This window comes from Chanodichthys erythropterus, chromosome 8, assembly GCF_024489055.1.
Source record: "Chanodichthys erythropterus isolate Z2021 chromosome 8, ASM2448905v1, whole genome shotgun sequence".
NCBI classification, from domain to species: domain Eukaryota; kingdom Metazoa; phylum Chordata; class Actinopteri; order Cypriniformes; family Xenocyprididae; genus Chanodichthys; species Chanodichthys erythropterus.
In genome coordinates this window covers 25,209,718-25,353,896 of record NC_090228.1, presented here as the reverse complement: position 1 = coordinate 25,353,896, position 144,179 = coordinate 25,209,718, and the positions used below count along the sequence as shown (strand labels likewise).

General features: G+C 37.0%; 1 protein-coding gene and 1 long non-coding RNA gene across 7 annotated transcripts in view; both read right to left on the bottom strand.

The window, feature by feature from the left end:
- Window positions 1–2,027, bottom strand: part of LOC137024652 (uncharacterized) — a 13,635-nt gene extending 11,608 nt beyond the window's left edge. The window contains exon 1 of the long non-coding RNA XR_010895728.1: window positions 1,797–2,027. This is a non-coding gene — a long non-coding RNA (uncharacterized lncRNA). The remainder of the gene's footprint in view (window positions 1–1,796) is intronic.
- Window positions 2,028–64,018: 61,991 nt separating this feature from the next.
- Window positions 64,019–129,954, bottom strand: phf21b (PHD finger protein 21B). 6 transcript variants are annotated; one of them, XM_067392414.1, is made up of 14 exons: window positions 129,489–129,954; window positions 98,684–98,905; window positions 81,538–81,630; window positions 79,171–79,515; window positions 78,898–79,023; window positions 77,069–77,120; window positions 76,544–76,620; window positions 76,409–76,463; window positions 76,087–76,109; window positions 73,381–73,539; window positions 73,085–73,151; window positions 72,902–73,005; window positions 71,748–71,781; window positions 67,791–67,918 (listed from the first exon to the last, which is right to left on the bottom strand). In XM_067392414.1, exons 1-14 carry the CDS (start codon window positions 129,540–129,542, stop codon window positions 67,908–67,910), a joined length of 1,422 nt encoding a protein of 473 aa, XP_067248515.1. In that variant the 5' UTR covers window positions 129,543–129,954; the 3' UTR covers window positions 67,791–67,907. The 6 variants fall into 6 exon arrangements, with proteins under 6 accessions (XP_067248510.1, XP_067248512.1, XP_067248514.1 ...); XM_067392409.1 differs by lacking the exon at window positions 71,748–71,781 and having other exon boundaries at window positions 64,019–67,918; window positions 129,489–129,951; XM_067392411.1 differs by lacking the exons at window positions 71,748–71,781; window positions 129,489–129,954 and adding an exon at window positions 129,066–129,461 and having other exon boundaries at window positions 64,019–67,918.
- Window positions 129,955–144,179: the final 14,225 nt, after the last annotated feature.

Here is a 144,179-nt window from a genome sequence, read left to right as displayed (position 1 = left end):
GTTTAATCAGATCTTGAGAGATTTAATATCTTTTATCTTCAGTTGATTTCATCTAAGGCTGTGGCTGGAAGTTTTGTAGTAAGAACTTTGTAGTTATTGTGTTTCTCTTCAGTGATTGTGCTTGTTGACAGCAGGTGTTCATCACTAATGCTCAAATCAAAACTTAATCACTTAACTATCTCATTAACTGTAACTCTGCTTCAGTTTTACTTTAACACTATATAGAGAGGGACCATATGTAATCTGAGCAGAGTTGTCTATGTAGTCTGTGTAGTCTAGTTATCAAACAAATGACTCATATGAACTGGCTCTTTTAGTTCATCAAAAATACTTAAGAACATCTATTCATTCTTTTATTTATAAAAATATTTATTATTAAAATAATAAATCAAATTAAAATATACATTGATACATATTAAAGCTATTAAAGTTATTCAGTCAAAAACATTGAGTAATTTCTCTTTTTCTTTTGTTGTTTGATTAACTTTAATGACGGACAGCAGCAGGTTTATTTGGCTGCTGTCACTTTAAGGCAGAATGCATGGATCCAATACACTGATATGCATCCGATATTCTCATGTTTGTGAATACTGATGTTCTCAGACTTAAGACATTACCAACTGTGTTGTTTACACAAATAAACCAAACAAAAATGGACATTTTGACATAATTGTGTGTATATTTGTGCGTTCAAGTGCAAAAACACTCAAAAGAGAGCTCAGTTCAATACTTGTGCCTTGACGTCTGAGAATGTCATTGACTTTCTGGTGTCATTAACAAATCTGGATTGAATTCGCGCTTTTTCATATTTATTCGTATGTCTTCTCTTTCTCTCAGTCATTTAAATTTTTGAACATTTCATGAGACATGCAGCAAGTGTATGCCAAATTAGAGACTCTCCTCAAAACAAAAACGACCCAAGCACCTTATTACGACCTGTATTTATGTTTTAAAGTCATGCGCCCTCTAGCTGGCGTAAAAATGATGACAATGTCGTGTTACGTCTGTCGTCATGAAATGACGTATGACTGTCATTACCAATCAAAATGCGTGTTCAATTAAATGCAGTGTGTGGATTTGTACACATTTTATCCTATTTCCATTTAGCAAAACTCATTTTTTATTAACGACTACACACACCCCAACCCTAAACCAACCCTTAGTGATTTATAGTGCATATACACTTTATGAGCACATGCGTTCCCTGGGATCGAACCCACGATCGCATGATCACATGATTGCATATTTGTTATTGCAATGCTCTGCCAATTGAGCTACGCGAAACCAGTAATATGACCCAGATGAAAGGGAACAATGCATTAAAATGAAAGTGTCCTTTTATCGATAGGGGTGCAACTTTAGCAAACACTCTTATGGGTCGTATTTCAGGGAAGTGACAAACAACCTATATGGTCGTATTGGTTGGAGGATATGTTGGAGAATGATGTCCCACCGGGAAGATCACTTAGCATGTTACAATTCAAATGTGCGCATCTACCAGAAGTCAGGACATCAGTTCTGTCTGTATCTCTTCCCAAATTGTCTCTCTCTAACATTTTTATCTTTATTCGATTTGATTTTTATTCAAATGATGAAAGTGCTGACAGATTTTTTTTTAGTTATGCATTTTCATTAAAAATGCATTAAAATGCATTTTCATTTTAATGCATTGTTCCCGTCTCATTTTTGACAGTAAAAAAATGTTGTTGATGAAAATTATTTGTCAATGAAATTAGGCTGTTTACATAAACCATCTGCTAAAAATTAATATTTGTGTAAACTCTCAATATACCTACTTGTTTTGCTGCTTCAGAAGTCCTACCGTAATTTTAACATCCCCTGTAACTGCTTTTCCACGTTTCTTTGTTGTAACCGATGCATTATCAATTATCAGTGATTATCATTCTACATTTCCTTGCCTCTGACAACCTACTACAGTCATCAACTGAGGAAGACATGGAGTGGAGACACTCTCAATTCCTTACAATTCTATCTCTATTAGTTTCATTATGTTGTTTCTTCCCTGGTGTCCATGATCCCAACAGAACAGATCAGAAGACAGAAGTCTCCACAAAGACTCTTCGTTAACTAAGTCAAATGAACTGGTGATCATTAACCCAAGGAACACAGATGTTTTGCTAATGCAAACTTTGTGGGATTGCTTCAAAAGACTGTCATTGTTTTATGGCTTAGTTTGACTTCCTGGACGGCACCGCTAGGGTCTTTGATCTTCACAAATATTTCCACACCTCTTTTAATTTATGGTGGAAATGGAAATCATCACATTGGCCTTTGAATCTTTGACAGCAGATGTGAAGGACTTTGCAAGTCAGACTGAGGTGAACATTAACAAGTCTTGATTACAGAATATCGACTGAAGCTCTGCGTGGGCAAGAGATAATGCGATAATTTGATTCTGTCTCTGCTAAACACAGGTGCCTGTAGAGGAGACATCTCCTTTGGCTTTTATCTCTCACTTTGGTTCTCCTCGGTTTTCGCTTGTCCTTGATTTGTCATCTCCATCAGGATGCTGGCTGAAACTTAAACCCACTTTCCTAGCCACAGAGAGAGAAAGTTTGTCACTGGATATTTAATATTTGTTTGTTGGCAGGTCGATAAATGGGTCTTTATTGATATTATTACTTGTGTTTCTGTATAAAGTTGATTATGACAATATTGTTAATAAGCAGTACTTACATTGCAAGACACTAGTATTGGGTGATATTGTGATACTTTCTTTGGTTCTTTGGTACAAGTGTTAACATATTTAATGTATCAATTGGACAAACCAACAATAATGGCCAGCAGTGGTCAATCTGTGAATTTGTGAAAGTCACTGTCTGTGCAGCGAGACCTGGCCAAAAGATTGTGTTGTAGTGAAGGAATTTACCCTTTTGCTTATATTATATATATTATATATATTATATTATATATATATATATATATATATATATATATATATATATATATATATATATATATATATATATATATATATATATATATAAATATAATTTTTTTATGAAATTACACATCCCAAGAGTATTTATGCATCAAAAATAAAATTGATGTAGAGTGTGATGAAATAAGAGGGAAGCGTCTCGACGAAATCCAAACACAAGTGGTCACAGGAGATGCATTTAAAACGCATGTTAATACCCGGTGTGAATTGTAATGCGTCTTGTCTGACCACTTGTGATCGGATCACCGAAAACACATCTCCATTTCTGGGTTATTGTTTATAATTTGAGGACATCAGGGAGCCGCTATCAGTAATGAGGGAGACTCCTGGAACTTACGGGAGAGGTGGAATATCTGTGAGATTGTTTTGGCTGTTGCTAACTCCAACATAGTGATGGTTGTTTGTCTGATTTGGATAAAATTTGAAATATCATTAACAGATTAAAAGATATTCCGTATTTTCTGAGGGCACTTGGATGGAAAATAAACAAAACAAAACAATTGTATCAATTTCCAATGCAATAGGGAGCTGTAACTCAAGAAATAACTGTTTTTTGTTTTTTTTTATGTGAAAAACGGTGTGGAAAACATGCCTTGATTACAATTTTACTGTATTTTATTTTTGGCTTTAATTGTTTTGAATCTCCTTGGCAAAATGGCTGTTTGGTGGATTCTCATGTTAAAACTAAAATCACAAGCCATTTCAGAGCAAATACACATTTCTCATTTTGGATGGCAGCTAATTTAAGTGAATTTTGGACTGTCTAATGGCTGATGTCTCTTGCCTTTGCCTCAGAGTTTGTCACTGGTTGCCCTTCACTTCTCTCTTTTAGGCAAGCTGCCATTCCCCTCATTAGCTTGAGTAACCCAGTCGCACTGCTGAAGTCTCTATACATACCAATTTAACCTTGATGCCTATTACAAACAAATATCTGCAAGTTTAAACATGATTGTGTCCATGAGGCCAGTTACTATAATCTATAGGTCCTTCTGCCATAATCATATTTAACATCCATGAGCATTGAGCCATTTTACCTTAACTTCAAACAGAGTGAAAATGATGGCTATGAGGGAAAACTGATGAGTGAGTAAAGCCTAAGAGTCTTTTCTCATTAGTAGTTACTCAATGTCTGTGTTTGGAATGCCACACTAACTTTCTGCTTACTGCAAGTGAGGTTTGTAAGGTTTTATTTTGATTACTTTTTTGTATTTTTGTTGATAGTATGTTTTATTTCAAATCTTTCTATTATTGCCACAGCGTGTCTTTTTTGTCTCATCTTTGGTTTTCTTTGACAAAATCAGCAAAACTCTTCCTCAACAAACATTTTCATCAGTAATTTTGTACACTTTAGAATACACTTTAGAAAAACATTTTAAAGATTTTTATTGTGCTTCGTGTGATTTCCTTAAAAGATTAGTTCATAATTTACTCACCCCATGTCATCCAAGATGTTTATGTCTTTCTTTCTTCAGTTGAAAAGAATGGTTTTTGAGGAGAACATTCCAGGATTATACTCCATTTAGTGGACTTCAACAGCTATCAACGGGTTGAAGGTCAAAATTGCACTTTCAATGCAGCTTCAAAGGGCTCTACACGATCCCATTTTTCTAAAAAAAATTAACCACAAATGCTCATCTGGAACTGCTCTGCACCACACATTACATAATCACATTGGAAAGGTCTTTTTTATAGAAAATGACAAATCATTTTGCTAGAGCGCTTTGAGGCTGCATTGAAACTACAGTTTGGACCTTCAACTCTTTGAACCCTGTTGAAGTCCACTATATGGATAAAATTCCTGGAATGTTTTCCTCAAAAACCTTATTTTCTTTTCGACTGAAGAAAGAAAGACATGAACATCTTGGATGACATGGGGGTGAGGAAATTATCAGGAACTTTTAATTCTGAAGTGAACTAATCCTTTAAAAGACCCCCTGTGGTGAAAATCAAGTTCCCTTTCGTGGGAACTATCGACGCTACGTCGTATGACGTGATGGGAACCCTCTGTATTTTGTGTTCGTGAAGCACCTCTGTATCCAACCAATGAAAAGACGTGACGTCAGAGATGGGTGACGTCACGGATCAGGAAGCTAGAAAGCACACCTGAACACAAAGCACGCCAGCTTCTGTTGTCTTCAGCAAGCGCTCTCAGTATCTTGTGTGTCTTATTTGGTGTTGTTTGTCTTATTACATATAAACAAGTCAAGACCTCTTCGTCTGAGGACAAGAGTATCTCACACCAATCCATATATTTATATATAAAAAAAGACACGTATTATGGCGAGAAACAGCAGTGAAATGGGAGTGAGCACAAGCAGCTCTCGAGGGAGCCGTCTGTGTGCACTGTAAAAACTCACTCTCAGGACACTGCTCCAGTGTTCCCCGCGGATCGGGTCCCGCTTCTGCTGAGGCAGGGCGGAGGCTCCGTTCGTGGGGTTCACAAATGGATCTGACAGAGGGATTAGAGACGGGCGCGCCTTTTCTCTGCCCTCACCAGCCAGGTTCAGCGCCGTCTCCCAGGTGGAAGCACGCTCTGCGGTTTCTTCCCCCGGGTTGAGGCACCGATACTCACATGTCCAGCTCTGAGGAGGTGGATATTGTGATATCGATCTGAGGATCGCCACCTCACAGTCACACACACATATCGTGTTTCAAAATCACACGTTTATAACAAATCAATCGTGAACAGCAGTTTGATTTTCCCCCTGTGCTACACTACAAAGCGAGTTGGGATACACACGATTTATGTTTTGTTTGCTGGGAGAGGAGCGTGCACGTCAGCTCACAACTGACAGTGACAGTGTTCATTCATAAAAATGTCCCGAAGAAAAGTATGCACTAGCGGGAGTTTTGTAGCTCCACTCCTGTTGGCTTTATTCTCGAGGGAATAAAAGTCTATTGCAAAGCTCGAATCTCGCGCTTGCCGAGGCAGCGCGTGGATTGAGTTTTCATTAAAGTATATAGCTCAGATCTCGCGCTTGCCGAGGCAGCGCGTAGACTGAGTTTTCATTAAAGAATATATGGCTCGGATCTCGCGTTGCCGAGGCAGCGCGTAGATTAAGTCTGCAAGAATGAAAATACGGCTCGGGTCTTGCGTTTGCCGAGGCTAAGCATATATCACGTGTCCGTAATTATGCATGTGTGTGTATGTGTATGTATTAAGGGATCTGAGTAGACGGGAGTTCCCTTTCTCTCTTTCCCTAAAACACCTTGCGAATTATTACGAGCTATAATTCTTTTTTGTATTCTAAATATATTCAGTCTGTTCAAAAAATATATATTTATATAAGAACTGGCTGCATTTAATTTGAGGATTAAATGAAATATTGAATACATTAAATTCTGAGGAATTTAAAAGTCCGGAGGTAGGACGGATCTGAGGACTGTCATTATCTCTCGGAAGGCTTCAAAGAAGAGGTCCTGACATTTAAATTGCAGGATCTCTTGAGGGCAGCCCCCTCCGGGGGGATTCGGATATCGGGTCCTCCTCGGTGCCCTCAGGGGACCGTTCTGTCAACCCTGCCACCAAGCGTGAGTCAGGGCACAGCAGTTTCCACCGATCCTCCGAGGAGGGTCGGCCAGCACGTGATTCGTCTGTCTGCCGGTGCGCCGCGTCAGATAGACGAGCCAAGTGCTCAAAAAACACCAGAGACCAGTCTCGAGAGACTGGTTCCCTTAGTAGAATATTTGGAAGAGTGGAAAAATCTCCCGAATGTTTCGAAGTGGGTGCTGCTCATGATAGAACAGGGCTACAGAATTCAGTTCGGTTCACGACCGCCCAAGTTCAATGGGGTGCTTCCTACGGTGGTAACCCCAGAGCAGTCTCTGGTGATGGAGCAAGAAGTAACGACGCTTTTGCAAAAAGGGGCTATAGAAAGGGTTTCCCCTCCCAGCAAAATGTCGGGCTTTTACAGCCGCTACTTCATTGTTCCGAAGAAGGATGGAGGGTTGCGTCCGATCATAGATTTACGTGTGCTAAATCGATCCGTAAAGAAGCTGAAATTCAAAATGCTTACACTCAGACAGATCATTCCTCAGATCAGGTCCAAGGACTGGTTTGTAGCGATAGATCTGAAAGACGCATACTTTCATGTATCCATCCATCCTTCACACAGGAAGTTCCTCAGGTTTGCTTTCGGGGGCGAAGCTTACCAATACAGGGTTCTTCCGTTCGGCCTATCCCTCTCACCCCGCATGTTCACGAAGTGCGTGGATGCAGCGCTGGCTCCGCTGAGACTCCAGGGCATCTGCGTGCTGAACTATGTCGACGATTGGTTGATATTAGCTCAAACAGAAAAATTGGCAGGTCAAAATCGAGATGTTGTTCTGTCGCACATGAAGAGGCTTGGGCTGAGGCTCAACGCCAAAAAGAGTGTGCTGGTCCCGAGTCAGGTTGCAAACTACTTAGGTGTAATCTGGGATTCCACCACGATGCAGGCGCAGTTGTCCCCTGCTCGTGTGAGTTCCATTCTCGGGGCTGTGAAAGGGGTGAAGTTAGGCCAGTCACTCACTGTAAAACAGTTTCAGAGACTGGTGGGTCTGATGGCAGCTGCGTCCAACGTTATTACTTTTGGCCTTCTGCACATGAGACCCCTACAGTGGTGGCTCAGGACCAAGGGGTTTTCCCCGAGGGGAAATCCTTTTCGCATGATCAAAGTCACGCGCTGATGCCTTCGTGCTCTGGTCATGTGGAAGAAGCCTTGGTTCCTATCCCAGGGACCCGTGCTGGGGACTTCTGGTCGTCGTGTAATGCTTACGACAGATGCTTCCCTCACGGGCTGGGGGGGCGATCATGAGTGGTCGCTCGGCTCAGGGTTTCTGGGAGGACCATCAGCGCTCCTGGCACATAAATCGGCTGGAGATGATGGCGGTGTTTCTTGCATTAAAACACTTCCTCCCAGACCTGAGAGATCACCATGTGTTGGTCCGCACAGACAACACTGCGGTGGTCTCATACATCAACCATCAGGGGGGCTTGCGGCCTCGCCTGTTATTCAAGCTGGCCAGTCGCATCCTCCTCTGGTCTCAGGGGAAGCTGCTTTCGCTGAGAGCAGCTTACATCCCCGGGCGGTTGAATGTGGGAGCGGACGCCCTGTCGAGGCAGGGCGCGAGACCGGGGGAATGGAAACTCCACACCGAGGTGGTGGAGTTGATATGGAAAACTTTCGGTCGAGCTCAAGTCGCTCTATTTTGCCACAGAGGAGTCAGCTCAGTGCCCTCTGTGGTACTCACTTCAGCACCCAGCACCTCTAGGGCTGGATGCCATGCTACAGACGTGGCTGAGGCTACGTCTGTATGCGTTCCCCCCAGTCTCAATGCTCCCGAGAGTTCTGGAGAAGGTTCGCCAGGAGAAGGTCGACCTAATATTGGTGGCCCCTTACTGGCCGACCACAATATGGTTTTCGGACATAATGTCTCTACTTCACGGCTCTGCCTTAGAGCTTCCTCTCAGGCAGGATCTCATGTCTCAAGCGGGCGGCATGATTCTCAATCCCCGCCCAGAAATGTGGAAACTGTGGGCCTGGCCCCTGAGGGGGCAAGGCTCATAGGAACTGGTCTCTCAACCGAGGTTGTGGAGACCATCCTTCACTCCAGAGCTCCCTCCACGAGGAAGTTGTACTTATATAAATGGAAATTGTTCTCTGTGTGGTGTGAACAGCATAATTTGGACCCGGTCCATTCTTCTTTGACGTGCTTCAGTTCCTTCAGGAAAAGTTCTCGGAAGGTTTAACCCCTTCCACGCTGAAAGTTTATGTGGCCGCTATTTCGGCTCATTATATCCCTGTAGGGGGCTCCTCGCTGGGTCGAGACCCCCTAGTAGTACGCTTCCTCCGTGGTGCACTCAGGTTGAGACCTGTGGTGTGCACAAAGACCCCGACCTGGGACCCCACTATTGTGCTCCAAGGGCTGGCTGAGGCTCCCTTCTAGCCAATAGAGGAGGTGTCAGACAAGTTCTTGACACTTAAAACTATCTGTCTCTTGGCCGTCTCTTCTTTGAAGAGAATTGGTGATTTACAAGCGCTGTCAGTCGCTCCATCTTGTCTTGAGTTTGCACCTGGTATGGTGAAAGCCTTTCTGCATACCAGGCCGGGCTATGTTCCAAAGGTCCGACGAGGGTCCCAGGCCCCATTGTACTTGAGGCTTTCTGCCTGCCTCCTTTCGCAAACTTGGATCAGGAAAGGAAGAATCTGCTTTGCCCTGTAAGAGCATTAGATGCGTATGTTCACAGAGCTGCCCTGTGGAGAAAAACAGAACAATTGTTTGTATGTTATGGGTCCCCTAAGAAGGGGGGCCCAGCATCTAAACAGCGGATGAGCAAGTGGGTGGTCGAGGCCATCTCACTTGCGTATGAGACGGTGGGGCGCCCGTGTCCTTTGATGGTGCGGGCTCACTCCACGAGAGGTATGGCCGCGTTCAGAGCTCTCCTATCTGGTGTCTCTATGGACGACATTTGTGGTGTGGCTGGATGGTCATCCCAGCACACCTTTATCAGATTTTACAATCTTCACCTTAACATCACTCCGGGGGCCAGGATGCTACAAGATAGCAGCCAGGCACTCGGGAGAGACGGCGTAGTTGGGATTGCGTTCCCATCACGTCATACGACGTAGCGTCGATAGTTCCCACGAAAGGGAACGTCTCGGGTTACGAGTGTAACCCTTGTTCCCTGAGTAAGGGAACGAGACGCTACGTCACGTGGCCGTATCTCCTGCATACCTGGTGCGCTTGCTTCAGACATTTTACAGAAACTGGCGTGCTTTGTGTTCAGGTGTGCTTTATAGCTTCCTGATCCGTGACGTCACCCATCTCTGACGTCACGTCTTTTCATTGGTTGGATACAGAGGTGCTTCACGAACACAAAATACAGAGGGTTCCCATCACGTCATACGACGTAGCGTCTCGTTCCCTTACTCAGGGAACAAGGGTTACACTCGTAACCCGAGACGTTTTTAATGTTGTTTATATGTCTATGTAGTGTTTTTATGCTTTAAGACAAACCATGTGCAAATTCATAAGTCAGCACCATTGCTGAGTATTTTATGTTTGAAACCGCAGTAAACCCACAGTTTGAAATCGTTGGTGTTTGTGACATCACAGACTACCATGTAACCAATCACAACAACGTGCCGGCAGGCTTTAGCATATCATTAACTATGACTGCTCTGAAGGAGGAAAGTCTCGAGAGAAGCAAGGTTACCCCGGTAAATTTTCTGTTGATATGAAAAATTGTGTAGATTTGGCAATATAGCAAGTCTATTATGATGTTATGATGAACTATAAGTCTTTCTCCACTGACGTTCTAAGGTTTTCAAAGCGTTTGTAAGGATACCGACTGCTAGAAGGCAGCTGTCTGACTCGCGAACAGGAACATGGTTTGTGTAACATTAGCAACACATTATTAGCTGTTTGATAACATAGTCAAGCAAAAGGCTATCTATATTTTTATTCATATTAATTAATAACAGAACCGTCGCAAGTGCTGTGCCAAGTGTGCGAGCGCAAACACAAACAAAGGTTCACACGAATCTCCCGCGAGAACATCATGAAAGCTTCACGTTGCTCATTATATGCTTCGTCGAACACAAAGTCGACTCTCATGCAGGTGCTGGTGACAGTTAGTTGGAAGCGAAAAGATGAATAGCCTAAACCATGGGAAAATTTCTGGGTGTACTGTATTGTCTTTTATTGGAATTCCTTCTTAAGATTCATCAGTTGAGAAACAAGAGGAGGAGGAAGTCAAGCAAGAGAAACAACAACAACAACAACAACGACAACAAAAAAGGGACAAAACGTGTTATTTTCTGTCAGGACTTTAGAATTTGAAATGAAAAGTTGATTTAAAAAAAAAAAAAGAAAAAAAAAAAGAATACTAAGTGTTGTTGACCTGTTTTTAATTAAGTTGTTTTAACTTGTCTTACTTTATAGGTACACTATAATAATCGAAAGTTACACTGTAAATTTGTTGTAATTATGCAGTACTTTCCAGGCTGTAATCTAAAGTGTTACCCTCTTTACTTTATTTCTCCACACTAAGCAAGAGGGACATGCTATGTACACTGTACATACTTATGTATAGGGGTGCCATTATCCATTACAGTCTCACTTTAAACAAGATTTGTTGCCCCATGAATCAACAGAAAGCTCCGGCAGCCGCCTCAGAGGTTTGCAGTTGCAGCTTAGCTGGAGAGATGCATGTGTTGACAGTGCAGTGACAGGTGCACATGCAGTCACTCTTCTAAGTATAGCTGATGGCGTACTAGCATTCTGCATACGCCTTCTTCTGTGTGGGATTAAAATACAAAGCCGTTTGAGTGACTGACTCTCATGAGCTGTTGCATGCTGTGGTGCCCAATTCTCAGACAACAAAAACAAAAGCACTGGAAGGACTGAAACTTATATATGTGGCATAAACTACTGAAATGTTTAAAATGAAATGAAGATACCACAGTTCTCTGAGGTACACCAGAACCTCACAACCATCTTCAGCAGTTTTGTAGTACCGCAACTGACTAAGGAAGTCCATGATACAGGAGGATGTAATGTTGCTGCAAAGGAAAACATGAATGGGGATAGTTTTTAGGGCACTTAAGAAAAAAAGTTTCTACCAGAAAGACTTGGGAAGCAAAGAAACATTTGAATACGATTTATTTAAACAGTTTGAATGTAAATATCAAAGATAAATGATAAAGTTCTTTGGCGTAAACCCCGTCCATAGTACAGTCCGGAGGGTAGCAGACATTTGCAGATCCTGCCTTAAGATGAAGGCAAGGGTGGAGCCTACCCCCGGTGTATGGACAGGGACCGACCTGGTGGTGGTGGGGAGGATGGGGGTGAATGCCAGCGATGGTATCTGCAAACACAGTAGTGGGTGGGAACATAACTTATATACTCAGGTAACATGTAATGATTGATTAGATAATGAGCATTGACGTGCATTAGAGTCTTCCGGGTAGAATCTTTCTTGTAGCTCAAGAGCATTCCAATTTCACTGGATCATGTTTCTACACTTAGATTGGAGTTAACCTGTGCAAATTCAATTCAATGGACATTATTTGGGAGAGCACACCTCTCAATAAAATGTCAAAGCAAAAACCAGCCATGAGGTCAAAAGAACTGCCTGTAGAGCTCAGAGACATGATTGTGTCAAGACAAAGTTCTGGGGACAAACAGGAATGATGAACCTCAGTTCCAAGCATCATGTATTGAGGATAACAGGCACTGCTCATCACCTGCACTATACCATCCCAACAGTAAAGTGTGGTGGTAGAAGCATCATGCCGTGGGAGTGTTTTTCAGTGACAGGGACTGGTGGACTGGTCAGGGTAGAAGAAAAGCTCAATGCAGCAAAATATAGTAGTCAACGAAAATTCAGAGCATTCAGAACCTCGGATTGGGCAGAAGGTTCACTTTCCAATAGGACAATGACCCTAAGCACACAGCTACAATGCAAGAGTGGCTTATGGACAACTCTGTGAATGTCCTTGAGTGGCCCAGCCAGAGCCTAGGCTCGAACCTAATCCAACATCTCTGGAGAAACCTGAAAATGTCTGTCCACCGACGGTCCCCATCCAACCTGACAGAGCTTGAGAGGATCTAAGGCCCGCATTATACCCCAAGAAGGTTCTAAAGATGCTTCAACTAAGTACTGAGTTAAATACAATTACAATGTAATTATTTCAGTGTTTCCATTTTAATAAATTTGCAGATATAAATTTGTCATATCTGTTTTTGCTTTGTCATCATGGGGTGAGTAGTGAAGATTGATTTGAAAAAGAAAAAAAAAAAGTCATTTAAAGCCTCTTAGAATAAGGCTGCAACAAAACAAAATGTGAAAAAAATCAGGGGTACAAATCCTTTCGCAAGGCACTGTAAATACAAGCTTTAGAATATAAATATATTCATTTGTTGATCCTTATACGACTTTCTAGTGTCATATGGCTAATAGGGATGGGCTATCCCAGTTTCTTAGGCAAGAGGCAGGGGAAAGCACCCTGGACAGATGGCCAATCCATCACAGTGCTCTCCCACACACACCAAACCTGCATGTCTTTGGACTGTAGGGGAAGCCCGTGTTAAAATGCAAACTCCACATAGAAAGGACTCCTGGCTCAGCCGGGGCTTGAATCGGGTAGCTTCTTGCTATAAGGCAACAGCGATAACCACTGAGCCACCATGCACTCTCATATTAGCTTGATCCAGCCTGAAAAATACAGTTTTTTGTCATGGTTCAAGCATTTGGAAGCAAAGTTTTTGAGACAGTTGTTGTCAGATTTCATTGGTTATTTCAAATTTGAAATTTAATCGAAAGCTGGCAAACGGCTTTGGAGAATTTGAGGTTTCCCCATTCAAAGAGATAGGAGCTGCACTTGAATGCCCGAGAGGCATTTCAAAGATGGCTGCCGAGTGGAATTACTTGTCTTAAAGGGACTTTGGTTATACTTAGGGAAATGACAGTTAAGGGTCTTTATGCAACACTTACTGTTTTTTTTAAGGGATTACTTAAGTGAAAAATATATACTTAAGGGAAATTCTTAGGGTTTATGACATTTCACCTAAAGAAACCCTTAAGTAACACTTAACGGATATTTTCTGCAACACCCTTGAGTTTAAGGGAAAAATAAGGGCGATCTTAAGGTAAAATTACACTTAAGGTGCTTTATACAAATGGGCACTGGTCCTCTCTCGTCCTTCACTGTCGTCACTCCTACATTTGACCATTCTGAGCTCCTCTGTGAGAGATACGAGACCGGTGTGGTGCACAGGTGACGCTCTCACGCCACCGGTTGATGGTAGCTATTGAATTCCTTAGTATTTTTTTCCTATTATGTTAGTCAGTGGCTACCGTCAACTGTTTGATTACCAACGTTCTTCAAAATATCATCTTTTGTGTTCAACAGAAGAAAGAAATTCATATAGGTTTGGAACAACTTGAGGATAAGTGATGACAAAATTTTAATTTTTCAGTGAACTATCCCTTTAATCGTCACTTTATTTGACACTGCAGCAGTCACATTGCCAAACTATAGGTTGAATGAATGTGTAGCTATATACTACTCTTAGTATACTACTCTTACTATTTTTAGCATATCATTCTATAGCAGAAATAGTACTAGTAGTATGCTAGTTTGCGGTTCCGAATCCAGTAATAGTGTTGTGATTTTGCCAGCTGTTGTGAGGAACACTACACTGACAAGCCCTCAGATATGAGACTACATAGTTCCAGCCCTACCACTCAACCCAGTAGCTCATAACAGTGACTATCCTACACCTCTGTTTGTTCACAGCCATGGCAACCTGCAGCTATAGCCCATAGTATATACTTCCACAGCTGTCCCTTCAACATTCAATACCTCCACTGCTGTACAATAGAGCAGTGCTTAGAGAGATTAGTCAAGCATTTCATCTGGTCTCTGGATCCATTTTCCCAAACGATCCACAGAAGACACCACTAACCATGGTTTGTACACCCTTACAAAAATAAGTATACTTCAATTTAATTTTATTAAGTATACTTAAGTAAAGTTCAAGTATATTTTAAAGTACACTTGTAAGTCTACTGTTTCAGTACTACTTAGGGCTAAATCGGCCCACTTTTTAGTGTATAAAAGTATACTTTTAAGTATACTTTAAGAGTAACACTTTGAGTACACAACTAGTTAACTACGTTTTTCATTTGTACTGCAACTATACTACAAATGAACTTGTGATAGTTTACTAGTTAAATACTTGTAGCACAGTTTTTGTTTATAAAAGTACACAAGTATACTCTCAGAAAACTAATAAGTTTACTTTAAGTGAACATATTAATTTTTATGCTTGAAATATACCTTCAACTGTACTTTAAGTCTGAAGTAAATTCCTATGTACACTACCAGTAGACTGCACAAAAATTCACATACTTAGAATTAGAAACATTAGTGTTTTCATTATAAATCTATATTTTTGCTTCAGTATCTGTAACTCACTGGGTTTTTGAGCCAGAGAGCTTAAACTTTTATACAAAGTAACCACATTTGTTTACTACAAAAGGCACCAATTCAAATCTCTGTAAGAATAACACAGCCCATATGAGTTGACGTCACATACATGGTGTGCATTTGCTACAATCAAAAAAAGGTTTATTGAAACAATCTAAAAGTGCAATCCAAAACTGCAGGTTAAAAATGCTTCACTTTTTGCCTTAGAAACTACACTTTTAGTCTAATATAAGTTAAATGATTTTATCAGCAACAGTTTAATTACTAAACAAAATGTATTTTTGGTCAAAAAAATAGTAAAATATGCATGTGTCTATCACCAGCCTTGACAACCATTTATATGGGATCTGAGATGAAGTGAGTAAAAACTGAAATGATCTTATGACTCCTAGCCCCTGATTGGTGGAGTTGGTGGTGTTACAACTCTCCCCATGTTACAACCATACCCAGTCCCACATTTCTGAATATGTTCCGTCAAGTCAAATAAACTGTATCACTCAACAATGCATGGAACAAATGCATGTTAAGAATTAAATGTCTTGATCTGACATATAAGGCAAACAATGGAAAGATGGAAAGTTGAAAAATGACAAATGCTTTAAGAAGTAACACCAAGGAGTCCTGACAAGCATCTATTTGTGACTAGTTGGGAGTTAGAATGTACTTTGTTCAATATTAGAACTTTGCAGGTATGCATTTAATTATAGTGAAGTTCAGTCCTAGAACTGGTGTGGTATTGACACTTGGCAGGTTTGTCTTGAGTTCAGGCATGTTGCTGATGGGATATTGGCTCTGGAACACTCCCTCCACCATAAGTCTCTGATCTATCATCAGACTCAAACTCAACTGAACTATTAATAAAGATTTAGTTCTTGTTGTTGTGGTTGAGAGTCTTTAGCATTAGCGGCATGTCACAGGATGCCAGCTGCCTGGATGTTGGCTTCCTCACCTCATTCATTTCTTAACGCTAGTCACACTACAAAACCCTTATTGTCAATTAAATACTGGTTGATAACCCAGATTTAATTGCCCAGAGGTTGCTCTTTTGTCGCATAGAAGACTTCATGGAGATCCAATCTGATCTAATTTTTCATTCAACTACAGTATCAACAATGTTTTGGACCAAGTTTCTCCTAAAATTCCCTGAAAAACAGACACAAATGAGTCAATAGTTGACATATAGTAAGAGTATAGAGCAGAGGTGGCGAACGTCAGTCGTGAAAAGCCACAGTCCTGCAGAGTTTTGCTCCAACCCTGATTAAAACTGGTCTGCACGTAGCTTTCTAGCAATCCTTCAGACCTTGATTGGCTTGTTCAGGTGTGTTTGATGAGGGTTAGAGCAAAACTCTTCAGGACTGTGGCTCTCCAGGACCGAAGTTCATCACCCCGCTATAGAGCTTTAAAGGTGCCCTAGATTTTAAAATTTTAGAATTTTAGAATTAATAGAATTTACCTCGGCATAGTTAAATAATTAGAGTTCTGTACATGGAAATGACATACAGTGAGTCTCAAACACCGTTGATTTCCCCTTCTTATGTAAATTTGATTTGTGCAAAAGACCACTGAAAAATAGGCGAATCTCAACATAACACCGACTGTGACGCAACAGTCAGATCATTAATATGTACGCCCCCAGTCTTTTACATATGCCAGCTCATGTTCAAGGCAGTATTAACATCTGAAGCTGCACAGCTGAATCAACAGACGTTCTGCAGGTATTGTGAAGCAAGCAAGGACAATAGTGAAAATGGAAGATGGATCGATAATAACTGACATGATCCATGATAACATGATATTTTTAGTGATATTTGTAAATTGTTTCTAAATGTTTCGTTAGCATGTTGCTAATGTACTGTTAAATGTGGTTAAAGTTACCATTGTTTCTTACTGTATTCACGGAGACCAGAGCCATGTCCTTATTTTCATTTTTTCAATGCTTGCAGTCTGTGTAATTCATAAACGCATCTTCATTCTTTATAAATCTCTTCAAGAGTGTGTAATGTTAGCTTTAGCCCTCCACAGCATACTATCAAACTCATTCAGAATCAAATGTAAACATCCAAATAAATACCATACTTACATGATCTGATATGCTGCATGACGAACTGTTTGTAAAAATCCATTTTGAGGGTTATATTAGCTGTGTGAACTTTGTTTATGCAATGTATTATAGAGTTGCGAGCTTGGGGGCGGGGATCACGAGCATTTAAAGGGGACACACACTGAATCGGCGCATTTATACTTACACCCCAAAATAGACAATTAAAACATTGTATAATAAAAAAGTTTTTGAGCTGAAACTTCACAGACACATTCTGGGGACACCTTAGACTTATATTACACCTTGTGAAATAGGGTTCTAGGGCACCTTTAAAATGAATGTGGATAATAACTCGGACCATTTGAGCTTACAAGAAACAAGGATTTGATGAAAAATGTTTAAGTTCATATTGAAATAACTTTCCATTACAAACTTTGGTATCTCAGTGGGTCTGGGCACAAGTTTGAGACTGTCAGCAAGTGATTGCAAATTAAACAAAATAAAGAACTGGTAACCAAATGCATACAGTAAATGATTACATAATGTTCATTTTTGAGGGCGCTATCCATTTAACGTGTGAGGTGCCATAAAACCTTGAAGTTGAGTTAATGGACAACTTCACTTTGCTTTATATCACATTGTGAACTGCACTATGTTTGAGACACCTTTGATCTTCATGACTCAAAATTTTAACTTCGATATAAACTAGCTGTAAAGAGTTTTATCCCTTTTCTCAATCTTTATTATGGTCATTTTCCACATGTTAGAATAATAGTAAAGACACAAATAACACAATGATGAAGTGACGAAAACATAAGAAAATAAAAACTTAATCAATGTCATGAGGTCAAGTGTGCGGGACACCTGATGATGCTTTTCCTTCACTATCCGCTCCAACTCAAACATCAAAAAAATCAAAAAACAAAATGGTAACACTTTAGTATGGGGAACACATATTCACAATTAATTATGACTCAATAAACTCCTTATTTACTGCTACTGCTGATGTTTTAATGTTTTTAACATAATGAGAAAAATAAATTCAGTCAAGTGTGCACAAATCTTTGAATGGTAGTGTATATCTTTTTTATTATTATTTGCTCAGTGTACCCAAACACACAGATGAACTTGATGAAATAACTAGCAGTATGGGCACTATCTTCTCTAGTACATTAGAAACGGTTGAACCCATCAGATTAAAAAAGGTTAGAGAGAAAAATACTCTGCCATGGTACAACAGTATTACTCATGCTCTCAAGAGAGAAACTCATAACCTAGTGCGCAAATGGAAACAAACTCATTTAGAGGTCTTTAGAATCACGTGGAAAGACTTTGGAAGTTTGTCCCGCTATAAAAAGGCTCTAAAAGCAGGGGGGCGAACATCTCCGCAAACTGCAAAACAATCCAAGGATTTTATTTAGTACAGTGGCTAGATTAACAAATAAACAGACATCACCTGAACTGAATATTCCCTTACAGTTTAGTAGTAATGACTTTATGAATTTCTTCACTGAGATCGAAATCGAAAGCATCAGAAATACAAATATAAATGTACAACCTTTGACAGTATTTTATGATCTTCAATTATCAAGAACAACTTCAGTACAAACATGTTTATTAGATTCAATAACCATTAAATTACCGAAAGAGTTGTTACCTGTTACTCTTCTCAATATTATTAACTCATCCCTATCTCTAGGTCACAAGACCGTTCAAGTTGGCAGTTATTAAGCCTCTCATTAAGAAACCACAACTAGATCCAAATGAATTGGCAAATTACAGATCTATTTTAAAGGTGCCCTAGAACTAGTTTTAACAAGATGTAATATAAGTCTAAGATGTCCCCTGAATGTGTCTGTGAAGTTCCAGCTCAAAATACCCCATAGATTTTTTTAATTAATTTTTTTAACTGCCTATTTTCAGCCATAACTACATATGCACCGATTTAGCGCCTGTTAGGCTTGTTGCGATAGTCTGTGTTACCGGTGATACACATTGTTTAACCCACCTACCGGTCATAGCACTTGAACACCGGCACCGTCCCCATCGTGTTGAAGTTTTAGCCTATAAAGCACTTAATTCTGTTAGTGACTACGTGCCTTCGTAATTTAGCATAAGCGGAACGAGCGCCGCAGTAAAGCAGCAGCCGGTGTCCGATTTCATTTATCATTTGAGGAGAGTGAGGCGAGCTAACTGGCAAAGGATGGCGTAAAATCTGGTTTCAAAGTGAAATGCAAAAGCACATATTTGGAAATATTTTGAATTCAAACCAAATGCCAACAGGGAACGAAGTTTTTGATGTTCGTTCGTTTCATATTCGATGGTTGTGCTGTGTTTTTGTTTTGTTTTGTTTTGTGCTGAAAAAGGCAGGCACTTATTTAACGAATAGTGATTTTTTTAATATAATTTCTTGTTTGATACTTGCACGATGTGTGCAGTGGTTCGTTTTGTTAATAAATGCACTTTAAAGGTGTTTCATAAGTGCTTTTGTTTAGTTTTTGCATGGTGTGTTAAGTTATTATTCATTTTGCAATAAAGATGTGTGCAATACAAGCGAGTGTCTTATTGTTTTGTGTATTTTTATTAAGAATAAAATAAATTAACCCATGATTAATTCAAACAAATGCTACTGAATTGCCGCTAATTAAAGTGAAAGTAAATTGAGACGTGTGCACGTCTGCACGACCGCATTTTCGGCCACCCGAAATCCCCGACACGCGACGCCGGTGACACCGGGATTACAGTTTTTTTTACACGTCGATTAACCAGTGGAAAAAATCCGTCACCGCAACATCCCTATGCGCGGCCCCTTTAAATCTGGCGCTTCCCCACCCATGAGCTCGTGACTGCCTTAAACAGCATTTAAACAAAGTTCACACAGCTAATACAACACTCAAAATGGATCTTTACAAAGTGTTCGTCATTCATGCTGCATGCATGCATCGATTCCTGTGAGTATAGTATTTATTTGGATGCTTACATTTGATTCTAAAGGAGTTTGAGGCTGTGCTCTGTGGCTAAAGCTAACATTACACACTGTTGGAGAGATTTATAAAGAATGAAGTTGTGTTTATGAATTATACAGACTGCAAGTGTTTTAAAAAATGAAAATAACGACGGCTCTTGTCTCTGTGAATACAGTAAGAAACAATGGTATCTTTAACCACATTTAACAGTACATTATGAACATGCTAACGAAACATTTAGAAAGACAATTTACAAATATCACTAAAAATATCATAATATCATGGATCATGTCAGTTATTATTGCTCCATCTGCCATTTTTCGCTATTGTTCTTGCTTGCTTACCTAGTCTGATGATTCAGCTGTGCACATCCAGACGTTCTGCCCTTGTCTAATGCCTTGAACATGGGCTGGCATATGCAAATATTGGGGGCGTACATATTAATGATCCCGACTGTTACGTAACAGTCGGTGTTATGTTGAGATTCGCCTGTTTTTCAGAGGTCTTTTAAACAAATAAGATTTATATAAGAATGAGGAAACAATGGTGTTCGAGACTCACTGTATGTCATTTCCATGTACTGAACTCTTGTTATTCAACTATGCCGAGGTAAATTAAATTTCTCATTCGATGGCACCTTTAAATCCATACGTGAAAAGGTTGTTTTCTCTCAATTGTGCTCCTTCCTACAAAAAATTATATCTATGAAAAATTTTTAAAATTTTAAAATATTAACATTGATAATTTATCATTGATATTTATAATGACCTAAAAGGCCCTAAATGGTTTAGCTCCTGTGTATTTAACCAATCTTAAATCTCAACAATCCATCATGCTCTTTACGGTCAAAACTCTTTTGGACTTCTGGTTGTACCTAGGATATCAAAGTCCACTAAAGAAGGGAGAGCATTTTTCACATTTGGCTCCTAAACTCTCAAATGCCCTTCCTGATAATGTTCAGGACTCAAGACACACTGTTTAACTCTAGATAAAAAGCATATTATTTTAGCCAAGCATTCATATAATCCATCTCATAACTTTGTATTTCCGTTATATCAGATGAAATGCACATAATTGTCTTTTCCTACAGCAGCCATCTAATTATTTTCCATTTGCTTTTCTGTTTTCTAGCTCAGGATGCCCATTCCAAGGTAACTAGAGAATACGCCAGCTCCAATTTGGATCCAGCCTCTTACGAAGACTTCAGATGCTACAACACCTGTGATGACTCCTAATTCCTGCCAGGACTTCAGATGATGCAAAATCTAAGTCAACATGCACCACTACCAAAATTTCTATATATTGTAATCATTATGATCACAACTTGTAATAAATGCTTTAAAGAGATCATTGTTTCTGCCTAAATTAATACATAATACATAAAAGTGAGAAAGATACATGTTGCAACCATAATGCATTTTATTAGAGTTGAGATGCTTAGGAAAGAATATAGCGTTCTAATTCATCTCATTTCCATGTGATCAAAGTAAAAAAGGAAGAAATGACCAATAGTTATCTAATGCCAGAAACTGAACTGTCAGGTGAATGATTGATTATTTCCTACTTAAAGGTCCCGTTTTTCGTGTTTTTTTGAAGCTTTGATTGTGTTTATAGTGTGCAATATAACATGTGTTTATGTTTCGCGTGTAAAAAAACACAGTATTTTTCACATAATTTAATTATCTGTATACCGATGTTTCCACTGTCATAAAAAAAGGCTGATGACTTCCTTGTTCTATGAAATCCCTCCTTCAGAAATACGTAACGAGTTCTGATTGTGCCAGAGTTTCCTGTGTTGTGATTCGACAGCAGTTTAGCGCACCCAGAGCCATAGAGAGCACACCTTGCCCGGAAAGGTCACGCCTCTTACCATAACGTGTGCTGCACATAGTTTTACATGTGGATTATTGTGGTGTTGTGCCGAATGAACACAAAAGACAATAATTCCCGAGAGACTGAACTCTTTAATCTCCACAAGCAGCGACAGAAATTGTACAACGTTTGCACTCACTCAGAAGAGTACCTCATACGGAAAACAGCCATATACATAAACATAGTCCCCTCTTGTGGCCATTATGTGCACTGCAGTCCAACATTAACTATTGCAGTAAGGATACCACAATTATAATTTTCGGGAACCGAGTTAAACATAAATTGTAACCATTGATTTCTAAGCACAGCGTCCATGGGAAGGCCAAACAAAGGTGATTGGACTGCGGGATGGAAATAACACCGTTTCGACGACATGGCGACAAACAATTTTTTACAGATTTTATTTATACACTAACAACAACATTACACACTAACTAAAGTTTGAAACATGGGATCAAAAAGAACGGGACCTTTGACCTTTAACATGTCAATAGCCATAAACATTGTTGCAATGATGGGGCCATGCCACATTTTGCTTAAGGTTGTAAAAAATGTATTGAGGAAGTAAGCCTTTATCCTGCTGCCAAGTCAATTGAGTAAAAGCAATCTAATCAACATAGTGGTGCAGGTCATGGCTGTAAAAACAGTGAGGTCAGAGACCATCAGTCAAGGTCAGAGACCAACAACGCATTAATGAAGCCTCAAAAAACAAAGATACCACTCAAAAGTAACAAAGTAAATCCTGATTTTTAAAAAAAAAAACTTTAAATTACTTGACAATGCTTTATGATTTTGTTAAGGAGGCCTCTGTGAGCTTGACCCATGGAAATTTCCATGAGACTGAGACCAAAATATATTGCGTCTCTGTATCTGGAGTCTACACAGAAATCTAGACCTCTGAGACAGTCTGTCTTGAAATGTTCCAGTCCGTATGTACATTTAACACCACATGCAGTGACATATCCTGTTTTGTGTCCAGACAGCCACCAGGGATGTTGGTAGATATCTGGATGTGTACTACTTTCTAATCTTTCACTTATGTGGCCTTACAGCATGTTGATTTTTCATCACATCCTCTTGAGCTATTGCATTTCCAAATCACTTTATTTAGCCTGCATAGATGGTGATGATATGAACCTTCCCATCTGAAGATCAACATGGGTGACATCTGAGGCTAAACCTATTCAGAGTGTAATAGGGGGGTTGTGGAGAAGAGGCGAAGAGCCAGTGGCACATGGGAAGAGCAATATTACCAGACAGCTGAACTGGCAACATTTGAAAATGCTAAATGTCAGAGGCAGACTCATTTGAGATGAGGAGGGTGGGGGTGGACAGAGGGAATATTTTGATTAATATGTCTTGTTCACTTAGATTCATGATCATCCTGGTTCAGAAACACGAGGAAAGCAGTAATGGCTACTGACCAAAACAAACAGGGCTGGATTGCTGTCTAAAATGATTCTTAACCTCTCTGAAAGACATCCCTGTGGACTCTCTTTGTCTGTGGGTTGACCATTAATGGACCAACTATGTTTACCAGCAGTTTTATGTTTTTGATTTTATTTGTAAACAAAATTATTCAGCTCTCTGTCAGTTTCTTTATCATAAACCCACTTCTACACTATGAAGCAGTCACGTGAGCATTTAAATGAAAGATATGTGTTTTGAAATTCTGGAAAGAGCAATTTTAATTGGTCAATAGATGCCTAGATCAGATAGTATGGCAAGTTAAAATTTTATATTAAGTAACATGACAACGCATGGTCTTTAGTCTGTAGGAACTTTAAAGGGATAGTTCACCCAAATATGAAAATTCTGTAATTTATTACTCACCCTCATGCCGTTGCACACCTGTAAGACCTTTGTTAATCTTTGGAACGCAAATTAAGATATTTTAGTTGAAATCCGATGGCTCAGTGAGGCCTGCAGAGCCAGCAATGACATTTCCTCTCTCAAAATCCATAAAGGTACTAAAAACATATTTAAATCAGTTCATGTGAGTACAGTGGTTCAATATCAATATTATAAAGCGACGAGAATATTTTTGGTGCGCCAAAAAAACAAATAACGACTTATTTAGTGATGGGCGATTTCAAAACAATGTTTCATGAAGCTTCGGAGCGTTATGAATCTTTTGTGTCGAATCCCGCTCTAAGCGGGACTTGAACTCTGGTACGCTGGCATTGGAGTCGGGCGCTCTAACAAGGAGGCTAAAGACTGAAGTCTCTGGCATCAGTCGCTAGAGAGCCTCTTGAGATCAGGGGAGTGAGGTTTACACATACCAGCTTGGTCTCATTGAAAGTTACATATTAATACCTACTTACTAACAAAGACACAAAACGTACATTTTTGTATGTTTAGAAAGGTGCTGAAACAAACAATATTGATGTATTTATAGCACTAAAATGTAAAATTACTTACGTTTTTTTCAGCGAAAAAGCATAAAATATTTAAGAATCTTTCATGTCATAAAGATATATGTATAATTTCCCTTTTATTGTTTTGTAGAGAAATGTAAGATCCCTAAACCCCAACCTAAACATACCCATTTTATACAGAATATTAAAAGAATAAGTAATTTAGTTTAAATTATTAAAAGAATAAGTAATTTAGTAAAAATATGACATTTAAACGATATTTGAGCCGCTAATCCTACACCTACCCCTAAACCTACCCAATTACGTACTGTTATAAACAAAAGAATAACAGATAAACAAGCATAATCACAATAATTGATTTATTTTGAAAATGTCAAAAGTGGTACCAAAAGTAGTTCAAATGATGATTAGTTGCGTTTTTATAGGGTACAGAGCACAATTTAAGCTATTAATCCATGAAAATATGAAGGCATTTTAAATGTCAACTGTACGTGTAGCGAATTAGCTCAAAAGAAATATGAATAAGTAATCATGACTATATTTAATTTTAAATGTTTGAATCAGTTAATCAAATTAACTCAATGTAGCTGAATTAATATTATAATCAATTAATCAGTATTGATCATCTACCAACTTTTCAAAAAATATTGATTTCTTAGCATGTAGCTGTGATTGTAATCGTTATCAGGGACACTGGTTTTATAAGCAGATCAGAATCAAATTGCAAATGTGCACACAAGTTTTATTTAACTAAATCACATTACTAAACTAACAAACACAAACATACAATTCACGCATACATAGGAAATGAGAGAGTGAAGTGAATTTGAACCGTATCATAACAGGGGAATGAAGCAATGGAAAGGTGAAAAATAACAAGCTGGAAGAACCATCAGTTTAAATACTATAAAGCACCTTTTTTAACAAAAGGGGTTCACAATCTTAATACTAAATCGCTGTTTAGTGTTCAAATGATACTTGCAAATGCCTTAACTGTTGAGCGTCCGGATCTGCAGGTACAGGAGAAATCCTTGATGGTTCATTCCGATGGTGCTGAAGTTGTAATCAATATCTTCTGCGGTGAATGAAGAAATTCATACAAACATGCGCTGTTAATTTGACTCTTTTGTAGTCGAGGCAGTTGTTCATGGCTTGAAAGGAAGTGAGGCCTACCAGCCCGGCTCAGGGGCCGGGTGGGGTCTCACGTGACACAATCCGTAGTATCAGCAGGAAAAAAGAGAAGAACCAGAGGCACGAACTCCTGAGTGTGATCTGCACGGGGGCTTTTTGAACTCTTCAAACAGTCGACACCTTCAAATCTTGGCTTGACCAATGAGAAAGGTGCAATTCTCTGGCAGGCAATTTTCTTTGTTTGAAAGTGAGTTAATTTGCATGGGGGAAGTTAACTAGTAGGTTTGTGTCCATTTATACTCCGATAAATAAAACAAACATGCAATGCATTCTATTATATTGTGATGTCCACCAAAATATAAGTCATTAAACAAGGAGTAATTTGATATTAAACACCACCTAGATGGGCTACAATATCAAGAAGTATCATCACATGCATTTATAACACGTTATAATATACAAAAGAACAATATACAAACCGATATAATGCACAAAATGTACTGGGGAGATGCATGCTCATTCGTTTAGACATAGTTGTCAATGAACTAATGGCAAAGAATTAATTTTTATAGACGATGTATGATTCTAGTGGCCTGTCTCCTAAGTGTCTTTGAAGTGTATGTGGAGAGCAAATGGTGCAGAAGGGGTGATAGCGCTCAGTGGAGAACCCAGACATTACAGGGTGCAGGGTTGGAAGAGTCACTGTTTTGTTAAGCAATTGTGTGGTTGAGACACAATTCGTGATTCAGAGCGCCAAAGCCATGTGATTTCAGCAGTTTGGCGGTTTGACACGCGATCCGAATCATGATTCGATACGCTGATTCATAACACTCCGAAGTTTCATGAAGCAGTGTTTTGAAATCGGCCATCACTATATAAGTTTTGTTTTGTTTTTTTTGTTTGTACTCACATGAACTGATTTAAATATGTTTTTAGTACCTTTATGGATCTTGAGAGAGGAAATGTCATTGCTGGCTATGGAGGCCTCATGGAGCCATCGGATTTCAACAAAAATATCTTAATTTGTGTTCCGAAGATTAACGAAGGTCTTACGGGTGTGGAACGACATGAGGGTGAGTAATTAATGACAGAATTTTAATTTTTTGGTGAACTAACCCTTTAATGCTGAGAATTTGATCCTAATCTAAAGTGACTTAGATTTCAACATTGATAATAATGAGATGTTTCTTAATCAACAAATCAGCATATTAGAATAATTTCTAAAAGATCATTTGACAGCAAAGATTGGAGTAATGGCAAATTTCTGAACTGTAGTGTACCCTCAATATATTTTTCTTCTGCAGTCTAACATCCATTTTATTTCTGTGGCCAATCTTAGCCTCACTGACTCTCAGCGACATTCAGCATTCACTGCATTTGCTTCAGCTCCTCTTGAATGCTTATCTTATTGACATTTTGAATGCTAAGGCCCAAAATTGATGATGAAAACGATTCAGACAAGCACCTGCCTTATTCAAAGTCTTATCTCTACAGTTTGGTTCTGGTTCCTGGTAACTGGTTCCGTTTCTTATCACTGTAGTTCCATATACATTATCATTTAATCATGTGATTTACACTAAAAGAGCCACTCCTTAAGCCAACATATCTGCACCCATCTCTGGATGTCAGCCTGGTAATAAGATTACTGTTCATGAACCAAAAACCAATAAAATCAACATAAGGATAATGAGCTACTTACTAATTATCTAATCACAGCATATTTTTAGTTAAAGTGCCTCTATTATGGCATTTGAAAGGTTCCTATTTTTGCTTTGGCTTTCCCCCAATAACAGATTTACTATATGCGTTTATTTTTACCTTATTTGCGCTCAATGATTCATTTTTCCAAACCCCTCCTTTGCGTGACGCTAATCTGATTGATCAGATGACTTCTGCTGGTTAACACGGAATACAGTATACAGTGCTTGCATCATTTACATTGTATTATAATAATGATGGTGCTCTGCTCTGTTCTACAAATAAAGACTCAGAGAGGAAATAAGTTGTTTTGTGTTTCTGTTAGTGAACCTAGCCCACAGCTTGGTGGTAAACACCCAAACAGTCATGGTATATGCGTTAGCCCAATGCAGAAATGTATTGATAAACCACTGCAGTTGTACACCCACGTATTGCTCTATTCTTTATCATAACCTCAAGTAATAACAAGGACAAACATTTGACACATTTCTAGAACACGCTGTTAGCTGGTTAGCCGGAGACCCACAAGCTGCGCGGAGAGAACACAACACACACAACTAAATACGTATTGTTCATGCTACAGAGAACATAACAGCAACAATTATTAAGCATAATTACAGAGGAATTACGGAGGAGGAATAAGCTGGTCCAAATAAACTGGGTACTGACCCATCCTTCAATAACAACTGGTTTGCGAATCCCTCGTTGAACGCATTTAGGTTGAAGAAGCAGTCGTCAGTAAAATGACGGGAACACAGCACAAGGTTCAGGCTATATTGCTGGTGTATCGTTGTAGAGATGAACTTTAACCACTGATTCTTCTCGTATTGGCAGTGTTTGAGAGGTTTCAAGTTTTCCCTGGCATCTGCACACGCAATAAGTGGGCGGGCAATATGCTAATGTTTCATTTTGACGTCACAGCGAAACGGCTTAAGGCAGGAACACACCAAGCCAACGCTGATGCCGGCGAACTAGTGGCGACGAAAGCAGACTGTGGGGTTGGCTCACGTCTGCAGCGTCTGGGTCCAAAGTTGGCCTGACACACCAAACCGACGCTCGACAGCTGACGGACAAGTAGCACGTCCGTTCTGCGTAAGAGGAAATGCCTTTCCGTACCAGCAGGTGGCAGTAACTGAACAGCCAATCAGAATGATCAGATGGCCGACGGACCGCTGAGCTCCGACGCTGATTCAACATGTCAAATCGGCCGGAAAAAAGCAGACGAGTACCAACTTCGGCCAACGGTGCGAAACACTGAGAAAACGTAGTCGGTTTTTAGTCAGAACAAAAACTGCCCGACGGCCGACCATCGGCTTGGTGTGTTCCTGCCTTTTAGATTCGTTTTACAATCAACTAATTTAATTGACTCAGAGTCGACTCTTACCGTGCGTTCACACCGCTGGCGGCGAGAGCGCCAACATTCGCCTTGGCCGCCCTGCCAACAACGCTGTACCGTTCGTTCAAACCGCCGCCGACGGGAGGGTCAAAGCAGAGCCAAAGTAAGTGACAAGTCGCGTCAACCAATCGGAAGCCTCTCAAGCGAGGACCTCTACATTCTAATTGGTTGCCGCCGAACCGCGTCATAGCTCATTACCATAAAGTTAACCTGATTTCAACTCTCCTCGCCGCTCTCACCGTCCAAGATGGCTCGCCGCCGGCTCTCATTAAAAATGAATGACTAGCGTCACTTTGACGCTCTCGCCGCCGGCGGTGTGAACACACAGTTACTTTCAGATGTCAAACTTTGCAGGATTTTTCCATTTACTTAAAGCTATGTTAGACACTAACTTACATGAAAGGTAATTTTCTAAAATCCATAATAGGGGCAATTTAATAGTAGTTGCTCTAATGTTAATATTGCTTTACTCATTTGTTCATGTTGGTTATTCATTAATGACGGCAGAAACACATTTTGGTAGGCTTTGAATTGTTGCCTTGTGAAAGTGAACCAAACCCAGAAGAAAATGCAATATTGTAACAAATTAAATCCCTGTTTCGGCACAAAACAAACGATCCAATCGGTGTGAAAATGCCTCATCAGTGTTTTTGTAGTCTTCATAATTTGCTTTATTGCCACTTAGCCTCCTTTTTCTAGGGTACTGCCTCAATGTTTTTAAAAAAATAGTATAATAAAAGTACATTACATTCTCAGAAATAAATTGTATAAAAATTGTACCTTTAGTGGTACAGCAGTTTATCACTGCATGGGGTTGTACTATTTGGGACATCTTCGTACCTTATTTAGCTATAAAAGCTCATAACAGTACCTTAAAGGAACACTCCACTTCTTTTTAATATAGACTGATTTTCCAACTCCCCTAGAGTTAAACAGTTGAGTTTTACCGTTTTCGAATCCATTCAGCCGATCTCCGGTTCTGGCGGTACCACTTTTAGCATAGCTTAGCATAGTTCATTGAATCTGATTAGACCGTTAGCATCTCGCTCAAAAATAACCAAAAAGTTTCAATATTTTTCCTACTCAAAACTTGACGCTTCTGTAGTTAAATCGTGTACTAAGACCGACGGAAAATGAAAAATTGCGATTTTCTAAATGGCTAGGAACTATACTCTCATTCCAACGTTCGTAGCCATATCGGCCTAGAAAATCACAACTTTTCATTTTCCCTCGGTTTTTGGTTATTTTTGAGTAAGATGCTAACGGTCTAATCAGATTCAATGAACTATGCTAAGCTATGCTAAAAGTGGTACCGCCAGACCCGGAGATCGGCTGAATGGATTCGAAAACAGTAAAACTCAACTGTTTAACTCTAGGGGAGTTGGAAAATGAGCCTATTTTCAAAAAAAGTGGAGTGTTCCTTTAAGGCCACTACTAAAATAATAATAATAATAATAATCCTTACATTTATATAGTGCTTTTCTGGGCACTCAAAGCGCTTTACATATTGAAGGGGGAATCTCCTCAACCACCACCAATGTGCAGCATCCACCTGGATGATGCGACGGCAGCCATATTGCGCCAGTACGCCCACCACACACCAGCTTATTGGTAGAGAGGAGACAGAGTGAGGAAGCCAATCAGTGTATAGGGATGATTAGGAGGCCATGATGGACAGAGGCCAATGGGCAAGTTTGGCCAGGATGTCGGGGTTACACCCCTACTCTTTTCGAAGGACATCCTGGGATTTTTAATGACCACAGAGAGTCAGGACCTCGGTTTAACGTCTCATCCGAAGGACGGAATGAACCTTTTAGGTGTAGATAAAGTACAAAGTTGTCTTTTTAGGGTGCTTCCCCAGTTACAAAGTGTTGTACCACTAACAGTAATTTTTTTGCTATTTTTTCTGACAGTGTGTAACACATTTTAGATATTTTTCAAAGTGATTATATTTCAAAATATGAGGGCCTCTCTTACTTAGAATTTTTTTTTTTTTTTTGTCATGGACATTTTTTTCTTAGTGAAAGCTCTAAGTTAATCTCGAGTAAAATATATTTCATTATATCCTTTCATGCTGTTTGACAATAAGGATCTAATGAGCTTGGGTCCGTCCACCGCCTAAACTGTACTGAGATATATAGCTCTCATCCACCTTCATGAAACAAACAGTATAAAGGAACACATGGTTAATGTATAGGCTACACACAATATAGGCTACAGATCTGTTTTATTGATTGTTTTGGTTATCAGTGCTGGCCATACAGGAATTCCTGAATGTGATGTCACCCATGAATGACCTTGCAGTTTTATTCCTGTCCCACGGCGATCAGTTTTATTGAATGTGTTGTCCCGCGTGCACTGGCGATGGTGTAAGCGTTCGGTTTCCCAGCACACATCACTGTCAGTACAGCATAGCTGAGGGGTGGCATTAGAAATGGATTCACTTGTGCAAAGGAACCTATTTATATCATGGAATCTCTCATGAGCAGTAAAACTGCTGTGTGGGAAACACACATTAAGCAGAGCACCCACACAACTTAAAACTCATTTTGATGGTTCCCGCTTCCAATGCCATCATATTTCAGGTGTTTAATGGGCACTATTATCCTGCAAAAAGACAAAATGCATTAGTCTCTGTAGCTGAAGTAATTTGTGTTAATTAATTTTATAAAAGAGTTTATCAGACTCTCAAAAATCATATTTTTATATATATTTTGAAATAAGGATATGGTAAAACCTGATAATTTGATCAAACAGGATGCATGCTTTAGATAAAAAAAAATCATCAAAATACATCAAAAAATCATCAAATTCATTTAGAATACTTCTCTGCTGTTGATTTCCCTTCAAAATTATGTCATTTTCTTAGTAGATTGAATCAGTGACATTTCAAAAAGGAAAAAAAAAATAGGGTTTCCAGAATTTATTGCTTGATAACTGTATTTAGCTGGCCAACTTCTTCAATCTCAGATCTGACCTGCATTTAGCTCGGATGTCATTTGAGGTGGGTGGAACGTTCATTAGCATGAAAGAGTAACTCAAGCCTTCTGGTTTCCGGAAAACACGTCTCCCAAGTAATATATAGAATGCCTGTCCAGCCTGCACTCCTTTTTTATGTCTCAAGACTAACAAGCATTTAATGACCGTTACAGATTGACTCATACACATTCAAAGTGCACATGTGCTTCTCTTTAAAATTTCAGAGGAATATTTATTTATTTGAAAGGAAATCAAATAAGAACGGTGTAGTTACAGTTTGGTAACTGGGCCATGCTGGGCCATCCAACCACAACAACCAGGAAGTCAGTGAGCACAGTTGATAGTAATTTAAATTTCACTTTTAACCATGATCAAATATATATAATATGTGATGTCTAGGCTCGCACAGCAGAGACTTTAACGATGAAGTCTGGTCAACTTTGTATTTGTTTTTGGCCAGCTTAGACAAGAAAAATGTTAAATGACTGGCCCTATTTAATTTTATTTGTATGTGATGTTTAGGGGTGGGTTTATCTTGAATACTTGGGTCACCTTGATTTTGCCAAGACAGACATCGAACATTATGTACTTTGTGAAATCACGTTCACCGAAATACCTCCATATCGGTGAACGTGATTTCACCAAGTACAACATGTTCCTGGATCAACATCTTTGTTGATCCTGGAACAACTTTCCATTCAACTCATTAGATTTGAGGGACAAGTTTACCGTTTATGTCAAGTTGACAGCTATAGACAGGGTTTTATAATCATAGAGGTCCCAAAAAGAGCTAGTTATAGGTTTTTGAGGACATGCTCCCCCGAGAATATTTAGATTTCTATGATAGATATGGGCATTTTAAAGGTGGTTCACTGTTTTGTTTTCTAGGCTTGATTGTGTTAATAGGGCACAGTTTAACAAGTCTTAATGCTTCGTTTAAAAAAAAAAAAAAAACGCTGTATTTTTCATATATTTTACCTTTAGCCTACACCTCTGTTTCCATTGTCATTTGAGCGGCTGGTTTGGCTTCCTGGTTCTATGATACCCCTCCGAAATACACAATGTGTTCAGACTGGTTAGCTGGCCCAGTGTATCGTGATTTGCTGAAGCGTCCGGAAACGCCACTCCCCATACCATTAGCTGTTACATGTGCTTCAGTGGAAATGCAAATAATGGCGTGTATTTTGCCGTAACAAATTGAGCCCGAATCAGACCCAGATAGCAGTAATGATGAAGAGGGTCAAGCAGAATCTCTACAAGCACGGTTTTTAAAGGACGTTTCTGAAAGGTAACTATTTCCGTTTGTATTTGTGTCAAAGTGTTTAAATATGCTATCACATGTAAATGTTACTGCTGTTTATGTTAGCTTTCAATATACGGTTTTATCCTGATTAAAGCTTTACTGTAGCCGAATACATGACTGAGGGGTAGCATTTTTGTCTATGAACATAGAAGTTTGTTGGTGTTTGTTGGTGAAGTATGCAAAAGCAAAAATGTGTTGGTCTTTGTTTACGTCCTTGATGCAACCAAAAAAATAGCAAAATAAGACATTTAAAAGACATGTACAGACAATAAAACATACTTACAGTTAGGGGCCCATAAACAGCAGCTTCTGCTTTTAAAGTAGGAACTGCTTCATCTTTCAGTAATAGCCTCTGTGCAAATCCAGCATTGAACTCGTGTAGATTCTGGAAGCTGTCTTCCGTGCCGCAATCAGTGTAGACAATAACATTGATTATAATGGGTTCTATTATCTATTGACGCGTCGCATTGCGCTGCACACATATCCGGGGTAGACAACTCTTCCGCTTCCATAATGCCGCGCGACATGGCCTCGCCCACTTTGTTGCTTGTTCCCGTGGGCAGGATTTATGTTAATTGCAGGGTTTATGATGTCACCAACCCGGAAAAAAGCTTGTTGTAGTCCAAACCGGTCATAATTGTAGGCATTAAACTGCCATAACTTTAAAAGAAAATATCTCCCTTTGCATTGAAATTTCAGCTGTAGCTTTGCAGATACTGTTTATGCTCAAGCAGCAACATTACTCATTAACTAAAGTAAAAAAAAAGTGAAATCACAATGAATTTGTAAGTGTTAGTAAGTGTTTAATGTTGCTGTTAGAGCATAAACAACAGCTAGGGACTACAACAAGCTTCTTCCCGGGTTAGTGACATCACTAACCCTAAAATTTACATAAACTCTGCACCTAGGAACACGCAACAAATGAGGTGAGGCCATGTTGGGCTGCTTTACAGAAGAGGAAGAGTTGTTGTAGTAGAGTGTTGTTGCCATTCCGTCATTTTACACCGGACATTTTCACAAACAAAGGTCAATTCAACGCTAAATGTGCACTAAAGATTAACATGACGTCACATAATCGATGAAATGAATCAACTATCAGCAACTACATAAATTTATCCACTAACCGTTCAGAAACGTCCAGATGCATTCTAAAAGTAACTTCTTCTTGAGTCTCTCCATCAGTGTCGACTCCAGTTTGAACAATGTAAGGGTGCTGACAATCCTCATTTTGGCTGCGTGAGATTCTCCAGCTTTGTTGTTGTTGAGCAACCAAAGTGCGAGCTGTTAAAGCTCCGCCCTCTTCTGGAAAGCGGGTCGAGAGCAGCAACGCATTTGCATTTAAAGGGACACACAAAAACGGCATGTTTTTGCTCACACCCAAATGGGGGCAAATTTGAAGCTATAATACATGATCTGTCGGGTATTTTGAGATGAAACTTCACAGACACCTTCTGGGGACACCAGAGACTTATATTACATCTTGTAAAAAGGACATTATAGGTCCCCTTGAAGACGTTTGAAGGCCAAAAAAAAAAAAAAAGCTTTAAAACCACGTCAGTGATCACTGAGCAGTAGATTATTTGTCAATCCTTGCTCTCTCCTCATCTCCATCACTCTTTCTCTCAGTCTCCTTATCTTGCCCTGTCTCTTGCCTTCCTAAGCTGAGCTTTGACTGATAGTCTTTTCATTTTCGTCTGTGTCAGTGAAGAAAGTAAACATAAGGTCAACTGATGTGTTTTATGAATAATTTTCTTTGAAGTTAATTTACTGAAGGCTTCCAGGAAATCATTCACAAACATTCATTATTAATCTCATGCCTAATATGATGAAAATGGTTTCATTAATGTTTCTTGTCCTCTCACATTGACAGGTATATAATTATTATAATTATGATACTATAATTACTATAATTATAATTACTATGATTATTACAGTACATGAATCACGTAAATTATATTGGCCTATTTTCAATTCAAAATGGCGTTTAAACCTCTAAATGTTTAGTTTAGCTACTTACATCTTATCTAACAAAAATCTTGATAACTTGGCACATGTTTCTAAATCCAGTGACCAGTTCCTCCAAATATGTGCTCAGTTTTGTTTTTTTGGTCTGTGAACGGACTGTAGGCGGTCTGTAGGTGTGCCATCTGATGCTGAGACTATGAAAAGAGTAATGAGTGTGGAGGATAGCTCTAAATTACAGGCATTAAAACGAACTCAGCTGACTCAAGAGGAATCCATCTGATAAACTCTCACAAGGCCAAATGTGTTTGTTGAGATGACTAATGTGCATGATTAGATGGACATTACAAATGCATTTCTGTGTTTGGAAGAAGAAATGAATGCAAACTGAACAAAAAATTGTACTTCTTAAAGTGATGGACTCCAAAACTGTTTCTCATGAAGCGGTGACTGGCAAAGAAGCTCGAATTTGAGTCTGAATTTATTTTTGTTTAACAGTTATGGTCCACTGTGCCTGTCATGGTTTGGCTTTATGCTTTGTGAACACATATAAAACACAGTCTTCAGGAAATATCACTATATTTACCTATTAGATGCCACATTACAGCCTGAGTGAATGAAATGAAACCTGACCAGTACATTTTTTCAGTGAATAAAACCCAGAGGCATATCAATATATGTCATACTATGATATGACACCTCAACAAGCACTAGAAAATCAATACGGTGATGGATAGGTCTGAAACGAAATGAAACTCATATGCCTGTTGATACAGCCTGAATACTTTTAGAGAAAGCTCACCAAAATTTCTATTAACAATAAATAAAATTTAACTTCAAAGCAAGAAGTTTCACATGGTTGCTCACTGTTGTTTATTCATGGGATAGCTACATTTTGCACCTGATTTATAGAGGAAGTAAGGGATGGGAATTCAGGATATCGGTGAATAAGATTCATGATGTGCTTATTTGACACAGAAATGGGACTTTCCATGAAATAGGGTACAGAAAAGGCCATGAAATGCATTATGCTTTCTTTTTCATGAATTACTCAGTGAAAGGAGGTGCTTAGTCTTCATAAAATTAGCTGTTTAGTTTATTTTATGCCTTTTATTTAATGGTTTCCTTAATTAAAATATATATATATAAAAAAATTGTTAAAAGATAAGTGAAATCTTGTGTGACCTGAACACCTCTTTTTTTTTAAAGGCAATTTTTCTCAAAATTAAAGTAGCCAAATTTTGTTGTGTTGTAAAATTTTCATAAATAGATTGTTCCTGTTTATCTTTAAATTTTTCAGTAAAAAAAAAAAAAAATTCTTAACTTCACACGTTTTTATTTGCATGGACCTGCATTATTAGTGAGTTTAAATAAGAATACCGTAATTTTATTCTTTATGTAATACAATTTTATGTATTTTCAGTGTCAACAAGTACACTTTAATTGTTCATTTTTAGTGCGTGTTACTTAAAGGGTTAGGGTTAAATAATGTCATTTATTACTCACCCTCATGTCGTTCCACACCCGTAAGACCTTTGTTAACATTCGGAACACAAATTAAGATATTTTTGTTGAAATCCGATGGCTCCGTGAGGCCTGCAGAGCCAGCCATTTCCTCTCTCAAGTTCCATTAATGTACATCACGTGATTTCAGCAGTTTGATGGTTTGACATGCAATCCGAATCATGATTCGACACAAAAGATTCATAACGCTCCGAAGCAGTGTTTTGAAATTGGGTGTGGAACAGCATGAGGGTGAGTAATAAATGACAGAATTTTCATTTTTGGGTGAACTAACCCTTTAAACCCCCCCCCCCCCCCCCCCCCACAAAAAAATTTCATAGAAACTGCAGAGTAGTTACAATTGTTACAATAATGCAATTATGGTGTGTACTTACAAAAGCGTACTTACAAATGTAAGTACACTACTGTAACTACAGCTACTTTAAATAAGTACAATGTAAATACATGTAGGTACAGAGTTAGTACATTGTATCAAATGCTTAATTTGCCATGTAAGTACATAGCTGTTAAGGCCACAATATAAATTGGGACCGCATTTTTTCTTACAATAAACCTTGGCAAGATGGTTGAATGTTTGAGCTTGATGAATTCAATCAACACTAAATTTGTGTAAAAAATTAAAAGTTTATTTACTTTCCTTCTCATCATGCTTTGTGTAACTGTGAAATGAAGTGGTAACAGGCGTGTGCCTGTAATATCACAGTAATATTTGTAAATATCACACAGTCACACAGACAAGGACTTGGTAACAAAAGGTCAAATACATACAGCTATAAACAGAAGAATAGCATATTTACAGAACAAAACAAACTAAAATAATAATACAAATACGACGTATATGTACAGCACAGAGAGTTGTGAGGAACTGTGCGAGAGGTGCGAGTCTGTACAGGCAGTTTAAATATGAAAAACATATGTAAAATAGTGGATTGAATATTGTACACATGAGGTTGTAAATATGAATTTACATATTGTGCAGAAGTTTTATTTTGCCCTGCAGTATAACCTGGTTGCTCTGGCTGGAGAGAGAAGTTCAAAGAGTTTGGGCCTCGGGTGTGTGGGGTCAGAAATGATTTTGCCTGCTCATCTCTTCACTCTGGAGGTCCTGAAGGGCAGACAGGAGTGAACCAGTGATCCTCTCAGCAGTCTTAACAGTCTGTTGTAGCCTGTAGCCTATTTTTGTCCAATTTGGTAGCCAAGCTATACCAGACAGTTTTAGAAGTGCTGAGTTAAACCAGACCATTCTAATTTAGACAGTTTGTTTAATTTAGACACTTTATATAAATTCAATACAAAGTTAAAAGATTATGACAAATTGATGTTGTATACAGTTGGATATGCTAAACATTTCAAGGGTTCACCCAAAAATTAAAATTCTGTCATGTCGTTCCACACTTGTAAGACCTTCATTCATCTCAGAACACAAATTAAGATATTTTTGATGAAATCCGATGGATTAGTGAGGCCTCTATTGAGAGCAATGTCACTGAACCTCTCAAGATCCAGAAAGCTATTAAAGATGTATTTAGAACAGTTCATGTGATTACAGTGGTTCAACCTTAATATTACAAAGTGACGAGAATACTTTTTGTGCGCCAAAAAAACAAACAAAATAACGACTTTTCAACAATATCTAGTGATGGGCGATTTCAAAACACTGCTTCAAAGCTTTAAAATCTTTTGTTTCAAATCAGTGGTATGGATTTGTTACTGCCAATACATACACAGACATGCTGCTGTGAACATGCAGCGATGCCGCTGATGTGCAAATAGCATACGTGAAATTGCCCATACCAGATTTAGGCAGGTGGAGCTGGGGGAAGTGGAGGGTTTCAGAGGAACTCTGCGCTGCTATCAGAAACACACTATGTGCATTGCAAAGTGATAGAGATGAAAGAAAATAACCCCCAGCAGCCACCTGAGCATTTTTTGTGTCTTTTCAACACAAAGTGCATATTTTTGCACTTTATGTGGCCCCTATTTTCACTCTTTGCTTGTTCTCAAGCGTGACAATCCTAGTGTCTTTACTTCACATGCTACAAAATTATTCACTGCATTGCATTCCTGATGAGACAATCTTGCTTATGACTTCTCTTATTACTAGTCTTCTTCAAGGAAATGCAATATTCTCATTCTTAGCATTTAGTTATGATACTCCATTTTCATAATCAACAAGGTATCCTTTCATTAGTATTCCTGAGAGACTAAGTTTGGACACAGATTGCATTTTCTCCTGCTAAGCATTGCGTAATATGCTCCATTAGTAAAATACTATATATGTTTCTCATGCACTGTAAAAAGTAATACGCTATATCTATTCAAATAAAATTTTGGCAACAGATTACAAGCAATTAGAATTGATTTAGAATTACAACAGTTATAACAACTCTTTATTTTTTTATTGCTAACATTGAAGACACCTGATAATAACAAGCATAATCATTGAAGGAAAGAGAAACACAAGAATTAACAGAGGTTTAGATGTTGATGTTGATTTTATTGAAAATGTTTGATCACTATTATTGTGATCAGTGTTTCTTTTAGTTGGGTGGTTTGACTCTTTGATTTTTATGTCAGTTTGGGGTTTTTCTAATGGTGTTTGCTAATTTTACACATTTTAAATGGTTGACTTTTAAGGAATTAATTTGATTAATTCTAACTCAATTCTTATATATTAAATTTAATGAACAAAATGTAATCTGTTGCCACAATTTTATTGAGTAGATAGAGCATATTACTTTTTACAGTGTGTATGATCAAGCTTATTAACTTCTGTAAACATCTTAAGGTGAAAAGTGTATTTTTTCACAAGCACTAAGTTTGCTTTATGCTCCATTTAAGTGTTTGTAACTATGTAATTGATTTCATTACCTTCTCTTAGTATCTTAAGCCTGTGCCATCTACAGTAGAGCTTCATGACAGAAGGTATGTATGTCATAACATATGCTTTACACGTGACAAAGGATATTAGACACCTTCATTAAAGTTCATTAAAAGTAATGTAGCAATCTTCATTTCAACACAGCTTTCTCTAATTATCAGCAGTTTAAATCTTTTCTTTGGCAGCTGACCAATGCATCTCTTTCTCCACCCACAAACTGCACACAGAGCTGTTATTTCTGTCCTGACAGGTTTGGAGGATTTGGATGAGGCACTGTATCCTCATAATGTAGTCACAGTAAGTGTATATATAAAGCAACTTGCAATTCATTTATTACAGGAACAATTTTGGGACTTTTTTCCCTGCATTAATGAAAGGCCAGTAGGGGTGAGTGTGATCAGGAAATGACCCAGGCTGGATTTAAACATGGGTCCCCGTGAGTCAACCGCTCTAATGTCATGAGCATGTACTGTGACACAGCTCTGACATCCCAGCTTTCTGGAATGTGTATTTTTACAGATAATGTTCTGTTTTTTGTTAGCACATTAATAAAAATTTTCTTCATGTAATGTTTTTATTACACTCTAAAAATACTGGGTGAATAACCCAAGTATTTCAAGTGATTTTCGTTTCCAACTCATTTTGGGTTTAAATGAAGGCATTCCATAAATATAATTTATCGCTATTTACACCATGTAAAAGTATCAGTTCTTTGCAATAAGAGTAAATAGTAATTAGGTGCAATGTATGTTTAATATTGGCAGATACTATTTGCACCTCAGTGTTTTTGTGCATTAACAGGATGTATTAATGAGTGTAAATGATTATATTTATTAAAATAATTAATTTGATTCTGCCTTATTGGGAGAATAAAAACCCTCCCTAAACCTTCCCCTAACCCTACCCAATAAACACTTTTAATATTATCAAACACTTGTTCGCAGTTTATTTCCACTTTTAGAACATTATTTTCATTTTTACTGAAAATAAATGCGAGCTCAACAAAAGGCGGACAATTCTGTACCTACTTGCTATTGAATACACCAAGCCGACGCCGACGAACTAGTGGCGACAAAAGCAGACTGTGGGGTTGGCTCACGTCGGCAGCGTCTGTGTCCAAGGTTGGCCTGACACACCAAACTAACTCTAAACAGCCGACGGCCAAGTAGCACGTCCATTCTGCGCCTGCGCAAGATGAAATGCCTTTCCGTACCAGCAGGTGGCAGTATCTGAACAGCCAATCAGAATGATCAGATGGCCTGAGGGACCGACGAGCTCTGATGCCGATTCAACATGTCAAATCGGCCGAAAAAAAGCAGATGAGGACCAACTTCAGCCGACGGTGCGGAACACACTGAGAAATCTTAGTCGGCCGACGAACAAAAGCTGCCTTAATACAGGCTTTCATAGACAACATAGGAAGACTGGGAAGTTTTGTTACAAGCTGTTCACAATAAAATAGCAATAAATACATGAAAATTTTTATATATAGCCCCTTTAAAGATGCAATATGTAATGTTTTCTGTACACTAGAGGTCGCTAGAGGCCTATTCAAAACAAAGGCGTAGCTTAATGATGCAAAGTTTGAGAGCAGAATCTTGGGACATGTGGTCTTCACCTCAATGGACGCTGGAAAAGAATTGGGATAGGACTCGGGAATAAATCATGTTCATGGATGTGATTATTAACGTTACTGTAGTATGAAGCAGAGCAGGACGAGTGTTGTGGGAGCTGAACGAGGCCGCTGGAGTGATTACGTAACACACACCGCGAGCAGCGGAACTTTTATTATGCCACAGTCGCCGGCGCTGCTTCCGCTTTTCCAGTCATGAGTATGAGGTAACACAGCTCAGTTTATCATATTAGATACATTTGAGTGTGTTGAAATGATGTTATGACATTAATCTGTTCGTTCACTCGGCAGCTGCTGTGAGACACTGTTACACACTGCAGTAAGATAGATTGATTTTAGAATATTATATTAAATGTTGGATGGCTTGTGTTGATAAATGGCATGCAGTTCATTTTAAAACGTATTGTATGATGGAGAAAATGCTGTATTACTGTTACTAAAAATAAAGCTGCATCTGATTATGATATGTTAACTACTTCACAAAATAGTGTTTTTCTCTGAGGCATGGTAAAGCATGGTACTCGCGAACAATCAAGAAAATTAGATTTAATCTATAAGACTAAACGTGTTGAGCTATATAACAATAATTAGTTTTCTGTCTATAAATATATCAAAACTGTTGTTCCCTTGCCTATTAAAACATGTAATATATTAAAGCATCTTTGGTGTTTCCATGGTTTCTACAAAATAAAACTGGAAACCGAGTATCACACGGGTATCATACAATTGACAGGCGACTCCTCACACGTCCCAGAGCCTTGGTTAAAATTGCAATTTTCTCATGATTTACACATAGTTGCAAACATTTGGGATATTGTAAGTACTCAAGTGCACAAAATATATAACACTGGCCTAGTGTTTTTTGGATATTTTACTGCAAAATTCTTACATATTGCACCTTTAAGACTCACTTATAGATTTATTTAAAGGGGCTCTATGTAAGCTTTTTACTTTAATATAGCATAAAAATACCCCAGTATGTTTGCAGATATTTAGCAAACATGCTAAGTTCACCTACTTGTTTCTCAGAAAAACAATGCTACAGCCAGGTATTCTACTTTGAAAATGTGCGCCCGTGTCGGAATGTCTGTCTTTGTTTTGGTATGTGCAAAATCATGTGCTGCCAGTTTATCGAATAGTATGTTGATATCACAGGTTGCCAGTTGGCGGAAAACACCGCGTATTGCAACCATGGAAACCAACAAACAAACTGGGAAATCGCAGATTCTACTTGACCTAAAAAGCCTCTGAATCCATCTAAATATCTCTATGAACAACAGCATATTAAAACAGATAAATCAACTCATCAGCGTACAGTGTTTAACCCTCTGGAGTCTGAGGCTGATTTGGGGCCTGGAGAAGTTTTGACATGCCCTGACATTTGTGCTTTTTTCAGTTGTTCATAAACATATTGATGACAAAAGTGTCATTACACTGTATTCAGCACAAACTAGGCTACCATAATATGTGAGGAACATGTATGTACATGTGTGTGTTTTTGAAGGAATAATGTTTATGCGTGGTTATTGAAAAAACAAAAAACTTAAGTCACTGAAATAAGGCCAAAAAAAGTATATTAAATCTGTATTGTAAAGACTTCTGGGTATTGGAGGTTGTAGACTAGAGTTTTTGCTTCAGAATTATATAAAAATTATGCTGACTACTCCTTCATATAAAACGATGTATTGATTTAGTTTTTGTAAGACACTTTTTGACAAGAAACAGTATGCATGGAGGCGTGAATCATCATGAATAATGGGTCATTTACACCTGATAAGACAAAATAATCGCATAATAATGACCTGAAATGACTTGCATATTAATGAGGCCTTTCAGTCAGGTAGGCTGTGAAAAACACCCTCTGTAATAATGTCTCAGCTCATCATAAACAGCAATACTGTGAAATATTATTACAATTTAAAATAATGGTATTCTATTATTTTCTTTATTATATATTCTTTATTCTTTGGAGAAATATTGATGGATTCTTATATATTTATGTCAAAATTTATTCAATATTTATTGTCATCACTATGAGTGCTGGATACTGTTTTTTCAATTCATACTTGCAGCAGGAGGGTGCTCTGTACACCTTTAGGCCAAAAATGCATATAAAGAAGAAAAGGAACCAGGAACTAACGGCATGTCTTCTAGAGATCGCTAACCATGGCTTTAACATCCAAATAAACACTTTTCAAGACAATAAATACACGATTGAGACAATGCATACAAGTATTGCCTCTGAATTAGCGTCTGAATAGAGCTGGCTCCGTGGGTGTGGCCGCATTAGCGGATAATGAGCTGAATCATGGACTTCTGACATGGCTCTCTTTTCATACAGATTACATAAACACAGAATGTTTGTTTTCGATTTGACTTACACGATTTAAAACCTGACATTTCAACGTTTCTTTAGACATAAGTGTCATTTTTTTGTCATTAGTATTCATAAGTTACAGTTCATTTTCTGAGAACTATCAGATTGGAGTTCGTTCAGAGGGAGATGAGAGATCACGCATCATGTTAGTTTTCTTTATTTTACAAAAAGCACAACATTGTGTTTTTACTCTGAGTGTATACAAATAAAAGAAGATATTCTATAGTTTCAATTGATATATTACTTGTGTCTCTATGATAAGAAATGACGGAGTATTTTAAGTCTGTTTTGCTGCAATGTGAAAAAAATCCTGCAAAACGCGCCGGCGCGTTAACAGACTGCAGAGAGTTAAGTCTCCTCAGCTTTCATTGTCAGTTGCGCTTCCTATTTTTGCTGGCAACCCGCATCTTTGAACGAGGAGGCAGGCCAAACAATATTTTGAATTTGGACTGCAGTACCTATTTTGAACACTGGGTGTCATTCCTACATAGAGCCCCTTTAAGGCAAATAGTTGACTGTTTTTGTTGCCCAATTTAAATACTAACATACTGTATGTTTAATATATAGTTAGGGCCAATTATTATATTGCATTTATGCTGCCTCCGAATATATAATGTAAAATTAAAAGTCATAAGTCACTAAAAAATACTGTGTATATATTCATAATTATCTCTTTTTTTTTTTTTTTTTTTTTTTACAGAAAATGCTGTATTCTTTACCTGTTGAAGTCATAACAGCACAGATTTATACCCAAAAAATTTAATTTTAAACTATAAATCATTACTGATTGCGTTCAACACTGATGCACAACTAGGTCATTGAAATCATAAATGTGCCCGCACTCATTTTAAGTTGCTCATAAACTTATGCATAGTTTCTGAAATAACATTTAGGCTTGGCAAATAACTTTGCAGTTGCTATTAGTTTGTGTACTATCAAGTTCATTCCTCAGACCAGCGTCTCTATATGATCCAAAAGAAAATTAGTTTTTTTTTTTTTTTCCTGTCCTGCTGTGAATGAATATGTCAGAGCGATAAGGGAACCTCATTTTGTGTCTGGACGCTTGGGAACAAATAGTTGGGAGCAAATAGTTTTGAAGGGAAAAACCCCTGGGACAAATAAACATCCTTCAATATTTGAATCACGTCCTCTAGGAACTCCTTGGGGCTAAAGAAAGCTTTTATTCAGTGATACACTTCAATTTGAATATAATTCACCTCACAAATCATCCCTCCAGACTGAGTTTAATATTCAGTATTAGAAGTAAGTCTATTATTCTTTTATTTTATTTAGAGGATATGAACTGGGTTGTATGGTAGAAGAAAACTCCTGTTGTAGTCTTCAGCCCCAAGTTTCCATGCATCCATTCTGTGTCCCAGATTTCATGACTCAAAATATCTGACAACACGTGTCAAACCTTCAGGCATTCAACAAAAAAGCATCCATGGGGAATATCTGAGAGAAAAAAAACAAACATGTTGTGTGATTCAGGCATGCTGCACACCATCATGGTGACTAAATTCTGAATGTGTTTCAGGAAAAACATTTAAAAGCCACATTGGTTCCACTACAAACAAGCCAAGCATCAGCAGGCAGGGAATAAAATAATGATCATTTAGGAAGGAGAAACAATGAAACATTATATATATATATATATATATATATATATATATATATATATATATATATATATATATATATATATATATATATATATATATATATATATATATCTCATATTTGATTTCATATATCAAGGGTAAAGGTGAACAATAAATCCTTAAGGGACAAACTATGATATTGCGTGAAATAACACTCAAATAAACTGACAAATTTAATATTTTAGGACAGTTTTGAGGTAAATGAGATTGTCAGTTAGATGTGGCTCTTGGTTCTGTCAGGGTCACTCAAGGACATTAACCTCTCTGGTGTGATGTTACCCTAGGGGCTTTTTCCTGTATGTTTTGGATCATTGTCTCCAGTGCACTCATGAATTACAGCACGCTTTCCTCCAGGGTTTGAGCTCCTTCCCTTTTTTTAAATTTTCCAGAAGAATCCCCAAAAGACGATGCTGTCACCACCAAAATTCACTGTAGGGATAGAGCTCTGTCTGGGTTTTGCCTGAACGTATCGCTGAATATATTGCCTGCTTTCCATACCGAGTCAATAGAGGAGATGTTTTGAAGAATGGTCATGCTGCTGTTGTCCATGTAATTACAATGAATGGGGTCAAAAGCTTAAAAAGCTTTGTGCTATATTCCAAGTCTCCTGAAGATATCCAATGGCTTTGTGTGAGGGAAAGAAAGAGTTTCTCTGGGTCTTTTGAAATGCCTTCATCTTAGTAATCCTGAAATTTGGTAAAATGGTATATATTGTGGTAACAATATTATGGTACAACATATTGTTTGCTGTTTAATTAAAAGTGTTTTCATCCATCTCTTTATAATTGCATTTATGTTTACTAGGTTTGTCAAATGAGAACTGAAATGAAAAAAAAAAAAAAAAAGTCGAAAGTACCAGCATTTCTGCAGTACCCGTAGTACAGAGTACAATTTGGTACCCACTGATAGGCACTACTTTCAAATGCTCTTGTTCATGTTTGAGCGCTATCGGAGCATCAAAGATTTATATTTACAACATGTTTGTACTAGATTTGAACACTGTAGCCAATCACAATCATTTCTGTTGAGCATGTGAACGCAATGGTATGGCCTATCAGAGCAAGTTGGTCAGAATCCGCTTAACAGAAACGAGATTCATTGTACAATTAAGAAAGTTTTTTTATTGTAACAGGAATTTTTGCTAGAATGTAGAATTTAATGAGCTTTTTATTTTTAGAGCTTGACAGTCTTAGTGAATATAAAGGAATGACTCTTCTCTTGCTTTTTGTTTATTACCATTAAAGGGTTTGTTCACCAAAAATGTAATTTATGTCATTAATTACTCACCCTCATGTTGTTCCAAACCCATAAGACCTTCATCTTCAGAATACAAATTAAGATATTTTTGATTAAATCCAAGGGTTTCTGAACCACACATGGGTCCAGAAAGGTATTAAAGACATCGTTAAAATAGTCAATGTCACAACAGTGACTACTTTTTGCATGTAAAAACAAAACTAACGACTTTATGGAAACATGAATATGATGTACTACTGCAACAAAATCAGTAAATAAATGTGTTAATATCATGTTTCTATTTTCAGAATTAGGTGTTATTTATTTTGTCCAATCCACCCAAATATAAATTGGGTAAACGGGAAAGCATACTTTTGGGACAGTGCTTAAGAGCTTTGCTAATTAAGAAAATGATTAACCTTGCAATAGAGAGCCATTGTGAATGCTCTGTGTGCTCTAAACTGGTGCTTCTCAACTTCTTAATTTGTGCAACCCATGACAGTTACACATTTTTACTGATTTTGTTGCATATTCATGTTTCCATGACTTGTGTGTGAAATGTATTAGCTATGACAATTTACCCTAATACACTAAGCTAAGCCAAACACTAAGTTTAGCCTTGACCTTTTAATACATTCCTAACTAATCCTGATTAATTTAAGCTATTGCAGAGTAGAATGGCACCAGTGAGACATGGAGATATATGAAGACAGAAAAAGGGAGAGCACAGGGAAAGAACAAACAAGCAGCAATTACAAAAAAATACAACAAGTGGATTGAGGAAAGGATGAAGGGGGCAGCTGAAGAAAGAGTACAAGGATATAGTGGAGGCAACGGACATAACCAAGTTAAATTTCTTGACCAGAGCCTGGAATGAGCCAAAATCAACTCCACAGAAGTGAGTAGAGTTGTGAAGCACATTGTTGGAAGTAAGTCCCACATTTCTGAGGAAGATGAGGTCCAGCTAGCAGAGCTAGTTAAAGAGCTGAGCAAGAGAGGGTTCCCCTTGAGAAAACCAGAGATGCAAGTTCTTGCTACCCAATTTGCAGAAGCCAATTGAATAAAAGACAATCCCTATAGAAAGGCAGATCACTGGTTTCAAGGCTTTCTAAGGAGAAACTAAGGCATCGGTATGAGGAAGCCGGAAACCACTGTTGCGAAGTCCGTGGTTTTCCAGTAGAATTGGGATACTTTAACACTGTTGCCTCAGGTTGAAGCAACCCCAAATAACAGGACATTTAGCCCCTGGAATGCAAATTTTACCAGGGGAACCCCAACAAAAACGTGGATTTTACCCCCCCGGAATGCAATTTTACCGCAATTGGGCTAGATTTGAGTAGCAATTAGGTGGCTTTTGCTGTGAAAACCTGGCAGCCCTGCCGGAGACACTCTTTTCTACCCAAGCAGCCTGCTTTAACCCTGTTTCTATGCGAAAATGGCTTGCTTTTTACAGCACAATTATTATGAGCTTGAGCTCCAGGACACATATGGAACTGCGATGAAACAGAGAGCAAGAGCTGTGGCTGAAGTAGGATCGTCTTGCTTTGAAATCACTGCAAATGCAAGGGCAGAAACAACAATGTCTCAGTGCAGCAGGAGAGTATAGGCTGCTACTTGTCATATTCAAAGGCAAAAGGCAAAAAGCTGAATGGTGTTTTGGGGTACCAATCAATAACCTTGTCAGACGACAATCAGACGATACATGGATCAACTCTGAGGTGTTTTGGGACACTCATAGCTCACCTGTACAAAGAAGATCCACCTATCCACATGTGCTTCTGCTTGAAGAACACAACAGCTATGTGTTTAACTTTGAGTTCTTTACTCTTATGAGAGTGCCTCACTCCGCATACAACACATTCTCCTGCCAGCTGACAGGGCATTCTTCAAAAGCTTGAAGCATCACTGGAACCTGGAGGGCTGGATCTACACCAGAGAAACGGTGGAAGGAAGCTTCAGAGACCCCTCTTCCTGCCTCTGTCCTTAAAGGCCTGTAAAATGCAGCCACGCCACAGATTACACAAGCAGGCTAGCAGTGGGATACCCACTAGATACCACCAAGCTCTTTTTCTCCTAATTTGTCATCAAAATGGAATGCTGTTCCAAGAGCACTCAGCATCCTCAGCCAAGCCCTCGTCCTGGTAATACTTCGTCATGCCCTCTTCCAAACCCTTGTCAAAGCTTTGTTGACCTGGTTAATACTTACCCAACCATGAGCATGCTAGCATAAGTAGGCAGTCAAAACCCTCAAGCTTCCACCTCACAAGCAGCAAACACTTTGAATATCTGGCAAGCAAGTCCAAAGGAAAAGGAAAACAAATAACCCAAAAAGCCAAGAAGGAAGAGTCATGTGTGGATTGTATGCAGCAATATATGGACACAGAAGACCCTAAAAAACATCTCCTTCACCTGCAAGGACTGTCTGTTTTTGGTCTATGTCACGATACCAGTTAAAATGAATGAGCTCTTAATTAGCACATTTTAATGTCTTATTCTGCATGACCATATTCTACATCCCTTATCCCTACCCTATACTTAAACATAACCACTACAACAAAGACCTTACTTTCTATCAATAAGCAGTAATCAGGTGTTTATTGAGGGACAACTCCTAGTGACTATGTGTTTCCTAATCTAAAGTGTTACTAATATTCTTACACTAGACAAAATCAATGATAAGATGTGCTGTCCCAATCACCCAAATGTTACCAAAAAAAAAAAAAAAATGTTTATGTAAAAGGTTATGTCACACCACTTTTTAATATGATACACAGCAAAATCCCCAGTTAAATCAACTCTGCTCAGAGAACATATGGTCCCTCTCTACATAGAATTAAAATAACACTGAAGCAGAGTTAATGTTAATGAGATAATATGCTGTTTGTGGAGATGTTTAATCAGATCTTGAGAGATTTAATGTCTTTTATCTTCAGTTGATTTCATCTAAGGCTGTGGCAGGAAGTCCTTTGTAGTTATTGTGTTTCTCTTCAGTGATTCTGCTTGTTAACAGCAGGTGTTCATCACTAATGCTCAACCATAACTTAATCACTTAATTATCAAATTAACTTTAACTCTGCTTCAGTGTTACTTTAACACCATATGTACTCTGAGCAGAGTTGATTTAACTCTGGGGATTTTGCTGTGTATAACCTTGTTTTCTCCTAAAATGGATAGGTCCACATCTTCAGTATTATAGAAATGTGTCATGTATTGGGCAGATTTTTTTTTTTTTTTTTTTTTAATATATGGCAAGAAACCTTACAAAATCTGAAAATTCATATCACCCTTAATTCATCGCTAATTATTAAATACTCTTTTTGCAGATGGAATCATTTATTGACCAATCAGAGCAGATTTTGATGCAGTGACTTCACTGACATTCTCAGGAAATGGTGACATTTGTGAAGCCAAATTAACATTTAAATAATTAACATATTTATAAAATAATTATTTAAATAAATTTAAATTAACCATATTTTCCCACCTCAGGATCCGTATCAAAGACTGTAACCACTACAGTAAGTAAATATTTATAAATGTACTTCAATATTAGTATTAAAAGAAAATAAGAAAGTAAAATAAAGAATAAGAAATATGTTGTTTTTCCTTTCTTCTTATAGAATCATGATCGCTCTTTTTTATGTCTTTTGTGCTCATTTAATTAACAGAACCCCAGAATCAATCCTGAGTAGTAATAAAAACCAATACACATTATGGGACCACCACATCCCCTCAGTTATTCATTTTAGTGATCAGAGATATACAAAGTTCTGACATGAAACTCTAGATGGCACAGGATGATAGGTCCTTAACTGAATCTGCTTGCAGTCACAGTTTTAACAGAGTTCAAACAAATATTTAGCTTAATGGAGCCAATATAATTGGAACAATAGATACTGATATATAAATGAGAAAGTCACCTTGAATGAGAAAGTCGCCTTTGCTAAAACCACTTGGTCAAGAACATTATAAGATTTCACTCTTTTATATGATATTAAAATACCAAAAAGGGAAAGTTCACAAAACGTGGTCATCAGTGCAAATCATGCGGATCGTAAAACTATGGCCATCCCTCAGGCAAAATCCCTCAAAAAAAATTCATCTTTTACATTCCTTTTTCATTACACAGTAAATTTACAAATAATGTGACAAAGTTCAGCATCATTTACTTATATCAGCAGTAAAGTCATAAAGGACACGAATGTGTCACAACTGGCCTGTTTCCAGAGAATGGCCCATCTGGCCTCGGAATGAAGTACTCCGTGTAATGGCCATCAAGGTGAGCTCAGCAGAATCTTATACAACTCTTCGCTACACTGAGGTGTAGTATTCCAATCAATATACTGTTTTTGTATCCAGTCCATATTTCCTACGTACCTACATTAAATATTTACACAGTACACCCACCTTAGTATGACACTGAGTAAAGAAAGCAGTGACATTGCTCAACATAGCACTCACCTTGTAAAGAGGTAATGCCCAGCTCATCATTACTGCTCACAGATCACTTAACCGTTTCAAGAAGAGATCCCATTAGACAAGGATCTGTGATCTGAGAGTCTTTTTGCTCACATTCTGCTGATAAATGTTACACTGATAAAATAATGAACAAGAAAAGCAGTGTCATAAATGTAAAGGAAAAGCAGAATATCCAAGCAGTTTTTTTTTCATATAACAAAAGTGAAAAGAAACTAAAGCTGTGAAGCCCCAACATGACAAAACACCATAAAAGTATCATAAAACTATAATAAAAGTAGTCTATATGACTCATGTAGTACATTTAATGTCTCCTGTAGTCATATAATAGCTCTGAATAAGACACAGTACCAACTTTAACTATTTATTAACTGAAAATCTTCCCTTCTGCTGCAGCTCTCACATCATGGGCTTGTTTACTCCTGGTATTAAGATGTGTTTTTGTCGCAAGTAGACGAGGGAGACACAATCCCGTTTTTCATGGATGAAATAAGCTTGCGTAATTTACATATGAACGTCCCTGGAGACGTCAGAAAAACATACGGAGAGCAGCAGCTTTCGTTTTTGCTCTGATAGCCGTAAGACCATGGCGGTGAGTGCATGTTAGAAATCAGGAATGGTGAGAGAACATTGTGCTTGGTACATTTTTCATCTTCAAAACAAACTTGGGTCTTCAGCTGACAAAGTTTAAATCCCGTCTGGCTAGCGCGCTTCCCATAATGTTTACGCATTAGGGCGGTCCTTTGTGGCTGTTCGAGCACATTCGCCACATTCGAATGCCTTTTCAACTACCTCTGGAAGTGGTCAAAAGTGTTTCAAAACATTTTAGACCCCGTTTACACCGGTATTTGCGTCATCCACTTATATTAATATTTTATGAATATTTTTGGTGCGCCAAAAAAAACAAAATAACAACTTATATAGTGATTGCCGATTTCAAAGCACTGCTTCAGGAAGCATTGGAGCATAATGAATCAGCGTGTCAAATCAGCTGTTCGGAACTGATTTCAGCAGTTTGCCTGTTTGACATGCGATCTGAATCATGATTCGATACACTGATTCATTTGTGCTCCGAAGCTTCCTGAAGCAGTGTTTTGAAATCGGCCATCACTAAATAAGTCGTTATTTTGCTTTTTTTTTTGCACACCAAAAATATTCTCGTCGCTTTATAATATTAATATTGAACCACTGTACTCACATGAACTGATTTAAATGTGTTTTTAGTACCTTTATGGATCTCGAGAGAGGAAATGTCATTGCTCCCTATGGAGGCCTCACGGAGCCATCGGATTTATCCAAAGATTAACGAAGGTCTTACGGGTGTGGAACGGCATGAGGGTAAGTAATAAATGACAGAATTTTCATTTTTGGGTGCACTAACCCTTTATTAATGTTGTGTGTTGTCATTGATATAATGGAATACTGCTCATATATTCCTCAGGACTAATAATTTTAAACAGCCAAGGTCAAAATCTCAGTGCACCAAAATGATGGATGGCACCTATTTAGCTTTTCTCCATTTATAACTGGGACAATAAAACCGGTTTACGCTAACTTAACCACCAATACATCACCTCTATATTGAAATGTGTTGTGGCGATAAATAGGCTATAATCCATAATTAATAATAGGCTGGCGAGCTAATGCTGTAAACGACAAAACGTCATCAGGTCATTGTGGAAAATCAATGCTCCTGATGCCCTCGCAGGACGTCGGTGGTGGACAAACAGGGTGTCTGCTTGACTTTCAGCAGTACTGTTGTCTCCCAACAGAGGTCAGAGCTTTCATTAGTCCATTCAAACCACAAACACAAGGACACACTATCAGCGCTGGGATCTATCAATGCACACGGCATCTAGGCCAGTGTTGTTGTTGGGAATTGTGTGCTATCACATGAGATCAGATGTGGCTCAAGCAGGATTACGCTGGATGAGGAACCACTCACACAGAGGACGTGACAGCCCTGGCGTGTCTTCAAACCCCATCACCTGTGTGTTAACTATCTGTGAGCCATAGTGTGTGTAATAGACCAGCACAGCCTACACCGTACACAGACGATTCGGCAACTAGAGGGTCCCTCAGAGTCTCCCGACAGATGGATGCATGTAACACTTGCACAACAAAATGATAATAAACCCTAAAAACAGACATTGCTTAGCTTTCCATATGAGCCCAAAAGATGAGCATTTTAATACAACTGCAATACTGCCATCTGCTGGACACCCTGAGATTTTAGTTTTTAGACTTACTAAGTCTGAAATTTTTAATGCAACAAGACATCTACTCTGAATAAGACCCTCAAATATTTGTTTCTGTCAGAGGATCAACTATATATTTGCACTATGCATGACATCAGTATTATGCTTTTATGCTATGAAGTGAAGCAACTTAAAAAACATAAAATGTTAAAAACAATAACAAATTAAAAAAAGATCATTTAATGGATTGAAAACAAACCCAGTCATTATTATATTTGACACTTTACATTTGGAAATTCAGTAACATTTTGTTTTGACACAATAAAGCAACCATAAGACATGCACTTTGCATATCTGATAAATACATAAATGCGAAACATCAATGAGTGTTGCAGGCACTGTGCTATACCTTTCCAAAGACATTTCTAAAACTGATCAGCCTAAACCAAACTACTGTGATGAAAAAAAAGAAAAAAAAAACAGTATCTTGACTTCTCTTTATTCTAGGTTCTATATGTGTCTTCCATTTGCTTCACTCTTTTATAAACAGCATCTATTTGAACAAGGTCTCTGTGAAAAAGTCAAAGCAGTCTGTCTGAATTCCCACGGTGCACTAAATATACATGAGGAATTGCCTAGCCCTTTGTCTGTGCTTATTATAACTCGATTATTCATATCCAAGTCGTGCTAGATCTGTGTCACTAATAATAACTGATTCCGTTTACATGAGCAACACTGCACGAAAAAGAAACCTGATGCTTTTTCATTCACTTTTCAGCTTTTTTCTTCCACTTTGTTTTAAGTAATTTTTTAGAGTAAAGCTTTCAAATGAAAGCACATTTTATTTTCTATTAAATTATCATTATCACTGTAATGCAAAAAGAATCTTATTTTCATTGCCAGAATTTATCGACATTTCACTTTATTATTTACATCCGGGTAGGTTAATACAGTATCTACCTTGTAATAAGGTCGATGTTTTATCATTAAAGCTTATATACAAAAATTATATAATGAGAATATACAACATGAATCCATTTTTTGTCTTATCCTGAATCATTATGGTACACTTATAATAAGTGTTTATATTCAGACCGGACTGGTAGGACTCGCCGCAGAGTATCACAGTAACTGCGTGACTCGCCATAGACATACACGGAGAAAAGTAGCTCCGGCTTACAATGTTCCTCCGCAAGATGCGTGCAGTTGTGTTTATCAACCAGTAGAGGGCCAAAAATCGTGGACAGCAGCTCTAGATAAGCATATATGCATGTACAGCATAAAGTACTGCTTGAAAGTTTGTGAACCCCTTGCAGAATCTGCAAAATAAGAGGGATCATAAAAAATCAATGTTATTTTTTTAATTAGGACTCTCCTGAATAAGATATTTTACATAAAAGATTTTTACAAATAGTATTTTTACAAAAAGCAGAATTAAAAAAAAAAAAAAATTACCCTGCTCAAAAGACAACACAAATTAAGATATTTTTGATGAAATCCTAGAGGTATATGACTCGTCCGTAGACAGCAATATAATCAACACTTTCAAGGTCCAGAAAGGTACTAAAGACATCAATAAAACAGTCGACGTGACTGCAGTGGTTCAACTTTGATTTTATGAAGCGACGAGAATTCTTTTTGTGCGCAAAAACAAAAAAATGACTTTACTCAACAATCTTTTCTCTTCCCTGTGACGCAGTGTGAAAGCACAGTGAAGGCTTCCGTGTTTATGTTCGAACGCTGGCACAGTATTGGCCAAAGCTGATCACGTGAGCAGCATGTGTGTGATGTTGATGCAGGAGACGGCCAATAATGAGTCTGCGTTCTGAACCTGAAGGCGCATGACGTAAACAACGTATGAGAATGACACAGAAGAGAAGATATTGTTGAATAAAGTCGTTATTTTTGTTTGGTTTTTGCACACAAAAAGTATCCTCGTCACTTCATAAAATTAAGGTTGAACCACTGCAGTCACGTCGACTGTTTTAATGATGTCTTTAGTAGCTTTCTTGACCTTGAAAGTGGTGGTTAAATTGCTGTCTATGGACGAGGTATATACCTCTCGGATTTCATCAAAAATATCTTAATTTAAGATGAACGAAGGTCTTACGGGTGTGGAACGACATGAGGGTGAGTAATTAATGACAGAATTTTCATTTTTGGGTAAACTAACCCTTTAACTGCGCAACGTTCTTCAGAAAAATCCTCCAAGTCCTGCAGATTCTTCAGTTTTCCAGCATTTTTTGCATATTTGAACCCTTTCCAGTAGTGACTGTATGATTTTGAGATCCATCTTTTCACACTGAGGACAACTGAAGGACTTCCACTTTGAAACCCATTTTCAAAAGTTTGCATTTTCAGGCCACCAAAACGCCATTGTCATGTAAATGAACAGCTAAAACGCATAACAGGTTTTGGTCCCACTTTATATTATGTGTCTTTGTACTTACATTTAAATGAATCGTTTGATACAGTGCACTAATTGTGTACATACATGTTTTTATATTGTACTTATATTTTAAAAATACTTGCATGTAATTACATCTGTAATTAATTTCTGTAATTATATTTATAATGACATGCCTTATCCCACCCTTAAACCTACCCATACCCTAGCTAACCTTACCCGTATCCACATCAATACAATATGAAAACACTAAGTACATTGTACTTATTTTTTGATGTACTGTATACATAATAGTTAAGGCCACCTAATATAAAGTGGGATAAAGGTTTTCCATTTCTAGTGGAAAACGGTGTAATGTAAACAGCCCCTATGACAATCAGAATAATACAAACTGTACTGATACTGGTGAACTTTGAAGGAATACTGAAATATATGGTATATGAATATAATAATGATAATATAAAACTCATGAATTTTCAGTCTATATTTTGGCTAGCTTTTGAAATATTGCCTTACAATGTCACTTACAAATGTTTATGTATATATGCTCAAGTGTAAACGTTTGTAATGTGATACTCTCTAAACATATTTGTGATATACAGTTGTAAGAAAAGGTATGTGAACCTCTTGCAGAATCTGTGAAAAATTTTAACAAAATAAGAGAGATCATACAAAATGCATGTTATTTTTTGTTTAGCACTGTCTTGAGTAAGATATTTTACATAAAAGATGTTTACAAATAGTCCACAAGAAGAATGGCCCCAGAAGGAAACGCGATGCATTAAGAGTAGGGGGGTGAAAACTTTTGAACAGGATAAAGATGTCAAAATGTTTCTTATTTTATTGAAATATCATTGCTTTTCATTTAGTACTGTCCTCCGGAAGCAACAGAAGATACTTGCATGTTTCCGGGAAGAAAAAATAAGTACAATTTACCTTAATATCCAACTCTTAATGCAACGTGTTTCCCTCTGGAGCATCAGTGAATATTTGAACCTTTTTTAATAGTCGTGTTTGAGTCCCTCAGTTGTCCTCAGCAACTGAGAATCTGCAGCACCTGAAGGATTTTTCTGAAGAACAGAGCTCAGTTTAACTGTTCAGAACAAACAAGGGACTCATGAAGAACCATCACAAAACATAAAAACAGTCGTGGATCATCCAGGTAACGACACACAGTATTAAGAATCAATGGTTCACATACTTATGAATGGGGCCATTTTAATAAATTCAGCTTTTTTTTTTCTTGTGGACTATATGTAAACATCTTTTATGTAAAATATCTTACTCAGGACAGTACTTAACAAAATGACAAAAAACATGCATTTTGTATGATCTCTCTTATTTTGTTAAAATTTTTCACATTTTCACAGATTCTGCAAGTGGTTCACATACTTTTTCTTACAACTGTATTTCACTCAGTTTTAGCAATGATAATAACACAGTTTCTTTAATTGTGTTATCAGCATGCTCACTCTTTTTTTATTTATTTTTTTTTTATTTTACAGATGTGACAATGAAAATTTCCAAGCACCTGTTCCGAAGAGAGCCAAGGCAAACCAGCAGGCAAGCAACAGGCAGTCCACTCTGTCATGGAAGACAGAGACTGATGTTGACATGTTTCCAGGACTCTGCGATTCCTGCCCGCACATGAAACTGGACCACAACTGAGCTCTGCTGTGTCACATGTGTCACACAGTGGTGTGTCACCAATAGCAGCACCACAAACGGACCAGTAGTGACCACATACCAGTTCCAGGACCTGAGCTGACCTCCGATGGCAGGAATGTTGCGTCATTGGTCATTGGAGCTGTGTGCACTGCAAAGCAGTGCGTGGTAAAAGCAATTTACACCATGGAAATGCCAGGCATGCAATGTTCACTTATGTCTTCAGTTGAACAGGAACTGTTCAACACAACTGTGGCACAAAGATGTGTGACTGTGTTCAGATGTGTGTGCTCTGATGACCACCTCCCACTGACCATTGAGCTGGCCAAGAACATCATTGTCCCTGTCCCCTCCATCCATTCCTTGCATGAGCAGCCGTAACACTATGTGAGCGAGTAGGAAGAGCCCAGCTTGTTCTGATAGTGGCCTTCAGCTCTTCTGCATTGTTGGGTCTGGCATATCGCATCTTCCTCTTCACAATACCCCATAGATTTTCTATGGGGTTAAGGTCAGGCGAGTTTGCTGGCCAATTAAGAACAGGGATACCATGGTCCTTAAACCAGGTACTGGTAGCTTTGGCACTGTGTGCAGGTGCCAACTCCTGTTGGAAAATTAAATCTGCATCTCCATAGAGTTGGTCAGCAGCAGGAAGCATGAAGTGCTCTAAAACTTCCTGGTATACGGCTGCGTTGACATTGGACCTCAGAAAACACAGTGGACCAACACCAGCAGATGACATGGCACCCCAAACCATCACCGACTGTGGAAACTTTATACTGGACCTCAAGCAACGTGGATTGTGTGCCTCTCCTCTCTTCCTCCAGACTCTGGGAGCCTGATTTCCAAAGGAAATGCAAAATTGACTTTCATCAGAGAACATAACTTTGGACCACTCAGCAGCAGTCCAGTCCTTTTTGTCTTTAGCCCAGGCGAGACGCTTCTGATGCTGTCTGTTGTTCAAGAGTGGCTTGACAAGGAATGCGACAGCTGAAACCCATGTCTTGCATACGTCTGTGCGTAGTGGTTCTTGAAGCACTGACTCCAGCTGCAGTCCACTCTTTGTGAATCTCCCCCACATTTGAATGGGTTTTGTTTCACAATCCTCTCCAGGGTGCGGTTATCCCTATTGCTTGTACACTTTTATCTAACACATCTTTTCCTTCCCTTCACCTCTCTATTAATGTGCTTGGACACAGAGCTCTGTGAACAGCCAGCCTCTTTTGCAATGACCTTTTGTGTCTTGCCCTCCTTGTGCAAGGTGTCAGTGGTCGTCTTTTGGACAACTGTCAAGTCAGCAGTCTTCAGACTATAGGCTGAAGAGACCATTTAAAGGCCTTTGCAGGTGTTTTGAGTTAATTAGCTGATTAGAGTGTGGCACCAGGTGTCTTCAGTATTGAAATTTTTCACAACATTCTAATTTTCTGAGATACTAAATTAGGGATTTTCCTTAGTTGTCAGTTATAATCATCAAAATTAAAATAAACATTTGAAATATATCAGCCTGTGTGTAATGAATAAATATAATATACAAGTTTCACTTTTTGAATGGAATTAGTGAAATAAAACTTTTTGATGATATTCTAATTACATGACCAGCACATGTATATGTCTTAAGTTTTAAAGTTTTTTGTTAAGTACAATAAAACAGATTAAAATCTCATAGCATTCCACTTTGATGGGTCAATAGCTCCTGGGGGAGTGTCTCCCCTGGTGTGAATCACATAAATATTCATGGTAATCAACACTCCCATGCATACAGCAGTGCTGACACAAAAACTGTGGCCTGTTGCACAAAGCCGGTTTCAGTTTCTACCCAGGTAAGTTCAAGATCAGTTTAAGCAAACTCTTGTTTTTCAGGCTTATGAAGGTGGATTGGTTTTTAGCAGGGTTCATTGCTATGGTAACTTGCTCCTGAGCAGATTTTATTCTGAGTTAGAAATCACAAACCAAAACTCAACCAATCAACAATAACGCAATGCAATAAAGCCACTCCCCCATATCTCTCGCTCCAAATTAAATCAGTTTAGAGTGAAAACATTTTAGAGACAAAATTTCTCAACATTTGCTGTTAATTATTCATTATATTTATATTAAATGAATTAAAATTATGAATAATTCATTACATATTCATATAATTAGGCCTAATATATTAACTGACAATATTAAACTTTGCTTTTAAATTAAAATAAATATAATACATGCATAATATATAAAGCTTTTAAACAGATTAAGCTTACATGTATTCTTTTGAGCTCTTTGTGAAACTATATTAATTATTTGGTCTATTTGTTTGATTCACATGCACTGATATAGTCAGATATTTTCTTTCAGCTGACTTCTCAAACTTTCACTGCAGCAGTGTTTATTCCTTCTTTGTAAATGCGTTTAATTTCATATTTTACATAACGATCTCTTAATCTTCAGAAGAGACATGAATTGCGCATCTCTCTCCCGAGAAGCGAATCAAACTGACATTCTCCTTGTTCCATGTGATTGGCTGTTTGCCGCAACAGGTGCACTCGCTTTGCAAACTCTGGATTAAACCTGAATTGACCAAGAAAGTTTATACCGAACGTTGTGCAACAGTTTATCCTGATTGGATTTACCAGGTTGGATTTATCTGGATTTGTCAAATCCAAATCTACTCAACTACCTTCATGCAACAGGCCGCTGACTTACAAAATTTAAATCATTATATTGTTGTTTGTGTTGAAGTGTTCAGAATAATTGTGTAGTCAAAATTCTAGCCTACAAGCTTGATAACTCAAAAGTCTTGTGAACAACTATTTAGTAAATGTTTTATGGACATTTTTCCCCCAAAACTTACTAACCATGCATAATCTTTATTTTCGAAAAAATGAAATAAATGCAAACATGTATATCTATTTTGCTCACATATTATTGTAGCAGAGTTTGTGCTGAATAAAGCAAAATGACATGTTGGCCAATAGTATGTTATAAGTAGCTGAAATAAGCACAAATGTCAGGGCATGTCAAAACATCTCAAGTGCCCCAGAATCACTCAGACCCCTGGGGGTTAACAGTATTACAGTAATGAGAATTGCTATACATTTTTCAGGATGGTAATGAGACCTTTAGGGAGAAATGTGCTTAACTGACATTAAAATAATGTTACAATTCAGAGATAACAAACAGTAACAGTAACAAACTAAGGGCACATGACTGTTCGCAATAATAATGGAATTATATGATCTGTAATCAATAAGTCTTGGCTATGGCAATGTTTATAAATAAAGTTTTAAAATTAATTTTGTGCCTTTTGCCTCTGGCCTTTATTAAAGATTAATTTGCAATCAACAACGACAACAAAAAAAAAGAAAGAAAAAAAAAGTTTTTTGCTTGTCACACAGTTCCTGATTAAGTTCTTGTAGTTCCTATGATGAAACAAAACATCTTCATTTCGGTTCAAATCTACTGAACTCAACTAAAGTAAAAACAGTCCCTTTTGTTATTAGGACTTGTGCTGCTTGTGTGATCACTGATATGAGGGGAAACTCCAACGCTATCTCATGACCATTTCGTACGTATTTTACGAGGTGGCTAACTCTGAGGCTTATGTGAGCTTCAGTTCCATTAACTGCAGCTGTTGTACCAGAAAACCTGGAGCAGTTCTACAGCTCTGGATTAAAGCGTTTGGAGCAGCAGTTGGAAACATTCGGAAGCCAAATGAAGCTCATCAACATCACAACAGCCAAATTTGAGGGTCACACGCTCTTGTGTGATGCGATTGGCTGTGAGAGGGGGATGTTGCATCAGTCACCATCCGGCCGTGAAGGAGGAGTGATCGGGTGTTGCTGGGAGACAACTGTTCATTTTGGGTTGTCAGAGTGTAGTAAGGCTAGTCTAGGTGGAGGTTTTATTTGTTTATTTGTGCAGAGAATATGTATTGTTTTAGTGAAATCTTGAAAATCAGTAATGCAAGATAAGTGACAAGTGATAGGTGTACAAAATTACATAAGAAAAAAATAAAAGCAAACACTTATATTCAAGATGCAATCTATGAAAAAGTGTTAATATCTTGCTACTGGGAATTGTTAAAAATGATCTGAAAATACGAAAAAATGAAAAGCTCATTAAGAAGCTTTCGATTGAGACCCTTTTCTCTTGAAAATATAGATAGCACATTTGTGAAATTTACTCAGCCAAGTCAGTTTTCAGGTTAATTTATCTCATTTTTATGTCCCTGGAAAATAGTGAAAAATAGTGAAAATATGGCAATATTTTGAATATCAAAGGTTTTTGTATCTATGATAATGTAATTCTTACCCCAGTAGTGGATAATTATACATTTTTTGCTATGACCACTAAATTGGCAAATCAAATTTAAACCAATAAACAAGTAGGTCTTATTAATATTAACTAAAGATTCAGAAAAATGGCCACTAGTTAGTATCTATAGTTTTCTCTCCAACGAAAATAGTTCCTGATGAATAATTGATGAAGTGTGTTACACTCAGTTTTTTTCTCAGCCAGCAGATGTCGTAATCTCCATAGAAATTAAGTGCCATTATAAGCAGCAGATTTTTGTTTACTTTCAAATGTGTGAATTTTAATAATTTTAAAATGTTGGATCAGCATCATGAAATGCCCATCATACAGATTCTTTCTTTAAAAAAAAGTTTTAAAAACATCTGACCTCATGAAGTTGGCTGAGAGAATGTGAATGTGGAGATCTAGAAGCAGCTCATAGGGGGCTTTCACACAGTCCGAATCTGAGTAGCCTACGTTGTTTCCAGGCGCACCCGGGTCAAGATATTGTTATTTTTTAACACTTGCATCTAATGTACACTGCTCAAAAAAATTAAAGGAACACTTTGAAAACACATCAAATCTCAATGGGGAAAAATATCATGCTGGATATCTACAAACCCGATTCCAAAAAAGTTGGGACACTGTACAAATTGTGAATAAAAACAGAATGCAATGATGTGGAAGTTTCAAATTTCAATATTTTATTCAGAATACAACATTTTAAGGGAAAAATAAGTTGATTTTAAATTTAATGGCATCAACACATTTAAAAAAAGTTGGGACAAGGCCATGTTTACCACTGTGTGGCATCCCCTCTTCTTTTTATAACAGTCTGCAAACGTCTGGGGACTGAGGAGACAAGTTGATCAAGTTTAGGAATAGGAATGTTGTCCCATTCTTGTCTAATACAGGCTTCTAGTTGCTCAACTGTCTTAGGTCTTCTTTGTCGCATCTTCCTCTTTATGATGCGCCAAATGTTTTCTATGAGTGAAAGATCTGGACTGCAGGCTGGCCATTTCAGTACCCAGATCCTTCTTCTACGCAGCCATGATGTTGTAATTGATACTGTATGTGGTCCGGCATTTTCATGTTAGAAAATGGAAGGTCTTCCCTGAAAGATACGACATCTGGATGGGAGCATACTTGGATATACCTTTCAGCATTGATGGTGCCTTTCCAGATGTGTAAGCTGCCCATGCCACACGCACTCATGCAACCTCATACCATCAGAGATGCAGGCTTCTGAACTGAGTGCTGATAACAACTTGGATTGTCCTGGTCCTCTTTAGTCCGGATGACATGGCGTCCCAGTTTTCCAAAAAGAACTTCAAATTTTGATTCGTCTGACCACAGAACAGTTTTCCACTTTGCCACAGTCCATTTTAAATGAGCCTTGGACCAGAGAAAACGCCTGCATTTCTGGATCATGTTTAAATATGGCTTCTTTTTTGAGAGTTTTAGGCAATGGCACGGTGGATTGTGTTCACCGACAATGTTTTCTGGAAGTATTCCTGAGCCCATGTTGTGATTTCCATTACAGTAGCATTCCTGTATGTGATGCAGTGCCGTCTAGGGGCCCGAAGATCACGGGCATCCAGTATGGTTTTCCGGCCTTGACCCTTACGCACAGAGATTGTTCCAGATTCTCTGAATCTTTGGATGATATTATGCACTGTAGATGATGATAACTTCAAATCTTTGCAATTTTTCCTCTGAGAAACTCCTTTCTGATATTGCTCCACTGTTTTTCACCGCAGCATTGGGAGAATTGGCGATCCTCTGCCCATCTTGACTTCTGAGAGACACTGGCACTCTGAGAGGCTCTTGTTATACCCAATCATGTTGCCAACTGACCTAATAAGTTGCAAACTGGTCCTCCAGCTGTTCCTTATATGTATATTTAACTTTTCCGGCCTCTTATTGCTACCTGTCCCAACTTTTTTGGAATGTGTAGCTCTCATGAAATCCAAAATGAGCCAATATTTGGCATGACATTTCAAAATGTCTCACTTTCAACATCTGATATGTTATTTATATTCTATTGTGAATAAAATATAAGTTCATGAGATTTGTAAATTATTGCATTCCTTTTTTATTCACAATTTGTACAGTGTCCCAACTTTTTTGGAATTGGGTTTGTATACGGATATGGACTGGGTCAAGTGTTAGGAATGAAAGGATGCCAAATCGTTTGATTTGAAATGAAAATTATCAGCGGATTGTGAGCCATTCATTTGACGCTCAGACTGCATTCACTATGCACAATTACACCGGATGCTCACTCTCACTTGTATCCCAGATAAATCATCCCCATTGTCATCCCTACATATGTTTTATTTAACAAATGAAGTCGTCATCAGCTAAAACGCACGCACGTTGTTTTACTTCCTGAACAAAAGCACACTCAAGTCAGAGTTGCTTTCACATTCATGCGAATCGCAATAGTATTGAATAGTGTTGTAATGTATATCTGAGAGTGAATCAGCTTCTAGTTCACTATATGGAGAAAAATCCTGTAATGTTTTCCTCAAAAACTTTTTCGACTGAAGAAAGAAAGACAGAAATATCTTGGATGACATGGGGGTGAGTAAATTAGCAGGAAATTTGAATCCTTAATGCTGTAAATAATGTTCAGTTTCTTCCATAGACCGATCGCTTCTCTTCTTAAGACCTCAATGTATTGTTAGGAACCACAGGTACCACTTTTTCAGCTAAAAAATGTTCTTTACTGAAGAAAAAGACACCTACATCTTCGGTGGCCCGAGGTTGAGTAAATTAACAGCACATTTTCATTTTTGGCCGAACTATCCCTTTGAACAGACGGTCTATTAATACTCGTCTAAAGAGTTAGTTGACATGTAGCTGCAAAGTTACTTATAGTTAGTAGAATCTCTGAAGCGGACCATTGAAATATGGTTGTTAACGATTAACCCATTAACACACATTTAATATCGAACCTTATTTTTCCAAAACTCCTCAAAGCACAAAAAGTGAGACAACTCTTACAATTGATGAACTTCCATCAATCAACTTTAATAGATCATAAGATGATGTAAAAACTACATTGGCATATGTAAGACAAACACTCTTCTATATGTACTATCCACTGGACAGTCCCCTTCAAAATGACAAAGAAAAACACAGTCCAAAGACATCTAGCTAAACACCTCTGTGTTGTCTTATCTGCTTCGCTTTGCTTCCTTCTCCATTGCAAATGGACACGTCACATATCGCAAGCCAAGTCAAAATGCATAATTAGCAAACAATAAAAAAAATGTCATTTTTTGTCATCCCTCATTTGTTCATCGATAAAAGAATATAATTTGTTTTTTTGTTCAACGTAGTGTTGAGTGTAGTAAAATAGATCTGTATAAGCACTGCACAGTTTCTCCCGGAGAGGATATCTGAAGATATCTGAGGATCATGGGCCACTACGGGTCAACAGAAATCAGGGACGTGTCGCAATGTAGACGGAAGTGATATGAAGAACAGAGCACTGATATAGTTTCATTTAAACAATTCTAGTATTCATGGAAAGGGCTGATATTAATATTGCATCCCACTGCCCTGCCATATGTTGTCATTTTCTCGATCAGCATCGTCTTGTTTTCCAATAAAAACATCTCAACAGACTAATTTACTTTATACTTGTTTTCAGAGAATCATTTCTAAAGGAAAAAGGTAGAGATATTTACCTTTTTTACTGGAAAACAAGAAAATAATTTAGTCTATAGTTACTGATTTTGATACAGTCTGTATTCAACAGGAACGACTGTTACGAAACAATCCAACAGATGATATGCATTCAATTACATTCTGAATATGATAATACAGGACCCGAATGAGACATTCTGTGGGATGAGATTTAAAGTTTGTCAAGAAAACAAAAACAAACAGCACTTTTTATGACGTCTGTATACATATATACAATACATACCCATTTATGGTTATACTTTAACATCCTTTTTGTGTTGGTCTCATACTTGTGACCATTAATAAGTATTAGAATTTGTTATAACTGTGGAAATAATAATTTGTCAATAATACTTTTATAATATAAAAGTAACACGTTACAGTAAAGCTTTACATATTAACATTAGTTAACATGAATTAACATTTTTACAACATTAATAAATCTTGGTTGTATTTAATCTCTACATACATATAACTTGATTTAACCTATAATTGTTACAAAAAAAAAAAAAAAGCTATAGTTAAAGGGTTAGTTCACCCAAAAATGAAAATTCAGTCATTTATTACTCACTCTCATGTCGTTCCACACCCGTTTGACCTTCGTTAATCCTCAGAACACAAATTAAGATATTTTTTGATAAAATCCAATGGCTCCGTGAGGCCTCCATTGACAGCTAAATAATTAACACTTTCAGATGCCCAGAAAGCTGCTAAAAACATAGCGACGAGAATACTTTTTGTACGCCAAAAACAAAAACAAAATAACGACTTTATTCAACAATATCTAGAGATGGGCGATTTAAAAGCATGAAGCTTTACGAATCTTTTGTTTCGAATCAGTGGTTCGGAGCGTAAATCAAACTGCCAAAGTCATGTGATTTCAGTAAACAAGCCTTCGTTATGTCAAGTGTTTTCGAAATTTCAATGGTTCGCCACTGGGGGGCGTGACTTTGGCAGTTTGATACGCGATCCAGACTACTGATTCAAAACAAAAGATTTGTAAAACTTTGAAGCTTCATGTTTTGAAATGGCCATCACTTGATATTGTTGAATAAAGTCATTATTTTGTTTTTTTTGGCGCACGTCACTTCATAATATTGATATACAGTCACATTAAGGGTTTTAAATATTTTTTTTTGTAGCTTTTTTGACATCTGAAAGTCTTAATTACCTTGCTGTCAATGGAGGCCTCACTGAGCCGTCGGATTTTATCAAAAATATCTTTTGTGTTGTGAAGATGAACGAAGGTCTCACGGGTGTGGTACGACATGAGGGTAATTATTTTCATTTTTGGATGAACTAACCTTTTAAGTAAAAAAATTGGTTTAATTCCAGATAGTAGAACTAACAATCGTACAAAGATTAATAAATGCTGTAAAAATACAATTAATTGTAAGTTTATAAACATTAATGCAACAGCATATGTTAACATATGGCGCTGAACTGTAGTGTTACCACACAATATTACACTACATATACAGACTTCATAGAAAATGTTACACAAAAGACAATGTACAGACACTACCAAATGTAACACCATAATTTAGCTGCATATGAATTCAGTAGATATTCCTTTTAAACTGAAGAAAACTGTGATTAAATACGTTTGTTAGCCCTTGAAGGTACACATAGATGATGTTATTCATTATTTAACACTAAATGAGTTTTTTACTGAAATCTCCTTCGTTGAGAATGATAGTGCTGTCATTAACTGTGTGCGACTGGTTATTTTGCGACGTGTTAATGATGTGGCGTCCGTTTTCAAACCACGCAGGAAGACAAACCATTCAAATGAACATGCTAAACTTTCCCTCCAAATTATTTCCTATTTTTTTTTTTTTTCCATTGAGTGTTTTAGATATGAATTCTTTACTTTTATTCATCAGGCAGTGTTCACTTCTAACAATTTAAAATAATAATAATAATAAAAATTTAAATAATGCAACTTGTGGTATTCTTGGAGTGAGACAAGTAAATGAAAACATACAACACTTCAGTGAAAAGTAAAAACAGACAAGAGAGCAAGATGAGATGAAAACATTATACAGTTAACGGTACAAAAACACTCAGGGTTTTTGGCATATTTTATATGGTGGGGAGACAAAATAAACGTTTTTGGATTCCGGGATCAGGCACTCAAAGAACTCAAATGGCCTTTTTGTTTCTGTTGTTGGGACAGCCAAAAAAAAAAAAAAAAAAAAAAAATCATATATGTACAACGATCCCTCTCTCCAATACTTGTTTGAAATTATTAACAGGCATCAGCATGAAAATACTAAATTCATCACTAAAAAGGCTAAATTCTGTTGTTATCTTAAATACTTTGTTCTTTTATCTCTATTAATACTGAAAAATTATTTTTTGTTGTTGCTGTATTGTTTTTTATGTTTGTACGCTCGCAATTACAAACAAAATGAAAACATTTCCCTTTCTCGCTTTAACCTGAATTAATATGGCAAACATTGTTCATCGGAAAACGCAAACGAGCATCTATTCGGATATATCAACATTACAGTGCTCTCCATTTCATATGTCGCTTGTCTTCAACTAAAACTATGCTAACCATCTCAATAACGAAATGCGAACGATTATTCCCCCCGAAACGCACACGCCAAACCCCAATAAAAAACCGCAAAGCATAAAAAGAAATGTTTCTATGTAGAATACTTATTTCATATATCTGCAACAGCATTGTAATCTAGTCATAAATACATTAAGGCCAAGAAAAATAATACAATAAAAAACAGTGAATAAAAAAAATCTTGTGAGCACTGTGTGTGTTGGCTTTAAAAAATACTTATGAATCGAGTGACGCTTATTTATTTTTTTCAATTATTATTATTATTTTTTTTCCCCTTCAAATTTTCCCATTATTTTATGGTAAGACATTACCAGAAGAAAATGCACATTGGTTGGATATCACCGTCTGGCGATCTTGTACGGAGCTGTTTGTGTGGGTTCAGGGTCAGTTGTTTCCTTGCGGCTGAAGCACGCTTTTGTGCAGTACTGCGGAGGGGCCAGCTGTGGGCGCTGTGGTGCTGGTGCTGCTGCCTGCGGCTTTGATCCACGGCAGTGAGAGCAGCGATGCTCCGGTGGTGGTGGTGGCCGTCATAGTCACTTGAATCATCTGGTCGCGCTGGATGAGTCGAATCAGGGTCTTGAGACGCTCCAGGGATGCCTGAGTCTCCCGCTGCTGACCCAAAAGACGCTCCTTCTGCTCAATGCATTTCTGTTGAGAACAAATTTAAAATCATTCACTTAGATTTTGCCAAGAACATCTGACACAGCAATACCAGTTTAACCAATGGCGTGAGTTTGGGGCAGGACTATCTGTTTAAATGGAAGATTCGGAAAACTCTATTTTTTTTTTTGTCATTCTCTTTGGTGATGCTAGTGGTACAGAAATTGCAAACTTTTAACCTGAGGTGAATAATAAGTAGGTTAAGTTGGAACACAAATTAAGATATTTTTGATAAAATCCGATGGCTCTTGAGGCATGCATTGACAGCAAGATAATTAACACTTTCAGATGCCTAGAAAGAAACTAAAGATATATTATATATATATATATAAACTAAAGATTTAAAACAGTTCATGTGACTACAGTGGTTCAACCTTAATGTTATGAAGCAACGAGAATACTTTTTGTGTGCCAAAAAAACTAAATAACGACTTTATGACAATATCTAGTGATGGACAATTTCAAAACACTGCTTCATGAAGCTTCGAAGCTTTACGAATCTTTTGTTTCGAATCAGTGATGTATCAAACTGCCAAAGTCACGTAAACCATTGAAATTTCACAATGTTTCGAAACACTTATGACATAACAAAGCCTCGTTTACTGAAATCATGTGACTTCGGCAGTTTGATAAGCGCTCCAAACCACTGATTCGAAAAAAAAGATTTGTAAAGCTTCGAAGCTTCATGAAGCAGTGTTTTGAAATTGTCCATCACTAGATATTGTTGAATAGTGTCGTTATTTTGTTTTTTTGCCGCACAAAAAGTATTCTCGTCACTTCATAACATTAAGGTTGAACCACTGTAGTCACATGAACTGTTTTAAATATGTCTTTAGTAGCTTTCTGGGCATCTGAAAGTTCATTATCTTGCGGTCAATGCAGGCCTCACTGAACCATTGGATTTTATCAAAAATATCTTAATTTGTGTTCCAAAAATAGGTCTTACGGGTGTAGAACGACATGAGGTTGAGTGATAAATGACAGAATCTTCATTTTTGGGTGAACTAACCCTTTAAATGTTCTTCTATGTTCATCTTTTTGTTGGTTGATTTAAAAATAAATTATTAAAAAGACTTAGGGTATGCATCAACCCTGTTATCATATTTTGCCCTTAAAAGAGTAAAAAATATATTCCAAAAATAAATAAAACTCTCATAATGATGACATCCTCCTTTTGAGAAAAAACCCTCCTCAAATAAAAGTTACAATATGTCCAAACATGCCTAATTCCATAGGCCTACTATATAGTAGGTGAAAAACATTATGTGACAAGAATAGTATGTCTGAATTCAATAGTGTTCATAAAGCAGTAGGCAAAAAGTACCCAGATGATCAAACTACTTCTGGCAAGATTCTGAGTGTGCAAACAATGGACACTTTACTATCTAATAAGGCCACAGGAGAGGATTTGTGAATGGAGGTGATGCGACGCGACTAATACTGTAGGTCACATGATAATGATGTACTATGTGGTATGGTATGTCCGGATTTCATTCATACTACACACATTCATACCATATAGAACATAAGGTTCAGTAGTTAACATGAATTAATAATGAACTGCACTTATACAGCATTTATTAATGTTGTTAATATTAATTTCAACATTTACTAATACATTATTAAAATCTTGTTAACATTAATTAATGCACTGTGAACTAACATGAACAAACAATGAACAACTGTTTTTTTCATTACCCAACATTAACGAAGATTAGTAAATACACTAACAAATGTATTACTCATGGTTAGTTCATTCATGTTAGTTAATACATTAACTTATGTTTAACTAATGAACCTTATTGTAAAGTGCTACCACTTTTTTAACAGAGTAAGTTTCAAACCAAATGTAGTCTTAGTCTCTTCTTTTTAAAAATCAATTAAAAAATGTCAACCCTGTTACCATAATGATGTAACTGATCATTGATAAATTTATTTTTTCTAAGAAGCACACTGTAGTTTTTTCCCCAAGACTATTAAAGGGATACTTCATGTAGTTCCAAAACCGTAAGACTTTTGTTCATCTTCGGAACACAAAATTAAGATATTTATAATGAAATCTCAGAGATTTCTGTCCCTCCATTGACAGCCTACACAACTACCACTTTCAAGCCCCAGAAAGGTAGTAAACACATCATTAAGTCCGGAACACACCAAGCCGACACCGACAAACTAGTGGCGACGAAAGCAGACTGTGGGGTTTGCTCACGTCGGCAGCGTCTGAGTCCAAAGTTGCCCTGACCCACTAAACCGACGCTCAACAGCCAACGGCCAAGCAGCATATCAGTTTTGCGCCTGCGTGAAATGAAATGCCTTTCCGAAACAGCAGGTGGCAGTAGCTGAACAGCCAATCAGAATGATCAGATGGCCCGACGGACCGACGAGCTCCAATGCCGATTTAACATTTCGAATCGGCTGAAAAAAAGCAGACGAGTACCAACTTCAGCCGACAGTGCAGAACACACTGAGAAAACTTAGTCGGCCGACGAAGAAAAACTACTCGACGGCCGACCGTCGGCTTGGTGTGTTCCTGCCTTTAAAGTAATCCATGTGACTCCAGTGGTTTAACCTCAATTTTAAGAAGCGACGTGAGTGCTTTGTTTGTGCATAATTTACCACTTTATTTACAAAACATTAATCTCCAACGCATGTTCACGCAACGTCTGCTCTTGCGTCTACACAACACGCATGTGTCATGGTGCTCTCATGAACGCGTGGTGGAGATTAATATTTGTAAATTGTGGGTTTTTTTAGCAAGCAAAGCACTCGCTGTTAAACTACTGGAGTCACACATCACATCGAATAGTTCTAGGAACTCAGTTATAGGAACTAGCCACTAGGATCCCACACAGCAGGAGACTCCTAGGCGGATCTGCATTCAAGTCGCCAAACCCGCGTCACTGTCACATTTGTTTTGGTGCCGCACAGAGGATCAGCTCCGCCTTAGGCGGCACCTTAAATTCTACTGTCAATCAGCGGATCCTGAGGCTGACGCGCCTTTACTGTAACGGTTGTATCATTTTGCGGGTCACAAACGGACCCGCCGCGGAGGTAAGGCTTTAATCACAATACAGCGCTGAGCCACGGTGGGTCCGCGATCCGCCTTCATTGCGGATCCATCACTGCGCGCAATTGGACGCCGATACGGGTCCGTTTGCGGATACGTTCCGGAAGCCGCGATACCTCCACGGCTGATCCGCCACAGCGTCCTTTCGCTGTGTGTGGATAGATCCCTGGGAACTAATTTCTCCCCCGGGCCATGTTTCCGGTTGCATTCGCACCGGGAATAGGAACTCTGAAGCGGCCGACAGTGGTGTTTTTAAGCGTGCGTGTGTCGTGGGTTTTGTGATAACAGCGATGGAATGTACACACATATTTTACACAACTGAAAGAGCAAAAAGTGGGGCTAATGGACAAAATCTCCTTTAGCTTTCAGTATTACGTATCATCGGGCAGAGAAAAGAACACAACCCTGCAGGCAACAGGTAAATGTCGTTATCGCTGTTTTCCATGTTTATGAAAAAAAAAAATCCTTTGGATTACTTTTATGATGTCTTTAATACCTTTCTGGGGCTTGAAAATGGAGGGACAGAAAGCTCTCAAATTTCATTAAAAAGATCTTAATTTGTGTTCTGAAGATGAATGATGGTCTTACAGGTGTAGAACGACATGAGGGTGAGTAATTAATGACAGAATTTTCATTTTTGGCTGAACTAACCCTTTAAATGTCAACCTAAACTGTAAAAAATGTCAACCCTGTTACACTTCTGAAGGCAAATTCAAATCTCAAAACATATTAAAAGGTATTATTTCTTACCTGATAGAATGTTTATAATCTTGCAAATCTTGTACTTTTTTTACAAAAAGAAATGTCGTTTTGAAAAAGACCAAGTCATGTAGCACAATTAGGGTGACAGCAACACGAACACATATATTTAAGCTAAACAAAACTAATAGTGCATGCTAATTTAAATAACTAGTACAACATTAAAAGGTTAGTTCATCCAAAAATTAAAATTTTTGTACATCCGTAAGACCTTCGTTAATCTTCAGAACACAAATTAAGATATTTTAGTTGAAATCCGATGGCTCCGTGAGGCCTCCATAGGGAGCAATGACACTCCCTCTCTCAAGATCCATAAAGGTACTAAAAACATATTTAAATCGGTTCATGTGAGTACAGTGGTTCAATATTAATATTATAAAGTGACGAGAATATTTTTGGAGTGCCAAAAAAACCTAAATAACGACTTATTTAGTGATGGCCGATTTCAAAACACTGCTTCAGGAAGCTTCGGAGCACAGATGAATCAGTGTGTCGAATCTGCTGTTCGGAGCGCTAAAGTCACGTGATTTCAGCCGTTGGCAGTTTGACACGCGATTTGAATCATGATTCGACACACTGATTCATTTGTGCTCCGATGCTTCATGAAGCAGTCTTTTGAAATCGGCCATCACTAAATAAGTCGTTATTTTGTTTTTTTGGCGTTCCAAAAATATTCTCGTCACTTTATAATATTAATATTGAACCACTGTACTCACATGAACCGATTTAAATATGTTTTTAGTACCTTTATGGATCTTGAGAGAGGAAATGTCATCTGGCGATGCAGGCCTCACTGAGCCATCGGATTTCAACTAAAATATCTTAATTTGTGTTCCGAAGATGAACAAAGGTCTTACGGGTGTGGAACGACATGAGGGTGAGTAATAAATGACAGAATTTTCATTTTTGGGTGAACTAACCCTTTAAATACTGATTTGAGAAGTTTAGCGTCAGGGCTGGGTACTAACACAGATTTCATGATTTGATTCAGTTCTGATTCACACAAGCTCTCAATTCGATTCAATATCGATTGGTGTTTTATTGATGTCTTTCGCAGTTGAAACAATCCGATTTGTTAAAATGAAGATCGATTAAAATTGTGTTCTCTTTATGGTAACCAAGCCCTATTTAGCGCAGTTACTTACAGAGAGAGAACCGCAGAGTCTCTGATCCTCTTCGCTCAGATGTTCACACTCGAGTTTCAGCTCAGTGTTTTTCCTCATTAGCTTCCTGCGTTCCTCCTCTCTCACTACACAAACACACAAATCATCACCATCATCACTGAGAACTGAAGAGAGCTAGTGCTTTAAATGTGTTCGACAGCTCACCTGTTTTATGTGTAACATAAGACTGGATGAAGTTCTGTGGCCAAGACAAGTTCTCTTTGTTCAAAACCTTCAAAAGAGAAACAGAACAGAGAATATTAGATTATCTTTTTACGTGAAAACAACCTTCTAGTGAAAATATCTAAATATACTTAAAACAAGATCAATTTACTTTGATAACTACATAAGACTAAAATAGAGAATTAGGTTGTACTCAAGTATCCAACACATAAAAAAGATGTCTTGCAGACATCCCTGTGCTGCTGGGATCTTTAAAATGTGTGTTCAAAGAAACGTACTTTCTTCTGGCACTTGGGGCACATCCAGATGCCCCGGGTGGCAGTTTTGAGAGGGGGATTCAGGCAGTCGGGGTGGTAGGCGCGGGTACAGGTGTGGCACGGCTGAAGATCTCCTTCCTGTTTACACACTGCACAGTGATCATCATGCTGCAGCTCCTCCTGTGCCACACACATTTACAGAAACACACCACACAACAGGTCGTCATCAACTTTTTAAAATGTCCATTTTATTTTAACATGTAACTGTTAACTACGGTGGCCCAGTAGTGCACAACACAACGAAATTAAAAAAGCAAACATAAGTTCACAACACAACAAATCAAGCCACAACACGACGGAAATACTCCCGACCACTAGGGGGCTCTCAGAGCTCGGTAATATTACTATTCCTTGCCAATGTTCTATAAAGTCGACAGTTTTACAAAGATATCAATACCATGATTAGTTTTAAGTATGTAAGCATTGTATATCGACATTATATATTAATTAAAAATCAACTACGTTCACAATAGCTTCATATTTATACTTGTGAATGATTTGACGCGATACCACGGCGCATGATAAAGGGAACATCCACCAATTCCACCAAGTGGTTAAAACATATAATTTGTATTCATTAAAATTACTTTTAACATTTAAAAACAGACATGTTCACATTCAAATTCAAATTCCAAACTAATTTGATATTACTGATATTATTGATATTACTGCCGACTCTATAGAACAGTGGCAAGGAAAACTAACTTTACCGAGCTCTGAGAGCCCCCTAGTGGTCGGGAGCATTTCCGTTGTGTTGTGGCTTTATTTCGTTGTGTTGTGAACTTATGTCTGCTTTTTTAATTTCGTTGTGTTGTGCACTACTGGGCCACCGTAATTAACCCTTTCACATGATAAATTAAACTGTAAAAAATTTAAAATATTCAAACTGAGCCTTCAGCAGGATTTCCATTATTTTAGAATGTATCATGTTACCATTTCCATGGCAATGCATTAATGTGTCAACACAATATTGTCAAATTATATTTTAAAGTTTTTTTTTATCTTTTTGCAGTTTTAAAAGACTTTTTTTGCAATAACAGTACATTTTTGCCTGTGTTTTCCACAAAAGAAAGCCATACAGGTTTGAAATAGCATGAGGGTAAGTAAGGCTGCGTTTACACTGACAAAAAAAAAAAAAAAAATCAGATTGACAGATCAGTTTTTTTTGCCTCCATTCTGAGCCACTTCCAAATGTGGTTTTAAATCAGATATATATCCAATATCTGGAATTCTGACCTATGTCTAAACATTCTTATCCGATTCCCCTTGGAATTCCAAGCCACCACAAGGTGAGGGCGACACGTTTGCCCACAAAGATCACTTGTTAATGACGCACTTTGAATCAGATGTGCCAGTATACACTCACACAGCTTTTTTTTTTTTTTAATGAGGTGTTAACTTTATATATAGCAATTTCAGAAACATCCAGGAGAATGTGAATTTCATAAATAAAACATCTTTACCACAGTAATATACATTCACTGTTTTTGTAATTAACTTCACTATTACATTGAAATGCTGTACAAAAACAGGTTATTCACAATCACCATCTCTCTCTCTCATTTATTTCTTCAAATTCATTCAATTTATTTTACTACAGAATTCTATATATGACGAACCATAGATAAAATAACAGACTATATCTGTTCAGTCTGATTTTGCACTGTGCTGACAGCTTTAAACGTAAGTAATCATGGTACTACCCGACGTGAATTATATAAATAATTTTAATTCAAAACCAGAGCCGCATAATAAAGCGATCACCAACAGAACCATTTTGAGCGGGGATTAATGTAAACACGGATATTGGATACCAGTCGTGTCTAAAGTGAATGTTGTAACGGATAAGGATAACACCTGTTCCCAAAACGGAAGCTGGTCGCCTTTAGGTGGCGTTCTAGGTTCTGTTGTGTCTGTGTTTGTTTTTGTGTTGTGCAGGATGGAGTCAAGCGACAGGTGTAACAGTTTACCTATAATGAGTGGATTGATAAAAGGATCTGTCTTTCCAGAGAGCGTTGGATCTGTGCTTGGGTTCCTGATTTAATTTGGGCTTGATCTCTCTCCAGCACCAGTTTTTTGTGTCATTGTTATTTTTGTTTGTGTGTTTCTTCTTTAAATAAATATATTTTTAAGTCAACTTGAGTTGAGTGTGGCCTCCCTGTTTTGTTACACTGCCATGAGCCAGGTAGTATGTAACATGTGGGGGCTCGTCCGGGATGAAACCCAAATGAAATCAGGAACCCAAGCACAGATCCAATGCTCTCTGGAAAGACAGATCCTTTTATCAGTCCACTCATTATAGGCAACCTGTTACACCTGTCGCTTGACTTCACCCTGCAAAACACAAAAACAAACACAGACACAACAGAACCTAGAACGCCACCTAAAGGCGACCAGCTTCCGTTTCGGGTGCAGGTGTTACCCTTATCCGTAACAATGTAAACAGGTGGGACAAAAAAAAAACAAAAAAAACGGATATGGTAAAAGATCAGATCTGTGCATTAAGACTTGCAGTGTAAACAGCTTAAATGATGACAAAATTCACGTTTTCATTATATTTTTGGTCATTTTTGTATGTTTAAACTATGTCAATATGCCACTATGCCACATGAGATTCACACACACACACACACACACAGACAGAGTGATGTTAGAGTATAGACGTACCTTCCAGCAAAGCTCCTCAGAGTCTAGCATGTGAAAGCAGACAGCAGGTTAGTAGCGTCACACTGACAAGACTGTGTTATTAGAGTTAATCGAGTTTAACAGCAGTGCTGGCGTGTTCAGAAAGTTAAAGCACTGAGTGTTTGGTTTTATTAGTCAACCTTTCATGTCAAATACATCACAGTTCAACAACTATTAAAACATGAGCACTTATGGAGAATGTGTGGATTTTATTCATTCTGTTCAAACATGTTTCTGTTTTTCATGCATTATTTTTCAGCTCTTCCCCAGCAGCTTTATTGACAGAAGCAGAAATCTATTTTACCTCTCGCCGACAAAAACATCCCACTGTTCAGGTAATTGGATGCAAGTCGTTTGCGCTGAAAAGCAAGATACAAGATGTTTACAAATGAACAACATTTTAAAATGAACCGAAAGGAATTTTGACTGGCAGACAGACCTCTGGTTCAAACAGTCCGCTGTATGCAGGGTTAGCTGTGCTTCGCCTTTTCCTCTCCTGCCGTTTACTCTGGATCTCTAATAGAAATTAAAACACCATCTGTGATGAATCTTTAATCCCTATCATAGTTTTTGTTTGTTTATGTTTTCGTTGTTTCATTCAGATTTCAGAAAAACTGGCTTCTTTCAAATATGAATTTGAAGTTAATTGGCCACAACATACATGATGGGACTGGAATTTGAACTGGAATGGATTCAACTCATGCAGCAAAACATACAACATCACTAATATTGACTGATTGTTTGTTTTTTATCCCCACTATGAATAATGCATTTTTTCAACAAACTAGACATATTTCACCAAGATAAATACTATCAAAACAATTAACAATCACTAAAAAGATTTATATTTTACCAGACAACACCACAAAATGGCCATAACATTAAAAATAAAATACATTTTGACATCAAATTGTCAGTCTATTGATGATTTATTGATATTTGCTCCATTTCAAACACAACTCACCCTCCAAGTGTTCTGTAGTGACCAGGCCTAGCCCAACCATGAAGGCAATTTTCTGTAGGATAGAAGGTTAATAAAGTCAATACATTAAAAAGTATTCAATGTTTGATGTACACACTTGTCATGTTTGGTTCGATTAAAACAAACCCTGCTGCGATTGCTGTGTTAGTGTGGTTCATTTGAACATGTGTGAACACTGCCATCCGAACCGTGGTGCACACCAATAACTCCAAAATACCATAATATGCAGGCTGAGCGCATTTATCAAAGCATACAGCATTGTTTTGGATGTTCGGTAAGTTCCGTATCAATACGTCATAAAATCCGACCAATCAGGTTGTGAATGTATCCTTATGCCTTTAGGTTCGGTGGTGAAATTGCCAATCTGACTGCTAATCAGACCAGGACTAAATGTGTTTTTTTTTTTTTTTTGGTCCGGACCAAATGAACCGAATTACAAGTGTGAACGCACCCTTAAGCCTTGCACTTCTGGACTAATTTCACAACATGGCCGAACACTGGCAACAGTTCTTTCACTGACTCTCTGATTCATACTGCAACCAAAACTGACATTTACTCGATCTGGCAAACTCTAATCTGATTGGCCACATGCAACTTCTCGGTTACAAGGTGTCAAAATTCTACAATGATAAGTTTTAAAGAACCAGTCACTCAATTTTACAAATGTTTTTGATGATAATAGCATATCTTCAACTCAAGAGAGTTTTGTTTGAGGCATTAGTAAGAAGATATGATAAGTTCATGTGACTACAGTGGTTCAACCTTAATGTTATGAAGTGACGAGAATACTTTTTATGCGCCAAAAAAACTAAATAACGACTTTATTCAATAATATCTTGTGATAGGTGATTTCAAAACACTGCTTAATGAAGCTTCGAAGCTTTACAAATCTTTTGTTTCGAATCAGTGGTTCGGAGCGTGTATCAAACTGCCAAAGTCACGTGATTTCAATAAATGAGGCTTTGTTACATCATAAGTGTTTCGAAATTTCAATGGTTCACCACTGGGGGGCGTGACTTTGGCCGTTTGATACGCGCTCCGAACGACTGATTCGAAACAAAAGATTAGTGAAGCTTCATGAAGCAGTGTTTTGAAATCGCCCATCACTAGATATTGTTGAATAAAGTCAATATTTGTTTTTTTTGGCGCACAAAAAATATTCTTGTCACTTCATAACATTAAGGTTGAACCACTGTAGTCACATGAACTGTTTTAAATATGTCTTTAGTAGCTTTCTGGGCATCTGAAAGTCTTAATTATCTTGCTGTCAATGCAGGCCTCACTGAGCCATCAGACTTAATCAAAAATATCTTAATTTGTGTTCTGAAGTTGAACGAAGGTCTAACCGGTGTGGAACAACATGAGGATGAGTAATTTTGAGTTAAATTTTTGGGTGCACTAACCCTTTAAATGTATATTCCACATGTATGTACTGTGATTCTGTGATGGACTGGTCATGCATAGGACAAGAAGTTTGGTAAATGGATGGCCTCTATTTATAAATAGAGTGTTGTTGCACTCAAGAACAAACTCTGACTCAAAAGTGCTAGACAAACATCCTATTTTCAGGAGCATTTAGACTCTGCCTGGACTCGAATGATCTAGTCTCGACTAGTCATAGAAAATATGGTTTTAAACTCAGACTTGACAGACTTTAGTCCAAATCTGGTCTTGTCCGAACTCGACTACCACAGTAGTACTATATTTAGTTATTTTCAATGCCAATCAGATGGTCTCTTCTTGTCTAAGTGGGATGGACTGCAATGTGGACCAGACCCCGTGCTAACAGTCTAGACTAGCTGTGTATGTACCTCTGGATCTTCCTGCTTTTTGGCTGGAGTCGAGGGGTCAGGGCTTGGCTCCTTCACAGGACTGTCAGTTTGTGAGACTGGAGAACTCTTGCAGTTGCTGGGAATCTGTGGCTGAATGATTATAACCTGGATACACACATTAAATCTCTTAAACAAATCAACTGAACAGTATTCTGGGCACCTAAATGTATAATTTGCCACAGCGTGACACTAACAGCATCATGGAAAGTTCAAAGCTGAGCAGCATGTTTATTAGGCAAGTATCTACAGTACCTTGCTGTCTGGGCTGAAAATCAGCGGTTGCACCTTGATGGCCTCGGTTACTCCTGACACCCCGTGGGCTGCCGGCGAGGCTGCAGAGATGATGGCATATGCGACCCCTGGACTGGCGGAGGCTGTGGACACGCTCGGCACAGACAAGGGTGACAAGGAACTCTCTTCCTGCCCGCTGGACAGTCGCTCGTGACTGAAGGTGCTGTTGGCAGTTGGCAAAGATGCGCCTTGGCTTTTTGGGCTGACCACAGCCATGCTCTGCGGCACGACCAGCGTTTGACCGGACTGCTGCTCTCGGCATGGGCTGTGGGGAAGGCTGTCTGGAATGAGGGTCTTTGGCCTAACCTAAATAAACAGCACAAAGTTTAGTGCCCTAAGCAGACACCAGCAGCAGATGGTTCTTGGCTTTGGCTTGAAATATTTTCATCTCTTAAATGAAATAGTTCAATCGTTCAGTTCTAGTTTCTGTCAGCCTTTGGGTGAAATTTGCTTAGTTTCAAGGTGATTCGGATGAGGTTTAATCAGGGGTGCCAAAATAACTGCCACAGTCTTGCAGAGTTTAGGGTAACATTTTATTTTACAGTGTCCTTGTTACATATGTTACATGTACTTACTGTAATTTATGCAGAATTACATGTTACTAACCCTAAACAAACCTTATTCCTAACCATAACCCTATATTAAGACCATGTAGTTACTTAATATTACGCAGTACTTACATGTATAATTGCACTGTAACAAGGAGTCCTATATGGGTCATTGACGAATAAGGTTTTTAAAAGTGTAAAAAAAAAACATAATGGGGATATAATTAATTTTGAAGTTTTATTAAAGGAACACTCCACTTTTTTTGAAAATAGGCTCATTTTCCAACTCCCCTAGAGTTAAACAGTTGAGTTTTACCGTTTTCGAATCCATTCAGCCGATCTCCGGTTCTGGCGGTAACACTTTTAGCATAGCTTAGCATAGTTCATTGAATCTGATTAGACCGTTAGCATCGCGCTTAAAAATGACCAGAGAGTTTTGATATTTTTCCTATTTAATACTTGACTCTTCTGTAGTTAAATCGTGTACTAAGACCGACAGAAAATAAAAAGTTGGGCTCACGGGCGCTGTGTAATATCATTGCACTGCTGCAGCCATGGAACGGCAGCAAAGTTCCTTGATTATTACGCCTGAATAAAAGTATAGTTCCTAGCCATATCGGCCTAGAAAATCGCAACTTTTTATTTTCCGTCGATCTTAGTACACAATTTAACTACAGAAGAGTCAAATTTTAAATAGGAAAAATATCAAAACTATTTGGTCATTTTTAAGCGCGATGCTAATGGTCTAATCAGATTCAATGAACTATGCTAAGCTATGCTAAAAGTGGTACCGCCAGAACCGGAGATCGGCTGAATGGATTCGAAAACGGTAACACTCAACTGTTTAACTCTAGGGGAGTTGGAAAAGGAGCCTTTTTCAAAATAGAATTTTTCAAATAGTTAAAAGAGAGTTAGTTACTTCATGACCATGTGGTCCTCTGCAGGTGTCTTAATGATGTCACATCCTGTCACATGATACTGACTTGATCCAAAATGGTCCAAAATGGTCCCTTTATATTGGTTACTCCGAATGACATCAATGAAATTCATTTTTCTGGACATTCTTTCTCATAACAAAGCAACAACTTCTACAAATAATTTTAATACCATTTTGCGCTATGTTGATTTATGATGTTATAAAATCATGCCAGAATAACAATATATACGTTTATTACATTTTAAGATATTTTAATCACAAATTAAATGGCTGTATTGGCCTTTGAACGGTTAAACCAAATGACCTTTTGACACTTCAAAATCTTTAAAATACATTTATATGTAGCAAAATATAATTAAAACCTTAATGCAAGGTACAACCTTACATTCTTTGGATGTCATATCATTGATTTTATTATTATTAAGGCCTTTGGACAAAAAATCATGTCATGTCATGTCACTGACCCATACACACTTATGCCCATGTACAGGGGGCCAGCAACAATCCCCTGAAGTATTAATTCATTTAGTTTAATTCATTTTATAATCAATTATTAATTAATTTATCTCAATATTACCAATGATGCATCTCCTTTCAAAGAATGAGTCAATTTTATGTGAATTATTAAGTGAATTGTTTGTCTTTTGCACTAGGTAAATAAATGTGACTACTATGAATCTCTCTCTATCACTTTCAGCTGCGTCTGTTAGGAGCGGATTATCCGTATAATTCTTTGGTATATTTTAAAAGTGTCCGCTAGAAATACTAATAATTAACAAGGCACTTTGTGGCATGCAAATGTAAAAAGTTTTGATGAATTGTTAATTTAGTGTTGTGCACTACCTGAGGTAGAACGCTGGGTGAGTGTCCTGCCAGTCGCTGCAGAGAGCTGATGTGAGGCACCTTTATAGGGATCGCGGTGAGGGCTCCCAACATCTGTCAGAGAGAAAGCAAACATATAATGAGACGGGCAAAGCAATCATTTCAGACACAGAATGATGAAAAAAGATGTGTAATGGTGTAGTTACATTATCTATTGTTCATGCTAACCAGCCAAATAGTACAGAAGAGCAAGTAAATTGAGTAAATTGGGTTGGACTCATTTCTTGGCTCATTTTGAGTCAGTCATGAGGTGGTGATTCAGGTGATGACTTTGGTTTCAGTGAGGTTTGATAATGTCAATTATTGGTCAGAACAAATCGGTGAATCAGTGGGTTGGATGATTGATCCAGACAGTTATTACAGGCTAATTCATGCTCATGCTGGTGTCCTTTGAAAATTCAAATCTGCATATGAAACAAACATTCACAGTACTAGTATATAAGTTTATAGCTCAGATCTAAACTCTGATGCCTACAGTAGTGGAAAATCAAGTAAATCACCCTTAGAAAATAATTTTAAGTTTTACATAAAGATTGTATTAGGTAAGTCTTCGACAGTCACTGGCTGCTTTCTGAATAAGTACTTATTTTGATTAAGTTCTTACTTTGTGAGCATTAAAAAAGTATGGTCTATATAGTATGAATGTGTGCGGTACAGGCACACCAAACCACACATTTGTCATGTCGCTGTCGTGACCTACAAAAAAATCAGTTATGATGCTTCACTACCATTCATAAATCCTCTCCTGTGGTGTCATGGGATAGTAAAATGTCCATTTGATGTGCACATCAGAATCTCGGAAGTACTAGTAGGTCCCTGGATTAATACTTTTTGCCTACTGCTTTATGAATACTGTGAATTCAGACATAGTACTCTTTTCACATGCCGTTTTTCATCTAGTATATAGTAGGGAAGTATGCTGCCATCATTTTTATCCCCTCTGTAATGACAACGGTCAACCAGAACCAAACACTGCCCTGAGATGAGAAGGTGAGACATTCAAAATTGGTCTTTTTACTTTTATTTTAGATTTAAAGGGTTAGTTCACCCAAAAATGAAAATTCTGCCATTTATTGCTTCCCCTTATGCCGTTCCACACCCTTAAGACCTTCGTTAAAGGTGCCGTAGAACGTCTTTTTAAAAGATGTAATATAAGTCTAAGGTGTCCCCTGAATGTGTCTGAAGTTTCAGCTCAAAATACCCCATAGATTTTTTTTATTCATTTTTTTAAAATGGCCTATTTTGGGGCATCATTAAATATGCGCCGATTCAGGCTGCGTGGCCCCTTTAAATCTGGTGCTCCCCTCCCCCAGAGCTCGCGCTTGCTTTTAAAAGGCATAAACAAAGTTCACACAGCTAATATAACCCTCAAAATGGATCTTTACAAAGTGTTCATCATGCAGCATGTCTAATTGCGTAAGTATGGTATTTATTTGGATGTTTACATTTGATTCTGAATGAGTTTGATGGTGCTCCATGGCTAAAGCTAACATTACACACTGTTGGAGAGATTTATAAAGAATGAAGTTGTGTTTATGAATTATACAGACTGCAAGTGTTTAAAAATGAAAATAACAACAGTCTTGTCTCCGTGAATACAGTAATAAACAATGGTAACTTTAACCAAATTTAACAGTACATTAGCAATATGCTAACGTAACATTTAGAAAGACAGTTTACAAATATCACTAAAAATATCATGTTATCATGGATCATGTCAGTTATTATTGCTCCATCTGCCATTTTTCACTGTTGTCCTTGCTTGCTTACCTAGTCTGATGATTCAACTGTGCACAAATCCAAACGATAATACTGGCTGCCCTTGTCTAATGCCTTGAACATGAGCTGGCATATGCAAATATTGGGGGCGTACATATTAATGATCCTGACTGTTTCAGCAGTTTGGCTGTTTGACATGCGATCATGATTCGACACACTGATTCATAACGCTCCGAAGCTTCCTGAAGCAGTGTTTTGAAATTGGCCATCACTAAATAAGTCGTTATTTAGTTTTTTTGGTGCACCAAAAATATTCTCGTCACTTTATAATATTAATATTGAACCACTGTACTCACATGAACTGATTTAAATATGTTTTTAGTACATTAATGGATCTTGAAATGTCATTGCTCCTTATGGAGGCCTCACAGAGCCATCGGATTTCAACTAAAATATCTTCATTTGTGTTCCGAAGGTCTTAAGGGAGGGTGTGGAATGGCATGAGGGTGAGTAATAAATGACAGAATTTTCATTTTTGGGTGAACTAACCCTTTAATAAAAGATTTTGAAGCTGTGCTGTAGCCTTAAGATCTTGAATTACTTAAATAAGGAATCATGTGGATGTTTAACTGAGTATTCGACTCAGCAATAAATAACAGTATCAGTATAAAACTGCATTTGCTTCTAAAGCTTTACTTTGCTGTAGATGCTGTTACTTCGTCGTCCACGGTCGCAGTGTGCAGCAATCTTATACTTTATGTCCTGCTGTCACAGGGGGGTTATATAACCAGAAGAATACAAGACAAGAGTTTGAGCTCTACTGCTTTAAAATCCCTCTCAGTCACTCATCTCTGTCTATTGTGCGCTAGCGAACCAACATGAGGAGGTGGGGCGGCCTGCGGCCTGTTCCCATGACAACGGTCCGGATGAAATGTCTTGCTCCGTCAGGGCTGTGATTTTAGTAATTGCTGAATCCCAGCAGAGAGAGAGAGAGGCTGTAACCTTGAGTTGCGGCATTCAGCTTGTATTTTGTGAAAGTACTGAATTAAACAGCAGGCCTGCAGTGAATTACCCATCAGCCCCTGCAGCCGCCGTTAGATAGAAATGTCAGGTGAACGCTAACAATTCTGCTTTTTCCCGGATGGTCACGGATCAGAAGCTATGAAGCTGATTCTGGCCTGGAGCCCCATTATGCTTTGTAACTGTAAACTGAAGCACCTATTTTTAGCTGTTTATCAGAACATTTCAAAAATGCAATTGTCTATTTTTTTGTTCCACAAAGTAATTAGTCATTTGGGTTTGTAATGACACAAGGGTGAGGAATTATGAGAGCGTTTCATTTCACAGCACAGATCTTATAACTGTTTAAACTGTACTTACTGACACATAAATCTGACTAAATTTCTACAGTATGTGACACTGGCTGATTAAAACAAATAAATTTGACCTTTTTTTTAACTTGTTTTCAAGTAAAATATCTAAAAAATCTTTAAAACAAGATGACATTTACTTGTGAGGCAACACTGCATACGATAATTAGGATTAGTTCACTTTCAAAAAATGTTTTTTTTTTAGGTTTTTGATGAAAACATTCCAGGATTACTCTCCTTATAATGGACTTCAATGGACTCCAAACGGAACTACTTGGAAGGCGATCATTTGTTTATATAAAGCATATACATTTACATTTTTTTTTTTAGAAATTGACCGATCGTTTCACTAGATAAGACCCTTACTCCTCGTCTGGTATCGTTTAAAGCCCTTTGAAGCTGCATTGAAACTGTAATTTTGACTTTCAACCATTTGGAGTCCATTGAAGTCCACTATATGGAGAATAATCCTGGAATGTTTACATCAAAAACCTTAATTTCGACTGAAGAAAGAAGGACATGAACATCTTGGATGACATGGGGGTGAGTAAATTATCAGGAAATTTTTATTTAAAAGTGAACTAATCCTTTAAGACTTGTTACGATTTTAACTACTTAAAACAAGTTCAAACAGTATCACTGTTTCAATTATTTCTGATTTTACAATTAATTTACATCAGTCAATCTAAAATCTATCTTTGCATGCATTTTCTCTTGATGTAGCCAAAAAAGTTAGTTATATTGTAAAAATATTCTTTCCTGTGTTCAACATTTTACTGTATTTTTATATGATGCTTCGTCTAAAAAACATCCTTTCATTTGAAAGCAAATAAAAAAAATATCAAGATATATACTGAATATTATGAACAAAAATCTTAAATGCTGAGAGCAGAGCAGTCAGTATATATTTGAGGAGAATAATTCATGTGATATTGTTCATTAAATTGGGTAAGCAGATCGTATGCATTTTGGGCACATAATAAAAAGAAAAGGTCTGTACAAAACCAAATTAGCTCTTGCCACAGAAGTTATCATCTAGTATTAATGTCACATTAAAAATACCATACATTAAAGTACTTCATTAAACAATGACGTGAAGTTTGCCGACTACAAATGGTAATTCTCCTTTTCTTATGCATCCGGCAAATTTTCAACTTAAGTTGAGTGTTTATACCAGGATGATAGTTTTATTAAATCTGAAACTACACTGTAGCAAAATAAAATATGCTTACATTTGCATAATTAAGCTAAACTCTTGTCTTTTCCCTCTCACAAGTAGTCCAGTACCAGCAAACCCCACATGGAGGCGCTGTTAACAGTTAAAATACTACAGTTCATAAAGTCTCCATCTTCAGCAGGTGGGCCGGAGATGAAACGACACACACAGATGAGTGTTTAATAGATAGAGAGATAGAGAGTGACTTTTATCTCAATACATACACTGCTGAAATGCAAGCATATACATTATGTTTGTTTGTTTTTTGTTGTTGTTTTTGTTTTTTACACAATAGATTCAGCTCTTTGCTGAAAAGGACAACTGACTTCAACCACAGAGACTGACAAACTTACATAGCTAGCATTAAAATCTATTATTTCACAGAATTGAAAACTCATGCCGCAGCAGAAAAAACAAGATATGTGACCCGTTAGCTGAACTAGCATGGTAATAATCTTTTGGAAATGAAATGAAGCAGTCAAATTGCATAATCAGAACACCCCTCTGCTCTTCTCTCTCTGCACATGTAGACGCTGTGCAATTCAATTAACACTTGACACTTGCCGTGTCACTGGTGTGTGGGAGTCATTAGTAATGCCTTTTGGACTGTTGTGTGCGACTGTGGCTGTGTTTGAGTATTCGCTTTCAGATGCAGCAATGGTGTAAAACAGCGGTTCCCAACCCTGGTCCTGGATTACCCCCAACACTGCATGTTTTTTTTTTGTGTTTTTTTATCCAAGTCTTGGAGGCTTTCCTAATGAGCTGATTACTTGAATCAGCTGTGTTTGATTAGGGAAAAAACATCTGAAATGTGTAGAGCTGTGGTCCTTCAGGAACAGGATTGGGAACCACTGTCTTAGCCCATTGCTGCTTCCAAAATTAAATACTTCCTTGCTATATACTGCATACGAAAAACAGCACACCAACAGAGTAGCATATCCAAATGCGCATTATTCAAAAAACAGTAGGCAAAAAGTCCCTGAATGACCTACTAATTCCACAGAGATTCTCAAGTGCGAATTCTTTTGTGACACTTTACTATCCCATAAGGCCACAGGAAATGATTTGCGAATGGTGGTGAAGCAGCACAACCGATGCTGTAGGTAGGGTTGCAAAGGGGCGGAAAGTTTCCGTTAAATTTCCGGAAACTTTCCACGGGAACTTAAAGGGATAGTTCACCCAAAAATGAAAATTTGATGTTTATCTGCTTACCCCCAGTGCATCCAAGATGTAGGTGACTTTTTCTTCAGTCGAACACAAATGATGATTTTTAACTGCAACCGCTGCCGTCTGTCAGTCAAATAATAGCAGTAGATGGGAACTTCATCTATAAGAGTGAATAAACCTTGCTTAGACAAATCCAAATGAAACCCTGCGGCTCGTGACGACACATTAATGTCCTAAGAGACGAAACGATCGGTTTGTGCGAGAAACCGAACATTATTTATATCATTTTTTACCTCTAATACACCACTATGTCCAACTCCGTTCATGACTCCATTAGTGATGTCTGATCGCGCTCTGACAACGGAAGTGATGTCTGACACTCATTGAAGTATATGGGCGAGACATCACTGCCGTTGACAGAGCGCGATCAGACATCACTAATGGAGTCATGAACGGAGTTGGACATAGTGGTGTATTAGAGGTAAAAAATGATATAAATACTTTTCGGTTTCTCTCACAAACCGATCGTTTCGTGTCTTAGGACATTAATGTGTCGTCACGAGCTGCAGGGTTTCATTTGGATTTGTCTAAGCAAGGTTTATTCACTCTTATAGATGAAGTTCCCATCTACTGCTATTATTTGACTGACAGACGGCAGCGGTTGCAGTTAAAAATCATAAATTGCGTTCGACTGAAGAAAAAAAGTCACCTACATCTTGGATGCCCTGGGGGTAAGCAGATAAGCATAAAATTTTCATTTTTGGGTGAACTATCCCTTTAACCTGGGGAATTTTGGAAATATTCCAATTTGGAAACTTAACAGAAATTTATGGGAATTTAAGGGAATTAGAAATTTGGGGAAATTTATATAAATTTATAATATTTATATAAAATATATCATATAAAAACAAATATAAACATTTTTTGGTCATAACATGAAATAACAGTTATTTATTTTTCACATTCAATTAATTCTAATTAGTAAATATGTAAAATAAATATATTTTTATTGCAGCAATTTTTGTTTATTACAGTGTCACATGATCCTTCAGAAATCCTTCTAATATGCTGATTTGATAGTTATTATCAATGTTGGAAACAGTTGTGCTGCTTAATATTTTTTATTTTTTTGGAACCTGTAATACTTTTTTCAGGATTCATTGATGAATAAAAAGTTAAAAAGAACAATTTATTCAAATTAGAAATCCAATATCACTTTTTATCAATTTCACACATCTTTGCTGAATAGAAATATTGATTTCTTTAAAAAAAAAAAAACATTACTGAGCCCAAAATTTTAAATAGTAGTATATTGTTTAAAAAGATTTCTATTTTAAATAAATGATGTTCTTTAAATTTTTATTCAGGTCATAAAAAATATTAAGCAGCACAACTTTACAACATTGATAATTGAGTATCAAATTAGCATATTAGAATGATTTGCTATCATTCTAGATCATGTGACACTATAAACTGGAGAAATTATGCTGAAAATTCAGCTTTGCATCACAGAAATAAATTATATTTTAATGTATACTTAAACAGAAAACCATTATTAAATTGAAGTTATATTTCACAATTAGGGCTGTCAAAATAAAGCGTTAATTTCGATTAATTAATCTGAGAAAAAATAACACGTTAAAAAATAAATAACGCAGATCAATCCATTCCGTATTGACCTTTAAACCTGGAGCCGTTCTAGCCACCATTCGACTGTTCACACCAGATGCGACTTGCGCGAATAAAACGAGCTATTCATGCGTAGTTGGACGCTTGGACATTTTGAGTTTACTCGCTTCATTCGCTCGTGAAATTCACTTCACAACAGACGCGAATTCGCGTCATGAGAGGGGCTACCCCGCTCCTTTATGTGTTTCGCACGAATTACGCGCGTCAAACACCCGAAACGCTCAATTCGCGCGAATCACACCGTAGGATGTCTATTCGCGTCTTTGCGTTGACTTAACATGTAAATCACTGGACGTCAGTTAGCAATCACAATTACCTTGGTGTTACGGCACACATCATCAAATCTTCTTCCTGAAGCACTTTTGAATTTATTACCTTAGCGTATTAGGTCATATTGTTGATTGTTATGGCCATTATTTAATAATAAAAGAGTTTTTGAACTTTAATGTCACTAATGCTGATTATACATTGATTCATTTGAATTGAAATATTTAATACTTTCACAGCAAAAATTATGTATGTGATTAATTTAGATTAATTAATCAGAGTATGTAATTAATTAGATTAAAATATTTAATCGATTGACAGCCCTATTCACAATATTACTGTTTTTTTTTCTGTATTTTTGATCAAATGTGCATGTTATGGACTGGGGGAATGCACAGTGCATGCAGCAGTGTGGCCTTAATAGTCCTGCAGTAAGTAGTGTGCTGTGTAAATGAAAAATCAACTGAAATTGCATTAAATCTGGTTGTTTTAACCAAAATTATGCTGCAAGATGTTTTTTCAACTACATTTAAGTACCCTGTTATAGGTTGCAATTTTGCAAATTCCCTGTTCATTCCCATATATTCCCGTTAATTCCCATGGAAAGTTCCCAGCTTTGAAAATTCCCAGAATTTCGCAACCCTAGCTGTAGGTCACATGACATGGCGGATGCAAAATGTCTGAATTTCATTCATACTACACACATACATACAATAAAGAACGTACTTTGCGGACTAAATGTAGTACCGTATGTGATTTCGGGTGAAGCGCATGTCTACACTAGTAGCAAACCAATGAGAACGATTTGAGCAGTGTTCACTGGAAGCGTCAAAGCTGCAGATCATGTCAAAACATTTACTAACAGTGATGAATGGAGGAGGAGGAACGATTTTGGGATGCAAACTGCAAGCTTTTGTAGGACGTTTCATCTCTTAGCCCTCCTTTTTGCTCTTTCAATCGCATACCTTGATCTTCTATATGTACTCTACATTTTTTTGTGTAGAAAGTGTGGCTGATTATAACGGGTGTGATGCAGTTGTAACATGCCACTCACTTTCACCATAGACACTTAGGGCTAGAATTTGCTTCCCAAACCGGTTCAGTGGAAATCCTGCCCTGGAGCCGATTCTAAAGATTTCATTGGCCATGTCAATCACGGTAACGATTGCCTGCACCAAACACATCCCTAAACCTAGCCGTCACTGTAACCTCATCCAATGAAATTGGTTGCAAGGCTGGATTTTCGCTGAACTGCTTTGGGAGAGAAAAAAAATTCACGCCTAGAATTTATTTACTCTGTCAGTCTGTGATAGGGTCTTATGCACAGAGACTCTCTGCTGTTTGAACAATCTAAGCATTTACTCTGACAGACTTCAAAAGCCCCTAATATACATGCACACAAATGAACAAAGCAATTTTATGCCATTTTAGTCACAAAATTGTAGTTTCAACAATGGTAATTAAATCTATTCAACTGATTTCTGGAAACCAACATAAAGAACTTAAAATAACACGCTTTTGTTCTGCATTGACATCACTGACAAAAAGCAGAGATGTTTCTGAATGTTGCTTAACAAAAGTAAAGACATCTGTAAAAGAACAGTAAGAGCGAGGCCTTAAATAAAACAGACAGAAGAACGAGCTTTCTGAAAGATATGCTGCTGGACACTATTTTTATGGACTCTGAATAATGAACCCAATTTCTGAGCTCAATCTGTTGCCTCTTTTGTGTTTCCCGTATTGAAGTGTATGTTGTCTTCTAGAGGAACCCTTAACATTGTTCATCTCATTTGGACACTATTAATAAATAAATGATATATAATTTATTAATATACATACATATTATTCTTACATTGTTTTACAAATGAATAAGACAGTCAGATACCCTAAATCCCTCACTGTTAAAATCATATTTTATCTTAAACTATGTATGTATGAAATAGGGCTGTTCAACGATAATCGCGATTATCTTGTACAAAATAAGTCTGTGTTTACGTAATATATGTGTGTTTGTTTTGTGTTTAATTATTATGTATATATATATATATATATAAACACACATTAATGTATATATTTAAGAAAAATATCTTACATTTCTAAAAAAATATTTACATTTATATATTATATAAACATATACAAATATAAATGTATGCATATATTTACATACATGCATATTTTTCTTAAATATATACATGTATGTGTGTGTCTTTATATATACATAATACTTATACACAGAACAAATACACATATATTACGTAAACACAGACTCTTACTTTGTACACAATAATCGTGATTATCGTTGAACAGCCCTAGTATGAAACAATTATGTATGATATGGTATATATCATATGTATGAAAATTAGTTTGATTTCAAAATAGTGATTTTTTTCATTAAACTTTTAGTATTCTTTTGCACATCATTTGAAAAATAGAATATTCAAGCATAGATAATTGATATTTTTGTAAATAATTTTTCAGTTTGCTATATGCCTTTACCACTAAATAATTAATTTGACAAGCTATATTATCTGAACTAGGGCTGTTACGATTTTATCGATTTTCAATTTTTTTTTTATTTTTTTTTTTTATGATTGTTCGATTTTTCACACCACGGTTATTGTGGCCAAAAGAATTCACGATATCGATATATCGTGATATCTATAGAATCCTTGGATTCTTTGTTTATTTCGTTTTTCTTTTTTCAGGGTTGCTGCACATTTAAAGTCAAATTTAAGGCTTTTTAAGACCTGAAGAAATAATACTAGCCTAGTAAATTAATACTAGCCTAGTAGCCAATACATTTGGGGCTGTTACCAATCAAATTAAATCATTATCAGCAAAATTCATCTTTGCAATGCAAAGGTGACACAGAATGAGAAGTGGCATTAATACATTTACACAGCATTTACAATTGGTGTACATAAATTTAATTCAATATTTAAACATGGATTTTTTTTTCTAATTTTAACTTTTTAATTAAAATGTACTTTAAATATGAAACTGCCAGTAGGTGGCAGCAAGTCACTGTCTTAATGAGTTCATTCATTCATTCATTCATTCATTCATTCATTCATTCATTCATTCATTCATTCATCCGATTTGTTCAAATGACTCCTTCATTCAGGAAGGAAGCAAGTGACCGTCTTTATTGAATGGGTCATTTAATCATTAATTAAATTGATTCGTTCAAAACATGGATTCAGTCAGTATAACAAAAACATTTCTGTCTGTTGCAAGGCACTCTTGCTCGTGTGATATTGTACATCATATATGATATAAGTTAATGACAAAAACTCGTTGGTGCAAAAATGACCGTGTATCTTGAATTTTGAGGGCGTATAACTGCATGCATAGCTACATCACGCTGAGTAAGACGAGTAAAGAAAATTACTTATTACTTATTATACAGTACTTATTATTAAAATAATCACCCTTTATTTAAATACATGAACACAGTAAATGTTAACAGGTTAATATAACACTTCCCATTCTATGACTAATAAAAATAATGGCAACTTACTCTCTGTAAAATGGCGTAATCTGCAGGGTGATGGACACGGAGGTGGGTAAAAAGTTTGATGGTGTTGCCACCCTTCGCACTACTGAGTGTTTTCTTGGAAGCCGAAAAACTCCCATACTGTCGAGCTTACTTTACTTTTTTCGGGTGTGGACAGAGCCTCTCACTCCCTTGCTCGGACGACATGGTCCTTCTTGGAATAGCTGCGTACGCTGCGTCTTCTTCTTGTTTGACAGGCATCAATACTGCCACCTGAGAGGTCAACCAGGTACTGGCGTTAGAGTATTTACATGTCATGCGTCCTATTCATTTTAAATATTGTGGTTATCGCCAATACCGGTATATTGTAACACCCTAAATCAACACGATATTGATATTTCATGCTTTGAATTTCACAATTATCATCAATACCGGTATATTGCGACATCCCTAATCTGAACATTCTAACATTTAAAATCTATCAGTATTTGTTTAAAGCACTCAAAGCGCTACACCTACGTTTTTCCTTTCACTTCATGTTTTTACCAACAAATAAGCGTTGATATTCAAATTTTTTTTTTCAATCACTTAAAAAAAAATACATTCTTTAATAATAAAAAAAAAAAAAATTCATAAATTATGATCAAAAAGCGATTTTTAATTTATGTCAGGAGTGGACATGAAAACATGCAACAGTCCTGACCTTTGCTGTCCACTGGCGATGCACTGGCAAAGTCCAATCATAAAACTTTGGTATAGTTTTTGCTAAATTCTTATAATAAAACTTAAAAAACAAAACAAAAAAAAAACACCTACAAACTACAGTTGTTTGCAGTTTTAGCCTTCATTGTAGTTCATTGTAACTTGTGAAACTGCTTCATATGGTGCATGTGTGCTGAAATGATGCTGTTAATATGTACGTCCACACCGGACCACAATCCACTTATTATCCAGCTCCAAATGACTGGCCAGGTGGTCTGAGATGTCTCCCCCCCTCCCGCATTCATCAACAAAACAAAAAGGCAGTGATTGGTTCTCCTCCTCCAGTGCGATGGGTGTTTTAGGGTTTGAATCAGTGGGCAGCTGGGAGAGCTGAAAACAGCTTCACTCTCCCAAACAATACAGCCATAAAAGGCAGTAAAACAATCCCAGCGTTCCAGCCTGAAGGAGGGGGAAGGGAGAGAGAAGGGGGAGGACAAGTGAAAGAAGCAGTGGAGGGGGTGACTACTCATGCGAATGAAGAGTCTTTTCTGTTGGGAAGGTCTTTGCTATTATTTACAAAGTCCTGCACTGGGACTCACTCCAACCAGGGTAGACAATATTTTTAATTTGATGTAAACAACAAACTAGGGACATAATGTTGGAATATCATACCTGATCAGCTGAACAATGAAAATAATGTCGTTTGTGGAAAGTTTATTTTCTTATTTTTGTTGTTGGATGAGCGATGGTACACCGAATCAACACACAGGTACAATAGTAAAAGTACATAGTGTCACGATCCTGTAGTACCTTTGTGGTGAGGGTAACACTTTAGTAATAATTACATGTAATTAATCCTACACCAAACCCGGTAACACTTTATTTTACAGTGTCATTGTTACATATGTTACATGTAGTTACTATAGTAATAACTATAAATTATGCATAATTACATACAACTAACCCTAAACCAAACCAAACCCTAATCCTAACCCTATAGTAAGTATATGTAGTTACTTAATATTACTCAGTACTTAAATGTATAATTACAGTGTAACAAAGACACCTTAAAATAAAGTGTAACCCCAAACCCTAACTGTAACTGTATAGTCAGTACTTGTAATTCATTTGTAATGTTATTGGCTGGCAAGTATTCAGTTTTGGCGACTGAATGATCAACACTCACGCACAACAGTGCAACATTTCTAAAGGGGACCTATTATGCCCCATTTTACAAGATGTAAAATAAGTCTCTGATATCCCCAGAGTGTGTATGTGGAGTTTTAGCTCAAAAAAACTCACAGATAATTTTTTATAGCAAGTTAAAATTGCCACTTTTAGTGGTTGAGCAAAAACGAGCCCTTTCAGTGCGGTCCCTTTAAATGCAAATGAGCTGCTGCAATTGGCCTAAGAGGGCGGAGCTTCAAGAGCTGATTTTCTGGTGACAGGAGTCAGTCAGGACGCGCTATAATGTCAGAAACTGCAAATATATGCTGCATGGAGATAAAACAGGTATAGTTTAGTTCATTTACGGTCATAACTTATATTGCCTTCTTGTTTTTAATCTACTTTATTAGTAAAGGCCTATTGTACTGTCTGAATGATGGTCAAAACTTTACAGATGAGTTTTATGACGTTTATTGTACTTTACACAAAAGATGAAGCGTCCGTTTTCACTCTAGAAAAACACTGTAAGAGCTTAATAAAACACTGCAAGTGTACATTAAAATATTATCCATAAACACTCTCTCTTTTCCCTTGTATCATCACCAACATACACAGCGAAGTACACAGAAACATTGTTACAACTAACAGTAAACGAATATATTAAGACTTTATGCCTTTTGGGTGGTGCTTAATAAACTTTATACCCGTAAATAAACTCAGATGAACTGTAATAAAGTGCTCTCACCTACATTACTGCCATATCCAGTATCACTCTGGAGACTGTGAGCTGGATCACGAACAGTTTGTACTTGAGTAGCACATTTCTAGCACAGTCTCTGTTTTGTATTGTCCCTTTGTATTGATATTAATTCACTAAGCAGTCCGGTGTGAAATGATTCATGCAGACATAAACAAATTTCGACAGAACTGAGGGAGAATTTTCCTGGAAAACCAAGTTAATCCATCTCGTTTTCAGCAGCTCAGATTTAGGTAGTGAATGGACAGAGCTATGTGGATTAATCCATCCAGCTACAGAACACCTAAAACGCTTGGGAGACGTTCTCATCAGTGCAGCACTGGCGGACTCGCTGTGAACTCACTCAGGGCGGCTCTATTTTAAATCGGTCTGTCAACGTTCATGGGCAGGTCCTGTGGCTTTTGTGACCTCACACTGCCAGGAATCGGCTTGTTCTGAGACACTGCTTAGGATTGATGGGGATTAGGGCTGGACAATAATTCAATATCAATATATATCGCGATATAATTTTTTTCGATAACGGTGATATGATTTTTAAACACATTTCTGGTATTTCGATATACATTACAACATTTCTCACTTACTTGAGGCGCAGCCGTTAGAAAGAGCAGAACGCGATTGGCCATTGGCGTGATGACGTACACCACAGAGACACGCAGCCATCAGCCAGTGCTCAGCGTTAATATGGTTTGTTTAAAATAGCAACATGGAAAACAGACAGACAGAGTTCAGATAATGTATGTTTCAGTCGATGGTTGCGCAAAACGTTACAACAACGATAATCAAAAAGCGTGGACAAAACAGTCACTCTTTGTAAACTCTTAACAGCTAGTGCCGTATGCTCTAATGCTCTTAAACCTTCAAGAACAAGACGCGTAAGAGAACTCGCACGCGCTGTGAGAAGATTTGTGTGCGCTCATCCGACGCGCGCACACGCTTATTTCAGTCAGCGCGCAAATACTGACTTCTCTTTCAAGTCTTGCGCTTCGGCGGACAAATTCATACAAAAATTAAGTCAACATGCCCGTCTTGGCGAGTATCCTAGCAAACATAGTCGGTTATGTCTTAAGTGAACGTATAACAGTCGAGAAAGACATCGCATGTGTAACAGTATATGTAGCTACTGGATCGTGCATGTCTTAAAGGGAAAAAAATATTCCTGCTGCCTGTTTTTAATGTTAAATCAAACAACAAATAACAAAGAAATCACTCACTGCTCTTGACTGAATAGTTTTTGTAACTTCAATAATGATTCATCTTTATTTATTTTATACAGTAAAGATAATATGCAGTGTTATTTTATATTTGATTACTTTATCCATTCTGTACCTGAAAACTGCTGTTAGATACCTGAAAACCTGAAAAGCACTGTTTATTTTATTTGAATATTTGCTTTATTGTACTTATTTTTGATGTACTTATTTGCTTGTAGTTTGATCGTTTGTTCTTATTTTCTTTATTTTTATTTGACAGTAGTCTTATTTTTAGGGTCACAGTTTCAGTACGGTTCGGAACTGTACCAAAACCGTGACCCTAAAACCGTGATACGAACCGAACCATGAGCAATTTGAACCATAACACCCCTAGTGTCATAACACTCAACAATGTTCCTGCCCCAGCAATGTGTTTTTGTTGTTTCTCACTGTTTTTTTTTTCTTCTGTTTTTACTGTTCACAATCTTTATCTTGGCTGAAGCACTTTTGTTTTAATCTATATTAAGGATAATAAAATCAGCCTACATTATAGTTTAATGTTAAAGATATTAATATTACAAAAGTGAGTGAGTCTTATGTTTATTTTTTATGTTTGTATGAAGGCTACATACAAATAAAAGCTGAACATAAATTTATTTTTACTGTTTTTATTTCTTAAATATTATATAGTTTTATAGGAAGAGATTTCATAGATTTGGCAAATTCATTTTTCAGACGTTCTTGGCAATTTTTTTGGGCGCTATTATATAGTTCATATCGATATCGGAATTATATCGTATCGACCGAAATTAAGAATTATATCGTGATATAAATTTTGGCCATATCGTCCAGCCCTAATGGGGATTAAAAAAAAAAAGGAGTGGGTGGATTTTTATCACTATAGGGCGCTTGTGTACAACACACATTTATGTCCAAACACCATGCAAAAGTGAATTTTGCATAATAGGTCCCCTTTAAAGCCATAACTCCTTTGCATACTCGCTTTCAGTTGTGTCAAATTAGATATGTAGTCTACCCTGACTTAAATTCCCACTTTGCACAAGGAGAAGGTACTTCCAGGCAGAACTGACCAACACCAAGAAGGCCACCGTGCTGAATGTGTCATCTGTCACTGTGTGATGGTGTGCTTTACTATAATAATGCTGTGAAGATGCCAGTTTATTTCAGAATGCTAGAGTATATCTGTACAGGTTATGATGGAGGTGCTTTTGTTGGGTTTTTAGGTGGGTTTACTTAGTTGTACATGTGTGCAGCAAATGTTTGTGTAGTGTTGTTCTGTAGCTGTACATGTGACCGGCTGATTTTTGTGTAGTGTTGTTCTGTAGTTTTACCTTTAAAAGGAACACTCCACTTTTTTTGAATATAGGCTGATTTTCCAACTCCCCTAGAGTTAAACAGTTGAGTTTTACCGTTTTCGAATCCATTCAGCTGATCTCCGGGTCTGGCGGTACCACTTTTAGCATAGCTTAGCATAGTTCATTGAATCTGATTAGACCGTTAGCATCTCGCGCAAAAATGACCAAAGAGTTTTGATATTTTTCCTATTTAAAACTTGACTCTTCTGTAGTTACATCATGTACTAAAGGCTGATTTATACTTGTGTTGAGTGTATGCTGTAGCTATGGTGTAGGCTGTTTGTACCATGCGTAGCCTACGTCGTAGCCTTCAAAAATGTAACAACGCGCCAATTCTAGGCGGACCGCAAGCGCTCTGATTGGTCTGCTAGAACCCCTGCCTCAGGTCAAAAAAACTGGCGGGGAGAAATCGGAGAAGAGCGAGCACTTTCAACTTCCATATGAATGAAAAAACACTGTTTCGGGGGACACATACAGTCAAACTGCAACAAAAGTCATTACCTATTTGCCTAGTTCCTTGATTATTACGCCGGAATGAGAGTATAGTTCCTAGCCATATCGACCTAGAAAATCGTAAACTTTACATTTTCTGTCAGTCTTAGTACACGATGTAACTACAGAAGAGTCAAGTAAATAGGAACAATATATCGAAACTCTTTGGTCATTTTTGAGTGAGATGCTAACGGTCTAATCAGATTCAATGAACTATGCTAAGCTATGCTAAAAGTGGTACCGCCAGACCCGGAGATCGGCTGAATGGATTCGAAAATGGTAAAACTCAACTGTTTAACTCCGCCTATTTTCAAAAAAAGTGGAGTGTTCCTTTAAGTGGCTGATGCTTGTGTAGCTATACATGTGACTGGCTGATTTTTGTGTAGTGTTGTTCTGTAGTTTTACCTGTGAGTGGCAGATGTTTATGTTATGTTGTGTTTATGTAGCTGTACCCGTGAGCAGCTGAAGTTTGTGTAGTGTAGTTGTGTTGCTGTACCTGTGAGCGGTTGATGTGCTGTCCGGCGGGTGTTTGGAGGTTGATGGGAGATGTCTGGAGCGTCTCAGAACTCAACGCTTTTTGTCCGTTAATGTGTGCTGTCACCATGGAAACGGGAGTCTTTGCTGGCACCACGGAGATGGCGATGCTCTGGCTGGGCGGCTTGATTAGGGCGAGGGGTTTGGCAGCTGTCCCCACAGGACAACTTCTGACAGCAAGCTTCTGTTGTACAAAACACACAAACAGCAGGTCATTAACCCTGAATCTGCTGATAACCTTAAGACCGCTACACTGGATTAAAACCTTAATAGTAGATCTTACAGAGCATTTGTCTCCAGAGTTTTCCTTTGAACCAGCACAATTCATGTCAGTTGTGTACACGCATGCTAATTATCACGAATAATCAAAGTATTTCCCCGATTTCCAGCACACAGCACGCGCAGCTCGTACATAATAAAGAGATGAAATATAAAGTGCGAGGCTGCTTTGATACTAGTTCATGCTCTTGCATCAGCTCAAGTTCAGGGACTTGAATTTAAGTGTGCACTTTAATGTCTGTGTGTTTATTTGTTGTTCAAAGACTTCTTCCATTTCCTCTCATTTACCGTGGGAAATAATACAGCAGATGATCAAACAGTCTTTAAAAGCAGAAAGTAGAGCAGCGCTCACTTTCATGTGTGTGGAGTGTAGACTTGTGCACACTGCAAAAAAATATTCTTAATCAGTAGTTTTTTTGGCGTTTTACAGTAAAAACATCAAAATATCCATAAAACGAGAAAAAATTATATTCAAATTTAAAACTGTGTGATATTGAGACTCGTTTTAAAGAATATGTCCTGTAGTTTTTCTTACATGTCAATGTAAGAATGGCTTTATATAACTTGAGTTTCAGGTTCATTGAAGATATATTCTCTTAATTATCTCATGCAGCTTTGCTTCTCAAAGAAATCTATCTCGTTTTAAGGATTTTTCAGGATTTCTTGGAAAACAAGTACTCAGATATTAGATTTAAGCATAAACCATTCAACAAAAAATTCAATTCTGATAACTGTCAGCAAAAGTCTTATAGTATCTTACATAAAGTATTTATCATCTTATGTTAAGCATACTTCAATATTTTTACTGGAAATTTGAAGACAAAATCCATTTTGGCACTGGGATGCATGTGAAAGTGTTGCCATCGTTCCACACACAGAAAACCTCTTTCCCTGCTCCGATCAGCACAGTTCACACTATAAGCGCTTTGAATATTTCATATTCCATTCCAGCGGCCTGTTTTCATTTCTGAACGGCTTTTATGGTTTTCTGAAGACTGTGAGGGGGAAGGGAGCAAGAGAAAGAGAGAGACAGGTCTTTCATATTCAGCTTTTCATATACAGAGGCTGTCTATCAGTAAAGAAGCATTTTCAATATGTTCTTCACATGTGAGCATCTACAGCCAATAAACCCTGACAGACAGATGCGTATATTCATAATGCTGCTTCAGTTTATGACTCAGAAGAATCGCATTGCCTCTGCGGTATTATGTGTTTGCATTGCTCTGATTGCATAAGATACAGCATTGAGATTTCATTCAGGTCGCAGTCAAAACTAAGGGAAAGGTTATTTTTACACTCAAACTTGCTCACAATTATGTGTGATAAACCAGTTTTGCGTTTCTCATTACTTTGGGACACAATTATCTAAAAGTTAAGCATTCACCAGTAAGGACAGACTGATAACTGTCTCCTTATTTATGACAGTAAAATCTACTGAGAATGAGTGGTAAATTAAAGGATTAGTTCACTTTCAAACAACATTTTCCTGAAAATGTACTCACCCCCATGTCATCCAAGATGTTCATGTCCTTCTTTCTTCAGTCGAAAATAAATAAAAGGTTTTTGATGAAAACATTCCAGGATTATTCTCCTTATAGTGGACTTCAATGGGCTCCAAATGGTTGAAGGTCAAAATTACAGTTTCAGTGCAGCTTCAAAGATCTTTAAACAATACCAGACGAGGAATAAGGGTCTTATCTGGCTAAACGATCGCTCATTTTTCGGAAAAAATGTAAATTATGCTTTATATTTAAACACATGATCACCTTCCAAGTGCTTCCACCAAAACCGCACTTTCGTATTCTTCAAAAAGCTTACACTGTTTGTCCTACGCCTTCCCTATACAACTTACAGAAAAAATGGAACTGACGCGGTGTTCATTCTGTAAATAGAATAGGGAAGGTGTAGGACATACAGCGTAACCTTTTTGAAGAATACCAAAACGTTTCACTAGATAAGACCCTTATTCCTCATCTGATTTCATTTAAAGCCCTTTGAAGCTGTAATTTTGACCTTCAACTGTTTGTGGAGTCCATTTAAGTCCACTATAAGGAGAATAATCCTGGAATGTTTTCATCAAAAACCTTAAATTCTTTTCGACTGAAGAGAGAAAAACATGAACATATTGGATGACATGGGGGTGAGGAAATTATCAGGAAAATTTTATTTGAAAGTGAACTAATCCTTTAACCCCAATCCAGAGAAACAGCACAGGTGCAGCAAAATCCATTTAAAATCACTGCAAATGCTCACCACGGTGGTGTGAATTGGGCGATTATTTGTATGTTATTCATTAATTCCCTCACAATGTGAGCCCTATTGTTTCTAAGAATCAATGTAATCCACAGGAAACCTCACAACCGGCATCTGGACACCACTGCTGCCCCATTCACCTTAAGACACTGCTGATTGTTTAGAAGGTCACCATTTGAACCGACCCAGCTCCAACCCCCAACCAGCACAACGCACATGGGTAACCTAGGTAGAAAACCATAGTTTTGTGTAAGCCTCTTTATAAGTTTATCTTTTTTTTTGTTATTTGTTTTTAGCAATTGTTGCTTTTAAATGAAACTATGCCTGTGTTGTAAATCTGTGAATCATTTTTGGAAACTGTTGTAAATGCAAATGAACCATTTAAAGGATTAGTCCACTTTCAAATAAAAGTAATTTCCTCGCCCCCATGTCATCCAAGATGTTCATGTCTTTCTTCAGTCGAAAAGAAATTAAGGTTTTTGATGAAAACATTCCAGGATTATTCTCCTTATAGTGGACTTCAATGGACTCCAAATGGTTGAAGGTCAAAATGACACTTTCAGTGCAGCTTCAAAGGGCTTTAAATGATACCAGACGAGGAATAAGGGTCTTATCTAGCGAAACGATTGGTCGTTTTCTAAAAAAAATTTAAATGTATATGCTTTATAAACACAAATGATCGCCTTGCAAGTGCTCCTGCTTTCCGTATTCTTCAAAACACTAACGCTTTATGTCCTACGCCTTCCCTATTCTACTTACGGAACGAATGCGGCGCCAGTTCCGTTTTTTCCGTAAGTAGAATAGGGAAGGCGTAGGACACACAGCCTAAGCTTTTTGAAGAATATGGAAAGCGGAATGGTGGAAGCACTTGGAAGGTGTTCAGTTGTGTTTATAAAGCATATACAGTTGTATTTTTTTTTTTTTTTAAGAAAATGACCGATCGTTTCGCTAGATAAGACCCTTATTCCTCGTCTGGTATCATTTAAAGTCCTTTGAAGCTGCACTGAAACTAATTTTGACCTTCAACCATTTGGAGTCCATTGAATTCCACTATCAGGAGAATAATCCTGGAATGTTTTCATCAAAAACCTTAATTTCTTTTCGACTGAAGAAAGAAAGACATGAACATCTTGAATGACATGGGGGTGAGTAAATTATCAGGAAATTTTCATTCAGAAGTGAACTAATCCTTTAAACAAACTGAATCACTTCTCAGTGCTCCATATGATAGGGCGCTTGAAAAACAATGTAGCAATATGCCACGCTACACGGCAACATGTTAAAAAATGAGTTCATTACACTATTTTTGAGAACAGCTGAGCTGCTGTCACGCTACTGGCTGACTTTATCAGTCATATGAGAAACATCTTCTCCTGAAGGCAAATCTGCAGGAGGTTAGTTAGAGTCTCAATCCATCCGTTAAATATATTTACCATGTTTGACCTAATATTTAAAACTGACATTAATATTCATCCACACAGTGAGGTGATAGACATGCATATGTGACATTTCATATGCAAGGGTTATTTCCCAGCAGTAAGTTGACAGGGGATGGTTGACAACACAAACACACATTAAAGACTTTTACAGCGCTATAATGAAGCACTCGGACCTCTCTCGCCTCAGGCTAAACAAATCAGCCATGTCAACACTAAGATTCCGTTTTCATTGTGCCCGATGAATGGAACGGAAAATAAATGCTTTCGGATATCAAAAGCCTTTTCGGGAGTCACTTTAACGCTCTTCTCTTTGACAGCATCATGATTTCTGTCAGAAAATCTAAAAATTAACAACAACAACCCACTGTGCTCAAAAATCTGCAAAATCTCCTTATGCCGTCTGATGTCAATAGTTCCTGTGTAAAGACCTTCAGGTTTAAAGGGATAGTTCACCCATAAATGAAATTATCCCATGATTTACTCACCCTCAAGCTATCCTAGGTGTATATGACTATCACAATCAGAGATAGATTTAAAAATATCCTTAGTCCTCCAAGGTTTATAATGGTTGTGAATGGGGGGCAAACAAACAAACAAAAAAATGCATCCATCCTTAATCTAAGTAATCCATACGACTCCAGAGGATTAATAAAGGCATTTTGAAGCAAAGGGATGCATTTTTGTAAGGAAAATATCCATATTTAAAACTTTATAAATTCAAATAACTAGCTTCCAGCGGACAACCATACACAACCTTCACAAGTCGACTTGCACCAAATGAGTAACCCTCTGATGCGATGTATGACGCAGGATGCAGGGGTATTGTAAGCTTAGACGCCTCTCGTGGGTCAAACAAATTTAAGTTCCTCTTCTCTTATATGGAAATCTTCTCTTAAAATTTCTGGTTTTAGACTTTTAATCGTGTCCGGTATTTTGTTTTGCTTTCTCCTCTGCGCCTCCGCGTTAGTCATTGCGTCGGGTCAAAGGTTGCTTAAAACCTTAAAAAAAAAGCTAGTTATTTGAATTTATAAAAAGTTTTAAATATGGATATTTTTACAAAAAGCATCCCTTCCCTTCAAAATGCCTTTATTAACCCACTGGAGCCGTATGGATTACTTTGATTATGGATGGATGCAGTTTTTGTCGTTTTTTTTAAAACCCGGCCCCTCCCATACACAACCATTATAAACCTTGGAGGACTAAGAATATTTTTAAATATTTCTCCAATTGTGTTCGTCTGAAAGAAGATGTTAGTGGAAAAGAGCCTTAAAGGGGTACTTCACCCCTGGAAAGATGAATGTGTATTTAAAATTGGTCATTTATGTAGTAGAAATGTGAAATTAATTTTGAATTTGGAGCTTTCTAGACTGAGAAAAGGCAGAAAATGTATTTTTGACTAATGTGGATGAAAGACAACAACTCCCAGAATGCACTTGTTTTGCTGCCCTTGTGAGGCCACGCCCAAACCACGCCTATCGGTTACAGGCGGCATTCAGGAAAATTCAAACAAATAAATCGTGAGTTCATACATTTACAGCGAAATGGTGCTAAATTGCTTTGTACCTGGATGTACACCCAAAACCAGGAAAGGACAAGTAAGTTTCCATCATTTTCCGATTAAAGATTTGGAGCGATGTAAACAGTGGCTGCGGGCCATCAAACACCCAAAGTTTGGAGATGACACCGTTATAGAAAACCGCAGAATATGTAGTCTCCATTTCAAGCACGAGGACTACGAACCAAATATCTTTGCAATGAAGAGAACCATTCTGAAGGACACCGCGATACCATCGATATTCACTTTCATGAACAGCCTGGCCTGATCTATGTCCGTGAGTAACCTCAAACGCGCATATGTATGGGCGTGGTGAAAAAATTCGGAACTACTTGCTATTACTGGCTGTAGTTTTAAGCCTCTGGCCAAAAAAGCCTCCGATGACGCAAAATGACGATTTTTGCGTCATCTGAGGCTTTTTTACAGAATAAAAATGCAGAAATCTCTCATCTCCGGCTGATATGAAGGGGGAAAGCACGCTAATTCGAAAATACTAGTGGTATTCTACTAATACAAAGCTTAATGCTAAATCCTGAAGTAACCCTGTAAGTGACCCTTCGGCAGGAGTTTGATTGGCAAGCAATCTAACCAATCATAACGCCGGATCTGCCGACAAAGCAGTTTGTCCGACAAAGCAGTCAGGAGTTAGAAGATTAACCTCAGTGGACTTGAGCTTGATAAATAGTGTGTATTTACATCTTTCCACGTTTGAAACAACATTCCTTCTGATGTTCATTCATGTTTATTTAATGCTATGAATTAACTAGTAGGAAGAGATGATCGGTTCATGAACCGCTTGAACTGAGGTGCTACAGAGATCTGTCACAAGAGCCACAAAATGGTTTTTATTGTTTGAATTTCTTTTAAAAAAAATTACACAATTTGAAAGCTGGGACTTTGTTTAATATCGTAGGTAACCTGCTCTGTCTTGTCTGTCGACGTGTTGTCAGTGTCCTCTTTGCTCCACAATGTATTTTTGAAGTGTACAGCCCTACTTTATTTATTCAACCAAACCTTGCTAAATTCTGTGCACACGTGGATTCTGCAATTATGCTTTCTGTGCTGTGGAAATCATAGGGCCCTATCCTTATAGAGAAAGAGAGTTGCAGAAGATAGAGTAGCCTCCATCCAAATGCCCTGACCTCATCCTACCACATGAGGTGATCCCACTGGAGAACAGGATAATTTGGGGACTGTTTCATGCTGTGTGTTTTGGCCTCAGCACCAATACTCTCCTGCCAAACAACAGGCCATGAGCCAATCCTCCACTCTCAAAGATAAGACAGTGTGGACATCAATCAACACTTCAGAAGACACAAACCCCTCAGTAAGAGCTCAAAGATGTCTTCTCATTTTTGATCAGGGACAGTCTGATCAATTGCCATAAAATCCGGTCCACGTTGCAAGTTGTTCTGAACAAGAACCGCCCACTTGGACAAGAAATACAACCACGGATTTATATTTTGGTAAAGGCAAATCTTCCAAAACTAGACATATTTGAAATGTAAAAAAGGCACCATAATAATACAAAGAATTAAAATGTCTAAAAGTAATAATGGAAGAATAACTGACAACAGGCAATTATTGAAAACTTTACAAACATTTGCCATGAGAGAAACTCAACTCTGTTTCAAAGCTGCACTCTTACAAAACTGCTACAGGGACAGAACATAAAAGCAAACTCATATGCTTCTATAATAATCTGATAATCTAAAACTAGAACCCCTTCGAAAAGTAGGACAGGATATCTCAAGGCATTATTTCTTTGATTGATTGTACAACAATAATCAAGTATGGTTCAGGAAATACAAAGATATCAGAGATAAAGAAAAATTCTAATCAAGATACTGGTCTCGTCTAATAAATACTGTAAATAAACCTTGTGATGTGACTCTCCACAACAAGAATGAAACTGAATCCTGACTCTTAATTAAGGATGTCACGGTGAGGAAATTTTCACACCGGTATGCGACGACACCGGTATTACCAATAACATCGGGTGGGGGGGTATTTGAATGCATGCTCACTTCTCACTTTCGCTTTAGAATTCACAATCTCGCATTCTCTGTGAATAGGCCTATAATTTGTCAGCATCAGTGAGCTGCTAAAAACCTGACTGACCAATCCAATCTTAGCAACTGTTGATGTCCAACGTTTTCTCAGACAAGAAATAAGTCTAAAAGGGAGCAGTCGTGGCCTAATGGTTAGAGAGTCAGACTGGTTACCCGAAGGTTGTTGCCAGGACATTTATAATGTTAACACAATGTGCCCAGAGAGGATACAAGCTGTATTTTTCTTCTTTTTCAAATTTTTTTAATTACATCTTGAGAAGTAGTTGCTGTGTATCAAACTGTGATTGTGTGGTATTATAATAACTATGGGTGTAAGAAAACATTGCTACACTTGAATATCAATTAAAAACTGGTATACTGTGAACCTTTAAAGCAAGATCTAAAATTATATAATATATATATATATATATATATATATATATAAGTTAACTTGCTAGCTAGATATCAACATATCCATGTTTTATAACGGTTGTACCGAATGACCTGATATTTCTGGACATGCATATAGACTTGTGCCGATATTCGGTAATTCGATAAATCGCGATAATGAATATGCACGATATTGTAATCGTCGGCACTTCAGAATACCGTAAATAATAATTTATTACCAATTATTAATTTTTTATAAGGCAATTAAGAATACTGTACCCATCAATCGTATAAAATGCACAACACCGCTATATTCTGCGTCAAAAGGACAAGCGCTCAGATGTAAACAATCCCAACGTGCACGAGAAGCACATGGCGGAACCAGTGAAGGAGACGAGCTGAATGAAAGTGCGCGTTCACTCTCTGACAGCAGAGGGCGCTGATGGAACAGCAGCGTGCAGCGGTTACCACGGAAACCATGCAAACAAAGTAACTGCGCTAGTGAAGTTTTTAAAATGCTTCAAACAGCCATTCATTTTTTGTAATCTCAGTGTTGTTCATCACATCACCAAATACTGAATACTTAAAAAAGACTTAAAAAAGGATATTTATTTTCAAACCTAAACATTTTTATATTTTAATCATGCCCTAATGATTAGAAATGTTCTGATTATTTGTTATTGTTCAGTAAAACTTTGAAAACATACAGCTTCATTAGTTAACATGTTAATTCATTATCACTAAACTGACAATAAAACAGTATTAATTATTACTAATTAATGTTAATTTCTTAGTTACTGTTTGTTTAATAACATTACTAAAATCAAAATAACTTATTTAATGGACCTGAGATAAAACTAACAATGATCAGTTGTGTTTCGAAACTAACATTAACAAAAAATAATACTTTCTGTATCAAATGTAGCTATTGCTCAATCTTAGTTAATGCATTAAATAGAGTAAAGTGTTATCTGTTGTTCTTTATAGCCTAATTCTTTTGCATTTTAATCTGTTTGAAAATTTCAGTTGTTTTTGTTTTATTACAAAAAGAGTTCTTAAACCTGTTAAACTATGACAAAAATGGTTTTGCAACTTATTTTAATATCGTGATAATACCGTATACCGTGATAAAAGCTTCATCAATTAATCGCAACATGAAAATTTTATACCGTCACATGCTTACATGCATATGAGAAAGTGAAAACATTATTTTTTCAAATAGTTAAAAGAGAGCAGGGGTCTGAATGATGTCACATGCTGTCACATGATATTGACCACATGACTTGATCCAAAATGGTCCCTATATATTGGTTACACCGAATGACTTCAATGAAATACATTTTTCCGGACATTCTTTCTCATAACAAAGCAACGGCTTCTACACAATTTTAATACCATTTTGCACTATGTTGATATGTGATGTTATAAATTCATGCTAGAATAAAAAAAAATATATATACATTTATTTAAGATTTTAAGTTTTAATCACAAGTGAAATGGCTGTATTGGCCTTTAGACAGTTTAACCGAATGACCTTTTGACACTTCAAAATCGTTAAAAATACCTTTATATGTAGGAAAAAATGATTAAAACCTTTTAGATTCAATAAAAGAGATCTAGTTGTAAAACCTTAAAAACTTTGGATGTCATAACTTTGTATATTTATTATTATTATTAAGGCATTTGGACAAAAAAAAAAATGACCCGTCACATCATTGACACATTAATATATATATTTATATATATATATATATATATATATATATATATATATATATATATATATATATATATATATATATATATATATATATATATATATATATATATATATATATAAAATCCTGCAAGCACTTTAATTCTTTTTTTATTCTTTTATTTTATTTTTTTTCTTGCCAATACACAGCCCTAATTATAACTAAAGAGTTCAAAGTACCACAGAACAGATTTAATCACAGTCAAATAGCAAGCTTAAAGGTCTCCTTTCAGTTTTCTGCCAAAACAAAAGTGATTAAGACAGCACAAAAATGAAGAAATTAAAATAAATATATATTACTATATTACTGTATTGTAAAATAAAAACTAATATTTCAATAAAAAAAAATTATTATTATTATTTAAAATGAATTAGATACTTTAGTTGGGATCCAAACATCAACAGTGTGAAGGTAAAATGAAGAGAAAGAAAAAAGTCAAATCCCCAGCTGTTTAATCCACAATGTCTACAATGCCTGCCAGTCACATAACGCCAAGTAACAAAAAAACAAATCAAAGTCAGAGTCAAAGTCTGTTAATTGCTTCAATCTCAATGATCTCAAACTCCAAAAACTAATTTCTTTAATCATGTGTCTGATCGATGAAAGCTCAGTTCTTCAGCACAATGAAACTGAGTTTGAGTATTATATTGTATTCAGAAACGGATCTTTTTCTTGCTTTAAAAAAGCTGAAAATCAATATTCAGACAGCTGCCCATGTTTCTGCATTCTGCCTGTGAGATTCAACACAACACTTCATCTCAGAGTGAATCACTATTTCATTACACGCACACAAATGAAATGCCATATGTGAGCTCCGGCAGCCTCTACGACTGCTGGAGAAATCAATCTTTACTGAACTATCGCAGGCGTTCGCGTGTGAACGTGATGAGTGAAACTACATCTTGTTTCTTTTATTGTGTGTGGTGGAGCACGACGGCCTGAGTTCAGTTTAGTTTGACTCTACTGTTTGCTGTATAACTAACTGCTTGCATCATTTCCAGAAACATTTTCTAGGTGAAAATGTGTCATGTGCTTAACATTTCCTCTACGTGTGCTAACATTAATTTCCACTGGAAGGGTACATGAAATCTTGATTAGATTTCTCTCCAAGGAAAACTGTCTGCTACACTGTGATGGTAAAAACAATTCAACATCATGCTATGATATGGTATGATATAGCACTTTATTGTCGGACGAGTGTGACATTTTTCTTGCATAATATCTATATTTACAACATTCAACATCTCTTACACAACAACGTCACTTAATCCACACAAAAAAATGATGATTGTTTCTCAAACATTTCTGGATCGATCCACATCATCAATAATAATTGGAATTTTAAGTAATTAATAATTCTAGAAACAACACCTAAGGTGCATATGCAGTGGAATTTATATCATGAAAAGTGTAAAAAATTGCAGGAGCGTTCAGATCATTTTACCCACCAGGAAAAAAAAAAATTAAGCTTCATTCTGCACCATGAACATTCACTTTTTTGTGAAATAAAAAATATATTGGTAAAACTTTACAATAAGGTTCATTTGTTAACATTAGTTAATGTATTAACTAACATGAACCTACCTTGAGCAATACATTTGTTGCTGAATTTGTTAATCTTGTTAATCTTTGTTAATGTTAGTTAATAAAAATACACTTGTTCACTGTTTGGTCATTTTAGCACGGCAGTCCTAGAGGCAAAGTTGCTCAGAATGAGGAGTTCTACCATGTGGTAAGAATGTTGGGGCGTCGCAAAAAAAAAAAAAAAAAAAAAATCAGGAGATACACAATCCTTTATGCACGTGAAAAATGCAAAGGCACCCTCCGATTGGCCGATTTCTTTCGTATTTTTCACAGGCCTCTAAGGCCGTGAGTCAAACAGGCCAGAGTATTCCGATTGGCCTCCATTAACCTTGTCTGATAGCTGCTCAAAATTCAGTGGCTGATGGTGGACATGTTTTTTGAGATGTGTCAATGTCCTCATAGACAGTAAAGGCACCTTGGATGAAGACACTGCATGCCAATTTTCAAGTTGATCGGAATAATGGTGATGTAGTTATAGCCATTTTCATGTTTTTTTCCTGTTTTAGTGCCACTAAGTGGCCAGTCACGCGGCCACAGAATGAGCTCTTACATAGGTGTGCGGAGTGTGGTGAAAATATCTAATTTCATTCATGATTGTGAATACTTTGATTGTTGCGATCCTATCAGACTTATGATAGCAACCTGAATCGTAACAAAGCACTGTTCGCCAGAGGAGAACTGGCCCCCCGACTAAGCCTGGTTTCTCCCAAGGTTTTTTTTTTTCTCCATTTTAACACCTCTTTGCCACTTGTTTGCCACCTGATGTCACCTGATGGAGTTTGGGTTTCTTGCCGCTGTCGCCTTTGGCTTGCTTAGTTGGGGACACTTGACATTTGACTTGACATTTGATATTCAACAGTATTCTTGACATTTATTCAACAGTGCTTCTGATCTGCCTGCATTGACACTATTCTTTAAGAGCTGCTGTGCAGCCAAATTAATGTACCAGTTATCACTGTAAAGCTGCTTTGACACAATCTGCATTGTAAAAAGCGCTATATAAATAAAGGTGACTTGACTTGACATGAGTTATAACCATTTAAGTAAAGGTGGCTCCACTCACTTCAAACATTTTGGCGGCTTTTAGGGAACGTGAACCAGAATTTCAACTTTTGATAACTATTAAGAGTCAGACTCTAGAGAATCTCACTGTACTTTATTGGTTCTGATCTGTTCAAAAATCTAGGACTAGTTCGCAAAAGAAGGTTTTTCAAAAAATCCAGAAAATTTCGCCAGAACAACGAGCAAAATCTTGTCAAGGATACCAATTATACTTGAGCTTAGGCCTAACAGTTCAGGAGTTGTGAGCCATTTCATACTTTTCAATGCTGTAGCGCCCCCGTCAGGCCGATCAGTGCGAGCCTTGGTGATGTTGTAGACAATGTGAGTACTACCAGCCCTCAAAGTTTCAAGTCTCTACGACTCTTACGACTTTGGTCTGCCCGATCACTTTTAAGGCAGGAACACACCAAGCCGACACCGGCGAACTAGTGGTGACAAAAGCAGACTGTGGGGTTGGCTCACGTCGGCAGCGTCTGGGTCCAAAGTTGCCCTGACACACCAAACCAACACTCGACAGCCAATGGCCAAGTAGCACGTCCTTTCTGCGCCTGCGTAAGATGAAATGCCTTTCCGAACCAGCAGGTGGCAGAAGCTGAACAGCCAATCAGAATGATCAGATGGCCCAACGGACTGACGAGCTCCGACACCGATTACTAACTAATGTTAGCTAATGAACCTTATTGTAAAGTGTTACTAATGTATACTGTTGCCGAAAATGATTCAAGAATGATTCTGGAATTAGAGTTTGACTCCCTGAATCGCATTGAATATTGTATTTTTCTCTTGTTTTTCCAGGAAAAAAGAAAGAAATACAGTTAATTTTGTTAAATTTATGCTTAAAAGTTAAAAATTGACCAATGGGGAAGAAAAGATCAGTCCTAAACCAAGTCAAATTGTTTGTCGCAAGTAAATGTATTTTCTTTTCTAACATTAGTGTTAATAACAAAACTCAAACACCTCAGGTCCATCATGCTGAAGAGATTTATTGATCGTCTCCGTGTTATTTCTATCTTTAGTTTGTGAATAAGCCAAACAATGAGGCTACCGATCTGTTATGACACAATCAGACTCATAACTGCCTAATGACATGTTAAAAACACTGTCACGTTCTTTAGTTCTGCTGTTAAATACTGTTAATGGATCCCAGATCAGGATGTGGCAGGAACAACACATCCACAGGACACACAATAGCTTTTTGTGCCGCAGGATAGATTATTCTCTCTGATCTTCATGTGCCTGTGCTCTACTTTTCTTTTAGGGAGCACGTCTCTGTCCTTCAAGTGTCGAAAACATACAACACTCAAAAAATGGCATTGAAACTTATAAATACCAACACAAGTTCTGGGGGTTTACCATGCAACGACTATGATATGTACATGAAATATGTGAATGCAGCAAGTTTGAAAAACAACGAAGAAAGCAAGATAAGAGCATTAATGGAGGGGAAGATTTGGTTAATTTTATTTTAATGAGCAATTGTTTGAGTGTAATTACACAGTCACTAAGCAATATGTACTTACTATAGGTTTAGGGTTAAAGTTTGGTTTAGTGTTATTTGTTTAGAATTATGCAGAGTTAGTAAATACATGTAATGTGTACATGTACAGCACATTAAAATAAAGGGTTACTGAAGATTTTCAGTGAATAACAACTTAAAGGTGCCCTAGAACTTTTTTTAAAAAGATGTAATATAAGTCTAAGTTGTCCCCTGAATGTGTCTGTGAAGTTTCAGCTCAAAATACCCCATAGATTTTTTTTAATTCATTTTTTTAACTGCCTATTTTGGGGCATCATTATAAATGAGCCGATTCAGGGCTACTGGCCCTTTAATTCTCGTGCTCCCCGCCCCAGAGCTCACGCTTGCCTTGAACAGTGCATAAACAGTAACAGTGCATAAAGTTTACACAGCTAATATAACCCTCAAATGGATCTTTACAAAGTGTTCGTCATGCATGCGGCATGCATGCATCGGATTATGTGAGTATTGTATACTGTTATATTGTTTATGTTTGATTCTGAATGAATTTGAGGCTGTGCTCCGTGGCTAACGGCTAATGCTACACTGTTGGAGAGATTTATAAAGAAAGAAGCTGTGTTTATGAATTATACAGACTGCAAGTAATACAGTAAGAAACGATGGTAACTTTAACCACATTTAACAGTACATTAGCAACATGCTAACGAAACATTTATAAAGACAATTTACAAAATAGCACTAAAAATATCATGATATCATGGATCATGTCAGTTATTATTGCTCCATCTGCCATTATCGCTATTGTCCTTTCTTGCTGCACAGCAAGAAGACAGCAATTCTAGAGCTCCTGCACTCAGATTCAAGCAGCTACGTAGCTTCTTTGTGGTAATGGCGAAAACAATTTTTTGAACAGCAGTGAACATTTAAAAGTACATAAAAAGTGACTGGACTGAAATATTTTATTTAATATTTTACTGAAACTGGTGCTCTACTGTGCCAAGAGACATTTCGAAACATTTCACCAGTTACTTTCGCTTTTGCCACAGAGACCTTTTATATCCTATAAGTGTGTTAAAAAAAGTTATTAATAACAAAACATGGATGAATGAGATAGTAAAGAGCAGAATGTGCTTGATATTAAAAAGAAATATTAAAAGCACAATAAGCCATGAAAGAAAAAAAAAATTTCATATTATATTATTTTTTGCAGTGGCTCTTTTAAAAAAATGCATTAACCAAAAATGAAAAAAATGGCTCTTTGGTCAAAAAAGGCTCCCGACCCCTGGCTTTATATGATGAACAGATTTAATTTAGCCTTTTTTCCCACAAATAAACATTTAATGTCAATATACACATCTGATATGTTAAACAGAAGCTCAAGCATGCTTGCTTGATATGCAAGAACCAATGAGGTTCATTCGTGTTACGCAGCATGTGTGAGCTTCAGCAAGAACCGATGAGGTTCATTCTCGTGTGTTACACAGCACATCTGAGCTTCAGCAAGAACCAATGAGGTTAATTCATGTTACGCAGCACGTTTGAGCTTCAGCAAGAACCAATAAGGTTCAGTCTCGTGTTACGCAGCATGTTTGAGCTTCAGCAAAAACCAATGAGGTTCATTCTTATGTTATGCAGCACGTTTGAGCTTCAGCAAGAACCAGTTGAGCTTTTGTTTATGTCCGCTGATGAATGTTTATTTGTGAATAAAAGCCTACATTCCATCTGTTCATCATATAAAGAGATTTTGTCTCTTCAGAAAAACTGGACTAAACCACTCAATTCATATGGATTAATTATTATGGATTCAATCTTTTTATGAACTTTTTGAAACATCGAAGTGGTAGTTGCATAGTCTGTCAATGGAGGGACAGAAATCTCTCAAATTTAATTCAAATATCTTTGTGTTTCGAAGATGAACGAAAGTGTAGCGGGTTTGTAATGATATGAGGGTGAGTAAATGATCATTTTTTTCATTTTTGGGTGAACTAACCCTTTACATTGTAGTGAACCTGGAATATTCCTTTAATGATGAAAAACAATTTTGGGGTGAACTTTCCCTTTAAACATCACTGTAGCCAACACAATGATCATCACACAAATGCAGATTTTGCACAGTAAAGACAGGAACATGTGCATTTTGGAGTACTAATGCAGCATCATTTTCAGCGTCTATGTCTTCTTGAATATGTGTTCAGGCAAAGTGCTTTTTTCACTTGCAGTGGCCTTGTCAGGAAAAAACAAATCAAAGTCTCATTCATTACGATGGGTGACTCTTTGTTCTCCCTGTGTCTTTGAGTGACAGCACAAGGACGGCCTCTATTCCCTCAATTATTTCTGTCCTCTTCTGTTTTATTCCACCCTACAAAGACAGACTGTGAAACTGGAGCTTTACAAGACAAGCTACACCTCATTTAAAGTAGTTAAACTAATGCTACTTTTCTCTGAGGAGTTTGTCATCATGACTGTTCAGAGGAAAAATTCCATCTGATGGGTCGAGCTGATGTCACTATTGATTACCACAGTTAACATGGTCAGATTACCATGGTTTAAAGATTCCCTACAGATTCCAAAGCTTCCTGAGAATTCTCCATGGATCTGAGAGGAAGTCCAATAACCATCCACATGAGACACTGACTTCAACCAAACGCTGATCAATGAAAACGATCATGTCACCCTTCAGCTGTACTGTTTTAAAGTGGTTTATTTTTGGCCTTGCATCACATGACACGGTTTTGAACTTCAGTTCCTAGTAAACCATCATATTGTGATCTAAATACTTACGCTCAGTTAAAAGTCTTCAGTCACACTTAAACCCACATGAGCAGGCGCATGTGGTGGTCTAAATGAAAAAATGAAGTTAGATCTGCGGGCAGGAGATGTGAAGTGTCTTCGAGAGCTTGTGAGGCTCTCTTTATTTACAGTGAGTCACTCGAGCGCTCTCGCGACTCTTTCCTGGCGGGCGTTGTGTGTTTAAACTGTCCTCAAGCTATTAATAGCTCCGCTGCTTCATCTGTGCATGCTGAATATGAAGCATGCCACCTTCCGGCTGCTGAATGCCAACGACACCAGGAGAACATCTTACAAAGAAGAATTTTATGAATCCCAATGCACCATGTGCTAGAAATGCCAAGATTACACTGGATAAAAGCATATAAATAAACAAAAAGACACTTCTATCTATAGTGACATTTATAACAGGAGACAGTCCATGAGCCAGCACTCTTTGGTGTCCCATGACTTTATATAAAGTATTTAAGGCCCAAAATCCCATCTTCTCTTGTTGTGAGAATCATTAGATAGGTCTGAAATGGAATGAAGACAAGTAAATAATCTCATTCCATTTTCTAAATTTTTACATTATTGTGTAACATTCAACCCTGTTACCACAGTTATTGCAAGACAAAAATGATCAAACAGATATTAATCTTTAATGTATGATAAATTTAAGTTTATCAATTCTTATTAATACTTTAAAAGGTGCCCTAAAACCAGTTTTTACAAGATGTAATATAAGTCTAAGGTGTCCCCTGAATGTGTATGTGAAGTTTTAGCTCAAAATACCCCATAGATTTTTTTTTTTTTTTTAACTGCCTATTTTGGGGCATCATTAACTATGCACTGATTCAGTGCGCGGCCCCTTTAAATCACGCGCATTTGATTCTGAATGAGTCTGATAGTGCTTCGTGGCTAACGGGCTAACATTACACACCGTTGAAGAGATTTATAAAGAATAAAGTTGTTTTTAAGCATTATACAGACTGCAAGTGTTTAATAATGAAAATAGCGACGGCTCTTGTCTCCGTGAATACAGTAAGAAACAATGGTAACTTTGACCACATTTAAAAGTACATTAGCAACATGCTAACGAAACATTTAGAAAGACAATTCACAATCACTAAAAATATCATGCTATCATGGATCATGTCAGTTATTATTGCTCCATCTGCCATTTTTTGCTGTTGTCCTTGCTTGCTTACCTAGTCTGATGATTCAGCTGTGCTGCTCCAGACGTTAATACTGGCTGCCCTTGTCTAATGCATTGAACATGAGCTGGTATATGCAAATATTGGGGTCATACATATTAATGATCCCGACTGTTACGTAACAGTTGGTGTTAAGTTGAGATTCGCCTGTTCTTCAGAGGTCTTTTAAACAAATGAGATTTACATAAGGAGGAAGCAATGTAGTTTGAAACTCAATGTATGTCTTTTCCATGTACTGAACTCTTGTTATTCAGCTATGCCAAGGTAAATTCAATTTTTGATTCTAGGGCACCTTTAACAATACTTCAAACCAACATTTGGTCCCAAAATAAACCCTTACTGAGTCATAAAGTGCTTAAACCACCACCACACGAGCCACCGAAACATACAGGACAGTCCCATTTCTCTCTAACAACATACAGTATGTGAGAGCTTTTAACACAACAACAGAAGTCACCAGTCACAACTTGCACTAAAGCAGTCTGTACGTCATACTACGTCATACTGAACTTGATCAACCATAGTTCCACCTGTTATGATCCCATACAAGACACATGACTCACACATCACTCTGACATCATCAGTTTAAATCCTCTATAAAAGTCATGAGTAAACTGTATTTACATGAGTGATGTTACAACCAATAACAGAAAAAGATCAGTGTTTCTTATAAATGACTTGCCTTATTGCTTCTAATTATGCATTTAGACATGCAGTCCATAAACATTTGTTACATTTGTAAGCTGTTTAGCATTATAATTAACTAAGAGAGATAAAATCTTGATTTTTCAGAAAACTACTAAATAAAAGCAGGCATTTTTATGATCCCTCTGTTTTTCTAAAAATAAATGATAAACAGATTCTGTATATAAATGAGTTCTTGAGTCATGAGAGTTCAGTAAAGCAGCATTACTTAGAATTATAATTAGTCTGACTACCAGGAATTTTATTGACAAAATGTGAAATTTTCTAAACACTTTGTTCCATCCAGTAAAAACTCTGCATGTTTCCTCCAGAAATTAACCTTCATTATTGTTCATTCACATTCAGCTGTGCTTTTCTATAAGATCAGTCTCCTGTAGAAACACAAGCTGAGCTTTTGAAGGTTACCTTTAAACCAAGGTAAGTATGACTGCGCCATCATAAAGGTTGTTTCAATCCAATAACTCTACTGAACCCTTCAAAAGGTAATAAAGGTAAAAAAAAAAAAAAGTGACACCATCCAATAATCGCAAGAAGTTTTGAGCTATTTGTTATAAAACAACATCTCAGCTTTTAATTTCTGTCAATTTTATAACTAAAAAACAAACAACAAATGTCATTTTGTGGCTCTTTAATGTGACTTGACAGGTCGCTGTAGCGCGTTTAAACAGCAAGTGAACTGATCATCTCTTCCTATTTACTACTACTTATGGCACAAAATAAACATGAAGGAACATCAGAAGGAATGTTGAAAGATACAGTACAACTTTTTTGAAACGTATCATGTCTCATGTAATCGTTCAAGCAGCGTTTCAACCGCGAGGAGACAACAAAAAAAACAGCTTGTAATCAATATCACATAACATTACATTTACCTCAGAAAATGTCCCTAGTCGGCTACACAAAAAAAGTAAAACTCTAAAGAGGAGCATTTTACTGCATATATGCACTATATTATACTATATTCAGTGTTGTCTTCATTATTTAATAAGTTTGAATAAATAAGTCATGAAACCAAGTTATTGCAGCCACCATTTAAATGTTTATATTTCAACAACAAAATAACACTAAACATAAATAGATCAATTAAAATATGACATAAAATCTATGTGCAATTTAAATGCTTATATACAACTCCATTTTTATTTAAGTGTTGATTATTATTTAAATTTGATCATTTATTTAATTGATTATTATTTCAACTTTATTTTTGGTTTCTGTTTTCGTCTAAATGAAAGCTTTAATTTCTGTTTAAGAGTTTCAGTAAAAAATTCATTTCAGTGCATCACAATCAAAAATACTTTTAAACACAGCAAAATACAATAGATTCAGTCATATGTGCTTTTCATTTCATAAAGGCTCATTTTTTGGACTATAAAGGGCATTTTGAGCACTGAATGTTACAGTACATGTTCAGTTTTATTTAATCAATATCAAGAGAAGTCTGTTTTTCATGATATGAATCCAAGGCTGAAAGAAGGAAATGAGCTCATAGATTGCAGCAAAAGTAGTTGGTATATTTAAAAGGCTGTGGGCAGTAATAAACACCCACACATATGGAATACAGTACCAACGGTTGGTGACCTATTAAAGCACTGCCCTGTTGCCCCAATAACACTAGAGCGTAAATATATACATGAGCGTAAAGACAGAACCTCATCTCATTAATTATTAAACAGCCTTTATGTATTTTAAGGGTACCTCAATAATGCATCCACTACTGACTACCACTTCTAGCCTTCCGAAATGTTATGCTGGGTACACTACAAAAATATTTTAGGCCTAAATGTAAGATTTCTGTATTTGAATTGCATATACAATTTCCATCCATTTGGACTAATAAACTTAAAGTGATATTTGTCATTCAGACATAAATGAAACAGGTACGATTTCTGTAATAGTACTAATAACTGAATTTGTTGTGTTTTAAATACACTTTTTTTTTTTAAATACAGTATTGCATGTTAAAACTGTGCAATCCAAATGGATGGAAATTTATTATGCAATTCAAATGTAGTATGTAGTATAAAAAGTGTAAGATAACAGCGTTCATGCAAATTACATTCATGTCTTACTATATTTCTGATTCTGATGGCCAGAATGTGTAACATTAAATAATTGATCAAATGAAAAGCTTTGACCAATCACTGGCCAGAGTAATGCTGTTATCACACTCAAACACATAAGATCAAACTATTCAGGCACCATATCAAATTGCACAGGAAATGTACGGGAACATCAGAACCAGAATCAGCAAGTTGAGACATCGTCTTTTGAGTTCATTCGAGAAACATTTTGGGGTAAATCTGACAGACAGATGGGTTCTGTTCCAAAATACTAAACTACCTTGCTGTATACAACAGGCAGCTGCCTTCTGAGACGGCATTATCATTGAAATGACAAACGAATATATGCAGGGCCTAAAACCAACTTCTTGCCACACCTGCCAATGGCTGGTGTAAATTTATAGGCCATAAATATTTCTTTCCAGCCATGAAACATAGATTTATCCCTATTAAAGGTGCCGTAGAATGTCTTTTTAAAAGATGTAATATAAGTCTAAGGTGTCCCCTGAATGTGTCTGTGAAGTTTTAACACAAAAACAAATTTAATATACAAATAAACAAAGTTCAAACAGCTAATATAACCCTCAAAATGGATCTCACAAAGTGTTCGTCATGCAGCATGTCTAATCGCGTAAGTATGGTATTTATTTGGATGTTTACATTTGATTCTGAATGAATTTGAGGCTGTGCTCCATGGCTAACGGCTAATGCTACACTGTTGGAGAGATTTATAAAGAATGAAGTTGTGTTTATGAATTATACAGACTGCAAGTGTTTAAAAATGAAAAAAGCGACAGCTCTCGTCTCCTTGAATACAGTAATAAACGATGGTAACTTTAACCACATTTAACAGTACATTAGCAACATGCTAACGAAAAATTTAGAAAGACAATTTACAAATATCACTAAAAATATCATGATATCATGAATCATGTCAGTTATTATTGCTCCATCTGCCATTTTTCGCTATTGTCTTTGCTTGCTTACCTAGTCTGATGATTCAGCTGTGCACAGATCCAGACATTTATACTGGCTGCCCTTGTCTAATGCATTGAACATGAGCTGGTATATGCAAATATTTGGGCGTACATATTAATGATCCTAACTGTTACGTAACAGTTGGTGTTATGTTGAGATTCGCCTGTTCTTCGGAGGTCTTTTAAACAAATTAGATTTATATAAGAAGGAGGAAACAATGGTGTTTGAGACTCACTGTATGTCATTTCCATGTACTGAACTCTTGTTCTTCAACTATGCCGAGGTAAATTCAATTTTCAATTCGATGGCACCTTTAAAGTTATTCAGTTAAGAGCAGTGAGTGATTTTCTTTGTCTTTTGTTGTTACCATAACTATGTTTACGAGGATACTTGCCAAGATTGGCATTTTGATAATTTTGTTTGAATATGCTTGTTCAAGCTCAAGAAGACATGAAAGAGAGCTCAATTTGGTATTCGCACGCTGTCTATGACGCGGATTACTGGGATGTTTGCGCACAGAAATTTCCCACACAGTGCGTGAGAAACGAATTGAGTTCCCTTTCATGACAATGAAGCATTGGCCTGTCACCTGTCCCAAGCAACATTCACGTCCATGATCTACACAATATTTGCATTGTTATAATTCATAACATTGTTACCGGCAAACTGGCGATTGACACAGTTTCATATACTCGCCAACACAGATTTTTACTCAAATTTGTTAATTTTAGGCCCTGCATATATAGCATTTTGATATATTATTTGGTACTAAATTTGGAGAATGTTTATAATCATCATTTCTCTTGTTAGGTCAAGAATATTGAATGTCCTTTTTTCACAAGCTCATTACAATGCTGCCTTAAAAACTGGCCAAAACATAATGCATTGTAAGTAGGTTTTGGATCAGGGCCATACAGTCATCACATTGACTTGTTCAAATAAAGTAATCTTATTGGTCATCTAACGTGGTCTAATCTCGTTACCTTATTAGCTCACTGCAGTCTCAAAGCACAGAAAGCCTGAGTGTTGAATCAGATGTCAAGCTCAGTGACGGAACGAACCTCATGCACTCAAGAAATTTACTACAGTTCTTAGTGAACACATCAGTCAAGCTCTAAAAAGGATTAAAAAACATAATAAAAATGATCCATCCATATGACTTATGCACTGTATCTCAAGTCTTCTGATGTTATACGATAACTTTGTGTGATGAACGGACAGAAATATAAGTCCTTATTCACTGATAATGTTCCCCTCCGCTGTAGCTTACGTCTAGCCTTTGTGTATCACCCAAAAAATTGTCTTTTTCCATATTGAAAATTAACAGCTACAACAGAATCGAACATTATCATTAAATGCGACATACCAAATAATCATTGGTATGAATTTGGACTAATTGGAATATAGTGTACAAGTTGTGGATAAGAGCAGCTTGGATGTTTTCCTAAATATCTCCATTTTTGTTCCTCAGATGAAAGAAAGTCAAACAAAATTAGAACAACTTCTGAATTTACATTTTATAAGACACAATATAAGTACCTACTGGCTGCATGGTATGTGTTGTTACAGTATATAAGAACATACTTTTTCGGAATGAAAGAGAAAACACATTAAATAAGGTACAAAAAAAACAGCATAATTAAATTTGATTTATAGAATCTGGAGATATTTCCAACTGGCCACAAAGACATGTCTTTGAAAAACCCTGCTATCTTAAGAAGAATATTAAAACAATGAAGATAACACACTTGATCACTTTGGTCTAAAAAGCCTTAATGCTTCACAACTATTATAAAGCAAGGCATGAATCTTTCACATGATTTAATGTCTTATGAGATTGTGAATGAATGTCTCTAGAAGTGTTTCACAATAATAGAGTCAAACACATCAACAGAAATAACTGCATGAATGATTTACCGCAGACGTTGTTGCTATGAGACACAAGGACAGATCAAAAACACTGCAACTAGAATCATTAAAATGAAGCTTCTACTGGCCGTCCATCATGTGGTCCTGGTAAAGCAGCTTTTAGATCTTTCCTAGAGGTCTTATAACCTCACACACTGAGCTCAAACATCATGTCTGAACTTGAATGTTTCGCACTACTGCTGTCCTTAGTATCAGACTGTGTTACCATTGGATACGACCAGTTTGTCTAATCAAATCTGAATGAACTTTGCAAAATATCAATATTGCCAATAAAAATGGATTGAGTGTACTTTAAATGAGGAAGTGTTATGACCTCTAGTGAGTGTGATAGTCTGCTCCAATATAATGTTTAGAAAAACATTGTGAAATTGTCTGAAGAATAGTTTCACAGATTTCCCGTATCCTGTGAAGTGCCCTTTCATGATGCAATCAAAACATGTTCTAACCGAAGGCCTTTTCTCACCATATCTGAATGTTCTGTACAAAAACCTGCTGCAAAAACACAAAAAGGAGAACTTTTGAAGACTCTTCATGAACCTCTTTTCCATATAACAATAGTCAGTTGTGACCAGCAGAAAATAGTGGAATGGTAAAACACCATAAAACTATCATTAAAACATAGCTTGAATGCTATTATTCCAAGTGTTCTGAAAGGTTTTCGTTAGGAAATGGACTAGGGCTGGGTAAAAAAAAATGATTTCTCAATTTTAATCCATTTTAATTTTGATGAAACAATCAATTCTTAAATCCCAAGAATCTATCTTTTGGTCCATGCTGTTTTCAGCTGATGAATGAACAAAACTTTGTAGCATGGCTCCCAATACTCTTTTTGTTTTGTTACTTCTGATATGAAACTAAGTCTCAGCTTTCAAATTCTGTCAATTTTATTTAGACGTTCAAACAATAAATACCACGTTGGCGCTCTTTAATGTGGCATAACAGATCGCTGTAATGCTTTAGATGAAGCAAAGCACATGTGAATGGATCATTTTTCGGCTTTACTAGTTACAGCACAAACATGAATGAACATCAGAAGGTATGTTGAAAGATACAGTCCATTTGAAATTCATATTAAAGCTAAATATATGAACTATAGCATGGTGTAGCATCTGGAGCAATCAAACACACAATTGTAAAAGTCAATCTTCACAGCATGCAGACTCTGTAAGTTCCGATAGTGTTTCCCATTAATTACCTTGGCTGTGGCAGCCCGCCATAGTCTAATCTAATTTGTGCCACCACAGTTTCATAATGAACCAAAAATATTTTTTCCAAAAATGTCTCTAGAGTTATTTTGGGCCATTGCTTTGGCAAAGTATCTGTCAAATGAACTAAAATCGAAAGTGTGATATAGCTTTGTGCCCTTACCAAATCGCAAAAGACTATAATTTAATTAAAAAGTATGTAGTATGTTTGCGCTGCGTGTTTCAAAACGACATGCACGCTTTGCTCACACCATCTGCTCGTGATCCTGTGTTTTCCACGTCATGCGCTAATTCTTGTTAGCAATGTGTTAAATGATGCCTGAGAAAATTTGCTATGTACTATACTGATACTAAGTTTGCACAATTAATATAATTTCTAGCCGCGATTATGATTACGGACACCACAATTTCGTAATCATTCAATGGCACAATTACAACAAAAAAAAATTCACTTACATTATTCTGCATGCTTAAGAGGTGTGTTTAGAGCATGTTACGTTGTGAGAGGATGAATCATGACTACTTCAGAGTGTAAAAGGTCTAACCCAGCACAAAAGGAACTACCAGTGCTGTAAATGTGTGCTGACTGGTCGAACACACCTGCCACCCAGCACCTGCCACTTTTAAAAAACAGTTTACACAACCATATAATACACACTCCACGAAATAACTCAGTGTGATAGACATAGGCTAGTAAGAGTAGTGTGTGTAAACCTAACTACCCTGACTTCAAGAGACGCTCTAGCAACTGACGCTGGAGACTGCGCTCTTTAGCCTCCTTGTTAGAGCGCCCGACTCCCATGCCAGTGGACGCGGGTTCGAGTCCCGATTAGGGCGGGTGGTTCGAACAGGAGGGGTTACATCTACAAACATTGAAAACAGTGAAAGATGGACCTCTCAAACTCCAGTGCGACTTTTAAGGTACCAAGCGAAACATGAATATGTATTTCTGCTCAGCTAACGACATTGGGCATCAAACAAGCAAATACTTTTTCATATACTGCCTACTTTATCGTAAACTAATGATGTCGGAGATTGCGAGTACTGTGTGCTCAGACTCAGGCTGAGCCATTCTCAGCACCTTCAAAATAAAAGTCACAACAACAAGTGTAGTTTATGTCACTTCAGAGTTCCTACTGACGGTGCGAATGCATCCAGGAAAATGGCCCTAGTGGAACATTAGTTTTCGGGGAACCACCCTTGTGGCTAGTGCCTATAACTAAGTTCCTAGAATAGCATAGTGTGGAAGGCCCTATTATATTTACATGCATATGTTTACTTTTTTATTAATACTATTATTTAAAGAAGAAACCAAACCAATGTATAGTTGACATTTGAGGCTTAATGCTATAGAAAACCAATAAAAAAATGAAGGAAGAGTGTTTTCAGCTTGTTTTAATTTAAAAATATTGCACACAGTTGCTTCAAGCAATGGTATAAAGCTATTCAAAACATTCAGTGTAATTGTAATAATTGCAATTACAATTTCAATATAATTATGATTTTTGTCATAATCAGAATCAAATCGAATCACAAGATTGTGATTCAAAATTGAATCATGAAATTTGCGTCAATACCCAGCCCTAACATGGACCATGTATTTCTGCTCAGCCAGCACTGATTCTTGACAAGCATCATGACATTCAAACCTGCTATATTTTTGAAGAACTTAAATTTGTGTTGTTTATTCAACGCTAACATACGACTTCAGAAACTGTATGGCTAGGATAGTCTGTCATATGGATAGTCATAGTTTTATGAGACTTTTTTTTATGGGAAAACTAAATTATGGTGTGTAAACAATGACAGAATTTAGGAACATTTAGCAGGGCTTTCCCGACCACACCATCAAAGAATAAAGGAACTCACGTCCTGGCCAGGACTACAAGAACTCACTAGTACATCTCTACAACTGGTGCTTTTTGCTTTCTTCTAGTAAAGTACCTCACATAAAAGTGCTTTAGCAAATCCAGCCCTAAGCCAGAGTTTTAACATCCTGTTCCAGACCAGAATAAATCAAACCCACACAACATCAATAATTCAATTTCAATCCTTATTTGGCTTCGAAACTATGATACTGTAAAGCACAGTACGGTTATAAAAAATATTATTTTTGTTTCCATTCGACTTTGTGTTCAATGGAACAGAGAAAATCATACGGGTTTGAAATGACACAAAGGTGAGTAAATGGTGACACAATTTTCTTTTATGGGTGAACTATTCCTTTCGATGGTTACACTATATAATGTGTATAATACATTTTTACAATTACACTCAGATGCTTTTACATATTAACATTAAAGCTGCTGTCAGTCTGTGGGACAGAACAATACAAATCACTCTGGACAGAACACTGAACTGCTTTCAAGCAGAGAGATTATACAAGTCACTCGCATTTGTGCTTATTCAACCTGTAAACGTACTTCTTCGGTCTCTGTCATTTATCACATGGAAATGTGGGTCAACATAGAATCTGAATAAACAGACATTGCAAATGTTTTACTACAACTAATGAAAACAGGAACATCTTTGCAGGAAGCAAAATCTTAAAAAGACAAAAAAAAATACAATTCATTTTTCGGTGTGCATGAGGGACACACAGGGATCAGTTTGGGAAGGATTTGTAAGCCCTGAGAGAGACCAAAAATTGAGTAGAAGAAAGCAAATCAAAGCTCAAGACTTACACCAAGTTTATAAGCGTTTCTGGATCAGTGATGCAACAACTAGCAAGAAGACAACAATACAAAACCCTCTCACACAATATGTATTAAAAACTCACAAGCTAAGATAGATATTTACATAAGGATGGAAGATGTTTGCCCAGCGGGAAACACAAGATACTTACAAAGGCTTCACACAATTATGATGTTCTCAGCTAATAAATGCTGGAGGGTTTGCTTCCTCCCATCATCTGCATTTCAAGCCTCCTTCAAATGAAAGTTTAGGTGAAATATAAAGAGGATGGGTCAGTACTGGCCCAGATGACAAAAAAACGTCCAATACAATGTTCAGTTATAATAATTCAACATATTTCTAGTTAGACTAGATGCTCACAAATACAATATTGAGCCTAAATGAGCTTTAATTCTGACAAAACACCTGCATTCACTCAACATTCGCGTGGGTCTATGACGTAATAGGTAATTTTTTTGTCCAAAGGCCTTAATAATAATAATGAGAAACAAAGATATGACATTTAAAGTATGCAAGGTTGTACAACTAGATCTCTTTTATCGAACCCAAAAGGTTTTAATTATATTTTGCTACATATAAATGTATTTTAAAGATTTTGAAGTGTCAAAAGGTTATTCGGTTTAACCGTCCAAAGGCCAATACAGCCATTTAATTTGTGATTAAAACACCTTAAAATGTAATTAATGTATTTTTTTTTTACTCTTCATAACATCATATATCAGCATAGTGCAAAATGGTATTAAAATTATGTGTAGAAGACCTTGCTTTGTTATGAGAAAGAATGTCCAGAAAAATGAATTTCATTGATGTCATTTGGAGTATCAAATGTAAAGGGACCATTTTGGATCCAGTCATGTGGTCAATATCATGACAGGATGTGACATCATTTAGACACCCGCAAAGGACCACATAATCATGAAGCAAAGTAACTAACTTTCTTTTAACTATTTGAAAAATTAACGTTTTTACTTGCTCATGCGCATGTCCTGAAACATCAGGTCATTCGAGACAACCGTTATAAAACATGGAAAATGTAATATTTTAAAAACTTATACTAAATATAAAATGTTTGACTGTCCTTTTGCTAGCTAACTAGATAGATATTGAAAATATCGTCATTCGGTATTTACCAAAAGTGTCATTCGGTAAAACTGAAATTTTGGTTAAACCGAATGACTTTTTTGGTGACAAATGTTGTCCATCTTGTAAAAAAATGACCAAAAAAAAAAAAAACAGTGTTAATTGATTATAAAACTACAAAAAATTCATTGTTAACACTTAATAAAACTTCAAAATATCTCCATAATGTTTTTCACACTTTTAAAAACCTTATTCATCAATGACCCGCATATAAATACGGTGGTTAGGTTTGCAATATATTCTGGATTTTCAATTAGACCACCGCACACACATTTAAAATTCACTTCATATAGACTTTAACAGTAAAAATCTGTTAAATGAAAAAATATAAATTGTACTGTTGGGGTTATGAAAGCCAAAGAATGAAAATGCCTTGAGAAAGCAACATGTTTAGTTTTTTTTTTTTTTGAAAGGTTAACATTTAGAGATCTAAGACACTTGGTCTGAATATGAATATAATTATTGCATTATAGAGACATCACCATGCCTTATATTACTGTATAACCTTTGATATAACTACACAATAACATAAACAATCATACTTATAGCCAGTGTAGGTGTATTTTCATGTTTTCTCTCGTATTTAATGCATTTTTTACTCTTAAGCATAAAATAAGTAAGTATTATTAACTATGATAGCCTCTATTAATTAGGAGAACCTCATAAGGAGTGTTATAAGGCCTACAGAGGCTTGTGTGTGGTGTCTTGTGTGATGCTGACTAGTGTTTTCTCCTCCCTTCCCCCTCTTTTAGAATGGCCATGAATGAGCCCTCCCCCCAGCCAGAAACTCTGCAGACTTTTGCTCCATGTTAGGAAGAAACCAACACCCCTTCAGCACAAAATGGAAGCTTCCACTATCAAACTGGGGTACACCAAAAAGCCTCACAACAAACATTTCACACAGTTGCAACATTTGACATTTAAAACACGGTGAAACGCAAGCGTGCGCCGCTATCCGTGGTGCTGAACTCAACGTCAACCGAACGGACCCGAAATTGTGTCGTTCAGCGAGAGTCGTTCTGACAGACGATTTCAGAGAAGCTTGTGACTTTAACAAACGGCTCAAACCGAGGCCAAGCAGATGAATTGTCAGTAAACATGTATAGAATTGCTATCGGAACGCTATAGTATAGATGACCTTGCTTTTGAGTAGCGATTATAAAAAAGTGAAAGTGAACTGCAGAGATCGAATCAAATGCTACCACGTCGTCATGTGACCAAGAAATATAACCCATCGGAAAGACTGTCGATAAAGTATCGAATAAGTACGTTGAGGTTCAGTACACACTAAACAACGATGTTTTAATGCCACATGACAGAGGAAGTGAGGAACTTTCCTTCACAAACTCTCTGGAAACATGTCGACCTACTAAAATGGACGCGTTGTAGCCTACAATTCGCTAAACAACCAAGACGGTTTTCGAGTACTAAAGCAGTTTAATGTAATTTCACTAAACCCAGCTAGTTTGTCGTATTTTTACAGTGTTTTGAAAGAGGGTATGTGTTTCTAAAATGTACGCCATATATAAATGAATTACTTGTTTTTCACTTAGGGCAGTTATTTTGCTTTGCCTTTAATTGTTGTGGTTTCTTAAGCTCACGTTTAACCAACAAGATTCCAGTCCAAAAACAAGCAAAATGTTTTCAAAACTTCACAAAAGCCCCTTGTGTTATTTGGCAAAGTCACGTAAAGGACAAAGCATTGAGAACGTCCGTAAGAACTAACGTTAGTGATGCCGACAAAGTTTCTCGCCCAATGTAAATTCCCCATTCTTCAACGCTTCAAATAAAATGAATTACCTGTGGGTCCTGCTTCATCTGTGCAACTAGTTTCTAAACGAAGTAAAACAACAAAAAGACGTTTCGTTTAAAGTGTTTCAAGTTAGGATGTGAGGGAGGAACAAAGCGGCGAGCAGTGAGTCCGTTTGAACCTCATAAATATTCAAGTCTCGTCCCGATCGCTACACAAAACCGCCGCATTATTAGTGCAAATCACAAAAAAACACGCCGCACGCGTGAAAGTGCATCAAAGAACGTTTTAACAATCTGCGCTCAAAGTGATTATGGCGTCATAAAGGCGAAAGAATGTTAGCGTTCTATCACTCTGAAAGGCTACGAATTCCACGCAAATTCTAACGTTCGAACACGGCGGATGTCCGTCTTCCAGCGTGTATTCACGTAAGAATCCCAGAAAAGCTTCAACAAAATGCCATTTTTATTTACCTGATGACATTGGACTTCTACTTTGAGTGCTTCTTGAAGGCCTTGTAGCTCCATATTCCGACTTCAGAAGCACTTTTCCTCCACTTTCGACGCGATCCGCGTTATTTGTGGCGTAATACAAATATTTTAAAAGCAACAATAACAATCGCAAGAACTACTCGGGCTGCACAGCAAGTTCTCGCTTCTTTACTGGCCGTAAAGACTCATCACCCACTTTACGCCAGTATAAACAAAAGTGCTCAGAAAGCGAGCTAAAGATTCCAGCAGTGGCATAAATTCACTCCGAAATCCCCACGGCAAACGTCTGTTCGACCTATTCGAAACGTACGGCTTTATTTCGAAGTCTTTGAGTTGAAAATGTGGAACTATATTTTGTCCGAGTGCGCGGCATGATTTCACTTTGCCTGGGGAAAAAGTTGCGCTTCGGTTGTCAATGCTAATTCGGAAAGTTCCCGGATGGAGCAGTGAAAGAAGAACTCTCCCTTCCTCTGTCACGTGCACGCGCTCCCTCAGTTATGGAGTCATGCGCGCTCCCACAGTTCTCTACAAAAACCCAGCAGAACTAGTGTGAAAAGTTCATTATTGGAGTGTGGCGTTTTAATAAACATCTTCTGGTGAACATTTGTTTCAAAATGTGTTTTTGTACAGATAAACCGAAGATCTGTAAATCAAATATGTTCTTTTATTTAATGAAAACAACGACAATTAATGTATCGAATTGATCGGTATAGCCTCTTTGTTAGCTAAACACTATTTTCATCTTGAAAAAGCAAAACAAAAAAGTTTTCCTAGACTTTTAGGCAAGGTATTGCTAATGAATATGTCATAAACGCGTAAATAACCGTAGCCAATGAAATACAATACATTGTAAATGAAATACTGTGGCTGAATTAAAATGATCTGTTTTGACTAGGGCGAGACCAAAGAGAGTGTGCATTATGATTAAGTGTGAGCTGTATATGAATGATGTTGGGGGGGGTGTATAGACAGCCCCCCTCCCAGACCCTCACAGACCTCTGTATAACCCCCACATAGCGTAAATTAACACAAATCCCTCCAGCTATTAAAATGCAAATATGGGCCTCTGTACTGCCTTTATTAGTAGTCTTCTGAGAGTTACATAGTGCTTCTGAGAGTCAGCATTACCTCACGTATCTCTGTAATGTATCATAAAATATTTCTGTTGCTGACATGAAATCTGGCATCTGTCAGTGAAGACAAATGTATTGTGTTCACTTCTACAAATAGTTTGGTTCAGCTGCTCGTATCCCATAAATTAAGCAAAACTCTGAGCATGTATTAATATTAGAATTACTCCCTTTCAGCAAAAGTTATAAAATGAGCATATGTTTTGCATTTAACAGTACTCTTTCCTCCAGCTGATCTTTTTTTTTTCCTAGTTGAAGGGTTTTACTCCACCCTGTCCTCGTACCAACCCCCATCCACCCTCCCAGCCGTGCGCCCTCCGCCCCCTTCAGTCCTCTAAACACAAGTCACAGCGTCATTGGAGCATTACACCGCGTTCACGCTCTGCTCTGCCCTGATGTCCTATCAGGAGTTGCGGCTGTGGCATATGCATCCAGACAGACACGAGCCGAAGGGATGAGAGCCAATCGGATTTCAGGACAGGATGAATGTGATGTGGAAGTTAATGTGATGCAGAAAGGGCAGTCCAGTGCATTTACTTACAACTGACTGGAAACACTCTTGTTCTTGACATGTGTGCTTATGAAGGAAGTCAAAAAGCATTATGAACAAAGTATATTTTAAGATGCTGAAGTTTTCTATCATTTAATCATTGTTTTGATTTAATTTCAAATGGTAGAGTGACAAATATCCCACACAGTACAAATATTCCACATATAGGATAAACATTGGGGTCCAAGCACCAATGGCCCATGTGGATGATTAGCGATTCAATTAAAATGTATCTTAAAATGTGATTTTTATAGCAAAGACCAACTTTAGACCAAAGTTAGGGTTTGATGAAACGGGTTACAGCAACTCATGTGTCAAAAGGGCAAACGACTTTCAAAGGAAATCACTCGCTCTTACTGTCAGATTAAAAGAGACATAAAAAATACCCATGTATAAAATGTTTATTGCCATAAGGCGTGCCGTGTGATCATAATGTATGGTGTATGTGTGGACTCATAATCAACATTTAAATTTAGATGAATCACGCCATAGGATGTCACAGGACAATTTCAAATGAATTTAAAAATAACATTTGCAGCTCAAACCCTAAGGTCCTTTTCGTTTTTATTATTTATTTCTATAATATGCGTTGCCTTCTAACCTTATATGGTTAGTTCACCCAAAAATGAAAATAATGTCATTTATTACTCACCCTCATGCTGTTCCAAACCTGTAAGACCTTCATTAATCTCCGAAACTCAAATTGAGATATTTTTGTTTAAATCCGATGGCTCCGTGAGGCCTGCATAGTCAGCAATGACATTTCAAGAACATATTTAAAAAAGTTCATGTGAGTACAGTGATTCAATATTAATATCATAAAGCGACAAGAATATTTTTGGTGTGCCAAAAAAAAAAAATTGACTTATAAAGTGATGGCCCATTTCAAAACACTGCTTCAGGAAGCTTCGGAGCATTATGAATCAGTGTGTCAAATCAGCGGTTCGGAGCGCCAAAGTCACGTGATTTCAGCAGTTTGGCGGTTTGACACGCGTTCCGAATCATGATTCGACACACTGATTCATAACACTCAGAATCTTCCTGAAGCAGTGTTTTAAAATCGGCCATCACTACATAAGTCGTTATTTTGTTTTTTTGGTGCACCAAAAATATTCTCGTCGCTTTATAATATTAACATTGAACCACTGTACTCACATGAACTGATTTAAATATGTTTTTAGTACATTAATGGATCTTGAGAGAGGAAATGTCATTGCTCCCTATGGAGGCCTCACCGAGCCATTGGATTTCAACAAAAATATCTTAATTTGTGTTCCGAAGATTAACGAAGGTCTTACGGGTGTGGAACGGCATGAGGGTGAGTAATAAATGACAGAATTTTCATTTTTGGGTGAACTAACCCTTTATCAATGCAGTTCAACACATAAGTGTTTGTTTTATTATTCATACTACAACAGTACAGAAGTGTCCTTATAGAAATTTTATAATATATATTATCTTGGTAAAGACACATAAATTGTTTCTCCATTTTAAACAAACAGCAATATAATAATGTCTGGCGAAATGAAAAATGTGTTTTTCTGGGGTATATTAAAGTTAAATAAACATTATATGATTAGAAGCATTTTACTGATTTCTATGTACACCGATAAATCTATCCTGTCAGTACAACATAGTAATACAAATGAACAAGATCAATGCATTTATTACTGTTTAGGGATGGAAACTGATAGAAAAGATTAGGTTTGAAATATTCCTTATCCTGCGGCTCCCTCTAGTGGACAACATTAATATCACAGCCTTCATCTTTCAGTTGAAATGGCTGATTTAGAATTTGTTGTTAGCCTCCATAAATTCATCATAAATTAATGAAACTAAGCATGTTTGCTCAGAATGACTTGTTCTCTGTATGTACAATGTTTTGAGAAGTTTGCACACAAGATATAGACATAATAGTCATAATAGTTTATACCAGACACATGTAAAAATTGCATCTGCTAAATGGTTTAAATGATTAAAATTCTTTTGATAACTTTTTGTCTGCATGGTCTAGAGTTGATGTGTGCAAAGTCTGACAAACGGCCTGGGAGGAGTTCAAAAAAGTTTTTTTTTAACAAATTAGAATGGCAGATAAAGTTTTTAGATAACCTTAAAAATTAGATTAATAAATAGATAGTTCCGGCCCTTGATTCTGATTGGTTGAGCCGAGTTCGAAGCCGTTGTAAATTACTCTACAAACATACACCTGTGACCTCATTAGATCAGTATTACTGCACCGCTGTGTCTGTGAGTTGCTGAGGTTTCATGCGTATTTAACGGAAAGTAATTGTTTATTATATATAAAAAAGTTGTAAATCGTGTATCACGCTGCGATCTTGTCCTCTTAACAGTTAATGGGTTTGTCCTGCTGACACTGACAGCGCTAGTCAAAACATTTGTCATTTGCGTCTTGTTCTGTGTTCACAACAATTTTCAATATAAAAGTCTTTGCGACAGAGTGGCTCACTCATAAAAAGAATCTTTGCCGCCATCTAGAGGCGTAATAATGTAACTTCTGTTGCTGTTCACAGTCAGGGACTATTTTTTTCCAGCGGAAGGAAGGCTTTTAGTGATTTTACTTCATGAAAGTTGCATTGATGCATATTTTTTGGCTTTAATATTTGTATTGTGTGGTAACTGTTTTATAAAAGCAATAACCCCCGTGAAGCCGTGGTTTACAGTGAATTTATAACAGCTTAGGGAGTTTTAGGCCAACAACATCCCTTAGCTGTTATAAATTCACTGTAAACCACAAATTCTTGGGGCTTTTCGCTTTATTTAATATTGTTCTGGCTTAAAATCAGGGATTTAGAGGAAATTAGAATTTTGATGGGATTATTAGCTAAAACATAAAGTTGCTTATTATAGTGCCACTTTGTGGATGATTTTTACAAAAATCGGTAGGGTACAACGGGGCTAGAGGAAAATGAGTTTTTCGCTACTCCCATAGTGTAAAAAATATGTTTTTATTGAACATTTATGGAGCAACAGATTTTGTGTGAAAATGAATCATAAAAGTGGTTTGTTTGTTTGTTTGTTTAAAAAATCTTATAAATGTATGAGGTGGAAAGATGGCCCCCTTACACCCCACACAAGGTAAAACCAGCATGGGGTAAAAGGCACACAGTACTGATACAAATACTTTAGCTTTTTAATAATGTCTAAGTTAATACTTGTTCAAAACAATCACTTCAAATGTGATCAACAGCAAATGTTGTACTATTTTCAGTTTATTCTGATAAATAAAATAATTTATTTTTGTTCAATAAATATATTGTCATTAAAATATGTTAATTTTAAAAAATACAGGAACAAAATTATTAAAACAAGTACTGAAAGCATTCACAGAGATCCCATAATTATTTGATATAGCTTTACAGTATAGTAACAATAAATATTATATTTTATCATATTATGTTATTATTATCATATTTTTTAAATATGATGGTTTCTTTAATAAATATGGTGATTATAAGGTGGACAGAATATAGTCAATAACTTGATTCTCACAGACAATAATTTGATTTGATTCAATCGATTCTCATTTACTAGATACATCTACAACATTTTAATATTAGATCAAATTAGCACAGAATCAACTTTGCGTTGCTTTCCGCAATCGCATCAAGCATCAGCCAAAGTTCCATGTGCATCATTAAACACCGTTGTGTTTTTTTTGTGCCATCCAGTGGTTTGAAGGACAATAAAGTGAAATGTGCCTTTTATCCCAGTGCACCTTTAGCCCTGATGTACCCTCTACACATATTCATTTCACAAGATGAGAGTTATAATGGTTTTTAAACAGCAAGCCATTACATAGGAGATGTCAGCTTTCCGAATTTCAGTTCTACTAATATGCACATTTTTGGGGCTTTTTTTTTTTTTTTTTTTTTTTGCAGTAAACATAATTGCTAAAATTACCCAAACAGCCTACTTGAAACCATGGTCAGCAGTGAGTAGATAATAATAAATAAAAAAATCCCAGTGGCTGGAATAAGGTGAAACTGCTGCCAAATTGTGTGGAAATGAAATTAGTAATGGTTTATTGTAAGTTCATCTCTTGTACATCAGTTGTCAAGTATTTTTTGCCAAGATGAAGATGAAATTCATACTAATATGCTAAGATGAAATTTAATGATAGCTGGGTACACAGGGTTATTTTAGTATCTAGGTTGAGATACTATTATAGTTTTATCAATATTTTGAATCTTTCATTTTTATATTTTAATTTTAGTTAATGTTTTAGTATGTTGTGTTTTTGTCATTTTATTCGTTTTTTTTTAAATGTCTATTTAGTTTTTATTCATTTTTATTTCAGTTTTAATTATTTAACTACATCAAGTTAAACTAAATGAAAATGAGAGTTGTTGCCTTGTTTGTATATATATATATATATATATATATATATATATATATATATATATATATATATATATATATATATATATATATATATATATATTTCTAAATAAGTTTTTAGAATTTTCTTTTATATATAGTTTTAGTTAATTATACAACCCGAATTCTGTCTAAAGTCTAAGTTAATACTTGTTCAAAACAATCACTTGTACTATTTCAGTTTATTGGAATGTTTTTTTTAAAGCTGCAGTACATTATTGGTTAAAAATGATCCAAAATCATCTCATTATCTTAGCTTGATTCACAACGTTAAGCTTGTAATAATGTTTTATAATAAGAGCGACATAGTGGACTTCCGCATTAAATTTGAGCATGCAGCAGTTCCTCTGTGCGTCATTACGCCACGTCCGTAAACAGAAAGGAAGGCGTCCAGGCTAATCGGTTTTAGCCTGTTCTCACAGCGGCTGAAATAATTAAACTTATCATTTTGATGGTGGATTGTAATCCAGAAAGGTCCAAATGACAATCATCAGTGACAAATGAGATTCACCCCTAGTCAAAAAGCAAAAGACTTCGGACTGTTGAGTGGCTACATAAATTGAAATCTACAGGTAACGCTAATATACACATAGTCATAGTAATGCTGATGTTGTTAACATTAGTGCTGTACATGCTCATACTTTTCATGTTCATACTTTTCATTTGGCCGAGATTTCTAAAAATCCTTTCTTTGTATTGGTCTTAAGTAATATTCTAATTTTCTGAGATACTGAATTTGGGATTTTCCTTAGTTGTCAGTTATAATGATCAAAATTAAAAGAAATAAACATTTGAAATATATCAGTCTGTGTGTAATGGATGAATATAATATACAAGTTTCACTTTTTGAATGGAATTAGTGAAATAAATCAACTTTTTGATGATATTCTAATTATATGGCCAGCACCTGTATGTATTACCATTTTAAAATGATTACTATCCTGATTCAACAGATTGTTCTCATAAAATGTATGCAGCATCTGGGACAGACTTCTAGTATCACATCTAATAATAAAGCCACAATCTAATCCTGTTTATGTTAAACAAACCTCCTCTGGAGCTCACGGATCTGTTACTATGACAACAACTCCAAGATGAGAACAGAATAATCCAGGATTGGGTCAAACCCTAACCCTCAAAGAAACGGGGCCCTGAACACTAACCATAAGAACTAACAAAGGATATATATTTAGAAATGAAGCATTAGGTCAAACATAAATGGAGTACATACTGACTTTAAGGTCACGTAATGGTAGAACAACACACCTTACATTAGCTACTGTATAAAACACATATGTGATTAATTCCACAGTTTTTCTTTACATATGACACACGTCATCAGTCATGACATGGGAGGCATCAGATGTTTGCCAGTGTGCAGTCATGTCCTGAGACACACTCTGACTTTAATAACAGAGTTTCCTGGAATAGATGAGTGTGTCACTTGAGCTCGGCTCTTACTGTAAGCATCACGGCGGAGATCTGATCGCACGTAGCCTTCATCAGCAGATGCCAGCACTAGGAGTAGTTTTAAAATGAACTCATGTGCCAGTCAAGGGAACATGACAAACATAAAATGCCTTAAATACATCAATATCAGGACCAGTATGCATTTCTAAGTACTGTTTTTCCACCACTCATATGTTAGGCAATAATGAGTACAGTTTTGTAACAAATGCAATCATAAGCACTAATCTAATTTATCAACAAATCAATTAGGACTAACAAATGTTGTCATCTAGTCAATATTCATGAGATAAGCTCATAAGGATTTTTCAGATTTTTATGAATATGGGTCATTGACAAATAAGGTTTTTAAAAATGTAAAAAAACACACATAATGGAGATATAATTCATTTGGAAGTTTTATTAAGTGTTAACAACAAGATTATGTTTTTTTTTATAATCAATGAACACTGCTTTTGTCATTTTTTACAAGATGGACAAAATTTGTCACCAAAAAAGTCATTTGGTTTAACCAAAATTTCGGTTTTACCGAATGACACTTTTTGTTATACCGAATGACGATATTTTAAAACAATGCTAACAGGCTGATATATCTAGCAAAAGGACAATCAAACATTTTATATTTAGTACAAGTTTTTAAAATATTACAACATTTTCCATGTTTTATAACGCTTGTACCGAATGACCTGATTTTTCGGGACATGCGTATGAGCAAGAGAAAACATGAATTTTTCAAATAGTTAAGAGAAAGTTAGTTACTTTGCGTCATGACCATGTGGTCCTTTGCAGGTGTCTAAATGATGTCACATCCTGTCACATGATACTGACCGCATAACTTGATCCAAAATGGTCCCTTTATATTGGTTACTCCGAATGACATCAATGAAATTCATTTTTCCGGACATTCTTTCTCACAACAAAGCGACAACTTCTACACATAATTTTAATACCATTTTGCACTATGTTAATATATGATGTTATAAAATCATGCTAGTATAAAAAATATATACATTTATTAAATTTAAAGGTATTTTAATCACAAATGAAATGGCTGTATTGGCCTTAAACCGAATGACCTTTTGACGCTTCAAAATCTTTAACATAAGTTATATGTAGCATAATATAATTAAAACCTTTTTTGATTCAATAAAAAAGATCTAGTTGTACTACCTTAGTTTCAATGTTATATCTTTGTTTTTTTTATTATTATTAAGGTCTTTTGACAAAAAAATTGACCCATATTCAGATGAGATGATGCAGTGGTTTTAGTCAGAGCAATAGTGCATATTTATATTAAGTTATACTGAACTACTGAAATATCAGGTGCTTCTCTGAGGTGGTTTGAGTTGCCAATGCACTTTATATGAACAAATTAAGACACACTTCGTCAGCTATAAATCTACTGAATTCAACTTGGCAAGCAGAAGAATTTGAATGCACACCATTACAGTTTTTGACATTTATGGTTCATCTCTCCTTGCAAAGGCAGAGAAGTCGAAACATCAGAAAACATCTCCCGTGGCATAACACATCTTTAAAAGAACAGTAAGTGAAAAAACATTGCTGAATATATATATATATATATATATATATATATATATATATATATATATATATAGGCTTTTGCATCTGAAGTCTCCATATATATCTGCATTGCAATTTATCAGTAATGCGCTTAATCAGTAACTTTATATCATGTTCTTGTTTATTATTTGAAAGAGAAGTATTTGACCTTGCACTTTTAATCCATAAACACTCATATTTAATAGGTGTAAATATAAAATTGTGTAGTTTGAGTCCTGTTTAGTTTTAATATCCATCACAATCACTTACAGATTTCACATCTTCAGGCAAGTTTTCTTGCTATTTTAATGTAATTGTTGTTTTGGATGACAACTTTCATTTAAATGATTGAACTGATTGTACCACAGTGACTTTATGGTGCTGAAATTATGGTCAAAGACATGCAGATAATGCCAGAGAGATGGTTCCATTAAGAGAAACCAATTAAATTTCCTCTTAATTTGTCCATTCACTCCTATAATTAAAGCATGTTAACTAAATCTGCATAATTAGACTTTCACTGATCTGTGCTGCCTGACTGACATTTAAATATGTCATCTGAACAAATTAGCAATTAGAGACGCATACCGCAAAAAAAAAAAACAAAAAAAAAGATAATCAGCCCTCATGACTTCATTAAGGCACTAGTGAGGAGAACCCATGACCGCTTTGAGTCAGTCATAGGTGACCGAAAGAATCTCTACAGTCTGAGCCATGCTAAGATTACAATTACAAAAATAGTATGTATTATTACTTTTAGACTGAAAAAAAAAAAAAAAATCCGATTTTTTTTTTTTTGTTAGAATGTCTGTACACATTTTGTGCTACACAAAAAATATATATATAATAATAAGGGTCTAAGTGGGTGGATATTGGCTGGAATAAGCTGCAATATGGACTCAACCATATGCTAATAGTCAAAGGTCTGGCTACAGACCTGACTAGGGGAAGTTTATTCCCATCAGATTTACAAACATTTTAGTCTTTTAGTCTTTCTGTTGATGGCACCTGAAAAAGTTACCAAGAGGCCTGCCAAGAGTGTTCCACTGTTCTGCTACTATTTAACTCTTCATTCTTAAATATAAATATTCTATTTTGTTTTGACAATTTAATGTCTTAAAAGATTCTTTTTAGTCACTTTTATTTGAAAATCTAAGTGCTGGTGCCCTAAAAAACAAGTTTTTGATGCCAAGGTCCCCCAAATATGGATTCCGTTGTGAGGAATATAAAAGGCAGCTATTTATTTTCATGTATAAAGGACCCATCAGGTGAGAAAAATACTGTGATTGTTTTTTTCTCAAAAATTAAATACTAGGCTTGTATATTTTTATTATTCTAATGGCAAAGCAAATTATATTAAAATATTCCCAACACATTTTCAATTAAATTAAAATAATTATCTTTACATTTTTTGGAACAAATATTGTTCAAAAGCAGATTTACGGAGCATAGTGCCATTCAAGCTACAAGTAAACAAACCAAAGAGTGACTATGGCATGGAGAAACGCCACTGAAAGTTAAATATTTAAAGACTAATAAATATTTTATTGACAAAATTAAACAAATGTGGTTGTCTTACTGTTATAATTAGGGCTGTCAATAAAATAATAGCAATGAAACATATACACTCTAAAAAAATGGTGCTATATAGAACTAAAAGTGGTTCTTAATCATCTTCGTAATCATAAGGGAAACCACCTTAAGTGGTGTATAGCATCAAATCTTGGTGCCTCAGTGGTTCTTCAGTGGTTCTTTGGGATTACTGAGGTGCTATATAGCACTGCTACTGTATACAGAACCGGTTAAGCCCCTGTATGGTTCTTCAGTGGTTCTTTGGGGTGGTTAAGGTGCTATATAGCACCACTGCCGTTCAAAGAACCTGTTAAGCCCCTTTAAAGGTTCTTTATGAGCCAAAGAACCACTTTTGGTAATATGGCACCTGGCACCTCATATACCCCTTTTCCACCAAGGCAGTTTGAGTGCTGGTTCGGAGCCAGAGCCTTCAAATCAGTTATTTGTCTTTCGACACACAAAGCACCAGCTCTGAACCAGAAAAAGTGGTTCGTAAGTAGCACCAAAACATTGCTGGGCTAGAAGTAAGAACCGCTTGCGTAAGGGGCTGGGGGCGGGGTTACCGTGACCAACAAGAAACTTGTGACCGCCATTTTTGAAATAGCAGCTAATCGAGCTAATAGCAGCTCGATCGTAATCTCCGTCTATATACAAATTACGGCAAGCCGTGTTTGGATGCCGATGTAGGTTCGCAAAGCCATGAGCATCAACAGTAGTGAAACATCCGCGATTGTTGATAGAAGGCTTGTTCGAGATGCATCGGAGCAGCGCAGACCGATTCGGCGGGTCCGCGGGAGCGTTTGTAGAGCGACTCCTTGTGCTTTTGGATCGTTCTCGCGGAGCTTTGATGTCATGCGCCGATCGCTTTGCGAGAAGCCGATGCATCTCAAACGAGCCTGGTGTATTTGTGTTTGCCGCTGTGGCGCTAGCTTTGCTGTGAAATATGAGATGTATACAGTGACGCGAGACCTGGCTCTCTGGCCTGTGGAAAGGCAAACTGGTTCTAGAAGGCTCGTCAGTTGAACCAACTCCGAACTGGCACTGGCACTAGCACTAGCTCTGAACTAGCAACTGGTTCCTGCTGGTGGAAAGGGGGTATCATGGGTTCTACATAGCACCATTTGACAAAGGTGCTGTAGAGCACCTTTAAAGATATGGTGCTACATAGCACCAAAATTGGTTCCCCTATGATTACGACCCAAACACCACTTTTAGTGCTGCAATGTGTTAAACATTTAATGATTATCTTTAGTTAACATGCTAACTTTGACAGCCCTAAAAAGTTCATTTTGTAAAACAATAACCATCAATTTGGTTGAGACTGACATTTTAATGTTCAACGTATGTTGGATCAGCATTGAAATTTTGATAAAAGTCGACAGCACACATGGGTGAAGACAAGTGACATTGAACTAACAGTGATTTGTAGTTGATGTCCACAAGATCCTGTGCAGAACACTAGTGGGTGTTTCTCAATCCATGGGGCGTTTCAGTTCATGATGGGCATTTTCAATTGCTTTACCTGATTTGCCCTAATCTACTGGGGGCTTGGTTTAGGGGTGATTTTAGCAAGTCTATAGAGAAATGGTTGAAAAATACCAATTGTAAATGGTAAACACCCATTTTGGCTCTGCATGTGCACTTCTCAAGCTTAGTCCACACTTACAAGTTTTTCCTCCTTCGTAAAAAAAACAAAAAAAACAAATCATGTCCACATGAAAACGCAAGTCAAAAGCATGCCAAACCAAAAGGTAGTGATATAACCCTAACCGTAAAGCCATGTTGGCCAATCAGAAGTCTGGAAAAAGGGTTATTACCGGTTCCAGTGTTGTGCCGAATTCCTACCCCTGCCAAATTATTACCCCCCTAGTATTGGTAGGTTAAGGATTAGGTGTGGGGGAGGGGTTAGGATTACCATCTACATGACAACACTGTAAGCGGAGTTTCTAAAAATCTTCACCCTGGCATTTCAAAAATGTTTGGTTTCAATGACCAGATATTGCATTTGTGTGGCAGTGCTGCCAATTTAGCGATTTTGTTGCTAGATTTACCAAATTCCCCACCCCTTTTGAGACTTTTTTTTTTCAAAAGCCTGGCAACAAATCTTGCAACTTTGTGGGCTGAATCCCAAATGGCACACTTCATAGCACTTTTGGTCTTGTGGACTTATGGTGCATTCAATTTAAGCCGGAAAGATCGTATTTACGAGCTGAACGCACATGAACGCCACCACAATGTCGTAAATATGAGTGGGGAGCTCGGGATTTTCTTTAAGCCCCGATCTGAATGAGTTGGGGGCATGTGTCAGTGAGAAACATGGCAAAATACCACAATACTTATAGGTATTTAGCAGTGACATTGTCAGGCTTTTCTAAAGTGACATCTACCATCGTAAACATGACTTCCCACCTCGTAAATACAAACTTCCGAGGAAGACTTGAGGCACCATTACAATGGCTGGCACGTGCGTGTGTCCGTTAGGTCCACGAGACCGTAGGATGTCCCATTCATCATTTTAGGTTTCAGAAGGGTGTTCGTTCATGAGCTACGCAGAGCACTTTATCCGACAGTCAAAGCGGCATTACGTCACAAAAGTGCGGACTCATAGGAAGACCGTATAGGTTTAGGGTGGCATCTGGGATCCAGCCTTGGACAAACCTTATCTAGATTTCATGACTCACCCACTGATCTATATTTATATTAATATAGATCAGTGGACTCGCCAGTATGATGTCATCTAGCGACATTTAGCAACCAGTTTTAGCTACTTTCAACGGAAAGCTACACTGGCGTGTGGACGAACGGACAAACCCCATAGAAAATTTTGCAGTTCTGAAAATACCCGTGACAGGGCCTCATTAGTCTAATCAATTCCTCCTCATTTGAGAGAAAACACAGGTGCATCCTATATAATCTTGTTTGTTGAACCACCTGACTTCTCTGGGTTTCAAAAATGGTGCATCTTTCTTATGCTATATGGGATTGTAAAATCAAGACATTTGTCAATCTCCAAAGAAACATATAACAACTCAAGAACCCTATACATTGTAAAAAAAAAAGTTTTTGATAAGAACGTTCTGATATAAGGCAGCCTACGTTAACATTACTTCTATTGTTTTGCTTGTCCGTTGCTTTGGATGAAAGCATCTGACAAATGAATAAACCTAAATGTCTTTGGCTATAATGAGAGAACCTGTCAATGCATCCACAGTCTCTTTAGTGCTTCACAATATGAAGTGAACATTGAGCCATAAACATTCCTGTAGCTCAAACAGTAGAGCATGGCGCTAGCAATGCCAAGGTCATGAGCTCAAGAAATGCATGAACAGAAAAAATGTTTACCTTGAAGGTATTTTACTTTTATAAAAGTGTAAATGTAAGTTTGATAAAGCCTGAAACCTTCTGTGGGAAAATGTGATCTGAAGGTTTTCTACATTGTTTAATGAATTTTTCACTTTTAGTCATTTAAATGATTGTACATGGCACAGTCTTGTATGATGGCTACAGACCTCTGTCACCTCGGCTTTTTCCCATCCAGCTGGTCAGGGCTCTCCTGTGGCCACCGGGACCTCTGGCATACGTCCTGCTTTCTGAAACACCTGCTTCTGAGTTGGCACAGAATTGTGGGATCCTGAGAGACTGGCACACAGCCATCTGTTCCTCCATGCCTTTGCAACCAAAAAGTGCCTGTAATTCTGCCTATACAGAAGGAAACAAGGTTGAATAGAAAATCCACACACACGCACACACAGGTTGACCAATGCTGTAGCGCTATACAAAGCCATCTCACACATAGAACAACTGAAGATGTTTGCTCAAGAAGTACCTAAATGCTCATATCCAGCACTGGAAACCTTTCAGTAGCTACAAAGACTATTAAAATGAGTTAACCTGTAAGGACTAAATTGTGTGAAAATTAATATTTTATTTTCATTATAAAATAAAGCATTTTCAGCTGGTTAAACTTAGAAATGAAAGTTCATCTGCTGCCTT

Excerpts from the sequence above, each read along its gene's own strand:
- phf21b (XM_067392409.1), bottom strand. The coding sequence starts at position 129,542 with ATGGAGCTACAAGGCCTTCAAGAAGCACTCAAAGTAGAAGTCCAATGT. Across the intron at positions 77,121-78,897 it reads AAAAGCAGGAAGATCCAGAG|AAAATTGCCTTCATGGTTGG; the intron begins GTACATACACAG and ends TCTATCCTACAG. Across the intron at positions 73,006-73,084 it reads TTATGTTACACATAAAACAG|TGAGAGAGGAGGAACGCAGG; the intron begins GTGAGCTGTCGA and ends GTGTTTGTGTAG.